Genomic DNA, 144,179 nt, shown 5'->3' on the forward strand with positions numbered 1-144,179 from the left:
GGTCAGGTGAATTCTTGGAAGAAGTTGGGCTTACTCCCAAGATGAACTTATGATCTTTTATATAAGCAACATTGTTTTGAAAGATGTGATTTTCCCAATGGGTGTTTCATGGAGAAAACATCTAGTCTTTTTTTTTCTCTGACCACTTTTGCTGACCAGTAAAACTAACCACTAAAACTGATTAAAGGGTGGCACAGCGGTTAGCACTGCTGCTTCACAGCGCCAGGGACCTGGGTTCAATTCCTGGCTTGGGTCACTGTCTGTGTGGAGTTTGCATGTTCTCCCCGTGTCTGCGTGGGTTTCCTCCAGGTGCTCCGGTTTCTTCCCACAGCCTGAAAGACGTGCTGGTTAGGGTGCATTGACCCGAACAGGCGCCGGACTGTGGTGACTAGGGGAATTTCAAGTAATTTCATTTGTGTTTATATAAGCCTTACTCATGACTAATAAATAAACTTTAACTTTTTTAACTTTAACTTTGATTCAATCTTGCAGTTCTTACCAAGGAATTCCCCTTGAAGATCAGGACAGTTAACACTTCTTCTCTGAGTCTCTCCTGGGATTTCAAAGATTGTTTCCTTAAGGATTCTCTTTGCACCCTTCTATTATCCGATGAGGATGGCAACAACTTGTCACAGGAGATTGTTCAAGACCAGAACCATGAAATCACAGGCCTAATGCCATGCAAACGCTACACTGCATGTCTGAATGTTGCAGGACACCATGACATCTGTGCTGCGACCATCACAGGTACTGGTTCTTGATAAACTTTACCGTTAGCTATAAATCTTGCATGTCTTGTCTACAAACCTGTTGTCACACTTTTTTCCATCAGCACTTAAAAGTTTCAGACTCTGGCCATTGGGTGGTGCTGTGGAGCAAAGTTTCTAAAACTTCTCTCCCAACTTGGTCACCATCCTATAAACATGTATTCAAGCTCACCATGGACATCACCATTAACATAGAACTTACTGGAATAAATCGGAAACCAATGTTTACTTAATCGGATGAGTGAAGTTTGTGCCAAACTTTCTTGATGCAGGAAAATTGGACTGAGTGATTAAATCTTTGGAATACAATATTGATAATGGTAATGTTTTGTTTACTTAGGATTTATTCAGAATAAGGGCATGAAGTTAAGATATCCAGTGATTTTATTAGAAAAGAGAATTTCCTGAGGTCTGTATAACTGTAAACCCTAGGGCTGGAATTTTCTGGCTGTTCTCACCGGCGGGATCTTCTGGTCCTGTTGACTGTGAATCCTGGTGGTGGGGACTGCATAGAATGGGAAACTCCATTGATAGCAGTGGGATCTTCTGATCCTGTCACCAGCCAATGGCGGGCTGTCTCTGCCACGACACAACATGCCGTGGGAGCACAGAAAACCCCGCACTAGGTGTCCGCCCCTGTGTTGTTGCCCGGTTTCCTTCAATGGCCCATGTAGCTTGTAGAATTCGAAAATTCATTGACTTGTTTTGTCTGCAACAACCCGTTACTCCCAGTCGACTGTGCCAATCCTGAACTCAAGATTTTCATGTTGTTCGGTCACAGTATTAGAATCGCAGCTGGGATGTCTTTTTATTCATTTGTGAGACGTGGCGTCACTGGCTGGCCAGCATTTATTGGCCATCCCTAGTTGCCCAAGGGCAGTTGAGTCAACCACATTGCTGTGGTTCTGGAGTGACATGTAGGCCAGACCAGGTAAGGATGGCAGATTTCCCTCCCTAAAGAACATTAGTGAACCAGATGGGTTTTTCTGACAATCGACAATGGTTTTATGGTCATCAGTAGATTTTTAGTTCCAATATTATTGAATTCCAGTTCCACCATCTGCCTGGCCGGTTTCAATTCTGGGTCCTCAGAACATTAGCTAAGTTTCTGGATTAATAGTCTAGCGATAATACCACTAGGCCATAGCCTCCCCTATGTTTTCTCCCACCTGGGCAGAGACATCTGTCTCAGTAATTGTCCTGCACAGACTAACAAAGATGCTGGTTATGTGATATGAATGTTTTCAGCATTGGTGAAGAAATCCTTCTGTACCAATCATCTTCCAGGCTATTTCCTTCATCTCTTTATCGAAATTGTCTATTACTCGGGTCAAGTCAGTGACTTGGTAAGCAGGCTCATCAGTTCACACATTTTCTAATGTTGATTTCAACTGAAGATAACTACCAGTGTTTGCAGCTGGTTAGTTAGTTTACAAAGGGTCATCACTCTACCAGATACAAATAGCAGAAACATTACCTCTAAATTCAGCGATTCTTAGTGGCAGAGGATTAGAAACTAGCAATTGAGACATCAAGAAGCAAAGTATCTATTTCTGTGGCCTTTCCCAATAATGTACCATCAAGAGCCATGGGGGAAGAGAGTCTGATTGTTCTAGAAAAGGATTGACGGATTGTAATTGTGGTTTTCTCTTCTGTGGGAGTCTGTTTACTATTGATGCCCACTGTGTTTGATTGGTAACCTGGGTGTGGACTCTGAGAAAAGTAAACAAACTACAAAAGGAACTAGAATCGTTGAGTAGAGAATTTAAAAGCTGTCAATAAAACCTGTTACACACTTCGAGCCAATGCAGAGAGAACTCTAGTTTTGAAATATAAAACACAATAGCAATGGGCTGATTAGCCTACTTTGTGCCACTGATGTCTATGGTCCGATTATATCAAAGTTCAGAATCTTCCACTACTGGTCTGAGTGTCTTGTATCCCTCCCCCATGACCTGAGCACATTTGTTCACCCAATTTCCATACTGTGACATAGTGATAATCAGGCATTGATTTACAACCAGTTACATCCTCTTTTACGTAGGAGAGTTGTGACCAATATGTGCTATTTGTGATTACCATTATCAAACTTCCCGGGATGCAGAATTTGTTTATTGTTCAAAGGGCCCAGTGAGCTGCCAACACAGACGGCGGTCAAATCTGCTGTTGTGGAAGTTGCTTCCGCTGTTTTACTGCTAATTAACAATCATTGACATCATTAGTTAAAAAGGTAGTTAATGCCCCTCATTAAAGTGGCACAATTAGTAGGCTGTAAATTTAAATGAAATTTGGAACAGAATTAACTTGATTTTAAGAGTGTAGAAACATAGAAACATAGAAACATAGAAAGCCACAGCACAAACAGGCCCTTCGGCCCACAAGTTGCGCCGATCACATCCCCACCTCTAGGCCTATCTATAGCCCTCAATCCCATTAAATCCCATGTACTCATCCAGAAGTCTCTTAAAAGACCCCAACGAGTTTGCCTCCACCACCACCGACGTCCGCCGATTCCACTCGCCCACCACCCTCTGAGTGAAAAACTTACCCCTGACATCTCCTCTGTACCTACCCCCCAGCACCTTAAACCTGTGTCCTCTCGTAGCAACCATTTCAGCCCTTGGAAATAGCCTCTGAGAGTCTACCCTATCCAGACCTCTCAACATCTTGTAAACCTCTATCAGGTCACCTCTCATCCTTCGTCTCTCCAGGGAGAAGAGACCAAGCTCCCTCAACCTATCCTCATAAGGCATGCCCCCCAATCCAGGCAACATCCTTGTAAATCTCCTCTGCACCCTTTCAATGGCTTCAACATCTTTCCTGTAATGAGGTGACCAGAACTGCGCACAGTACTCCAAGTGGGGTCTAACCAGGGTCCTATAAAGCTGCAGCATTATCTCCCGACTCCTAAACTCAATCCCTCGATTAATGAAGGCCAGTACGCCGTACGCCTTCTTGACCGCATCCTCCACCTGCGAGGCCGATTTAAGAGTCCTATGGACCCGGACCCCAAGGTCCTTCTGATCCTCTACACTGCTAAGAATGGTACCCTTCATATTATACTGCTGCTTCATCCCATTGGATCTGCCAAAATGGATCACCACACACTTATCCGGGTTGAAGTCCATCTGCCACTTCTCCGCCCAGTCTTGCATTCTATCTATGTCTCGCTGCAACTTCTGACATCCCTCCAAACTATCCACAACACCACCTACCTTGGTGTCGTCAGCAAACTTACCAACCCATCCCTCCACTTCCTCATCCAGGTCATTTATGAAAATGACAAACAGCAAGGGTCCCAGAACAGATCCCTGGGGCACTCCACTGGTCACTGACCTCCATGCAGAGAAAGACCCCTCCACAGCCACTCTCTGCCTTCTGCAGGCAAGCCAGTTCTGGATCCACAAGGCAACAGCCCCTTGGATCCCATGCCCTCTCACTTTCTCAAGAAGTCTTGCATGGGGGACCTTATCGAACGCCTTGCTGAAGTCCATATAGACCACATCCACCGCTCTTCCTTCGTCAATGTGTTTGGTCACATTTTCAAAGAACTCAACCAGGCTCGTAAGGCACGACCTGCCCTTGACAAAGCCGTGCTGACTACTTTTGATCATACTAAACTTCTCTAGATGTTCATAAATCCTGCCTCTCAGGATCCTCTCCATCAACTTACCAACCACTGAGGTTAGACTCAGCGGTCGGTAATTTCCCGGGCTGTCCCTGTTCCCTTTCTTGAATATAGGGACCACATCTGCAATCCTCCAATCCTCCGGAACCTCTCCCGTCTCCATCGACGATGCAAAGATCATCGCCAAAGGCTCCGCAATCTCCTCCCTCGCCTCCCACAGTAACCTGGGGTACATCCCATCCGGTCCCGGCGACTTACCAACCTTGATGCCATTCAATAGTTCCAACATATCCTCTTTCTTTATGTCCACATGCTCGATCCTTTCTGTCCATCCTGAGGCGCACCAGATCCTGTGATACCTACAGGTCACTTACCCCTTGCACACTTAAAATGCTCACCTCTTTCCGGATGAATGCACATCTGATCAAAGCAAAGAATTGATCTATATTCAAATATTTTATCAAAGATGTTGGATGCTTTTTATTTGACATGCCCAATATGTTATGGTTCAGGTTAGAAACTCTGAAATGTTTTATGGAGCCTGCCTGAATCATAAGTTTTGAATTTGGCTAGGATAAGCATGGGATGTTTCACTTCAGGTATGATTTAAGTGACCCACTAGGGAGCTTTTATCAAACAAAGTTTTATTTAAGAAGATGGTTAACATGTATGGTAAGAAAATTACTTTTATTGATTACAAACCAGAAACAAAGAATCATGATGTATAACCCTTAACAAAGATATCTACAATGTTCCAATCAAACCAATCCCATAGTCAAAAGATCCTTTTCACAGGTTTAACACAGCACAGACTAATGTTCACGTGATACTGGAAATTGAGTCCTTAGGCTGAAGAATTGAAAACTCTTAATTCACTCAGCACAGGTTGAAGACAAGACAGTCTCCCAAAACAACAGATACACTCTGGTCCAACCCCCCCAACAACAGATTTTCACCTTTTCAGAAAAGCAACAGAATTTCAGAAAAACACACGGAGAGGGGAGAGAGAGAGAGCGTTTTCTCTCCGCTTGATGCTTCTAATCTCTCACTTCCAAAACTGAACTCCTGTCACCTGATCTGTCCACAGTTTTCTTTCTTCCAATAATTCCAACAGTGAGCATGATAAACACTGACTGAGCTGCAGAGATCATGATTTTTTTAAAAAACACTTCTTAAAGGTACACAATGTCTTCCATATTTTGTTGGGGTTTGCTTTCCATTTGTGTGTCATTGTTTCAAGAGTTGAATGAATCAAGATTTTTGTCTAAACATAATGCAACTCCAAATGGAATATTTAAAGCTCGATTTAATGTTCTAATTTTTTCTTGTGTAGATCCCATGCCACCTACCAACCTAACCATAATAACTTGGAGTGCTAATAGCGTTACTGTTTACTGGGATAAGCCAGCTTTGGGAAGCTTTGGCTGGTTCCAGCTGGATGTCCACATGCTCGGGCAGAAGGGGGGAGTCTCCAACCCATTGCTTCAGTCATACAGTTTGACACAAAGTGGGACAACGTTTCTTATTGATGGATTGCCGGCTTGCCAGAAGGTGAATGTTTCCCTCGTGACGGTGTGTGAAGCTGCAGGGATGAAGAAAAGCGCGGAGATCTTTGTGGTGGCCAATACAGGTAAAGTGATTCATGGCACTCCTTGAAAATGAGAGTCAAGCAAAAGCTGCCGAATAAACCCAGGGTTAAAAGGTTATAAGACCATAAGACCATAAGACATAGGAGCGGAAGTAAGGCCATTCGGCCCATCGAGTCCACTCCACCATTCAATCATGGTTGATTTCAACTCCATTTACCCGCTCTCTCCCCATAGCCCTTAATTCCTCGAGAAATCAAGAATTTATCAATTTCTGTCTTGAAGACGCTCAACGTCTCGGCCTCCACAGCCCTCTGTGGCAATGAATTCCACAGACCCACCACTCTCTGGCTGAAGAAATTTCTCCTCATCTCTGTTCTAAAGTGACTCCCTTTTATTCTAAGGCTGTGCCCCCGCGTCCTAGTCTCCCCTGTTAATGGAAACAACTTCCCTACGTCCATCCTATCTAAGCCGTTCATTATCTTGTAAGTTTCTATCAGATCTCCCCTCAACCTCCTAAACTCCAATGAATATAATCCCACGATCCTCAGACGTTCATCGTATGTCAGGCCTACCATTCCTGGGATCATCCGTGTGAATCTCCGCTGGACCCGCTCCAGTGCCAGTATGTCCTTCCTGAGGTGTGGGGCCCAAAATTGCTCACAGTACTCCAAATGGGGCCTAACCAGTGCTTTATAAAGCCTCAGAAGTACATCCCTGCTTTTGTATTCCAAGCCTCTTGAGATAAATGACAACATTACATTTGCTTTCTTAATTACGGACTCAACCTGCAAGTTTACCTTTAGAGAATCCTGGACTAGGACTCCCAAGTCCCTTTGCACTTTAGCATTATGAATTTTGTCACCGTTTAGAAAATAGTCCATGCCTCTATTCTTTTTTCCAAAGTGTACGACCTCGCACTTGCCCACGTTGAATTTCATCAGCCACTTCTTGGACCACTCTCCTAAACTGTCTAAATCTTTCTGCAGCCTCCCCACCTCCTCAATACTACCTGCCCCTCCACCTATCTTTGTATCATCGGCAAACTTGGCCAGAATGCTCCCAGTCCCGTCATCTAGATCGTTAATATATAAAGAGAACAGCTGTGGCCCCAACACTGAACCCTGCGGGACACCACTTGTCACCGGTTGCCATTCTGTGTGGAAAAGGCAACATAGACTAGGCCTGTACTCCCTTGAGTTTAGAAGACTTCAGGGTCAATCTCATTGGCCGGAACTCTATCCCCTCGCTGCCTCGGAATCGGCGAGGGTCTGACAACGGAAATCTCCATTGACCTTGGGTGGGGATTTCTGGTCATGCCTGAGCGGGGCCGTTGAAGATGTGAATTGTCTCCAGCCAGGACAGTTAGTGAGGGTTACAGATAGTGTGACATGAATCCACATCATAACTTCTAACCAAACTTTGCAACTCTTTTTTATTTAAAAAGTTTATTTATTTATTAGTCACAAGAAGGCTTACATTAACACTGCAATGAAGTTACTGTGAAAATCCCCTAGTCGCCACACTCCAATACCTGTTCGGGTACATGGAGGGAGAATTTAGCATGGCCAATGCACCCAACCAGCACGTCTTTCGGACTGTGGGAGGAAACCAGAGGAAACCCACACAGACAAGGGGAGAATGTGCAGACTCCACAGTGACCCAAGCTGTGAATCGAACCCGGGTCCCTGGCACTGTGAGGCAGCAGTGCTAACCACTGTGCCACCATGGACCACTGGGAAGTGTGATCCTGGCTTTCCCCCCCCAACAAATTGAGTCAATTGACTTTGCAGCCTTGGCATCCCTACTAACCACTATCTTTCTGACCAGAGATCTTGTCACCTGCTGCTCTGACCACCTTCCACTTCCTGACCATAACTTGAGCCACGTCAGAGTATTTGGCACCTGGATATGCCAACTTTAAGACTCAAGAACAAAATTCACGAATCATCCCAATACTACAGAAAAATTAAGACCTTTCATCACTAAGCTCATGTACAGTACAATTTGATATTCTAACCTTATTAATTACACACGTGCCGATAAGGTGAAGTCTAATGGTTAGTGATTAAATGTAATGTGCTTGTATATTGATTTGAATGTGTAGACTGTTCTGTGGGATTGGAGATTGTTTTTAATATTGTCCAATTCCCGGCATTTTATTTGGAATGCCTCTCATTTATTCAGATTAATTCTGACAGTGTTTTGATTTGTGGAAATGAAGTTGAATTATTCTATACTGACAATCCAAAATAAACACATTTCAATGTCAAGGTTCACTTGTCGGATTTGGAATAGTTCTGGAATAAACTGCTCTTTGTGCATTAAATACTGATCTTGGGAATATTCACAAAGTAATTGCACCAATTCCTGTTTGGGCAGAGAAAGGAGATGAATTTTATTGGCTTTGAAGCAGAGGTTGGGTAGACTGAAGAGTCTTGTGGTGTTTCTTGTGCTGTGATCACCTGGTAGCTCAGTGGGTAGTACTCCCAATAGCCTGAGATCAAACCAGACTTGAGTCCAGGAATCTTGGCCGACATATCTGGGATAGTACTGCGGGAGCTCTGCACTGTCGAAGGTGCTGTCGGCATTAACCTAAGGCTCCATTTGACCTTTTGGGTGAATCTTTTACATTCACCCATCACCCTCGTGTCTTGACCAATATTTATCGCTCAACCAGCAGCAGTTAAAGGGATTGTCTAATATCACATTGCTCATTGTTGGATCTTGCTGTACACAGTTTTCCTGCCCCATTTCCTTCGGTAACCATTGTGACTGCGTTTTGGAGATATTGAATTGGGAGATTGCATAATTACAAGTTTCTCTCCTTTTTTACATTGATTTATTATTGTCACATGTATTGGTATGCAGTGAAAAGTATTGTTTCTTGCGCGCTATACAGACAAAGCATACCATTCATAGAGAAGGAAACGAGAGGGTGCAGAATGTAGTGTTACAGTCATAGCTAGGGTGTAGAGAAAGATCAACTTAATGCAAAGTAAATCCATTCAAAAGTCTGACAGCAGCAGGGAAGAAGCTGTTCTTGAGTCGGTTGGTACGTGACGTCAGACATTTGTATCTTTTTCCCGGAGGAAGAAGGTGGAAGAGAGAATGTCCGGGGTGCGTGGGGTCCTTAATTATGCTGGCTGCTTTACCAAGGCAGCGGGAAGTGTAGGCAGAGTCAATGGATGGGAGGCTGGTTTGCGTGATGGACTGGTCTACATTCACAACCGTTTGTAGTTCCTTGTATGCCTGGTGCTGAGTTTTAATCGCACAATTCCTGCATCACTAATTAATTGAACTTTTCCTTTCTTAATTCCATCACTTTCCCGACGCAGCTCCAGTGAAGTTTGTCAAACTTACTCAGACTGCTGGTTCCACTGATGGCTACACTGTATCCTGGTCAGTGACGGGTGATCTATCAGGAATCCTCTTCTACATCTACAGAAATGGAACCCTGCATCACGCCCAGAAACACACCAAGTACGTTTCAACTGGCCTCAAACCTTGTACCCAGGAAACCTTAACACTGGAGGTAGTTTGCAGGACTGGTGCAGTGGCCGATGTGAGGGCAATCACTGTGGCAACAGGTCTGTATCTGTTTTTAAATGTGTTCAAAAACGTACAAGTTGGTTTCTGTATTGTTTTTCATGTTGGACCCTTGTCATTAGCTCTACAGTGAAGCAAACTTGCATTTATATAGCGCCTTTCCTAATGTCAGGATGTCCTGAAGCACTTGAAGTAAAATGCTTCAAAAAGTGTGCAGGAAAACTTGCTACAACCCATGCTACTGGCAGAATTGGTATGGGCAATAATGCATGTGGCCAGACCCCTATTTTACACAGCTTATGGGGGTGGGAATATGTTTCGGGTGTTACCTGATTGGCTGCCTGGAATATGCAGCACCTGCTATTCCATACTGAATGTTGGAAACTGTGTGGAACAGGCTTGTACCATCTGATTTGCAACGTAGAAGAGTCCACGATTCATGCTTAAGGGGGGGGGTTTCTAGAATTTGGAAATATTATGGGACTTGGCTTCATTCGCTGTGTCTCTCTTGCCAGCTCCAGAGGTAATCACTGACTTGTTCTACCTGAAAACGGCTGATGGAGGCTTTTTCTCCTGGGATCCTCCACCAGTACTCCATGGTATTCGGATCCGTATTGACAACGTATTAACAGCTTTCACCAAGAAGAGTTATTACCGAGCACTGGGTCTGAACGCTTGCACTCAATATCAGTACGTGTTTGAAGCAGTTTGTGGAGGCTGGAAGAGTGAAGCTATCGCCAGGGCTGAGAACACAGGTAACCTAACGATGCAAAACTTCAAATCCCTGGTATCCGAAAAAAATTTCCAATGCACTTTTATGGAACCGAAGAATAGTGCAGCACTGAAACAGGCCATTCAGCCCATCCATTCTGCCCCAGCTCCCAAAGAGTCAATCCAGAGGAGAGATTGGGTAGACTGGGGTTGTTCTCCTTGGAAAGACGGAGAATGAGGGGAGATCTAATAGAGGTATACAAGATTATGAAGGGTATAGATAGGGTGAACGGCGGGAAGCTTTTTCCCAGGTCGGAGGTGACGATCACGAGGGGTCACGGGCTCAAGCTGAGAGGGGCGAAGTATAACTCAGACATCAGAGGGACGTTTTTTACACAGAGGGTGGTGGGGGCCTGGAATGCGCTGCCAAGTAGGGTGGTGGAGGCAGGCACGCTGACATCGTTTAAGACTTACCTGGATAGTCACATGAGCAGCCTGGGAATAGAAGGATACAAACGATTGGTCTAGTTGGACCAAGGAGCGGCACAGGCTTGGAGGGCCGAAGGGCCTGTTTCCTGTGCTGTACTGTTCTTTGTTCTTTGTTCAGTTAGTCCCACTATCCCACTCTTTTTCCGCATGCCTAATTTTCTATCCAAGTATTTACACAATTCCCATTCAAGACGACCATGAACCTGCTTCCACTGTATATTCCAAAACCTAACCAGCTGCTGCATAAATACGTTTCTCCACTTGTCTTCCTTTGCTGCTGCTTATGATCATCTTAAATCTCTGCCTTTGTGGTGATCGACCCACCAGCCATTGGAAACCAGTTCGCTTTGTTTACTCTCTCTAAACTTTTCATGATTTTTAAATGCCTCCTATCAGCCTTTACCGACAAAAACCGCAGCTTCACCAGGGCAGCACAGTGGTTAGCAGCACCAGGGACCCGGGTCTAATTCCAGCCTTGGGTCATTGTCTGTGTGGAGTCTGCACGTCCTCCCTGTGCCATAGAATCCCTGCAGTGCAGAAGGAGGTCATTCGGCCCATCAAGTCAGCACTGACAACAACTTCACCTGAGACGGGCCCTGTCCCTGGAACCCCACATATTTACCCCGCTAATCCCTCTAACACACACATCCGGGGACACTAAGGGGGCAATTTAGCACGGCCAATCAGCCTAACCCGCACATCTTTGTACTGTGGGAGGAAACTGGAGCACCCGGAGGAAACCCACGCAGACACGGGGAGAATGTGCAGACTCCACACAGACAGTGACCCAAGCCAGGAATTGTGCCACCATGCCGCCCACACGTCTGTATGGGTTTCCTCCGAGTGCTCCAGTTTCCTCCCACAGTCCCAAGATTTGTAGGTTAGGTGGATTGGCCATGGGAAATGCGTGGAGTTACGGGCAGTGAGCTGGGTGAGGTACTCTCTTGGAGAGTTGGTGCAGATTTGATGGGCCGAATGGCAGCCTCCTGTACTGTAGGTGTTCCATGGCTCTCCTGCAACTCCAAGTAACTTCAATCCCCATTCCTGGAACCATTTATGTTGCAGTCTTCACGACCTCCAAATGTCCCAAAGCACTTTGCAGCCAGCGAAGTGCTTTTTGTGTGGCCCCTGCTGTAATATAGTAAACTACGGCCAATTTGTGCACAGCAAGATCCCATAAATGGCTCTTTGCTACCTCCCTAGTCCAAAAACAGACGTGTACAGCTTCACGACAAGAGGCTGGAATGGGTTTAAAAAGCCACATTGTGCACTTAACTGTTGATGAAATGTAAATACAAGGATGATGCGAAAGGACAGCACTGGTTTTGTCCGCTGATTCCTACAATTAAACAGCTGACCAAGTCATTAAAGAGGACAGCTTTTTGAATAACGTTCCTGTGCAACAGATGCAGATTTAAGGAGTTGGGCAGGTGATGCAAGAAAGGAGGGGGGAATGTGAGGTGAGCTTTTTTAATACGACTGAGAATAACCTTTGAACTCTCTGCCCGTGAGGGTGGTGGAAGCAAGACACTAGGAATGATTCCCAATGGAAACTGGATGGGCAACAGAAAGAAATATACTTGCAGGGTTATAGGTGTAGAGGAGGGGGGAATGGAACTGACTGGATTACTCTACAAAGAACCAGAATGGACTTGATGGGCTGAATGGCCTCCCTCTGCACCGTAATGACTGTATAATCGCCACAAAGGAGGCAAAAAAACAGGAGACGGAAAGGAACCAATTTCTCGAGCAAGTTAGCACAGTCTTGGTTTAAAGTGCCTGCATTTTGCTAAATTAGTATGTTTGGATTTGTTTTTGAATTCTTAAGGTTGTCCTGTGGCAGACCCACTCTTTGAACATAAACGCATTAAGGTGCTGCCAGAAAAAATGCATCTACGCATTTACTTTCCGTGGAAGTTTTCCAATTATATGAATGATCCAACTTCAAGAGCATATGTAAAACTGGCAACCATTGCCAACTCCAAGGTAAGGTTTAAGTGAATGCTGAACCTGGTGAGATTTTGGAGAAGGAGCAGAGTAGGCTTTGAGGGGCTTGGGTTGAAGAAATTGAGAATGGTCTCCTTGGAGCATTGAATGGAAAATTCAATAAGAGGCTGAAAATTATATGTGGAGTTTTGGTAGTTTTAAAAAAATTGTTTACTGGATGTGGGCATTGGCAGTTGGACCAGCCTTTATTGCCCATGAGAAGGTGGTGTGAGCTGTCGCCTTGAACCACCACAGTCCATGTGGTGTCGGTACACCCATGGGGCTGTTGGGGAGGGAGTTCCAGGGTTTTGACCCAGTGAAGGAATGACCGATATATTTCCAAGTCCGGATGGGGGATGTGAGGTGAACTTTGGCTTAAGGGGAACCTCCAGGTGGTGGTGGTCCTGGGTATTTGCTGCCCTTGTCCTTCTCGATGGTAGAAGTCATGGGTTTGGGAGGTGCTGCCTAAGGCACTTTGGTGACGATGGAGAAGCCGTTTCCAGTGGCAGAGGGTACAGAGTGAAGGTGATTGACGAAAGAACAAGTAGGTAGAGATGAAGAGAAGTTTTTGGGTGGTGAGTTCCAAGGTGGAAACAGTCAACAGTAACTTTCAGAATAGAAGATAAAGTAAAGTTTATTTATTGGTTACAAGTAAGGCTTGCATTAACACTGCAATGAAGTTACTGTGAAATTCCCCTAGTCTCCACAGTCTGGCACCTGTTTGGGTCAATGCAACTAATCAGCACGTCTTTCAGACTGGGAGGAAACCGGAGCATCCGGAGGAAACCCACGCAGACACGGGGAGAATGTACAAACTCCACACAGTGACCCAAGCCAGGAATCGAACCCGGGTTCCTGGCGCTATGAGGCAGCAGTGATAACCACTGTGCCACCCGATACTTGAAAAGGAAAAACCTTACTGGGAGAAAAGGAGGCGAGTGGGATTTGACAGCTGACACCATTGAGGGGCTGATTGGCCTTTATCATTCTATAACCAGTCTTTTGAGGGGAGCTATTTGTATCTGGACAATGGATTATAATTTGACCATTCCCTTCCATGTTTCACGAAGCCTGGAAATGTTTTATTGAAATGTATATCCATTTATACAAGCAGAAAATTAAAGTTTAATGCATTAGTCGGAACAGTGATGAGCAACCTGGGTTAGTGAGTGAGCCGCATGATTGGCCCTCCATCCGAGTGGGCCACAAGATTGAAATCGGGCTTGTTAACTAACTGTGACCCCGTGAATAAGATTAAATACGTTTAATACATGCCAAATATTCACAAGTTATACAAAATGCTTAATCATTCATATATTAATGGAACTGTCATCAGCTTTAAGTGATAAAAACAAAAGAAATATTGAGACTTTGACTGAGAGCCATGCATTCTCTCTGTCCAACATTGTGAGCAATCAACACGCACCTCACTTCACTCCCTTGCTTTTCATGTACCTCACTTGCCTTTACCTTCTGTGCGAATCACTTCGGTTCTACTGGAAATGCTGCACAGAATGTGGCAACCCAGCCCGTGAGCAACGGTCAACAAAGTGTCACGTGAGCTGCACCCAGAACCCTGATTGGCCGCATGTGGCTCCCAGACTGCAGGTTGCGCACCTCTGGTGTAGAACGTGAAGTGGAGATGCCGGCGTTGGACTGGGGTAAACACAGTAAGAAGTCTGACAACACCAGGTTAACCTGTTGGACTTTAACCTGGTGTTGTTAAGACTTCTTACCGTGTAGAACATGAACTGAGACCTTGCCCTTGAAAGGTAAGTTGTTGCAGGATGTTTTTATACAGTTTGGTGGGTCTGAAGACATCTTCATTGTCTATGTAGTGTAAACGTAAGTCTTTATTGACTCTTAGCACTAATTACAAATGACTGAGAAATGTGAAGTACTCTGAACATCAGGTACAATTAGAATTAGTAATGCAATACATTGGTGTGTGTTAATCTCCCAGATTCTACAGTTGCTTCAGCACTCTCCACAATTCTCCAGTGTGGAAGTGGAGATGTTGTATCTAATTCAAAGTAACAACACTGTTGAGATGAATGTCGCAGTGGATGTCCAATTCAGTACCACCTTCTCCAGTCTTGTGCACCTTCTGACTGACTCGAATGATTCTGACGTGTCGGCCGTGGGCACTGCACTATTCTGGAATGGTAAGGAGTCCATTCCTTCTCTCTCTCTCTCTCTCTCTCTTCAAATCCACTATCTCTGACCAAGCTTTTGATCACCTGTCCTAATACTGTATCTCTTCCTTTGGCTTGGTGTTTGATTTTACAATTTAGAATATTAAACACACTCTCTTTGCTACATTCTTGTTCTGTGCTGTTTTGTCTGTGCATCTTTAAACAAAACATGATTGTCCTAGCCCTTTTTTTGATTCCTCTATCACAGATAAAGTGGATAATTTTATGACTGTGGAGCTTAAATTTAAAACCAATATGTTGCAGATGAGGATGAATGTGCAAATGCGACCATTAACGACTGCCCAGTGAAATCGGACTGCATCAATACTTTTAATTCATTCACCTGCATCTGCCACCAAGGATACTTTCAAACAAGTGATCGGGAGAGAGCTTGTCAAGGTATGGTTCAGTCAATGTGAAATTGAAACCCTAACGTAAATCTGGAGCATGTTAGGACAACAGAGGGTACTTTCCATAAACCCAACACTTGGGCAGAATACTGGGGATTGTTGGCAATCAAAGAAAAAACAGAAAATGTTGGAAATACTCAGGTCAGACTGCAAGGGTTGTAAACGAGGCCCAATCCATCACGCAAACCAACCCCCCCATCCGTTGATTCCATCTTCACTTCCACAGCCTCGGAAAAGCAGCCAGCATAATTAAGTACCCCACGCACCCCGGACATTCTCTCTTCCACCTTCTTCCGTCGGGAAAAAGATACAAAAGTCTGAGGTCATGTACCAACTGACTCGAGAACAGCTTCTTCCCTGCTGCTGTCAGACGTTTGAATGAATCTACTTCGCATCTTTCTCTACACCCTAGCTGTGACTGTGACATTGCATTCTGCACTCTCTCCTTCTCTATGAATGGTATGCTTTGTATAGTGTGTAAGAGACAATACTTTTCACTGTATACCAATACACGTGACAAGTCAAATTTGTGGAGTGAGTGAGGGTGGGTGAAATGGTTAACATTTCAAGTCGGTGATGTTTCATCAGAACTGCAATAAATCAGAGATTTAACCGTTTAAGAAAAAAGTGAATATCTGCAATGAGATGTTGGGTTGAAATAAAATGGTACCAACAGGCTGGCGTCAGCAAGATGGTAATCTCTCTCTCTCTCTCTGCCTCAGTAGATCATGGAGTGTTTGCAAGTTGTGGGATGGATTTGATGAAAATTACTGTGTCAAAAGAATTTCTGGCGGATCAGGGGAAGTCCCAAATAAATCTCGTTTTGAATGACGGCAGCTGTGCAGTGAAAGAAGAGGCAGAATACTATTCCTTCACCATCACTCAGAGCCAGGATTACTGTGGAGGGCAACTCCAGGTAAGAAAGATCTTTATCCCCCTTCACAATCTCCAGGACCAGATCGAGAGATGGAATGTGCGAAGGGATTGGCTCAATATTCAAATTTTGTAATGGCTCGAGCTGGATATTTCTGTAAAGAATCCGATTTTTATTAGAATTAAATTAAAGTTTGAGTAAATATGTGTAAGATCAAAACTGGTGACGATGAATCTCAAACTTTCTTTCAAACTAAAGAGATTTAAAATACCATTTTTGTCACTTTCTGTAGATAAATGAGACGCACAAACTATTTAAGCACAACATCATTAATGAGATCTATTCTGATTCTTCCATAATTCGAGAAGAGCCGCTAATATTTGAAGTGAAATGTGCCTATTTACGTAGCTCCTTGGTGAAGATGCCTCTCGAAGCTCCTCCACTCATCAGGTAAGTATCATCTTTGCGAATCTTGGGGTGGCGCAGTGGTTAGCACCGCTGCCTCACGGCACCAGGGACCCGGGTTCAATTCTCAGTTTACGTGACTGTGCGGAGTCTGCACACACTCCCCATGTCTGCATGGGTTTCCTCCGGGTGCTCCGGTTTCCTCCGAAAGACGTGCGGGTTAGGTGCATCGGCCATGCTAAATTCTCCCTCAGTGTAACCCAAACAGGCGCCGGAGTGTGGCAACTAGGGGATTTTCACGGTAACTTCATTGCAGTGTTAATGTAAGCCTACTTGTGTGACACATAAATAATAAAATGCCTTGACTGATTTAGGAAGCAGCAAGTAAATTAGAACCATAGAATGATACAACACAAAAGAGGCCATTTGGCCCATTGTGCCAGTGCTGGACTCTCTCTTTTCATGTGTGCCGTATATCAATGGCTAAATGGAGCTCTGAGCCTCCCACTGAATCTTGTCAGGGGGCTGCCTTCAGTGATGAGTCATTGATTAAGGGGCACCACAGCTGTAGTTCAAGTTCCCTGCAAGGTTCCACATGTGCTGATTTACTGTGCAAAGTCCTTGGCCAGTGTGGAAATGGTTGAGTGCCCAGTGTTGGTGTGGCAAGGTTGAAACGGGTGGGATCTGTAATGAGGAAGTGGTTTTTAATGGTGCTGTGTTGGTTCCATTCCTGCTGCCACAGAGCCTCGGTTATTCCATGGCACAGTGGTCTTGGCCATACAGGCTGGTGTGACGGCAGGTGGGCAGCCGATGGGTTGGTAAGGTCCTTGTGTAGCAGCGGGCTGGGGTTGATGTAGATGCTGGCGTTGCCATGGATCAGGTGGCAGCACTCTCTCTTTGAGTCAGAAAGTTGTCCCCATCAAGTCCCGCTCCAGAGAATCGAGCCCCAAGATGTGCTGATTGTGTCAGTGCTGAGGGTGTGCTGCACCATCTTTCAGTTGTGATGTTAAACTAAAGTCCTGTTTACCCTGGGGCGGATTTAAAAAACCCCACGCTGACCATTTGGAAGAGGAGTTCCCCCTAGTGTCCTGGCCAATACTTTTCCTGCAGTTAACATCCCAAAAACGGATGATCCAGTCAGTGTCACACTGCTGTTAGCGGGAACTTTCTGGGTACAAACTGGCAGCTGCGTTTCCTAAATTACAACAGTGACTATTTCTAAAATGCAGTGAAGCACTTTGAGATGTTCTATAGTCACAAAGTGCTTTGTAGGTGCAAGAGTCTGTTTTTCTTTCCACACCTGAGCTACCACCCATCCATCCAGCTCTCAACATGCTCGTCTGTGTTCATCCAGCTTCCACCTAAAACAATTCTAAACCATTCACCTCGGCTGCTCTCCGGGGTGGTGAATTCCATGTTCTAAACATTTTCCCCTGGATTGCCTATTACATTTATTAGTGGCTGTCATGTATTTATGGCCCCAGAATTGTTATTTATGATCTCTCTTCGAGGTATCACAAGCCCTTAACCTTTTCCTCCTGATTGATTGTTTTCTGAAGGATGTTTAGACCCATTGTGCAGTACAATGAAGAGAATCTCCACCTGGCCATGTCTCTCTACAAAGATGATACTTTCAGTCCTGAGGCTGCTTATGGAGCAAGTCCAGCTATTTGGCTAAACGATGACCTCTATTTGGAGGTCAGGTCAGCTCAGAGCTTCGAGGCTGCATTTATTCTGCAGGTAGCTTCCTGTTGGGCTACAACAACACCCGACCCTGGAGGGAAGAGAATGTTCCACTTCCTTCAAGACGGGTGAGTAAAACATTCTCCGACTTGACTTGGAAACGAAATGAAAAGGTCCGAGTGAGAACCCCAGATCTTTCACCATTCTCCGATTTGTCTGTGATTGGGAAGGGTTTTGAAAGGGTAAAGAAAGAGGAACTATCTCCACTGCTGGGGCGGCACGGTAGCACAGTGGTTAGCACTGCTGCTTCACAGCTCCAGGGTCCCGGGTTCGATTCCCGGCTCGGGTCACTGTCTGTGTGGAGTTTGCACATTCTCCTCGTGTCTGCGTGGGTTTCCTCCGGGTGCTCCGGTTTCCTCCCACAGTCCAAAGATGTGCGGGTTAGGTTGATTGGCCGGGTTTATTGCCCCTTAGAGTCTTGGGATGCGTAGGTTAGAGGGATTAGCGGGTAAATATGTGGGGATAGGGCCTGGGTGGGATTGTGGTCGGTGCAGACTCGATGGGCCGAATGGCCTCCTTCTGCACTGTAGGGTTTCTATGATTCTATGATCGGTAACCAACAGATACAGGTTTAAGATAATTGACAATCAGAGAATTTATCTTAAAGCAGCAAATTCAGCAATGACTATTCCTGAGGGGATTTGGATAAATACTGGAAGGGGAGAGAATTGGGAGCTTTGTGGAGGACGAGTGGTTCAGGAGGTGGATTGAGTGGATAATTTGATTGTTCTTTGAAGGAGCTGGCACAGGGCATGATGGGCTGAATATCCTCCCTCAGTGACGTATGATTCTTGCATTGGAACATGTAGAGGAGCCCAATTCTGTACAATCACAGTTCTCAAGTGTATCTTTTTTTTATTCATTCATGAAACATGGGCGTGACTGGCTGGCCAGCGTTTATTGCCCATCCCTAGTTGCTCTTAGAAGGCAGTTGAGAGTCAACCACATTGCTGTGGCTCTGGAGTCACATGTAGGCCAGACTGGGTAAGGACAGCAGATTTCCTTCCCTAAAGGACACCAGTGAACCAGATGCATTTTTCCAACAATTGACAACGGTTTCATGAAACCAAAAGAGAAAATGTTGGAAAATCTCAGCAGGTCTGGCAGCATCTGTAAGGAGAAAAAAGAGCTGACGTTTCGAGTCCAGACAGGATCTCACTGACAATGGTTTCATGGTCATCAGTAGATTCTTAATTCCAGATTTTTTTTATTGAATTCAAATTCCACCATCTGCCGTGACGGGATTCAAACCCGGGTCCCCAGAGCATTAGCTGAGTTTCCGGATAACTAGTCTAGCGATAATAGCACTAGGCCATCACCTCCCTGTGAATTTAATTTAATTAGAATAGAAGAGACATTTTTTTCCTTTCCTATATTGTTTCTTGATTGGATCTTCCATGACATCCACTGCACTCTGGGATAGAGAATTCCACAGATTCACAACCCTTTGTGTGAAGTAATTCCTCCTCATTTCTGTTTTAAATCAGGTACCCCTTAGCCTAAAACTATGGCCTCTAATTCTAGAACGCCCGACATGGGAAAACATCTGCTGTACATCTACCCTGTCAATCCCCTTTTACTACCTTGTTTTCCTCAATTAAATCTCCTCTCGTTCTTCTAAACTCCAGCCAGTACAGGCCTAAACTGCTCGATTCCTCTTCATAAGACTCAACCTTTAATCTCTGCACAGTGGTTAACACTGCTGCCTCACAGCTCCAGGGACCAGGTTCAATTCCGGCCTCGGGTCACAGTCTGTGTGGAGTCTGCATGTTCTCCCCGTGTCTGCATGGGTTTCCTCCGGGTGCTCCAGTTTCCTCCCACAAGTCCAAAGATGTGCAGGTTAGGTGGATTGCTCATGGTAAATGTGTGGGGTTATAAGGAGAGGGCCAGGATAAGGTACCCTGTCAGTCAGTGCAGACTGAGTCAAATGGCCTCTTCAGTACTGTAGGAATCCTATGATTCTAAAAACCTTCTCTCAACCATGTCTAATGCATTTACATCCTTCCTCCAGTAAGGGGACCAAAACAGTGCGCAGTCCTCCAGATGTGGTCTCACCAATGCCCTATACAGTTGCGATGTGGAGATGCCGGCGTTGGACTGGGGTAAACACAGTAAGAAGTTTAACAACACCAGGTTAAAGTCCAACAGGTTTATTTGGTAGCAAAATTTTGCTACCAAATAAACCTGTTGGACTTTAACCTGGTGTTGTTAAACTTCTTACTATACAGTTGCAGCAGCACCTCCATTCTTTTAAACTCCAATTCCATTAACAATGAGTGTCAAATTCCATTTGCCTTCCTTATTACCTCCACTGTCTGATGGGACCGATTCCATAGCATTATTTTGAGGAGCAGGGAAGTTCTCCCTCAACTAACATAATTAAAACAGGTATCTGGTTACACTGGGATTGCTGAATGTGGGATCTTGCTTTGTACAGTTCTGTGCTTCCTACGTTAGAACAGTGACCACACTGCAAAAGTAGTTCATTGACTTAAGCGCAATACAAACTTTCAAACTTACGAACAGGTTAGTTAGGGTAGATGTAAAGAAGATTGTGGGGGGAGGAAACAGAGGGTGAGGAGTGTGGGTTGTTGGGGGGGCAGGGGGTGAGGAGTGTGGGTTGTTGGGGGGGCAGGGGGTGGGGAGTGTGGGTTGTTGGGGGGCAGGGGGTGGGGAGTGTGGGTTGTCGGGGGGGCGTGTGGGTGGCTGAAGGAGTCCAAAATAAGGGGCCCTCTATACAAGATTGTCACTCATAAATCAAGTAGAAAATTCAGAACCAGAATGTGGAAGTTGCTGCCACAGGGAGTGGTTGAGGTGGATAGATCACTCTAGGCAGGGAAAAAGGAATAGAAAGATCTTTTGAAGGGTTAAGAAGAGTTTGTTGGGAACATAAACACCAGCACAGTGCCGATGGGCTGAATGGCCTGGTTCTGTGCCGGACAGTGTTTTGTTCCATAACTTGACCTCCGCCGTTCCAGGATTGTCAAGGATGAGATTTTGGTGAGTCTCTTACTACACGCTGTAATCTATTAAAACAATTATTTTTGCTTTTTCGCTAGCTGTCCCAATGACGAGACTTTCCGATGGCATTCTGTAAACGGTGCTTCCAGCAGTAGTCGATTTTCCATCAAAATGTTTCACTTTGTGGAACTAGCAAACCATCCCATCTATCTACACTGCCGAGCCAAGATATGCCACATTGGGACTACTGATTGCTTTGTGGTAAGTTAACTCCATGGTAACCAGGTTCATAGAACATAGAACATAGAACAGTACAGCACAGAACAGGCCCTTCGGCCCACGATGTTGTGCCGAGCTTTATCTGAAACCAAGATCAAGCTATCCCACTCCCTATCATCCTGGTGTGCTCCATGTGCCTATCCAATAACCGCTTAAATGTTTCTAAAGTGTCTGACTCCACTATCACTGCAGGCAGTCCATTCCACACCCCAACCACTCTCTGCGTAAAGAACCTACCTCTGATATCCGTCCTGTATCTCCCACCACGAACCCTATAGTTATGCCCCCTTGTAATAGCTCCATCCACCCGAGGAAATAGTCTTTGAACGTTCACTCTATCTATCCCCTTCATCATTTTATACACCTCTATTAAGTCTCCCCTCAGCCTCCTCCGCTCCAGAGAGAACAGCCCCAGCTCCCTCAACCTTTCCTCATATGACCTACCCTCCAAACCAGGCAGCATCCTGGTAAATCTCCTCTGCACTCCTTCCAGCGCTTCCACATCCTTCCTATAGTGAGGTGACCAGAACTTCACACATTCATGGGAACTTTGGAACAAGGGTAGACCATCTGGCCCTCTGAACCAACTCTGCTATTCAATAAGATCAAGGATCTTCCTGCCCACAGGCTCCCAGCAATCTGTTTAACTCCGCCTTGAATAAATTCAATGATGCAGTCACCATTGCTCATCAGGGAAGTGAATTCATACCAACAACTCTCAGAGAAAATTTCTCCTCGTCTCAGTCTCACAAGGGAGACCTCTTTTATTCTTAAACTGTTTCCCCCCCCTCCCCCTCCCCCCCCCCCCCCCCAACCTTCATTCTAGTCTCTCCCACAAGGGGAGTATCCACCCTGTCGAGCTCCCTCAGGATCAGTCACCTCTCAGCTGCAATGGATACAGACTTGACTGTTCAACCTTCAGAAAATAATACCCCCCCCCCCCACCCCCCCAATCTCTGAAGTGAATCAAATGAATCTTCTCTGAGCTGCTTCTAACACAATTATACACAATATTCCAGGTGTAGTGTCACAGCTGCAGCAAAACCTGGTTTGTGGAGTATTTGATTTATTGTCACATATTAGTATCCTGTGAAAAGTATTGTTTCTTGCGCATTATACAGACAAAGCATACTGTTCATAGAGAAGGAGGGAGTGCAGAATGTAGTGTTACAGTCATAGCTAGGGTGTAGAGAAAGATCAACTTAATGTGAGGTAGGTCCATTCAAAATCTGATGGCAGCAGGGAAGAAGCTGTTCTTGAGTCAGTTGGTACGTGATCTCGGACTTGTGTATCTTTTTCCCGATGGAACAAGGTGGAAAAGAGACTGTTTGGGGTGCGTGGGGTCCTTCATTATGCTGGCTGCTTTTCCGAGACAGCGGGAAGTGTAGATGGAAGTCAATGGATGAGAGGTTGGTTTACGTGATGGATTGGGCTACATTCATGACCTTTCTTGCTGTCTTCGGTAGAGCAGGAGCCATACCAAGCTGTGACACAACCAGAAAGAATGCTTCCTATCGTGCACCTATAAAAGTTGGTGAGAGTCGTAGCTGACATGCCAAATTTCCTTAGTCTTCTGAGAAGGTAGAGGCATTGGTGGGCTTTCTTAACTATAGTGTCGGCATGGAGGGGTATGGAGTATTTAAAAACATGAAGGGTTTAGACAGAGTAAATTAAAAGAGCAATTGTTTCCAATGGGTGAATGGTCAAAGGGCACTGCTAAACTAACTGGCAATGAAGCAGAGGTGTCCTGAGGGTGAATGTTTTGACACAATGAATGGTTTGGGTTTGGAAAGCACTACCTGATTGGGTACAGATTCGATAGCAGCCTTCGAAAGGGAATTGGACAGATACTTGAAAGAGAAAAGATTGTAGGAATATCTTGAAAGAGCTCCAGAGGGAGAGAAACTAACAGGATTGTTTTTCAGAAAAGCTTGCACAGTCTCCATGGGCCGAATGGTCTCATTCTGTGCTGTACTATTCCATGATTCTCGTGTTGTTAACTCTTCCAATCTGGGAAGCTTTTGTTTATTTTGATAGTTGGGAATGTTCTCTTTCTCCAAGGAATGTCCGGCTGTCCAGATTCCCAAACGACTGGAACGGGATGTATCAGCAACAGCCTCCGAACCAATGAATGGGATTATCTCTGTAGGACCTATAGACCTGTGGAGCAAAGCTCCAGGAGTTGCAACAACAAACTGTAAGTACCAAGGAACAAATCCTGATTTGGAGCCAAGAGTAAAACCCTAGTCTCTCAAAACCAGTTCCCAATGTCGGATGTAGTAAAAGGGTCTGGCAAAGGGTTAGTGTGGGACTGGTTACAGTACCACTGCCCACAGTGTGATGTAAAGGAACACATGACCCTCAATCTTGTACTGGACAGAGATGTGCGTAGAGGCAAGCATGGAGACGGTTCCTAGCTTAGACCTTGTACTGTATATCTATACTTATAGTTTAATAGCAAGTCTTTATTAACTACATAATATTCAGAGCCTCTTCATGAGACTTACTGAATTACAGACATCTTGCAGCAGGGTTTTGAATCATTTGAGATTTAAGTAAAACGTCAATAAGATGATAGTTGAAGTCCTGTGTGGCAATGTGGGCTCCAGGTCTTGGGGAGGAGATTGAAACAATAGAGGCTACATCTCGCAACTCACTAAGGTGCTGCCTGGAATGGGGAAGAATGGAAAAGCTGTAATGTGAGATTTAACGGGTGGTTTGATATGAAGTGTTTAACATTATGAAGAGATCATTGGATTATCCAAACTTCGTTACCCAGACGGAGCTGGCCAGTTGGCCCATTCTGTTTGTGTGGAGCAGTTGTTCCTTTAATCTCTCATCCCCACTTACAATCATAGAATCCCTACAGTGCAGAAGGAGGCCATTTGGCCCACCCTGGCCCCACCCCTGCAACCCCACATATTTACCCTGCTAATATCCGACACCAAGGTCAATTTAGCATGACCAATCAACGCAACCTGCACATCTTTGGACTGTGGTAGGAAACTGGAGCACCCGGAGGAAACCCATGGAGACACGGGGAGAACGTGCAAACTCCACACAGTGACCCGAGGCCAGAATTGAACCTCCCAAAGTCCAAAAGATGTGCTGGTTAGGTGGATTAGCCATGCTAAATTCTCCCTCAGTGTACCCGAACAGGCGCTGGAGTGTGGTGACTAGGGGATTTTCACAGTAACTTCACTGGCAATGTTCAGGTAAGCCTACTTGTGACTAATAAATAAACTTTTACTTTATATTTTAACGGTAGTGTTTTTCATGATCTCAAAAAGCTCTAACACTTGCTACCAATGAAGTGTTTTTGAAGCGAGTCACTTGCTTCTGTAATATCGGAAACGCCACAACCAATGTGTACACAAGATCCCACGAACAGCAATGTGATGAAAACCAAATATATTTTTGAGGGATAAATATTGGCCAAGAAACTGGGGAAAATTCTCCTCCTCCGTGAAATAGTGCAGTCAAATCTTCCACTTGAGAGCCAAGAGATTTTGTTTAATATCTCCTGGAAGTTACAGGCCCCTGACTGCAGTACAGCACTCCCTCAGCACCACACTGCAGTGTCCATCTCGATCGCTGTGATCAAGTCTGTCATTGGGACTTGGGACCAAAACATTTCTGACTTGGGAGGAGAAAGCTGAACTAAGCCACAGCCAGGAAGAGAATGAAATGACGATCACTGTGTGGGAGAAGGAGCAAAAAGCAGGTTTTAGAATCTGAACAAATTGTGAGATGGATATTGTGCGTAACCGGAGCCAATATGTGTTCTTGTTTGGATCCACAGGGCAAGATTTGAAAGTTCTCCTCTGGGTAGCTGGTGGGATAATAGGAATGACGCTACTGATGGTGATTGCAGTAGCTTTAATGAAGAAGATTAGAATTCACAACAGTGTCGAGAGTGACTGAGCGCTCGACTAAACAAGCAACTTCTGCCCTTTAAGAAGCTGATGGAACTTCATGACCTGTTGGCGTCTAAATTCAGATCTATGTATTCAGAGCCACGTCTATAATAAAGGAGAATGAATTGTGCGTCTGTGTTTTCTGATTACTTTTCTGTGAACCAGGAATTTGTTACCAGAGATAACCAGAGTATCTCTGGATCGGTAGAATTAATGATCAGGTTCATGAACTTCCACAGGGAAAATGGGGAGGTGATGGCCTAGTGGTAATACCACTTGACTATTAATCCAGGAACTCAGCTAATGTTCTAGGGACCCAGGTTCGAATCCCGCCACAGCAGTTGGTGGAATTTGAATTCAATTTTCTCCCTGGAAAGACGGAGGATGAGGGGAGACTTAATAGAGGTGTATAAAATTATGTAAGGCATAGATAGGGTGAACGGTGGGAAGCTTTTCCCCGGGTCGGTGGTGACGTTCACGAGGGGTCATAGGTTCAAGGTGAAGGGGGGGAGGTTTAACACGGATATCAGAAGGACATATTTTACACAGGGTGGTGGGGGCCTGGAATGCGCTGCCAGGCAAGGTGGTGGAGGCGGACACACTGGGAACGTTTAAGACTTATCTAGATAGCCATATGAACAGAGTGGGAATGGAGGGATACAAAAGAATGGTCCAGTTTGGACCAGGGAGCGGCATGGCCTTGGAGGGCCGAAGGGCCTGTTCCTGTGCTGTATTGTTCTTTGTTCAAGAAGCAGCTAGAGATGTGATTTTAAGTCTGCCGGCTGTGGCATTAGTAGATGGCACTTTGGCCTCTGAGCCAGAAGGTTGTGGGTTCAAATCCTGCTGCTGGTGGCTTGCTGTGCCTGCCCTGAAGAAAAGTAACTTGCTCTGTGCCAGCTGCCCCCTACCCCCAGAAGCTGCCTGCCAATGTGATTGGTGAGATTTACAGAACAGAAGGGCTAGGGAGTATGATCTTTAGGAGGGAACATTAAACACAGGTTAAAGAGATGTGTATTGTCTCCAGACAGAACAGCTGGTGAGATTATGCAAGACCAGGGGCAAGCTGTGGGGGTTACTGATAATGTGACATAAATCCAACATCCCGGTTTAGGCCGTCCTCATGTGTGCGGAACTTGGCTATCGGTTTCTGCTCAGCGACTCTGCGCTGTCGTGTGTCGTGAAGGCCGCCTTGGAGAACACTTACCTGAAGATCCAAGGCTGAATGCCCGTGACTGCTGAAGTGTGTTTAATGTTCCCTCCAACCACATTATCTGTACCTTTTAAGACCTGGCTGGCTGTAGAGATTTGCATTCTAATTAGTATTCTGTCACTTGATTTCTGTGTCTGTGCACTGTTGGAGAACAGAGACCACTCCATCTGACGAAGGAGCAGCAAGCTCCGAAAGCTTATGGTATTTGCTACCAAATAAACCTGTTGGACTTTAACCTGGTGTTGTGAGACTTCTTACTGTGCTTACCCCAGTCCAACGCCGGCATCTCCACATCAGAAACTGATAGCCAAGTTCCGCACACACGAGGACGGCCTCAACTGGGATATTGGGTTCATGTCACACTATTTGTAACCCCCACAGTTGCCTGGACCTGCAGAGTTTCACTGACTGTCTTGTCTGGAGACAATACACATCTTTTTAGCCTGTCTTGATGCTCTCTCCACTCCCATTGTTTTGTTTCTTAAAGACTGGATTAGTTGTAAGTATTCGCATTCCAACCATTATTCATGTAAATTGAGTCTGTGTCTTTATAAGCTCTGTTTGTGAACAGAATTCCCACTCACCTGAAGAAGGGGCTTGCAGCTCCGAAAGCTTGTGTGGCTTTTGCTACCAAATAAACCTGTTGGACTTTAACCTGGTGTAGTTAAACTTCTTACTGTAATAAATACTGGCCCAGCCAGCCTCTGCTCCTCAGTCTTACCCCCATCAATAAACGTTCTTCTGAAATTATCCTTATAGCAGAATTCATGTCAGCAACTTAACCGAGCAGCATCAGTATGAGGGCTATTGGCTGATCTTCAGGCGAGAACCGAGGGGAGGGAATTGAGCGTTGCACCGGCGGAAATGGGTTGGGGAAGGGGTTGCGCGTTACACTGGCGGAAGTAGAGGAGGGAGAGAGTTGGGAGTTGCGCATTGCACCGGCGGAAGTGGGTTGGAGAGGGTGTTGCGCGTTGCACCAGCGGAAGTGGATTGGGGAGGGAGTTGCGCGTTGCACCGGCGGAAGTAGACCGGGGAGGGAGTTGAGCGCCGCACCAGCATGGGAGAAGATTCAGGGAGAAAGAAACGGAGTAAAAGTGAAGGTAAAAGATGGGAAATGGGCCCCTGGGAACGGGGGAAATTCCCGGATCTTTTCAGATGGAGATAGTTCCTGCCCCATGGTCTCCTCATAAACACCTGGAAATGAAGAATATTTTGATTTTATTATTGTCACATGTATTAACATACAGCGAAAAGTATTGTTTCTTGTGCACTATACAGACAAAACATACCGTTCATAGAGAAGGAAAGGAGAGGGGGCAGAATGTAGCGTTACAGTCATAGCTAGGGTGCAGAGAAAGATCAACTTAATGCAAGGTAGGTCCATTCAAAAGTCTGACAGCAGCAGGGAAGGAGCTGTTCTTGAGTCGGTCGGTACGTGACCTCAGACTTTTGTATCTTTTTCCTGATGGAAGAAGGTGGAAGCGAGAATGTCCGGGGTGTGTGGGGTCCTTAATTGTGCTGGCTGCTTTGCCGAGGCAGTGGGAAGTGTAGACAGAGTTAATGGATGGGAGGCTGGTTTGCGTGATGGATTGGGCTACATTCACGACCTTTTGTAGTTCCTTGCGGTCTTGGGCAGAGCAGGAGCCATACCAAGCTGTGATACAACCAGAAAGAATGCTTTCTATGGTGCATGTGTAAAAGTTGGTGAGAGTTGTAGCTGACATGCCGAATTTTCTTAGTCTTCTGAGAAAGTTGGTGGGCTTTCTTAACTATAGTGTCAGCATGCGGAGGACCAGGACAGGTTGTTGGTGATCTGGACACCTAAAATTTGAAGCTCTCGACCACTTCTACTTTGTCCCCATTGATGTAGACAGGGGCATGTTCTCCTTTACACTTCCTACATTCGATGACAACCTCCTTCGTTTTGTTGACACTGAGGGAGAGATTATTGTTGCCGCACCAGTTCACCAGATTCTCTATCTCATTCCTGTACTCTGCCTCGTCATTGTTTGAGACCCGACCCACTACGGTGGTGTCGTCAGCAAACAAGTGGGCATTAGCCTATGCTGCATTGTGTTTATTTGGAGAGTTTTGTGTATTGGATGTGGATTTTGGTGTGATCACTTTAGAGATATTTCCTTCAGAATTATTCATTATTGTGGTTGTTGTGTTTCTTGTTTGTAATTGTTAAAAGTTCTTGCTAATTGTCTTACTGTACATGTCAACAATATTCTTAATTAAACTTTGTTTTTGATAAAAGCTCCCCGTGGGTCAGTTGAATCGCACCTGGAGTGAAACCTCTCATGCTCGGCCTAGCTAAACTCAACGTAAACCGTTACAGGTCAGGCGAGTTTCACAGAACACCTTGAAGTATCCGACCTGGCTTGTAACAATTTTTATTTGCCCAAAATGTTGTGCAGGATGCCAGTGCAAATGTCGAATGTGTGCGAAAAGCGTATGTTTGTAATTTGCGGTTGCTAATCTGTGGATTTGTGTTTTCTGTAGTAAATGAAGCTGAGCTGCTGACAGTACCAGAAGGATGGAAGGAAGAACCTTTCACCAAATCGGACAACATTTATGGCCTGTTGGAGGAGAGCAGTTTTGCTACCCTCTTCCCCAAATACAGAGAGCCTTATCTGAAAGAATGTTGGCCTTTGGTTCAGGAAGCTCTGAAAGAACATGTAAGCACCTTAATCCTCCACTTGTATAACTGATGTTATATGGTTTGGATCTCCCCTTCACATCATGTAACATTTTGAATTGACAGGTTATATACTTGTGTTTGAGATTTTTTAATATCCACTGTTCATTTTCTTCAGATGCTGGAACTCTGAAGTAAAACCAGTAAATACTCAGGTCAGGCAGTGTCTGTGGAGACAGGAACAGAGTTAACCTTAACGCAATTTGATTTGATTTATTATTGTCACATGTATTAGTATACAGTGAAAAGTATTGTTTCTTGCGCACTATACAAAACATACCGTTCATAGAGAAGGAAAGGAGAGAGTGCAGAATGTAGTGTTACAGTCATAGCTAGGGTGTAGAGAAAGATCAACTTAATGCGAGGTAGGTCCATTCAAAAGTCTGATGGTAGTTTTTCTCTCCAGGACTGCTGGCTGACCTGAATATTCCCAGCATATATTTTTCTATATGATAGTGCTTAATCTGAAATAAATTATACATTTCAATGAGCAAATTTGCTGGAATGCTCAGTGATTGGAATCTCTCGTCTTGTTTAGTACATCACAGCTACATTAGATTTGATTGAAGGCAGCATGACTGTTTCCACCACAAAGAAGACGTTTGATCCATATACCATCATTAAAGCCAGAGACCTCATCAAACTACTGGCAAGAAGTGTTCCTTTTGAGCAAGTGAGTAACAACATTACCGGAGAGCACCGTTAACTAAATCATTGCTGACATAACGGGTTTTTCCTGCTGTAAGGGCCGGACACGTGTGATAAGGGTAATGTTTCCAATGAGTGCTCCCAGTGAGGGGAACACACCAGACATTTCCTGTGACATTTTGACATTCGATTGGGGGATCTGTGGAGAGACTGCCTGAATTCCCAGCGCGATCTCACAGCTCGAGTGCAAATCAACCTCGTGTCCTCCACTTATAGTTAACAGAGAGGAACCTGCTGACCTGGATATTTGGTATTTTAAATTGGAATTCTTCTTGCTTCCCACTCCAGGCTGTCCGTATTTTCCAGGGTGATGTGGCGTGTGACATAATTAAGATCGGCTCTTTAGTTAGGAACCGTGAGCGATTTGTGAAAAGAAGATTGAGAATTATTGGGCCAAAAGGATCGACGCTTAAGGTAACCGTAATGGCAGTTCTTGAATCTTTAGAGAACGTATCTACCTGCATTCCTTTCTCTCTTTCAGTACCTCCTACACAGTTAGGATGCAAGAACTGTCTCCTAAACTGATTACATTATCAGCAAACTGTGCACGTTCTGTGATTACACTCGGTTTGTTTAAAAATATAGGTGTATTCTGTTTGTAACGGGGATTTATCAGCACGATAGTTTAGTATTTGGTGCCATTTGGCACAGCTGGGCTGGCACTGCCACATGGCCAATGCCCAGCCATATTCTCCAATCACCTGGGTCTTTGAACTCCCCTGGCATGGCCATCACGCCTGCTGTCTATTTGTGGAGACCAGTACTGTTTCTCGCTGGGTTCTCACTGCGTCCAAGAGTCGGGAAGTCCAGGGAAGGGAGCGGGGGGAATCCAGCCTCAGAGGGACTCTGCATATTTAAATATTCATTTAAATATGCTGACCTGGTTCCCGCCTTTACTGGATGGGAACCAGATTATGTCTGGGAGCGGTGGGTAGGAAAATACCAACAAGGTTTGGCGCTGGCGTTGAGCGAGCTAAACTGCTCACCTGTGATTGTCTGGCCTGGCGCCGCTCTACCGCGTTCTGCACCAGGCACAACCCAGCCTGAAAATCGCGGCCATTGTTTTATAGTCATAGAGGTTTACAGCATGGAAACAGGCCCTTCGACCCAACTTGTCCATACCGCCCTTTTTTTAATCAGTAAGCTAGTCCCAATTGCCCGCATTTGGCCCATATCCCTCTATACCCATCTTACCCATGTAACTGTCTAAATGCTTTTTAAAAGACAAAATTGTAACCGCCTCTGCTACTACCTCTGGCAGCTTGTTCCAGACACTCACCACCCTCTGTGTGAAAAAAATGCCCCTCTGGACACTTTTGTATCTCTCCCCTCTCACCTTAAACCTTTGCCCTCTAGTTTTAGATTCCCCTACCTTTGGGAAAAGATATTGACTTTTTAGCTGACCTGTGCCCCTCATTATTTTATAGACCTCTATAAGATCATCCCTAAGCCTCCTACGTTCCAGGGAAACAAGTCCCAGTCTATCCAGCCTCTCCTTATAACTCAAGCCATCAAGTCCCAGCAGCATCCTAGTAAATCTTTTCGGCAGTCTTTCTAGTTTAATAATATCCTTATGATGTAATGTTCCCAGCCTTGCGAAGTATCATCTGAGTAACTGTGAGCAGTGTCACGAGAGAGAGGTGGATGTGTGTGTGCATCTGTTGTCAAATGTCTGTTAATAGATTATTTCTGTTGTATCTCCCACCCACAGGCTTTGGAGCTGTTGACCAACTGCTATATAATGGTGCAAGGAAATACTGTATCTGCATTAGGGCCATACTCTGGACTGAAAGAGGTGAATAAATCAGATATGTATTACAGCTGCTGATGGTAGGAATTGCAAACTCGAAGTGCTCAGAAATCGGATCACAAACCAGATACTTTCCCTTACAATGCCAAATGCTGTTTATAATTTTCATGCCTCTAACTCTTGCACCAATCTGCTTTTACTAACTGTATTTGGAGCTTTTAGTCTTTTCAAGTGCAACTCTATCTGGTGTGTTTGTGAATGAGTAAGGTAGTTTAGAAATGACAATTTGTAAATTCAGAAATGAGCTAAAGCCTGATTAGACCATAAGACATAGGAGCAGAATTAGACCACTCGGCCCATCGAGTCTGCTCCGCCGTTCAAACATGGCTGATATTTTTCTCATCCCCATTCTCCTGCCTTTACCCCATAACATCTGATCCCCTTATTAATCAAGAACCTATCTATCTCTGTCTTAAAGACACTCAATGACCTGGCCTCCACAGCCTTCTGCGGCAAAGAGTTCCACAGATTCACCACTCTCTGGCTGAAGAAATTCCTCCTCATCTCTGTTTTAAAGGATTGTCCCTTTAGCCTGAGGTTGTGCCTCTGGTTCTAGTTTTTCCTACTGTGGAAACACCCTCTCCACGTCCACTCTATCCAGGCCTCGCAATTTCCTGTAAGTTTCAATAAGATCCCCCCCTTCAACCTTCTAAACTCCAACGAGTACAGACCCAGAGTCCTCAACCATTCCTCATACGACAAGCTCTTCATTCCAGGGATCATTCCTGTGAACCTCCTCTGGAGCCTTTCCAAGGCCAGCACATCCTTCCTTAGATATGGGGCCCAAAACTGCTCACAATACTTCAAATGGGATTAGAACATAGTCTACTGAAGTCTGTAGTTAACAACATTTCCTAAAACTGTGCTCGCCCTTTTCCCAGCCATAGATTCCTTCTGCTGCTCACCACAGGCGGAGATTGGAGGTAGAATTGTGGGAGAACAAAGGTGGAAAAGCCAGTGCCTTGCTGTATTCCATGACTCAGCCTGATTGCTGTGGCTTTGCCATTGGTTTTAATGTGTAGTCTTTGGAACAATGTGTTAGATCTGCTGTGCCTGATTAAATAACTTCTGAGACAGGTTTACAATTGTAATCACAGATCATGTGAAACCTGCTTTCCTTCACTTGCTTGCTGTTCTAACACGTGTCCTCTCACTTGTATAATGCACGCTTTTCAATTGCTTTTATCTTTAAAGTTTATTTATTAGTGTGACAAGTAGGCTTGCATTAACACTGCGATGAAGTTACTGTGAAAATCCCCACGGGAATCGGGGCGGGGGAGGAGTGGAGCATGGGCGGGATTTTACGGTTTTGGGATGAGCAAGGCTATAAAATCTCACTCCATGTGTCAATGGCTGAACACTTGAGGACGGCCTAAACCGGGATGTTGGATTTATGTCACATTATCAGTAACCCCCACAGCTTGCCTCCTGGACTTGCGGGCTATCCTGTCTGGAGACAATACACATCTCTTTAACCTGTGCTTAATGCTCCCTCCACTCACCTTGTCTGTACCTTTTAAGATCTGGTTGGCTTGTAGGGATTCGCATTCTAATCAGTATTCTGTAACTTGATTTTGTGTCTCTGTGCCCTGTTTGAGAGCACATTTCCACTCCATCTGATGAAGGAGCAGCGCTCCGAAAGCTAATGGTAATGGTTGGACTTTAACCTGGTGTTGTTAAAACTCTTACTGTGTTTACCCCAGTCCAACGCCGGCATCTCCACATCATGAACGCTTAGGAAAGAGTGATCTTGTATTGCAAGGTTTAGGATGATGATAGAAAATGATAATAGGCAATTCAGAGTAAAAATAATTAACTGGGGGGATGGCCAATTTCAGTAGGGATAAGAACGGAGCTGGGCCAGTTAGATTGCATTGAGAGGTTGGCAGGAAAAATGGTCCAGACACAGTTAAGGTGTATTATCTTTAAAGGGAACAAATTTTAGGGCAAACAAATGCAGAGCTCCCTGGATAGGAATTAAGATAAGGGAGAAAAAGTGTGCTTCTGACAGGAGTCAGGTAGAAAATACAGGTGAGAATTAAGGGGAATACAGAAGGTCCAGAGCGGAGATGGAAAAGCACATTAGAGAAACAAAGATAAATTATTAAAAGGCTGGCAGCCAATATAAAGGGGAATCCCAAAGTGTCTACAGGAAAGTTAATAGTAAAAGGAGGAGTATTGTTGATTCGGGACCTAAAGGGAATTTACACATGGAAGCTGGGGGCATGGTAGAAATATTAAACAGATACTTTCATCCGTCTTTACCAAGGAAGTAGATGCTACCCAGGACATGGCAACAGATGAGAAACCCCTGTCCCTAGAAGGGTTCAAAATTGATAGGGAGATAATGTTTGTAGAATCAGTACTGAAAGTTGACGAGGTACTAGGACTACATGAGATGCATCCAAGGATATTGAAGGAAATGAGAATGGGAAGTGCAGGGGCTGTGGCTATAATCTTCCAGTCTTCTCGAGACTCAGGGAAGGTACCAGAGGACTGGAGAATTGCAAATGTCCTTGTTCAAAAAAGATTGTAAGGATAGCCCCAGCAATTGCAGACCAGGAAGTTTTAACATCAGTGGTGAGCAAGTAAGTTCCAGAAACAGTTATTCGGGATAGAATTAGTATACACATGGAAAAATGTGGGTTGATTAGGAAGAACCGACATGGATTTCTAAAGGGAAAATTGTGTTTAACTAACTTGCTGGAGTTTTTTGAAGAGGGAATGGAAAGGGTCGATGAGGGTAATGCTGTTGATGTGATGTACGTGGATTTTCAGAAGGCATTTGATACGATGCCACACAACAGACTTGTGAGAAAAGCTGTAGCTCATGTAATAAAAGGGACAGTAGCAAAGTGGATACAAAATTGGCTGAATAATAAGATGTGGAGATGCCGGCGTTGGACTGGGGTAAACACAGTAAGAAGTTTAACAACACCAGGTTAAAGTCCAACAGGTTTATTTGGTAGCAAAAGCCACACAAGCTTTCGGAACCCCAAGCCCCTTCTTGAAGAAGGGGCTTGGGGCTCCGAAAGCTTTGTGTGGCTTTTGCTACCAAATAAACCTGTTGGACTTTAACCTGGTGTTGTTAAACTTCTTACTGAATAATAAGAAGCAGAGAATAATGGTCAATGGGCTGGAGGAATGTTTGATGTTCGTCAGGGGTCGGTATTGTGACCCTTGTTTGTCATGATATATATTAATGAACTAAATCTTGGTGTGCAGGGGACAATTTCAAAGTTTGTGGATGACACAAAACTTGGAAGTGTTATAAATTGTGAAGAGGACACTGTCGAACTTCAAAAGGACATGGACAAGTTGATGGAGTGGGCAGATAGGTGGCAGATGAGGTTCAATGCAGAGAAATGTGAGGTGATGCAAAATACATTTACGAGAATGATTTTAGGGATGAGAAACTTCATTTATGAGGATAGATTGAAGAGGTTGAGACTGTTCTCCTTGGAGAGAAGAAGGTGATTCATTTGATCTTGGGATTCATATGATCTTGGGGTTCATATCCACAGATCTCTGAAGGTTGCCACTCAAGTGGATAGAGCCGTGAAGAAGGCCTATAGTGTGTTGGCGTTCATTAACAGGGGGTTTGAGTTTAAGAGCCGTGGGGTTATGTTGCAGCTGTATAGGACCTTGGTGAGACCACGTTTTGAATATTGCATGCAGTTCTGGTCACCTCACTATAAGAAGGATGTGGAGACACTGGAAAGAGTGCAAAGGAGATTTACCAGGATGCTGCCTGGTTTGGACGGTAGGTCTTATGAGGAAAGGTTGAGGGAACTTGGGCTTTTCTCTTTGGAGCGGAGAAGGTTGAGAGGAGACTTGATAGAGGTTTATAAGATGATGAGGGGGATAGATAGAGTGAACGTTCAAAGACTATTTCCTCGGGTGAATGGAGCGGTAACTAGGGGGCATAACTAGAGGGTTCATGGTGGGAGATATAGGAAGGATGTCCGAGGTAGGTTTTTTACTCAGAGAGTGGTTGGGGTGTGGAATGGACTGCCTGCAGGGATAGTGGAGTCAGAAACTTTAGGAACATTTAAGAAGCTATTGGATAGGCACATGGAGCACTTCGGGATGATAGGGAGGAAATAGCTTGATCTGGATTTCAGACAAAGCTCGGCACAACATCGTGGGCCGAAGGGCCTGTTCTGTGCTGTACTGTTCTATGTTAAGGCTAAGAGGATATTTGCTGGAGATTTTCAAAATCATGAGGAGGACAGATGGAGAGAAACTGTTCCTGCTTGTAAAAGAATCAAGAACAAGAAGGCACAGATTATAGTGATTTACCAAAGAAGCAAATGTGACGTGAGAAAAACTTTTTCAGTCAGCGAGTGGTTCGGGTCTGGAATGCACTGCCTGCAGTGTGGTGGAGGAAGGTTCAATTGCCACATTCAAGAGAGCATTAGATTATTTTGAATAAGAGCAATGTGCAGAGGAATGGCACTTAGTCATGATGCTCGGTTGTAAAACTTCTGCAATGCGATGGGCCAAAAGGTTTCCTTTTGCACCGTAATTCCGTGATAAACCTGGCCTTGTCAGTGTCACCCTTGTGAAAAAAAAAGTAATTCAGTCTTTTATCACTTGATTTATACATGCATTAATCTTGAATTGGTTTTTAACTTTTCTAGGTCAGAAAAGTAGTCATCGATACCTTGAAGAACATTCATCCAATCTACAATATTAAGGTATTGTTCAAAAGAAAAATGCAAAATTTCAAGTTATGTTGTTATTAGTGCCCTTTCCATAGCACTGTCATTGTTTGGATTTTTATCTAAAACTACACACACTCCAGCTTTACCCCAACAAAAAATGATTTGATATTGAACTTTTTTATAAAATGGAGCGATGTCCCTTGTGTATAAAGTCCAGAATCTTGTTTTCCATTTAAATTAACATTTTCATTTTCTGGGGCTCTTGTGCCCCATTGAAGTTTTATATCCATTTTTTTTCCTTTCCCAAAAAGATATTAATTCACTTTATTCACGTTGGGCTCCATTTGGTTCATACCTGGTATTATTGCTGCGCTGTATTCTCCCTCAGTTTGGCAAGCTCCTTCATTTATTACTCCCAACTCGTTTTATGTCTCATTCCTTCTGCCAAACAAAACAATAGTTTCCAAAGCACGACTGTTCCGGGTGGATTCTAGTCGATGTTAAAGTGTGAAGTTTGTTGACAGGCTAGGTTTAATGGAACCTAAACTGAGATTGCAGAAGGCTTGTTTTAACTAGGATAAAAACAGAAAATACTCAGGAAATCGTGAAGCAATTTGTGGAGAGAGAAATGGTTCAAGTTGATGGCCTTTCATCAATTCTGAAGGAAGGTCTTTTACCTGCAATGTTAATTCTGTTTCTCAAAGATACTGTCTTGACCTGCTGAGCATTTTTAGCATTTTCTGTTTTTATTTCAGATTCCAGCTTTTACAATATTTTGCTTTATTTTACATAGAATTTGCACAGCTTTTTCTATAGATTTGTTTATTATTAAGTGTTTCTGAGACGTTGCACTTGCATGTTTAACCTGCATGATATTCAGGTGGGAAAAATCTCTGTTCTTTTTAAAAGACGTTGATGATTAAACGAGAATTAGCAAAAGATGCAGAGCTTAGAATGCAGAACTGGGAGCGGTTTCTGCCCAAGTTCAAGCACAAGAACCTAAATAAACGCAGAGAACCAAAGAAGAAGAGGATAAAGAAAGAGTACACACCTTTCCCACCACCACAACCAGAAAGCAAGGTATGTGCTGCTTGCTTCTAGTTTCTATTTTTGTAAATCTTAAAACCCAGAGCACAATGGGCTGAATTCCTTCCTGGCAGTGTTGTGTACTGCTGTCGTCCACTGCAAGGTACTTTTCAGGTACACTGCTAAACGGGAATCGTTGTCTTTCTGATACCCAAATCTTTCCGAGATTCGTTCCCGATGACTTTCTCCTGTCATGAGCAGATACACCAAGATGTATCTCTGAAGAGTAAATGGAGATGCGGTGCTCGAATCGCAGAAGCTGCAATTGCTTTCTGAATAAGCCTACTGGAAATTAAAAGCCAAGATGTTGGGTTCAGAAGAGAATTGGCTGTTCAGAAGCCTGCCCATCTGCATTAACTAGTAGCTTGAATGAGGTTCTGTGTGGCTGTAGCCACCTGTACAAAGCACCCATTATAAGGAGCTCAACATATGGTCTGATAAGAGTTTAAAATTCTTAAGATTGAAACCATCTATCCTGTGATCGAGGGGGGTAGAAAAGTGGGGCAAATTTATGAGAAGTAAAACAGGACAAGGTGGCACAGTGGTTAGCACTGCTGCCTCACAGCAACAGGGACCTGGTTCAATTCCCGGCTTGGGTCGCTGTATGGAGTTCATACGTTTTCCCCGTGTTTGCGTGGGTTTCCTCTGGGTGCTCCAGTTTCTCCCACGCTCCAGAGATGTGCGGGTTAGGTGGGTTGGACATGCTAAATTGCCTCTTAGTGTCAGGGGGAATAGCTAAGGTAAATGTATGGGGATAGGGCCTGGATGGGATTGTGGTCAGTGCAGACTCAATGGACCGAATGGCCTCCTTCTGCACTGTAGGATTCTATGAAGGTTTTTTTTTTAAAATACTGATTCAGTCACTTTTGCACTAAGGATAAATTACTGAACTGTAAAATTCGATCCCGCAAAGTGCTGGTACGGGTCTTGAAATCCCACGCAATGAAAATAAAATTTGACTTATTCGACCATTAGAAGAGTGACCCTGATCATTAAGACATTTAAAACCAAATCTGTGAGAGTATTAAATGCATTACCAGAGTTAGTGATCAGAACAGGACCATGTTAACATTTAGGGAGAGGTTATTGAAGGAATGGGATTCCAGAATTCTTAACAGTGCTTTGGTAAATACTGATATTTTTCTAATTTCTCCCAGTGTCTTGGGAGGGTATTCGAGATTCCTTTTTCAGTGAAATTCAGAAGTTGGTGGATTTATTAGTTAAGAAAGATTATCTGAATTTATGTAGTCACACAGTTAGGTTCAGGATCTGCTGCCTTGAGACATTTGTAAAAGTGTTTTACATAGAATATTCTTTACTAACAAAATAATTACCTAGCACATGTAAATATATTAAACCTGGTTTGAAATATTCCCACACATCAATGCCTGTGACAGTATTTTTAAAGTGAGATTTTTGCTGTGTTTGTATAGAATTTAAATACCCTTTTTAAATGTACCTCGACATCTCCACCTGGCTTATGAAGTGATCACCCCTGTGTTCCTCTGATGGTCTCCACACCACCACTAATCCCCACCTATCCATGTAAGCATATCCCAATTGTATATACCTTCCCCCACCTCCACATGACCGCCCCCCCTCCCTCACCTGCTGTCTGTTCCTTTGTGATCACTTGTGCCTCTCCCCCATTGACAGCAGAACTTTCAGCTGCCAAGTGATGCGAGTTGGAATTCCTCGACCCCTTTCTGGTCCATTAAAATCCTTCTAGAAAAGCTACCGCAGTGACCACACTTTTGGTAGACTCACCTACTGTCTTCTTTCACTCTGTCGGTTTTTCCGACTATTGCAAAATGTTTTACTATGTTAAAAGCCTTTGTAAAACTGCAAGCTTTGGTGTGGCTTTGTGGACAAGCGCGTTTAAAATTGATGTTTGACAGATCATTTATTTTTAAGACCTAATTAATGTAGCACGGGTTTGCGGAGTATGGCTGTGCTGTTAGGATTATTATTAATTGTTTGCTAAATTCATCATCTAGGTGGATCAGGAACTGGCCACTGGTGAATACTTCCTCAGAGAGAAGGACAGGAAGAAACATAAATTACATGAATCAAAGGTGGGTCTTGAATGTGTAATTGTTACAGATGGATAAAGTAAAAGCTTATACAATCTGTATTCGGATGTCAGCTGTGGCTCAGTTGATATTTGGCTCTTGCCAAAGTCCAGTCCCACTCCAGAGAGTTGAGCCCAAAGTTCAAGGCTGACAATCCCAATGCAGTACTGAGGGAGTGCGATACTGTTAGAGGTGCCATCATTCAGTTGAAATATATACTGAGGACCATCTGTCCCCTTAAGTAAACTTAAAAGATCTCATGACAATTTCAAAAGAAGAGCAAGGGAGTTCTCCCCATTCTCCTGGCTAATATTTATCCCCTCAGTCAACATGACAAAACAGTTTGCTGTATTCAAATTGGCTGCCACAAATCCTGAAACAAGTGCTTACACTTCATAAAGCACTTCATTGTCTGAAAAGCACTTTTGAGACATCTGGTGGTCGTGAAAGGGGCTTTATAAATACAACTCTTTTATTTGTCTTCAATTTAGCAACCAGGATTTTGCAGAACTTTTAGATCAGATGACTTTTTTTACAAATTCACACTGTTTTGTGTACACATCTCCTTAGATAAGAGAAGCAGAGGCAGCAGCCAGGCGAAAGGAAGAAAGAAATAAAGCTTTTATTCCTCCAAAAGAGAAACCGGTGTTTAAAGTGAAAAAAGGTAACTGATTTCCTTGCTTGTTTTCTACAATCGCATAAGTTAATAAATTCCTTCTGCTCTCATTTCATATAACAGAACCCACTTTTAACTCCTTATCGGAGAATCCTGATTCCATTGTACTATGTACATAGACTGAAATGTAACCTTTTCCAATGTAGCTTGCATTTGTGCTGTGAGCAATACCGAGGTGAAGACAGAAACCTGCAAATGAATACAGCTCTTACTTAACCTGTCCAGGCTTGTGTATTGAATCATAGAATCCTACAGTGCAGGAGGAGGCCTTTCGGCCCATCGAGTCTGTACCGACCACAATCCCACCCAGATCCGATCTCCATGACCCCATGCATTTACCCTAGCTAGGCTCCCTGACACTAAGGGGCAATTTAGTATGGCCAATCCACCTGACCCGCACATCTTTGGACTGTCGGAGGACACGGAGGATGTGCAAACTCCACGCAGACAGTCACCTGAGGCCGGAATTGAACCCAGGTCCCTGGCGCTGTGAGACAGCAGTGCTAACCACTGTGCCACCGTGCTGCCCCTACTCTCTGGAGTTGCGTAGAACCATAGGAAAGTTACTGTGCAGGAAGAGGCCATTCAGCCCACCGTGTCTGCGCCAGCCAGAAAAAGAGAAAAAAGAAACTAACCGCTCATTGTAATCACGTTTCTCAGCACCTGGTTTGCAGCCTCGCAGGTTCCAGCTCTTCAGATGCAGATCCAGGTACCTTGTAATTGAGTTGAGAACTTCAGCCCCAACCACCAATTTAGGCAGTGAATCCCAGACACCCACCACCCTCTGGATGAAAGGTTTTACCTCATGTCCCCTCTAATCCTTCTACCAATCACCTTAAATCTATGCCCCTGGTAATTGACCCCATTGTCATAGGGGAAACGGGTTTTTCCTGTCTGGGCTCTTCATAATTTTGTACTCCTCAAAGAGGTCACCCCATAACCTCTAAACTAAAGGCCAAATATGATGGAAATGCTGGAAATCTGAAATAAGAACAGAAAATGCTGAATAAACTCAACAGGTATGGCATCACAGAATCTTTACAATGCAGAAGGAGACCATTCGGCCCATCAAGCCTGAACCAACAACAATCCCACCCAGGTTCTATCCCTATAACCTGGATTGTGGGAGGAAACCCACGGGGAGAACGTGCAAATTCCACACCGACAGTGACCTGAGGCCAGAATTGAACCCAGGTCCCTGGCACTGTGAGGCAACAGTGCTAACCACTGTGCCGCCCGTCATCTGTGGAGAGAGAAACAGAGTTAGTGTTTCAAAGTCCACATGACTCCATGCATGCTGAGTTTATCCAGCAGTTTCTGTTTTTGTTATCTCTGAGCCGCATCTGCTGTAAGGAAGTCAACCCTAACCTATCCAATCCCTCCTTATAGCTGCAATTTTCAAGCCCTGGCAACATTCTTGTATATCTCCTCTGTATTCTCTCCCGAGCAATTATTTCCTTCCCGTGATGCAGTGACCAAACTGCACAAAATTCTAGCTGTGGCCTAACCAGCATTTACAGTTCCATCATTACATCCTTTTATTTGTATATTCAGTTCCTTGCCCAATAAAGGAACGCATTCCATTTGCTTTCATGACCACCTATCCTGCCACCTTCAAGGATCTGTGGACATGAACACTGAAGTCTCTTATTTCCTCAGTTTTGCTTAATATCTTCCTGTTTGAGTATCCCTTTGCTTTGTTTGCCCTCCCCAGATGCATTACCTTGCACTTTTCCATTTGTCATTTCTCTGCCCAATAAGTCAGACCATTAATATCATTCTGGAATCGACAGCTATTCTCTTCAACATCAACTACATTGCCAACTTTTGTGTCATCTGCAAATTTCCCAGTCATGCCCCCCACATTTAAGTCTAAATCATTAATGTATTACCACAAATGAGTGCCAATATGAGCCCTGTGGAATAGCATTGGAAACTGTTTTCCATTCACAAAAACGTCCATCGACCATTACCCTTTGTTTCCTGTCTAATTTTGGATCCAATCTTCCCCAGTCTCCCATGAGATTTTAATACGCTGACCAGTCTGCTATGTGGGACCTTGTTAAATGCCTTACTGAAATCCATGTGGACAATATCCACTGCACTCCCCTCATCGGTTCTCCTTGTTAATTCTTCCAAAAATTCTGTTAAATTAGTAAGACATGATCTTTCTATAACAAAACCTTGCTGATTTTCCATGATTAATCCCGTCTCTCAGAATTGTTTCCAATAATTTGCCCACCACTGAAATCAGAATGACCAGTATAGTTTTCTAGCCTATCCTTCAGACCCTTAAGTAATAGTACAACATTCGCAGACCTCCAAACCTCTAAGACCTCACTCGTATCTAATGACGATTCGAGCATCCTTTATTTCATCCCTGGCTTCCTTTAACAGCTTGTCCCTGGTGATTCATCCACCTTCAAGGATGCAACCTCTAATGCACTCCATTTCTTTGACGAGGTTTTACTCATCCTTCCTAATTTTCTTTCAATCAGCATTCAATTTTTCTAATTCTTCTGTGGGATTTTTTTGTAAGCATAAAAGGACAATATAAATGAATGTTGTCCTTCTTAAAATTTATTTATGGGATTTGGACATTACTGGCTAGACCAGCATTTATTAAACTTAAATATATTTCCAAGTCAAGATGGTAAGTGACTAGGAGGGGAATCTCGAAGGTGGTGGTGTTCCCAGGTATCAGCTGTCCATCTAGATTGTAGCGTTCATGGCTTTGGAACGTGTTGATGAGTTCTTGAAGTGCATTTGTAGATGGTGCACACTGCTGCAACTATTTGTAGGTGGTAGAGGGGAGTGAATGACCTCCAACCACCACAATCATCTTCCTTTGTACTCATGGAGGGTCATCCCCCTTTCCCATTGAGTCCAGTTTTGCTCCAATTTTCTCTGTGTCTGTGTTGATGTGTTTCCTTTAAATTTGCAAAATTTATAAGTCTGTTATACCCAACGGTATATTCTGGTCTTCTACATAATACTTTATTGCTAAGAACATTGAGATGGCATAGCTAAGTCCACATAGTGATGCATCGTGAATAAAACCTAGACGTTTCGTGGTTTGCCTTAGGAAGAAACTTGGCAAAACCCAAGTAATTCAAGAAGGACCACCTGCACCCATGGACAGTGACTGTGCTGCCTTGCCAGCTTGGTCACAACCTGAGAATAAATAAAAAGTGTTGGCATTACCTTTGATAAAGGTGGCTTGTGAGATTGCTGTATTCAGTGGAAGGAAAGGTGTTGATAACATAGAACAGTACAGCACAGAACAGGCCCTTCGGCACACGATGTTGTGCCGAGCTTTATCTGAAACCAAGATCAAGCTATCCCACTCCCTATCATCCTGGTGTGCTCCATGTGCCTATACAATAACCGCTTAAATGTTCCTAAAGTGTCTGACTCCACTATCACTGCAGGCAGTCCATTCCACAACCCAACCACTCTCTGAGTAAAGAACCTACCTCGGACATCCTTCCTATATCTCCCACCATGAACCCTATAGTTATGCCCCCTTGTAATAGCTCCATCCACCCGAGGAAATAGTCTTTGAACGTTCACTCTATCTATCCCCCTCATCATTTTATAAACCTCTATTAAATCTCCCCTCAGTGTAATGTTTCCCCATGTTAGTGATTTCCTACCCACGTGACAATTTGGACCATTTCTCAATATGAGGTTGAATATAATGCCAAGCGGTTTTAGGAACCTAGCTAAGCATTGTTAATACGTTAGAAATTTAATGTATTTTGAAGATTTTTCTGGTGGCCAATGAACAAAATAATTAGGATCTTGGTGTTCACATGCATGATTTTGTTGGTTGTTTTGACCAGTGTTAAAATTTGGTCAGTGAAGCTTACGGTAAGTAGATTTTCACATTCTGTACTAAAAATAATTTTGTTTCCTTTTAGCTGCAGAAGCAAAAATTAATATTCAGGTTCTTAAAGAGAAAGTGAAAACGGCCAAGAAAAAGAAACTGGGAGCCCCAGCGGCAGAGGAAATTGCTCAGAAAATTGCTCAAAAGGAAAAGAAGAAATAATTTACTTGTGCAGTTCTTCCACAATGCTTTTGATGAGCGTAGTTAAGTTGTTGGAATTATCCAATTTATGTTGTCTAGTTGTTCTCATTGAAGTTGCTGCCTTATTTTCCCTTCCTTAAATAATGTTAAATACAAATGGTCAATAAATTCTTCTTTTCTGCCAACGCCGTGGGAGGCAACAGAGCAAAGCAGTTGATAGCTAAGGACAGAACTTGTTCTAGTGCACTCAAAACAGTTCATAATTCCTCAGTCATCTCCTAGCTTAATATGGCTCATATCATTAGAAGCAAGGCCTGGTTCATGAAAATGGACACAAAGCTTTGATTTTTGTTTTTTTACTGGTTGACAATGTAGGTGGGGGAAAGAAAATCCACTGCAAAATATTAGCTTTCAGCTGATAATGGCAATGAGTAAAATCTTCTGCAAGGACACTCCTGTTGGACGATGTCACTTGCCTTTAAATGTTACTGACTGGGTACACTGCTGTCAGAAACTTTCATATAAATTAATTGAAATGCATGGGTTGTGAGATTGTCTAGATCTCAAACTTAGCAAATTTGAGTTCAGTGTATTTTATCTCGTTTGTTTCCACAGAAATAGAATGCAATCTGCTGAGATGAAAACATTTTTTTCCTTAATCCATTGGCGTTAGAGACAGTACGTCTTATGGATTTCAGGACTGTGAAAAGTGTGGTTTTAAAGTTGAACCATTCAGTATACATTAAATACAGAACCATGCAGTGCAATGTTCTGAGATCATTCCATTATGTACTACAGGCCTGTGTCATATAATATCTAAAATTATTTTGTGTCTGTTCATTAAATGTTTGGGTGCAACCAATGTTTTAGAGTATGTAATTTGCGTTGCTTATAATTTCCTCTTCCTTGGTTAAGTCATGGTGAATTTGCTAAGCAAGAAAAGGAAAGCTGAAGATTGCACTATCCTATCGATTCAAGCACTGCAGCCTGTGCAGAGAAGAGCTCAAAAAGTCATTCATAAATGTTAAGGTGTCAGAACAAATATGGGAGAAGCTAGGCGTTTTAGGTTTGAAAGGAAACTTTTTTTAATATATTGATTTTATAGGGCTACATTTTATGCTTAAGCATATAGGGGGGGGAAAACTAAACTGTATGAATTGTACAATGGGACACTGCTTCAAACTAATAAAAGGTAAATTTAATACCATAGGAATTCTCAGGACTCGATAAATGTAGAGGATGTGAAAATCTCAATCATTTAAGAACTGAATGAAAGCTGCAATGAAGTTACTTCAGAATATTTCATTATCTGCTATGATTCCATGTTAATACATGTAACTATTAAACTAATGTTGGAATATTGAAAGAAAGACATGCTGTTGAAGCTTTTAGTTTGCACTCATCAGGGGACACAACACCAAATTTCAAAGGGAGCAACGACTTATACTGCATGAGAAAATGGTGCTGATTGGTTAACAAGTTGATAGATTTGTCGAGGCATTGCCCTGGTAAAAAGCAGTAAGTTCTTACTGTGTTTACCCCAGTCCAACGCCGGCATCTCCACATCTGGCAAAAAGCACCAGGGAACTATTATCCTCCATTAATTCAAAAAATATGCAATGCCCTTTTGGCTATGGATGAAAAGTCCTTGTGTATGAATATTTGTAGCTTCTAGCAAGTGTAGGTGAGCCCTATTGCAAGCCGGACTGATAAAACTAATAATTAGCATGCAAATTAGCATTTGTATTGACAGTGTTAGAAACCACTGCCTGACTATACAATTAGGAAAGTCTTCCCTTCCATTTCAAAATTGTTTTTGAGGACACTACCTGAGCCAGCATTGGTCACCAAGATATAACAAGAGTCTGCAAAGTTAGCTTTTAAAATAGCATCAACCTCTCATGCTAATGCAAGTTCATGTAGAATTTGTCAGAGCAGAAAATCAGTAATTGGGCAATGTGGTGGGGAGCATATTATCAAGCATTCTGCTTAATGTTTTCCTTCACTTGAGATTTAAAGCAGAGTTAAATTAAAATTATGTCCAGAAACGTTTGGTAAATTTCTAAATGAAATTTCATAAGGTTGTGGTTCCAGGAATTAATGGCCATTAGCAATTAGTTTGAAAACTGAGACCATCATATCAGTTGTTACTGTTTAAGAGTTGTAGTGTGGGTAAGTGATTAGTGGAGTTCTGTAAAAATATAAAACAAAAGTAAAATACTGCAGATGCTGGAAATCTGAAAGCAGAACAGAAAATGCTGGCAGCACTCCAAGGTCAGGCAGCATCCGAAGAGGAAAAAAAAACTGATGTTACAGAAAATGTGAGAGATTAATGCTTTATGCAAATAGAGCCAAAAAATAAACCAACCAGAAAGGTCTGTGATGGAGTGGAAAGTAGGAGCAGGATGACTAATTTGCACGCTTAAGTACACTAAAATCAGCCCATGGGTATCAGTCTGGTTGCATTATAGCTTACTTACACTTGCTAGAAGCTACGTATATTCATAGGTGGGAACTTTTAATCCACAGCCAAAAAAAAGTGGTAATTAGCAAATATGGAAATAAAGGCCACAGATCCAGTGGAAGAAATATTTTAAGAGAATTAGGATATATAACTGAATCCTTTGCTAATGTTGTGTTAAAACTTTGACATAATAAACTTTTAGCCAACACAACAAGCATTTTATTAACAACTGATATATGAAGCTACGTTTTACAATGACATACATTTGTGAATCACAAGCGAAAATTAATTCTGGAAAATATTCCGACTTAAATATTGTATGCAGACTCCAAAAGCAGAAAATTGTTTCCATAAATAAACAAGTTTGTTAATAATTCTGTACAAAATAAAACACAGTAAATTTCAATCATAAGTACTTTAGATGGAGGGTTAATTTTAATATTTTGTGTAAAATAGGCAAAGTTGAATTGGGTGCTGGCTACATAATTCTCCAAACTCATTTCCAGTGACTACACTTGTCCCAGTTTTCAGAAGAGATGTATGATGGGTGACCTATCTGATATCCTGTTTTCCACCAGCAGGTTTAAAATTGCCCCCAGTATTAGAGTATTGAGTTACAAAACATTAGTACCCATCATGAAATTGAATTTTAGTATAGGGGGCATAGCAAGGAAATTGTTCAACCAAATATTTTACTGATCAAAGTTTTTGAACCTGCATAGTGTCACAAGTAAGCTTACATTAACACTGCACTGAAGTTACTGTGAAAATCCCCGAGTCACCACACTCCGGCGCCTGTTCGGGGACACTGAGGGAGAATTTAGCACGGCCAATCCACCTAACCAGCACGTCTTTAGGACTGTGGGAGGAAACTGGAACTCCCGGAGGAAACCCACGCAGACACAAGGAGAATGTGCAGACTCTGCACAGATAGTGACCCCAAGCCAGGAATTGAATCCAGGTCTCTGGCGCTGTGATGCAACAGTGCTAACCACTGCCACTATGCTATCCCATGAATCCATTTATGCAGAATTCCCCTGACTTGATTGGTCCATATTAACTATATGGTATTATACAGAATTAGTGAGGTTTTCTGTTAGCCAGGCACAAAAAACCTGGGGCTCAGTCAGGGGTTACAATGTGTAGTCTTATCTGGCCTGGATTCGAGTTCCAGAAAGCTCTGCAAAAGTAAACGAGTTTGCAATATCTGCCCATATATATTACGTGCTCACAGGCCTCATCAAGGCTACCTATTCCCTTTTCACCATAATCTCACACTTAAGCAAGTTCTTTGACACAACAACAAGTGTTCCATTAGTTATTACAATTGAAGGCTTCTGTGGGGAAGTCATGCAGGTGTTTCTTTTGAAATAGTGGATGCACTTAACCGGCAGCAGGCCTAGGGATTCTCTTGCCATGTGCCAACGCACATTATGTTAGTGTCCAGTCCATCCTCCCCCTACTCAACTGGATCAATAGGTGCGGCGGCGGAGGGGAGGGAGAATGTATTTTCAGAGATTTACACAAGGCTCACTGATGCTCCATTAAGGATATACAATAGAGAAAACAGAGGAGTGGGACTAAACACTTATAGTTTCTTGTAGTTAGCTGTCTGCAGAACTGTAGTTTAATTTAGGCAGTGTATTTTGAATCTTTTGTTGGAATTCAAAATGCACGGAGAATCATTTTAAAAAGTTGGTTACAGAAACCTTCCCTAACTTAAGAAATCAAATGATGTTTCATTCCTCATGCAATTCTGTTTCATGCAGCCTGTCAGCGTGATGTTTAATGTTATATCATAATTGTACAAAATAGTATTTCTTATACCTTGTTTATGGATTGAGTTGTATCCTTCAGGATTGGCTACTTCCAGTTCGTGAAGGGATGGATAAATATTGCTGATCAAACAAAAAATGGCTCTCACAAATCTCCCCTCATTTTAATTGAACTTACTGTGGATTGATTTTAACATTGCAGTTTCAAGAAATCTGAGACAGAAAATGTTGCAAGTACTCTGCATCCTTGAAATGTCAACATTCTTATTTCCTTTACCGATCTGCCTAACTTGCTGAACATTTTTAGCACCTTCCACTTTTTGTCCTCTCAATTGAGATCCTCTTGTCATAGTAAAATGGAACTGAAGGATAGTGAGAAACACAGCACACCTAGCAAAATGACTGTTCATGTACAGTTTGTACAGCACATACTTTAACACAAGTCACCATCATTATTTGTTTAATTTGTGTCAGACTGAAAGTGCTAACTGAGAGGAGCCCCAAGAATGTTTATTTGACACTCAGGTTTGCCTGGTGATGAGTCCAGTAGTTGCACTGATGGTAACTTGGCACTTGCAGAATTAACTGTAAAGAAAATCTACCATGAAGTATAATCCAAAGCGTATGCAAAGCTTCTTCTAAATGTTCCACATAATAGTGGTGAACTGGAATAATTTTTTTTTGTCAATTCAACTTCATAAGTGGTTAGCACTGCTGCCTCACAGCGCCAGGGACCTGAGTTCAATTCCGGCCTTGGGTCACTGCCTGTATGCGTTTGCACGTTCTCCCCATGTCTGCGTGGGTTTCCTCCGGTTTCATCCCACAGTCCAAAGATGCGTGGGTTAGGTTGATTGGCCATGCTAAATAGCCCCTTAGTGTCAGGGGGATTAGCAGGGTAAATGTGTGGGATTATGGGAATAGGGCCTGAGTGGGATTGTGGTTGGTACAGACTCGATGGGCTGAATGGCCTCCTGTACTGTAGGGATTCTATGAAATTTTATTCTATGAGATAAAAAATTCATAAAACTCAAACCAATATTCCTTGAATTACAACATATGGTAATAATGAACAAACTTTACTCACCACAAAAACAATTATTTCCTTGAATTATGTTTGGACAGGTATTCTGATTTGGGAAACTAAATTCTTAGTATTTAATTAAAGAGTTTTCTTGACTGCCCCAGTAACTCGAATAGTTGATGAGATAAAGGTCACCAATTTTATCTGAACATTTGGATTTGTCCAGCACTCAAACATACTTGTTTTAATAGTGTTAGTTTTGTAAGTACTCAATTAGGCTACTAGGTGGAGTGCTTTACAAACTCAAGGAATTCCAGCTTAAAAGTTTGTCAGGAAAATGTGCTGAGGCCATTGAGATTCCTATGAAAACCTGCTGGACAGAAAGCAGCACTGATGCTCTGCGATCCAGAAGTTTGCACTCTCTCAGCCTGAAACAGGGTCAAATGAGAATCGTGAAATATATACTGTACATTTAGGTAGTTACTGTAGAACATATATCAGAATACTAGAGGTAAGTAGCAGGAGTTGGTCACAGGAGAAAACGGAGGCTGACCCAAAGTCTGGATTCCAGTTAGGATACTCTGCCAAAAAGCGAAGAGGAAATGTGTGATTTATTAGAACAATGTTGAGAATGAACTACATATACTTAGTAATATAAAACACCTACTTGTGATGGAATCCCGTTTTATATCCCCTAATAATAAAAAAATGCCAAGTGTAAATTGTAGTTGAAATTAAAATAATTAAATTTGTTAGAATTGACTTACACGTAATCAGCTTTTTAAAAAATAAAATTTTTAAAACTTCAATGCAGTTAACAACTTAATAAGAGATTGTAATATCTAACTTACTACATAAGTTTTCACGGCATTTGGACCTGCACGATGCACAAGAAGCCCCTGATCCATATGGTAAAGTCCCAATATAATTTCCACTGTAAGAAAATGATTTATGTGGAAACACAAGTTATTGCTGGTAGCAAGCTGAAATAAAGGAAAATTATGCATGAACCTGTTATCACACTAATAAATAAAAATAAGTCTGATACCAATAGACAGAACTTCGAAGGTTACAAGACTTCTGGCCCAATGCGAGAAAATCAAAAGAAACTAAGTATGTGAAAAAAAATAGAAATAAAGGACAAAGGAAAGTAGAGTATAATATAATAAAAGTTTGAAAACACAATGATGCACCATCAATCAAGCAAAGACTAGTTTGTATGCAAGAACAAATAGGCTTTTATTAGCAAAAGACTTGGAGCACACCCATGCCAATGAACTGGTCCAGACTGAGGCAGGGGGATGGGGAGCAGTCGCCTTTATACCTGGACCGGGGGGGGGGGGGGGGGGGGAGGAGTCTCGGGTAGGGCCAGCAGGGATGTGTCCAGGCATGTCACATATACAGGTAATAAGCTAACAGTGGTTTACCACACACAAGCATGCTTATCATACATATGGAGCAAAGATTTACAGTTGCAACAACAAGCAGAAATGTCAGTAGTATATTTCAGGAAAAATATGGAAGCAACAGTAAATATATAAAGAAGTCAGAGTATTCAAATTAAAATGGCTGAGAACTACTGTCATGAGGGATCTCCAGGGCGGTGCATGTGCAGGGCTGAAGGGAGGCTGAGAACTTCCTACAGCTCACATCCCAACAGATCCCATAGCTACAGAGTTCAGAATAGTAAGCGGGTGCCAACTGACAGAACTGGAAGAGGCAAGCAGTGCAAGAATCTTTCTGGACAAGTGCCATTCAAACTGGCTTTCAGCACCGAAACCTGTGAGGCTGACTACACCTTAGGGCAGAGCAGTCTATAACACATTCTAGGTACTGTGAGCAAATGACTGCATTGGAGGGGCACAGTAACATGATGGAATGCAGTGATTGTAGGGAAATAAATGGTTCTGCAACTGCCAATGTGAGTCCCACATGGTGGGTTGCCTTTCTAGAGTAAAGGTAAAGAACATCACGATGAGGGTGCAGAAACATTTAAAGTGGGAAGGATCCAGATATCATGGTTCATGCAGGAATCAATGACATTGGAAAGAAATAGGTAGCTAGGAGGAACTTCAAAAGCAGAATCGCAAAGGTGGTAATTTCTCGATTAGTCTTTACGCTACTCTCTGGTGAGGATAAGAATAGGAGGATAAAATAGCTTAAAACATGGCTAGAGAAAAGATGGAGATGGGAGGACTTAAAATTCCTGTACCAGGGGGTCAATTTCTGGGATAAAACTGCTGAAAAGTGAACGACTTGCACCTCAAGAATGCTTGCTACACCTAATGTCCTTTGTAGTGTTCAACTGTTCAGTGTTTGGTGATGTGAATATGCTTACTATTGAAACATGCTTGATTGATTAAGCCTGAGTGTGGACTCCAAGAAAAGTAAACAAAGCTGTAGAAAGAGCTGGAAGCTCGAGCTAGAAACCGAGTAGAAATTTCAAAGCACTATGAATAAAACCTGTTACACACACAGCGGCAGGAGTGTCATTTTGGTATAGATCCAAGACATATAGAACATGCAACCAACTGACAAGGAGGATGATGGAGAAGAATTAAAATTTTTGGGCTCCTGCATTTTTCATTCTTCGCCTGTAGTGGCATTAGAGGCAGTTCAGGGGAGGTTCACTAGATTAATTCCAGAGATAAGGGGTTTGTTTTACGAAGAGAGATTGAGCAGTTAAGTCTATACTCTTCATAGTTTAGAAGAATCAGAGGAAATCCAATTGACGTATATAGGGTACTGACAAAGTAGCCATAAAATGGATGCTTCCTCCTCTGGGGCAAAAGAGAATAAGAGATCATAGTTTTAGGATAAGGGGAAGCAGATTTAAAACAGAGATGAGGAGAAATTACTTCTCTCAAAGAGTCATGAATCTGTGGAGTGCGGTGGATTCAAGACATCGAGTAAATTTAAGCAGGAGATAGATTTTTAATTAGTAATGGGTTGAAGAATTATGGAGAATGTGCTGGAAAGTAGAGTTGAGGCTGAGATGAGATCAGCTCGAGGAGGCGAATTGTCTACTTCTGCTCCTACTTCTTATGTTCTTATAGCTGTGGTAACTTTGCCATTGAGTGAGGACTTCAGGTCGTCAGCAGACTGGTGAGACATATGGTAGATCAAATTTAAAGCAGAATATTGTGAACTTTTACATTTCATAGAGTCTTGAAGTCATAGAGGTTTACAGCATGGAAACAGGCCCTTCGGCCCAACTTGTCCATGCCGTTTTTTTTAAACCCCTAAGCAAGTCCCAATTGCCCACATTTGGCCCATATCCCTCGATACCCATCTTACCCATAGAAACATAGAACAGTACAGCACAGAACAGGCCCTTTGGCCCACGATGTTGTGCCGAGCTTTATCTGAAACCAAGATCAAGCTATCCCACTCCCTATCATCCTGGTGTGCTCCATGTGCCTATCCAATAACCGCTTAAGTGTTCCTAAAGTGTCTGACTCCACTATCACTGCAGGCAGTCCATTCCACACCCCAACCACTCTCTGCGTAAAGAACCTACCTCGGACATCCTTCCTATATCTCCCACCATGAACCCTATAGTTATGCCCCCTTGTAATAGCTCCATCCACCCGAGGAAATAGTCTTTGAACGTTCACTCTATCTATCCCCCTTCATCATTTTATAAACCTCTATTAAGTCTCCCCTCAGCCTCCTCCGCTCCAGAGAGAACAGCCCTAGCTCCCTCAACCTTTCCTCATAAGTCCTACCCTCCAAACCAGGCAGCATCCTGGTAAATCTCCTCTGCACTCTTTCCAGCGCTTCCACATCCTTCTTATAGTGAGGTGACCAGAACTGCACACAATATTCCAAATGTGGTCTCACCAAGGTCCTGTGCAGTTGCAGCATAACCCCACGGCTCTTAAACTCCAACCCCCTGTTAATAAAAGCTAACACACTATAAGCCTTCTTCACAGCTCTACCCACTTGAGTGGCAACCTTTAGAGATCTGTGGATATGGACCCCAAGACTCTCTGTTCCTCCACAGTCTTCAGAACCCTACCTTTGACCCTGTAATCCACATTTAAATTAGTCCTACCAAAATGAATCATCTCGCATTTATCAGGGTTAAACTCCATTTGCCATTTTTCAGCCCAGCTTTGCATCCATGTAACTGTCTAAATGCTTTTTAAAAGACAAGATTGTACCCACCTCTACTACTACCTCTGGCAGCTTGTTCCAGACACTCACCACCTTCTGTGTGAAAAAATTGCCCCTCTGGACCCTTTTGTATCTCTCCCCTCTCACCTTAAACCTACGCCCTCTCGTTTTAGACTCCCCTACCTTTGGGAAAAGATATCGACTATCTAGCTGATCTATGCCCCTCATTATTTTATAGACTTCTATAAGGTCACCCTTCAGCCTTCTACACTCCAGAGAAAAATGTCCCAGTCTATCAAGCCTCTTCTTATAACTCAAACCATCAAGTCCCGGTAGCACCCTAGTAAATCTCTTCTGCACTTTTTCTAGTTTAATAATATCCTTTCAATAATAGAGTGACCAGAATTGTACACAGTATTCCAAGTGTGGCCTTACCAATGTCTTGTAGAACTTCAACAAGATGTCCCAATTCCTGTATTTAATGTTCTGACCAATGAAACCAAGCATGCTGAATGTCTTCTTCACCACTCTGTCCACCCGTGACTCCACTTTCAAGGAGCTATGAACATGTACCCCTAGATCTCTTTGTTCTGTAACTCTCCCCAACACCCTACCATTAACTGAGTAAGTCCTGCCCTGGTTCAATCTACCAAAATGCATCACCTCACATTTATCTAAATTAAACTCCATCTGCAATTCGTCAGACCACTGGCCAAATTGATCAAGATCCCGCTGCAATCGGAGATAATCTTCTTCACTGTCCACTATGCCACCAATCTTGGTGTCATCTGCAAACTTACGAACCATGCCTCCTATATTTTCATCCAAATCATTAATATAAATGACACGTAGCAGGGGACCCAGCACCGATCCCTGAGGCACACCGCTGGTCACTTGTCTCCAGTTTGAAAAACAATCCTCTACAACCATGTCATCAAGCCAGTTTTGTACGCATGGGATGGATATGTGATTAAAACTCATCTTGGGGTCAAATATGATACCATGGTTGTAAATTTTCTGGTTCGGACTAAGAGAGAGAGAGAAAGACCGAGAGATGGAATGGATGGTTAGGGAACAGAGTTTCTGTCAGGGTCCAAAGACAATGGCTTTGGTATGTCCCATACCTAGTTGGAGGAAATTCTTGCTCATCCAGAATTGGAAGTTGACAATTTAGAGACACTGGAGCAGTCAAGAGATAGCAGTGAGATATCAACAGATATATGGAAACTGATGTGTTTTCAGATATCAGGGCAACATATGAATGAAAAATAGAGGAGGTTTGCACAGGAGCAAAAAGACATTATAGGATTCTCTGGTAACAATTAGGCACAGTAAGAAGTCTCACAACACCAAGTTAAAGTCCAACAGGTTTATTTGGAATCATAAGCTTTCAGAGCACTGCTCCATCATCAGGTGAGTGGAGAGGTAGGTTTCACAAACACGGCATATATAGATAAAGACACAATTGCAAAATAATGGTTGGAATGCGAGTCTTTTCAGGTAATCAAGTCTTTACAGGTGCAGACAGTGCGAGTGGAGAGAGGGATCATCACAGGTTAAAGAGATGTGAATCGTCTCAAGCCAGGGCAGTTAGTAGGATTTTGCAAACCAGGCCAAATGGTGGGGGTTACATGTAGTGTGACATGAACCCAAGATCCCGGTTGAGGTCTTCCTCATGTGTGCGGAACTTGGCTATCAGTTTCTGCTTGGTGATTCTGCATTATCATGTGTCTTGAAGGCCGCCTTGGAGAACGCTTACCCAAAGATCGGAGGCTGAATGCCCTTGACTGCTTAAGTGTTCCCCGACAGGAAGGGAACACTCCTGCCTGGTGATTGTTGCACCGTGTCCGTTCATCCGTTGTCGTAGCGTCTGCATGGTCTCGCCGGTGTACCACACCTTGGGACATCTATTCTTGCAGTGTATGTGGTAGACAACGTTGGCAGAGTCGCATGAGTATGTACCGTGTAGCTGGTGGGTGGTGTTCTCATGTGTGATGGTAGTATCCATCGTCTTGCAGAGGTTGCTGTGGCAGAGTTGTGTGGTGTCATGGTCGCTGTTCTCCTGAAGGCTGGATAATTTGCTGTGAACAATGGTCTGTTTGAGGTTGGGCGATTGTTTGAAGGCAAGTGATGGGGGTGTGGGGATGGCCTTGGCGAGATGCTCGTCTTGATCGATGACATGTTGAAGACTCCAAAGAAGATGTTCCCTTGCTCCGGGGAAGTACTGGACGATGAAGGGTATCGGTCATGTCCCGTGTTTGTCTTTTGATGAGGTCGGTGCCTCGCTGTGGCACATCAGAACTGTCTGTCGATCAATGAGTCAAACAACATATCCCGTTCTTACGAGGGCGTCTTTCAGTGTCTGTAGATGTCTGTTGTGTTCCTCCTCATCCGAGCAGATCCTATGTTTACGCAGAGCTTGTCCGTAGGGAATGGAGTCTTCACCATGTTTAGGGTGGAAGCTGAAGAAGTGGAGCATCGTGATGTTATCCGTGGGCTTGTGGTAGAGTGAAGTGCTGAGGTGTTCATGTGACACTACATGTAACCACCAACATTTGGCCTGGGCTTGCAAAATCCTACTAACTGTCATGGCTTGAGACAATTCACACCTCTTTAACCTGTGGTTATCCCTCTCTCCACTTGCACTGTCTGTACCTGTAAAGACTTGATTACCTGAAAAGACTCGCATTCCAACCATTATCTTGCAATTGTGTCTTTGTCCACATATGCCGTGTTTGTGAAACCTACCTCTCCACTCACCTGATGAAGGAGCAGTGCTCTGAAAGCTTATGATTCCAAATAAACCTGTCGGACTTTAACCTGGAGTTGTGAGACTTCTTACTGCGCCCACCCCAGTCCAACGCCGGCATCTCTACGTGATAATTAGACAAAAATGGATCCAGGTGTGTGAAGACCCAAACACCTGAAGGGCGGAAGAGAGCCTTGTTGCATGATTACTGTGTGGTTGATTTCAAGAGCACTCACTGTCACCTTACCAAAATAGAAGAAAATAGAAGCAAAATTACAAGAGAAAACAATTTGAGTACTTACCCTGGTGCATAGTTACAGACAAAAATTGCACCTGGTCCTTTAAACGGAGCACGTTTAATTCCTTTGGGACAATCAGCAACGGCACAGCCAAGTTTATAAGAGCTAGCCCAGACAATCTGGAAAGGAATAAAGATTATTTAACACTAGATACAAAATTTTTGACATTTTATAAATAATGTTATGATCCACGTTATACCTGTAAATACCACATATAATCTACACAATGTTAGACAACTAACAGGAACAAATCACAAGAACTTCATATCCCATTGTTGCGCTTGCATCACCTGCCCGCAGATGAAAACAATGGATATTTTTACATTTCGAAAAGAGCAAAATAACAAAATAGAGACCAGGGGAGAGAGTCATAGAATCATAGAATCCCTACAGTGCAGGAGGAGGCCATTTGGCTCATCGAATCTGCACCGACCACAATCCCACCCAGGCCCGATCCCCATAACACCATGCACTTACCCTGACACTAAGGGACAATTTAGCATGGCCAATCCACCTAACCTGCACATCTTTGGACTGTGGGAGGAAACCGGAGCACCCGGAGGAAACCCACGCAGACACGGGGAGAATGTGCAAACTCCACACAGACAGTGACCCAAGTCGGGAATCAAACCCGGGTCCCTGGCACTGTGAGGCAGCAGTGTTAACCACTGTGCTGCCATACCGCCCCAAGAGTCAAATGATTTCTTTTGTAGTTTTGGTACAGATACAATGATAATGTGGGGCATAATATAAATCAGAGAGAAGCATGGAGCATGGGCAATACTATGAACATGGTTGACTTCGATCTGCATATCACTGGCTAAACCAAGTGAGCACTAATGTTGTGGAAGACGATTTCTGGAGTGTTTTAGGAATGGATTTCTCAGTATGCTGAGGAGCCAATTAGAGGACAGGCTTTTCTAGAGCATGTATTGTGTAATGAAAAAGGACTAATTAATAATCTTGTTGGAAAATAAGCTTTCGGGATGAGAACCACAAAATGATAGAATTTTACATTTTGTTTGAAAGTGAGGAAGTTTAATCTTAAACCAGGGTGTTTAAAGTTGAACAAAAGAAATTATAAAGGTAGGAGGGACAAATTGGTTGAGGTGGATTGGGAAAATTTATTAAAAAGTTTGACTGTGCATAGACAATGGGTAGTCTTCAAAGAACTATTACATAGCATACAGCACCTATACATTTCTACAGGTTGAAAAAGCCCAAAGAAGCCAGTCAACTATGGCTGACAAAGAAAGTTAAAGATTGTACAAGATTAAAAGAAAAGGCTTTTAAAGTTATCAGAAATAGTAGTAAACCAGAGGATTTGGAGGTATTTAGTGCATAGCAAAGGAAGGCCAAGAAACCGATAAAAGATCAGAATATGAATGCAATCTATCAAAAAAACATAAAAACTGACTGTAAGTAAACAGGAAGCATTTGGCTCAGACAAATGTGGATCCAATACAGGCAGAGCCAGGATAATTTATAATGGGGAATAGAGAAATGGCAGAAAAGCTAAATGATTACTTAGTGTTTGTTTTTACTAATATACAGGAAATCTCCCAGATTTGGAGATTCAAAGGACTAGGGAGAATGTAGAGTTGAAGGAAATTAGTGTAACTAAGAAAGTTGAATTGGAGAAATTAACGGGACTGAAAGTTGATAAGTTCCCAGAACCTGATATTATGCATCCCAGAGTATTGGAATAGGTTATTATAGAAATAGTGGATGCATTGGTGATCACTTTCCAAAATACTATGGATTCTGGAATGGTTCCTGAAAATTGGAAGGTAGCAAATGTCACCCCACTATTTAAGAAGGGAGGGAGAGAAAAAACACAGGGAACTACAGACTTCATTACAGAACTTACATTAGTGGTAGGGAAATTACTTGAATCTATTATAAAGGATATTTTAAAATGACATTTGGACAATCATGATCTGGTTGAGTATAGTCAGCATGCATTTACTAGCCTTATTATTCCCCACTCTTCTAACTGCTTCAGCTCCACCTCAACTCGTGTAGGGCACTGGCTGGGTTTAAGATAAAATTGGGAGTGGAGTCTGAATTAACATTAAGGCCCCTTACAGTCAGAAATGGGAAAATTAATAACGGAAAATAACGAAATGGCTGAGGAATTAAATTTGTACTTTGCTTCAATCTTCACAAAGGAAGACATGAATAATGTACCAGAAGTGCTGAGAGAAACATGGTTTACTAAGGAGCTGAAGGAAATCAGCATTAATAGAGAAATAGTTTTGGAGAAATTGATGGGATTGAAGTGGATAAATCTCCAGGTCCTAATAATCTTTATCCCAGAATACTTCAGGAAGTGGCCCTGGAAATAGTAGATCCATTGGTGCTTATTTTCCAAAAGTCTTTGGACTCTGGAATAGTTCCTACAGATTGGAGGGTAGCTAACGTAAGCCCGCTATTCAAAAAGGGAGATAGAGAGAAAACAGGGACCAGTGAGCCTAACGTTGGTACTGGGGAAGTTGCCAGAGTCTAGTATCAAGGATTTCATAACTTGGCATTTGGAAGGCAGTGGTTTAATCAGACAAAGTCAGCATGGATTTACAAAAGGGAAATCATGCTTGACGAATCTATTGGAATTCTTTGAGGATGAGTTGACCGAGGAAAACCAATGGATGTGGTTTATTTAGACTTTCAGAAGGCTTTCGACAAGGGCTCACATAACAGACTACTATGTAAAGTTAAAGTACATGGGATTGCAGGTAATGTCTTGAGATGGATAGAAAGCTGGTTAGCAGATAAGAAGTAAAGAGTTGGCATAAATGGGTCTTTTTCTGATTGGCAGTCAGTGACTCATGGGGTACCATAGGGATCTGTGCTAGGGCCCCAACTGCTCATATTATATATTAATGATTTGGAAGTGGGAACTGAATGTATTATCTCCAAATTTGCAGATGACACAGAAGTTAGGTGGGAGGGTGAGATGTAAGGAGGAGGCAGAGATGCTTCAGGGTGATTTGGACAGGTTGAGTGTGTGGGCATCTGCATGGCAGATGCAGTATAATATGGATAAATATGATCCACTTTGGTAACAATAATAGGAAGACAGATTATTACTTGAATGGGTGTAAATTGAGAGAGTTGGATACTCAATGAGACCTTGGAATCCTCGTGCATAGGTCGCTGAAAGTGAGCGCACAGGTACAGCAGGCTGTAAAGAAGGCAAATGGTATTTATGACAAAGGCTCATCTGGACTCGAAACATCAGCTCTTTTCTCTCCTTACAGATGCTGCCAGACCCGCTGAGATTTTCCAACGTTTTCTCTTTTGGTTTCAGATTCCAGCATCCGCAGTAATTTGTTTTTGTTAAGGTATATTGACCTTCATAGCGAGAGGATGTGATTATAGGGAGAGGGATGTTTTGTTGCAATTGTATTGGGTGTTAATGAGGCCACATCTGGAGTATTGTGTGCAGTTTTGGTGTCCTTATCTGAGGAAGGATGTCCTTGCTGTAGAGTGAGTGCAGCCGTAGGTTGATCAGGCTGATTCCTGGGATGGCAGGTTTGTCACCTCACAATGCTGTGCACTCTGTAGTTCCAAATCACCATTCTCAGCACTCTCCGTAGCCTGTTCATTCTCCATGGCTTTAGTCAATGTAACATCTATTTCAGTCAGCAGCCTTTTCTGCATGGTCAAATTGCTCATCTCACAGGCTAGTCCGTTTCTGAGGCGGCACAGTGGCACAGTGATTCGCATTGCTGTCTCACAGTGCCAGGGAGCAGAGTTCAATTCCGGCCTCAGGTGACTGTTTGGAGTTTGCACATTCTCCCCATGTCTGTGTGGGTTTCCTCCCACAGTACAAAGATGTGCAGGTTAGATTTATTGGCCATGCTAAATTGCCCCTTAGTGTCCCAAGATGTGTTTGGTTAAGGGGATTAGCAGGGTAAATACATGGAGTTACAGGGATAGGGGCTGGATGGGTTTGTTGTCGGTGCAGGCTCGATCGGCCAAATAGCCTTCTTCTGCACTGTAGGAATTCTATGATCCAATGATATCTTGAAGCATGGTTCTAAAATTTCACTGTTCAGCCAGCTGTCTCAATCTGGCCACAAACTCAGCGATAAGCTCTCTCAGGTTTTTGCTAGTTGAGTTAAATTTATACTACTGTATGATTACAGATGGTTTGGGATGAAGGTGCTCCTTTACTAATGCCACCAGCTGCTCGCAAAGTTTAGTATCGAGGGCCTCTGGAGAAGTTAAGATCTGGATCAAGTTGTATGCTTGGGCTCCGCATACTGACGTCAGGATAATCCGCTGTTTCTCCTCCCCCTATAATCCATTGGCTTGAAAGAATAATTAAAGGTGCTTGGTGTATAACCCCAGTGCTCCACGTCGGGATCAAAAGCATACTTAACTCACGTTTTGCTGCTGCGTCTGAAATCCAGTTGAAACCTGGCCTTGAATTGCAGCTGACCATGGCAGTCTTCAAATTTAACCTCGTTGCCAGTGTAGTGAGAGGAGGTATGGCTTGAACTCAGGTCAGTAAATTAACAAAGGTTTATTAACTGAATACACATTACAGAGCAAAGAAAAAAGGCCTTAACTCCACAGGCCCGACTGGCTGGAAGAAACCCAGGTAAGTCTGAGTGAGACCCCAACTCAACTCCCAATTGAACTAACGGGTCATATGATCCTTTCTTGGAAACACCACTTAAAGAACTACTACATCACACTTAACACTGCCTTCAGAGGAACAATTTACCTTCCCCACTGTAATCTGTTAATTTTGTCTGTGGGAACAAATCCTGGACCACAAGCCTCCAATTTGTTATGACCAGTCCCAGGTGAGGTTCCCCAAATTTGTTAACCAGCATGAGAACACGCAAATTGTTTTGTCTCAGGTGAGGAGGGATAAACTGACTCCCTTTCTTTATTCAACCCCATCTGTTGGTTACAACATGATTAGTCCAAAAAGGATCCCTTCCTTTGCAACATTTTTTCCCAGTCCCAATATTTGGTTTTAAAATTAGCCAATTTAACCAGGCTTTTTTGAAATAAATAAAGAGTTTATTAATTACTGAACATAAGAAAATCATAAAGACACGTTCATATACATTCATACAGATTAAAAATGAGAATTAGGTCATGAATCAAGGCAAGGCAAAGAGGTCAGGAGCTAAGTGACCCTGGCGGAATCCAAACTGAGCGTCAGTGAGCAAACTATTACTCAGCAAATGGCACTTAATAGCACCGTTGAGACTCTTTCCATCACTGTACTGATGGTTGAGAGTAGACTGATGGGATGGGAATTGGCTAGGTTGGATCCATCTTGCTTTTTATAAAGAACAAACTTGGGCAATTTTCCACAAGGCCAAGTATATGCCTGTGCTGTAGCTGTACTTGAGCAGCCTTCCTAGGGGCATGGCACATTTTGGAGCACAGGTTTTCAGTATTATTGCCAGAATATTGCCAGGGCCCATAGCCTTTGCAGTATCCAGCGCTTTCAGCCATTTCATGACATCAATTGGAGTGAATCGGATTGGCTGAAAACTGACATCTTTGATGCTTGGGACCTCCAGAGGCCGAGATGGTTCATCCACTCGGCGCTTCTAGCTGAAGATTGCTGCGAATAGTTAGATACCTTTCACAAAATGAAGGATATGGGGACGGCATATTAGCTGAGTTTGATCATGCAAAAAGGGACAGTGTGTTGGGCTTAACTGCTACTTCTTTTTCTAAAACTTCCTATGCTTAAAAAAAATGCATATCAGAGTCTTCGCTGTTATGACAGAGTTAAGAATTATTGCTTGATTATATTTAAGGACCATTTTTTAAAAATTTGAAAACCTAGTTCTTGAAGGTTTTAAAGTCAATAAATCTGGGTAAATTCGGACGAAGTTTATTTTTATTGTAAACATCAAGTAAACAAGCAAGGGACTAACAGGTTATTTAAATGAAAACCTACATTATTTACAGTTCACAAATACCACCCTAATGGGCCTCAATGGCAGTTTCAAAAGTAATACTTGTGCCCATAATTACAAACTATTGTTAACTATTTTAGCAGCAAAACACATCTACAATGCTTATGAATGGACTATGTACTGTAAAGTGACTTTAAAATGCATTCAAGTAGCATTAGCACTATAACATCGCCAAGGACATTTGAACATACAATACTTATGAAACATTTGATGCTAAAGAACAGTGCTGTATTTTGAAATTTTATGTACTCAGTATTATTTTTCTTCTTATTCTGAGAGCAAATATTCATAATGTCAGCAAGGCAAAATTTATTACCCTGAGTTAAACACATTATATGAAGACACAGGTAGAGGGTGGCAGGTCCTTTAGTAAATCAGTTGGGTTTTTACTACAATCTGGCTCACTTGTCATCATTTCAATTGATGCTATGTCAAAAATTAGCAGCTTTATTAAATTCAATTTCACAACTTATTAAGATCTAATATTCTTCAGGGAAGGAGATCTCCTGTCCTTACTTGGTCTGGCCTACATGTGACTTCAGGCCCACAGCAAGGAGGTTGACTCTCAACTGTCCCTCTGGATTGGTCCAGTAAGCCACTCAGTTAAGGGCGACTCGGGACGGGCAATAAATGCTGACTAGCCAACAACGCCCATGTCCCACCAATGAGTCATAGAGTCACAGCATGGAAACAGGCCCTTCGGCCCAACTTGTCCATGCCGCCCTTTTTTTTTAAACCCCTAAACTAATCCCAATTGCCCACATTTGGCCCATATCCCTCTATACCCATTGTACCCATGTAACTATCTAAATGCTTTTTAAAAGACAAAATTGTACCCGCCTCTACTACTAGCTCTGCCAGCTTGTTCCAGACACTCACCGCCCTCTGTGTGAAAAAATTGCCCCTCTGGACACTTTTGTATCTCTCCCCTCTCACCTTAAACCTATGCCCTCTAGTTTTAGACTCCCCCACCTTTGGGAAAAGATATTGACTATCTACCTTGTCTATGCCCCTCATTATTTTATAGACCTCTATAAGGTCACCCCCTCAGCCTCCTACGCTCCAGAGAAAAAAGTCCCAGTCTATTCAGCCTCTCCTTATAACTCAATCCATCAAGTCCTGGTAGCATCCTAGTAAATCTTTTCTGCACTCTTTCTAGTTTAATAATATCCTTTCTATAATAGGGTGACCAGAATTGCACACAATATTCCAAGTGTGGCCTTATCAATGTCTTGTACAACTTTAACAAGACGTCCCAACTCTTGTATTCAATGTTCTGACCGATGAAACCAAGCATGCCGAATGCCTTCTTCACCACTCTGTCCACCTGTGACTCCACTTTCAAGGAGCTATGAACATGTACCCCTAGGTCTCTTTGTTCTGTTACCATTAACTGAGTAAGTCCTGCCCTGGTTCAATCTACCAAAATGCATTACCTCGCATTTGTCTAAATTAAACTCCATCTGCCATTCGTCAGCCCACTGGCCCAATTGATCAAGATCCCGCTGCAACTGGTAACCTTGCTCACTGTCCACTATGCCACCAATCTTGGTGTCATCTGCAAACTTACTAACCATGCCCCCTATATTCTCATCCAAATCATTAATATGAATGACAAATAACAGTGGGCCCAGCACTGATCCCTAAGGCACACCGCTGGTCACAGGCCTCCAGTTTGAAAAACAACTCTCTACAACCACCCTCTGGCTTCTGTCAAGAAGCCAATTTTGTATCCATTTAGATACCTCACCCTGGATCCCATGAGATTTAACTTTATGCAACAACCTACCATGCAGTACCTTGTCAAAGGCCTTGCTAAAGTCCATGTAGACAACATCAACTGCACTGCCCTCATCTACCTTTTTGGTTACCCCTTCAAAAAACTCAATTAAATTTGTGAGACATGATTTTCCACTCACAAAGCCATGCTGACTGTCCCTAATCAGTCCTTGCATCTCCAAATGCCTGTAGATCCTGTCTCTCAAAATACCTTCCAACAATTTACCCACCACAGATGTGAGGCTCACTGGCCTGTAGTTCCCAGGCTTTTCCCTGCAGCTCTTTTTAAACAAAGGTACAACAATTGCCACTCTCCAATCTTCAGGCACCTCACCCGTGACTATCGATGATTCAAATATCTCGGCTAGGGGACCCACAATTTCCTCCCTAGCCTCCCACAACGTCCTGGGATATACCTCATCAGGTCCCGCAGATTTATCTACCTTGATGCGCTTTAAGACTTCCAGCACCACCTCCCCTGTAATATGTACACTCCTCAAGACATCAATATTTATTTCCCCAAGTTTTCTAACATCAATGCTTTTCTCAACAGTAAATACTGAATGAATGAATTAATGAATTAAAAAAATGGATTTGAACATAGAACTTCTGTGTTAGTTGCCTTAACCAATAGGTTACCATAGCAATATTAATAACATAGCTGTGGTCATTATGAAGACACTTCAATATCCATTCTTATAATAAGGATGCAATTTGTGTGCATCTGAGGCCTTAAGATTTAAAAAAAAAAGAAAATTTCAGGACATTTCCCCTCAAACTCAGAATGAAACCTATTAGATTCAAAACCTCACAAAATCTCAGATTTTGTTGGTCAGAATCAGTGCAGACTGGTCTTGAGGGTTCCTAGGTAACAGTTAATAAACAAACAAAAAAATGCTGCATGGATTTCACACATTTTTAACTAATTTAAACCAATTAAATAATCGTATAAATTATTAATAGAATTAATTCACTAAAAGGAACATATTAGAAATTATGCTTGTTACTCATAAAACACTCATGATTTAAATGCAACAGATTGAATTCCCTTTTGTCCAATCACAAGGCACGGCGGCACAGTGGTTAGCACTGCTGCCTCACAGCATCAGGGATCTGGGTTCAATTCCGGCCTTGTGTCACTGTCTGTGTGGAGTTTGCACATTCTCCCCATGTCTGTGTGGGTTTTTCTTTGGGTGCTCCGGATTCCTCCCCTACTCCAAAGATGTTTGGGCTCGGTTGATTGGCCACACTAAATTGCCCCTTAGTGTCAGGGGGTTACGTGGGGTTATGGGGATAGGATGGGATTGTTGCCAATGGACTCTTGATGGGCTTTTTGGACTCCTTCTACACTATAGGTATCTATTATTCTAATTACATTTTGGTAGCAAATAATTTCATTTCGTAAAGACAAAGGTCTCCTTAATGCAAATGATCAGCTGATGTAGGAATAATCATAATTAGCAATATTTTTATTTGGTGATTAAAAGCAATGTGTATAGTTACCTGAGTGTAATGTCCACACACTCTGTTTGGCTTACAGGTATTTGTACTGTACTCATAATTCACCACTTCTTGATTCCATCGTTTAATAGCATTCTTGGCATTGAAACTGCCTGTTGATATATAGATGTTTTCTCCTATAGGGTAGAAGTTTGGATGCACTATTCCTTTCTTTTGCAGGTTTGGGTTATGCTTGAAGATGCAAGATCTGCTCCATGCTCTTGCAGATTTAGCAAGTGCTTCATCCCAGGTCTAGATTTGTAAAAAGAGAAATGTCAAAGCTAAAACATTTGTGCACCAAGTAATTCCTCAGCCATGGTGATTCCAGTCTCTAAATCAACAAACTTTATTTCCTCTGAATTCATTGCCCTCCTGGCCTCTTTAAACTTCTCCTTCATAGAATCTTGCCTATCCATATTCATAACCAGATTCTTGACCATGTTATTTCCCATAGGGTCTTAATGCTGTTTAACAAAGCTATCTGAGATCACATTCTTGTATTCCTCACCACCTACATCCCTTACCTGCTTTTAAATTAATTTCTTACTATATTCACCCCTACCCCAACCAATATTAATTTCAAACTTCCAACATCCAGGCTTTAGCCCACCATTTGCCACAATATTTTCGTACTCCAGGCTCAGTGTTGGAACCCTGTTTGCGTTTTATATTAATGATTTGGATGTGAATGTGGGGGGGCATGATTGGGAAATTTGCAAATGACACAAAGATTGGCCAAGTAGTGGATAGTGTAGAGGATAGCTATAATCTCCAAGATGGTATAGATGGGTTGGTGGAGTAAACGGTAAAGCGGTAGATGGATTTTAACATGCAGAAGTGTGAGGTGATGTATTTAGGGAGGACAAACAGTTATAGGGAATACATAATAACTGGGAATATATTAAGAGGGGTAGATAAAGTGAGAGATCTTGGCGTACAAGTACACAGATCCCTAAAGGTAGCAGTTCAAGTAGACAAGCATGTAAAAAAGGCATATGGAATTCTCTCCTTCATTGATAGAGATATAGAATATACAAGTAAGGATAAAATGTTGGAATTGTATAAAACACTGGTGAGGTACAATTGCAGTATTGTGTTCAGTTCTGGTCACATTACAGGAAGGATGTAATTGCTCTGGAGAGTGTAGAGGAGGTTTGCAAGAATGTTGTCAGGGCTAGTAAAGTGTATCTATGAGGAGAGATTGGATAGAAATATAGGAAATAGAAGCACAAGCCTGCTTCGCCATTCATTTTGATCATGGCTAATCATCAAAATCAATATACTGAGCCCGCCTTGCCTCCATATTCCTTGATCCCTTTAGCCCCAAAACACTAACTTTATTGAGAAACATCTTACAGAATCTTCATCTTACTACAACATCTATAAGCGAGAGCAAGATCATGAGACATTGCATCACTTCCTATATAGAACCGTAGAATCCCTACAGTGCAGAAGGAAGCCATTCAGCCACCGACCTCCCGAAAGAGCACTCTACCTTGGCCCACTCCCTCGCCCTATGCCATAACCCTACTCACTGATCATGGCCAACTCATCTAACCTGCACATCTTGGGACACTAAGGGGCAATTCAGCATGGCCAATCCACCTAACCTGCACATAGGTTGGAGTTATTTTCCTTGGAACAAAGAAGACTGAGGGGTGACTTGATTGAGAGGTACAAATTTATGATGGGAAGAGATAGAGTGGACAGGATAAAATTGTTCCCTTGAGGGAGAATGGAAAATGGAATTTAACGCAGACAAGTGTGAGATATTGCACTTTGGAAGGACAAACCAAAGAAGAACGTACAGGGTAAATGGTAGGACTCTGAAGAGTGCAGTTGAACAGAGGGATCTGGGAATACAGGTACAGAATTCCCTAAAAGTGACGTCACAGGTGGATAGGGTCGTAAAGAGTGCCTTTGGTACATTGGCCTTTATAAATCGGAGTATCGAGTATAAAAGTTGGAGTGTTATGGTAAGGTTATATAATGATGTGGAGATGCCGGCGTTGGACTGGGGTAAACACAGTAAGAAGTTTAACAACACCAGGTTAAAGTCCAACAGGTTTATTTGGTAGCAAAAGCCACACAAGCTTTCGAGGCTCTGAGCCCCTTCTTCAGGTGAGTGGGAATCACTCACCTGAAGAAGGGGCTCAGAGCCTCGAAAGCTTGTGTGGCTTTTGCTACCAAATAAACCTGTTGGACTTTAACCTGGTGTTGTTAAACTTCTTACAAGGTTATATAAGGCATTGGTGAGGCCGAATTTGGAGTATTGTGTACAGTTTTGGTCACCTAGTTACAGGAAGGATGTAAATAAGATTGAAAGAGTGCAGAGAAGGTTCACAAGGATGTTGCCAGGACTTGAGAAGCTGAGTTACAGAGAGAGATTGAATAGGTTGGGACTTTATTCCCTGGAGCGTAGAAGATTGAGGGGAGATTTGATAGAGGTGTATAAGATTTTGATGGGTATAGATAGAGTGAATGCAAGCAGGCTTTTTTCGCTGAGGCTAGGGGAGAAAAAAACCAGAGGGCATGGGTTAAGGGTGAAAGGAGAAAAGTTTAAAGGGAATATTAGGGGGGGCTTCTTCACGCAGAGAGTGGTGGGAGTGTGGAATGAGCTGCCGGATAAAGTGGTAAATGCGGGGTCACTTTTAACATTTAAGAAAAACTTGGACAGGTTCATGGATGAGAGGGGTGTGGAGGGATATGGTCCAAGTGCAGGTCAGTGGGACTAGGCATAAAATGGTTCGGCACAGACAAGAAGGGCCAAAAGGCCTGTTTCTGAGCTGTAATTTTCTATGGTTCTATGGAGAATTCTAGAATCAGGGAGCATAGATTCAAGGTAAGAGGTAGAAAGTATAGAGGGGACATGAGGAAGAACCTTACTACACTGAGAGTTGTGGGTGTCTGGAATTCACTGCCTGAATTGGTAGTGGAGGCAGAGACCCTAAACTCTTTTAAAAAGTACCTGGATCTGCAACTTAAGGGCCGGGCTATGGGCCTGGTGCAGGAAGGTGGGATTAGAAAGGGTAACTGGGTGCCCTTGGGCTGGCATGTACAAGATCAGCCGAATGGCCTCCTTTTGTGCTGTAACTTTACTATGGTTCTATGCTCTGAAATATTAGGGAAAAAAGAGTACTGGAGAAATTAGTGGGAGTTAAAGTAGATCCTCCGGACCTGATGATCTACATCTCATAATGTTGAAAGAGGTGGCTGTAGAGATAAGAGATGGCGGTCATCTTTCAAAATTCTATTGACTCTGGAATTGTTCTTGAAGATTGGTTGGTAACAAATGTAGCCCAATGCAAGAGGAAGGTCTCGATTTCCAGATCATAGATGGGATTAAATGTCCACTCATTTCAGCTGAAGCCAGTCTAAAACTTGAATTGGTAATCCTGAATGTGCCAACTGCAATTTACAATGTGTTAAAGCACACAAAATTAGTGACAGCAGAATATAGAACATAGAACAGTACAGCACAGAACAGGCCCTTCGGCCCACGATGTTGTGCCGAGCTTTATCTGAAACCAGGATCAAGCTATCCCACTCCCTATCATCCTGGTGTGCTCCATGTGCCTATCCAATAACCGCTTAAATGTTCCTAAAGTGTCTGACTCCACTATCACTGCAGGCAGTCCATTCCACACCCCAACCACTCTCTGCGTAAAGAACCTACCTCTGATATCCTTCCTATATCTCCCACCATGAACCCTATAGTTATGCCCCCTTGTAATAGCTCCATCCACCCGAGGAAATAGTCTTTGAACGTTCACTCTATCTATCCCTTCATCATTTTATAAACCTCTATTAAGTCTCCCCTCAGCCTCCTCCGCTCCAGAGAGAACAGCCCTAGCTCCCTCAACCTTTCCTCATAAGACCTACCCTCCAAACCAGGCAGCATCCTGGTAAATCTCCTCTGCACTCTTTCCAGCGCTTCCACATCCTTCTTATAGTGAGGTGACCAGAACTGCACACAATATTCCAAATGTGGTCTCACCAAGGTCCTGTACAGTTGCAGCATAACCCCACGGCTCTTAAACTCCAACCGCCTGTTAATAAAAGCTAACTATAGGCCTTCTTCACAGCTCTATCCACTTGAGTGGCAACCTTTAGAGATCTGTGGATATGGACCCCAAGATCTCTCTGTTCCTCCACAGTCTTCAGAACCCTACCTTTGACCCTGTAATCCACATTTAAATTAGTCCTACCAAAATGAATCACCTCACATTTATCAGGGTTAAACACCATTTGCCATTTTTCAGCCCAGCTTTGCATCCTATCTATGTCTCTTTGCAGCCTACAACAGCCCTCCACCTCATCCACTACTCCACCAATCTTGGTGTCATCAGCAAATTTACTGATCCACCCTTCAGTCCCCTCCTCTAAGTCATTAATAAAAATCACAAAGAGCAGAGGACCAAGCACTGATCCTAGAGTACAAAGATGTGTTGATAGGTTTGGGATGTCTACCAGGAGAATATCATCGAGAAGTAGATGAAAGTGTAAAACCAATTCAGACCCAGCTGCCATCCTATCATTAAAGGACAAGTTGAAGAGCTGGCAAAGAGAGTAATTAAAAAGTGACAACTCCTGCAGACTGGATTAACAGCATGATAGCAGTTAAACAACCTGGTAAGCTGTGAGTATGAGGGGCTCTGCATCAGAAAAGTTCTCAAAAACCGCAACAGGGCTTCTCTATGACATGATGCAACCAATCATAAGCCACGTTAATCTGCCTGTGTGAATTTGTAAATGGCTATATGATCACCAGCACATTTAATGTTTAAGACTAGGGTTCCTTTGTGGCAGCAAAATGCAAAATACTGCAGGTGCTAGAAATTAAAATTGAAAACAGAAAATACAGGGAACTGTCAGGGCAGGCAGCAACTGTGAAGACGTATGGTTAACACTTGAGACTCTGAAATTGACCTAAAAGGTTAACCTAACCTGTTTTCTTCTCTCTACAGATGTAGCTTTATCTGCTGAGTGTTTCCAACACTATGCTTTTACTTCCATTTGGGCAGCCTTCGGGATTTATGCAATATATGGCAGAGAGCAGCAAGGACATGTCAGGCCACTGACACCTTTTGCAGCAGTGCAGACTATTTCATAAGCTTTGGTGTTATACGTGGCAGTAAAGTTAATTTATTAGTCACAAGTCAGGCTTACATTAACATTCAATGAAGTTACTATGAAATTCCCCTAGTCACCACAGTCCAGCACCTGTTCAGGTCAATGCACCGAACCAGCACGTCTTTCAGAATGTGGGAGGAAACCGGAGCACCCAGAGGAAACCCACGCAGACACGGGGAAAACATGCAAACTCCACACAGACAATGACCCAAGCCAGGAATCGAACCTGGGTCCCTAGTGCTGTGAACCACTGTGCTACTGAGCCACGTAGTGAGGAAGGACTATGAAGTTCTATACGTTTGTGGGCTTCCTCAAGGTTTAGGGTGTCAATAGCATCCAAACTGCATTGACAATTCCCACAGTATCTTTTTTGCCATGTCAACAATAAAGGGATTCCACTATGGGAAATGTGTAAATGGTTTGTGGTGTCAATCAGAGATCCTTTATGTCAGTGCTGATATATGGAGTTTATCCTGTTGACATTACTTATCAATTCAACCAGCCTGAACAGAAGTGGAGCTGTAGAACATATGCAGCTACCAGGAAGTGATTGTGACTTACTGCTGTCTCCTTCATAATTTATCATCCAGGAGGGACTGCAGTTTAATATGGTAGTGTCGTACTATTTCACATGTTCCTGAACTATGATTCTATGAACTTAAGTGAGCGAGCCATCAGAATAATATTCATGCAATGGAATCCTTGTTGATGGTTGAGATTCTTTCAAGACTGCTTTTCATGACTATTACTTTTACATTGACACCTCAGCTTGACCTCTTTCTGCCCCACTTTCAAGTAAACATTCCTTCAAACCAATATCCACCCTACAACTTGACCATACAATACCCATGTCCCAATATTCTTTTACAAATAGTCATCAGTTCAAATGAATAAGTTAGCTCAAAATCAATGTTTTCTTTACTATATAACTGCAATTTATGTGACTAAAAAATCTCTAGATAAGTGCACATTCCGACTTTAGTTCAATAATGGCCAAATGTAAACAGTTAATTTATTTTCAAATAAAACTGTGCTTCTCCTGGGTTCTTTTTACGTGTCTTTCTATCACTAATTCTAGCATGATGGTAGATGCTACCCAAGGGTCAGGAATGAAGAGATAGTTCACTCTCTATAGAAGGGTAGCTATCTTCTCATGGCTGTTGCTGTGAAGCTGATCCTGACTATATCTCGAGGATGCTTCTGGACAACCTGTTCCCAAACCTTACATTCCATTGGCATAATGCCCTGAAAGGGAAAACTAGAGGGGAACACTGTGCTGCTGTCCTTCAAGATCGCTCCCATTCCAGTAGGAACAAATCATCAGTAGAATGTCCGGTCCAATGGCAGCTATCAAATCCTGAAAGGCCTAAGACCTGACAATTTCCACAGATTTGAAGTCGCAATCGATTCTGCTCCAATTTCTTCCCAATGTCCTCTCGTGGAGTAGAGGTACCAATTGGTCCTTTCCTGATTTATCATTGGGATCAACTGCCACTTGTTGCATTGGTGCCTGCAAGGAAGACAAAGCTTCCATTATGTTATTGGACACTCAGCAATCACACTTGTCAACTGCCATACATGTCATCAGACTCTGTAGGAAGATATTATACTACTCCAAAAATTCTTCCTTTTAGACAAGTACTCACAACTTTCACAACTCCAAAGTCACTGGCAACCACCTCCTCAGTCTCCAATGGGAAATGAGCACTTAGTCCCCCATTTCCCGCTCCTTTGGATTCCTCATAGTCAGTGCCAATTCCACACTATGTAATTCCCCATGTTAAAATTTCTAATCTGATACTTGGAAGAAGCACGTGCCATTGGTGGTATGTAAGAGAGGACTGGGGCTGAGGAAGATAGGATGGAGTTATCTGGAAATGATGGGCAGGCCGGTTTTCATCCTTACCTCCATTAGCAATAAGCAAGAAAAAAACTGCCTAGGTTCTTGCCTTTTCATATTCTTCCAGCTGTGGCTCCTGATGCTGTGATGGATCTTCAGGAAAGGATGGCTGAAGGCAAAAATGGGTGAATATTATCAGCTTGGAATTAAGAATGATGAAAAGCTGTGGCTTGGTGGTGGAAATTCCATCTTCCAGTCTTCCTTTAAGACCTTCCTTATGACCTAGTACTTTCATCATGTTTTTGTCACTTGTCCTAATATCTTGTGATTTATCGTTAAATTTTCTTTGGTAACAGTCCTGTGGTGCAGCTTGGAAAGTTTAATTACATTAAAACTGCGCTGGAAATGATGGCCTGGAGCCACTATAATTGACCTCAAAATGGCCAATATTTTGACAAAAGCAACTTGCTTCAAGATGGCAGAATGGTAATTGGGAGCAGGAGTAGGCCAATTGACCCATTCAAGCTTGTTCAGTCATTTAATAAGACCATGGCTAATCTGATTCTGGCCTCAACTCCACATTCAAGCCTACCCCCAATACCCTTTGATTCCCTTGTTAGTCAATAATTTATTTACCTCTGCCTCAAAAATATTCAATGACTTTGCCTCCACGGTTCTCTGCCTCCAAAGACTCAACCCTCAGAGGAAAAAATTCTCCATATCTTCAGCTTAAATGGGAGACACTTTGCCCACCAGTTAAATGATGTAATTCTTTTCTATTTTTCTTGTCAAAGTGAATAAATTCACATTTTCACACATTATATTCTATTTGCCAAATTTCTGACCATTCTTAATGTGTATATCCTTTTGTACTCATTGGCCAGGATTTTACCATCACGTTATATTTGTTTTCAGGTGTGAAAATTTAGTGAACTTAGTGAGGCGAGTAGCGCAATCTGCGCCCACTTCCGTGCCAGTTCACACTTTATCATGGCCCGAAAATTGGCGCAATCGGGACCCCATCCAAAATGGACGCAACACCGATTTAAATAAATCTGCATGTATTTCAAACCACTTAACGCCCCACCTTTCCAGCACGTCTGCCTTTACCACAACCTTGGCCCAATCCGGAATCAGTCTGGAACAGACATGCTCGATAAGAATCCGATTCTGGCGCTCCATCAGTGAGGGTTAGTGAGGAGGTAAGTGCCTACCGTTGGACAGCTCCTTCATGACGGCCATGTTGCGTTTTGGGTCGAGAGGGCTCTGCGAGTGTGTGGGAAGGTGGGGGGTTGTTGCTCAGCATGGTGTCCGATTTGTAGCACTGACCTCGGGTCTTGGGGATGCTGCTGGGTCGTAGTGCATGCAGCACTGTTCCAGCTGAAGGATGTGCCGGAAGCCCTTTGAAATGGAAGTGCTGTAGCCTCAGAACTTTTCAAGCAGCAGTGCCTATGCTCACTTTGCATGAGTTCTGGGTGTTACTGGGAAATGGGGGGGTTGGGGAGGCTGTGTTGCTGGAGGATAGGGGGGCTGCGTTGGTGGGGATGGGGGGCCTGTGTTGCTGGGGGTTGGGAGGGCTGTGTTGATGGGGGCATGTGGGGAGTGGATGAGCAGTGTATTTCTGGGTTAGAGGCAAGCAGCATTCCTTACTTTCTCCATGTGTTTCTCCCCTTCTCCAAAACATCCCCCTTCAGATTGATAAGATGGCTTTTGCGATGCAACCAATTGATCTTGCTGTTCATTTGGTTGCTGCTGTAGCTGAAGCGAATGAGCAGGAATATGAATGGTGGGCAGATTCGCAGGAGTAGGGGGAAATGGCCACTGGAGGCAGGAAGTGGCTGGCATTCACTCAGAGGGGGAGCACAGAAGGAGGGAGCAGTGACCATATACGAGTGTCATTTGAACAAATGTTGGACACTGTGTGCCTACGATGACTCCGGCTCCAAAAGGAGACAGTGCAACACCTGTGCCACTTGTTGCAGGACCAGGCACCTTGGGGTTGGGGGGGGGAAGCACCCACTTCCAGTGGCTGACAAATTGATGGCCGCTTTGAACTTCTATGCCACTGGCTCTTTCCAGACCCCCAGCGGAGATGTATGTGGCATTTCAGTCAGCTGTCCACACCTGTGTCAAGGTCACGATGCCCTGTATGCCCAGGCTGGCCAGTATATCAAATTTCACCTGGACCAGACCCAGCAGGAAGCCCAGGTTGCAGGATTCGCGGCCATTGCAGGGATGCCTAATGTGCAAGGGGCAATAGGCTGCACCCACGTCGCCCCCAAGGTCCCAGTCAGGAATCCATGAAGATTCATCACTAGAAAGGGGTTCCACTCCCTAAATGTGCAATTAGTTTGTGACCACATGATGAACATCATGCATGTCTATGCCAGACATCCCGGCAGCATGCATGACAGTTTTATTCTGAGGAGCTCAGACATACCGGAGACCTTTGAGGAGGAGCCCAGGGTGCAGGGATGGCTCATGGGTGACATAGAACATAGAACAGTACAGCATAGTACAGGCCCTTCGACCCACGATGTTGTGCCGAACCTTTTCCGAAACCAAGATCAAGATATCCCACTCCCTATCATTCTAGCGTGCTCCATGTGCCTATCCAATAACCGCTTGAAAGTTCCTAAAGTGTCCGACTCCACTATCACAGCAGGCAGTCCATTCCACACCCCAACCACTCTCTGAGTAAAGAACCTATCTATCTTCCACCACGAACCTTATAGTTATGCCCCCTAGTAACAGCTACATCCACCCGAGGAAATAGTCTCTGAACGTCCACTCTATCTATCCCCCTCATCATCTTATAAACCTCTATTAAGTCGCCTCTCAACCTCCTCCGCTCTAAAGAGAAAAGCCCTAGCTCCCTCAACCTTTCCTCCTAAGACCTACCCTCCAAACCAGGCAGCATCCTGGTAAATCTCCTTTGCACTCTTTCCAGTGCTTCCACGTCCTTCTTATAGTGAGGTGACCAGAACTGCACACAGTATTCCAAATGTGGTCTCACCAAGGTCCTGTACAGTTGCAGCATAACCCCACGGCTCTTAAACTCAAACCCCCTGTTAATAAACGCTAACACACTATAGGCCTTCTTCACAGGTCTATCCACTTGAGTGGCAACCTTCAGAGATCTGTGGGGATATGAACTCCAAGATCTCTCTGTTCCTCCACATTCCTCAGAACCCTACCTTTGACCCTGTAATCCGCATTCAAATTTGTCCTACCAAAATGAATCACCTCGCACTTATCAGGGTTAAACTCCATCTGCCATTTTTCGGCCCAGCTCTGCATCCTATCAATGTCTCTTTGCAGCCTACAACTGCCCTCCAGCTCATCCACTACTCCACCAATTTTGGTGTCATCCGCAAATTTACTGATCCACCCTTCAGCCCCCTCCTCCAAGTAATTTATAAAAATCACAAATAGCAGAGGACCCAGCACTGATCCTTGTGGTACACCGCTGGTAACTGGTATCCAGTCTGAAAATTTTCCATCCACCACCACCCTCTGTCTTCTATGAGATAGTAAGAGTTTTAACAACACCAGGTTAAAGTCCAACAGGTTTATTTGGTAGCAAATACCAAACTCTTACGGTGTTGTTAAAACTCTTACTGTGTTTACCCCAGTCCAACGCCGGCATCTCCATTTCTATGAGATAGCCAGTTATTTATCCAATCAGCCAAATTTCCCTCTATCCCACACCTCCTTACTTTCTTCATGAGCCGACCATGGGGGACTTTATTAAACACCTTACTAAAATCCATGTATATGACATCAACTGCTCTTCCTTCATCGACACACTTAGTTACCTCCTCAAAAAATTCAATCAAATTTGTGAGGCAAGACTTACCCTTCACGATTCCGTGTTGACTATCCCGGATTAAGCTGCATCTTTCTAAATGGTCGTACCCACATGGGGTACCCATTTCAGTTTGGCTGATGACATCTGTGCGGAGGCCTGAGACTGAGACCCAGTATAATGAGGCTCACATTGCCACCTGCTCTGTAGTGGAGAGGTGCCGAGGGCTCCTGAAAGTACACTTCAGGTGCCTGGACCGCTCTGGTGGAGCCCTACAATATAGCCCCCCAAATTTCTTCCCGCATTGTGATGGAGTGCCGTGCCCTACACAACCTGGTGCAGCAGAGAGGAGATCTTTTGGAGGAGGAGGAGAACGTGGAGGCTGACCAGCTGGGCATCGCTGGGGAGGAGGTCACCCAGCAGGAGGAGGAGGAGGAAGACTACGCCGAGCACCACCAGGTGCTGAAGGGCTGGAAGCAAGAACGAGGCATGCAAGGACAGCGAGTGAGGCCCTGATCACCAGGCACTTCACTTGCTAGGGCCCTGTGTTTGTGCACATGAGTTCCATTCCCCCCACCCCCACTCTGCCAAAGTCCTATTATCTCCTGCAACATTGTAACACCAAAATGGTGGGCCTGGGTACATTGTGTTAGTGAGTTTCTTTGGCAAGCAGGAAGGTGAAGATGACTCTCTAAGCACCATTATGATGATGCCCTGGTGCAAAATAGTCTGACTCCTGAGTTCCGCATGCATGCTGGCACCTGGGCCCACATCTGTGTAGTGGGTAAGGGATCAGTAAACCCCCATACAGGGCCCCGAAGCGGGTAGGGTGGGGGAGGGAATCGCTCAAAGGGTCTGAGGAACCAGTGGCTTCATTTTCTCAGTCACACAGCGTTGAGGGGCCTCCCCAACTGAATCAACATGAAGGATCCCTCCGGTGACCATCAAGGGAAGAGGATTCCTGTTTGAGGCAAATCTGAGATAAATAAGTCACAGGTGGGTGGTGAAAAAACATTTATTGTTTCCAATAAAAGTGTCTAAATAATAAGTTCTAACATAAAAACGTGTAAACAGAAAATGTTAAGGTGCTTAAAAATCTAACTCGTACAGCTCTTCACCTGTGCCACCTTAGTGCAACTATAACTTTCTAACCTTACATGGCCTACCACTACGTCTCAGTGTCTCCCCAGAATGTACATCGGAGGTGGAGGGGGCCAGCTGCCTACCACCCTCAGTGGCCTGTGATGTGCTTGGTGGGCGCCCTCTGGAAGGCCTGGACCTTGAGGGCCCTTGGTGGCTTCCTAGTGTCTGGGACATATCCATGACATCCTCTTCATCCTACTGTCCCTGAGATGCCCCAGTATCAGGAAGGGGGGGCGTCAGAAGTTGGAGCCACAGCTACAGTCTCCTTGCTGGAAGGTCCTCGTATGGGCTCGAGCCCTTCCTCCTCCCTTGGGGTTCCTATGGACCCCTGGGTACTCCATGGGACAGCAGTGCTTCTGCAGTGAGCTCCAGCGTCACCTGGCTCTGCCAGTCCTGGAGGACCACCTGCATTCTACCTGAGTCAGGAGCCACCTGTCAATGGCCACAGCAAGTACCCTCTGAGACTGGGTCATGCTCTGCAGTCCCTCAGCCATATCCTCTGTGACTGGGCCATGTTCTCAAGGGCTGCTGCTGTAGCCCACTGTGTCTCAGAGCTGTCCCGCTGAGTCTCGTGCAAGCTCTTGAGCCTCTCAGCCATGGGCCACAGAACCTCGAGAAGCCTGTTGAGTCCCTCAGCTGTGGGCCCGCTGTGACTCAGCCGCGGCCCTCTGGGGATCTGCTGTGGCCTATGATTTGGCCATCGCTTGGATCCTGCCACTCATGTCACCCTTGCATTGGCCTGGGAACCATGCAAGACAGGCAATAGCTGGTCCACCTGAAAGTTTTTGCTCTCCTCCCAGCAGTCTCGCAGTCACTCCAGTGTGGACGTCAACCCCTCTGGCATTCTTTGACTCTGTTGCTGCATCTCCAGCAGCTGAGGGAGAATGATTCATGAAGGGAAAGTCGTGTTTGACTAATTTACTGGATTTTTATGAAGATGTAACGAGTGCGGTTGACAGAGGAGAACCGGTGGATGTGGTGTTTTTGGATTTCCAGAAGGCATTTGATAAGGTGCCTCACAAAAGGTTGCTGCAGAAGATTAGGGTACACGGAGTTGGGGGTAAAGTGTTAGCGTGGATTGAGGATTGGCTATCTAACAGGAAGCAGAGAGTTGGAATAAATGGGTGCTTTTCTGGTTGGCAGTTGGTGACTAGTGGCGTGCCACAGGGATCGGTGCTGGGGCCTCAACTGTTTACCATATACATTGACGATCTGGAGGAGGGGACTGAGTGTAGGGTGACACAAAGATGAGTGGGAAAGCGAATTACGTGGAGGATGCGGAAAGTCTGCAGAGAGATTTGGATAGGCTAAGTGAGTGGGCGAGGATCTGGCAGAGTATAACATTGACAAGTGTGAGGTTATCCACTTTGGAAGGAATAATAGTAAAATGGACTATTATTTAAATGGTGAAAAATTACAACATGCTACTGTGCAGAGGGACCTGGGGGTCCGTGTGCATGAATCGCAGTTTGCAGGTGCAGCAGGTGATCAAGAAGGCAAATGGAATGTTGGCCTTTATCGCGAAGGGGATGGAGTATAAAAGCAAGGAGGTCTTGCTGCAATTGTACAAGGTACTGGTGAGGCCGCAACTGGAATACTGTGTGCAATTTTGGTCCCCTTATTTGCGGAAGGATGTATTGGCCTTGGAGGGAGTACAGAGAAGGTTCACCAGGTTGATACCGGAGATGAGGGGGTTAGCTTATGAGGAGAGACTGAGTAGATTGGGCCTGTACTCGTTGGAGTTTAGAAGGCTGAGGGGAGATCTTATAGAGACACATAAGATAATGAAGGGGCTCGACAGGGTAGAGGCAGAGAGATTCTTTCCACTTAGAAACAAGAACTAGAGGACACAGCCTCAAAATAAGGGGGGGTCAGTTTGGGACGGAGTTGAAGAGGAGCTTCTTCTCTCAGAGGGTAGTGAATCTCTGGAATTTTCTGCCCATTGAAGCAGTGAAGGCTACCTCATTGAATGTGTTTAAGTCACAGGTAGATAGATTTCTGATCAATAAGGGAATTAAGGGTTATGGGGAGCGGGCGGGTAAGTGGAACTAAACCGCTATCAGATCAGCCATGATCTTATTGAATGGCAGGGCAGGCTCGAGGGGCTAGATGGCGTACTCTTGCTCCTATTTCTTATGTTCTTATGATCTCAGAGGCCCAGCATAGAGCCTGGGGCCAGCTGAGTCCTCGCTTCCGCAAGCCTCCGCGTGTCAGAGGTCTCGAATGTTCCCTCCTCCACCCAATGTACATTATCAGATGTGTCATGCTCACTAGAGAGTGACTCAGAAGCCTGACCACTAACTGGACCCACTGATGTGAGAGTATCTGGGATGGTGAGTTGTGGAGTGGAAGCTGACGCCAAAAAAGGTGCCATCCTCGGAGGTCCCTTCACCTGCTTCCTCCAAGGAGTCTTTGGAGCTGTCAGCCTCTGCAAGACGTGCCGGATCATCGACACAGATACCATCATCTCACGTGAGAACACCATCCACCAGGTACACGGTACATACTCTTGCAATTCGGCCAACGTTGTCTACCTGATACGCTGCAAGAAAGGATGTCCCGAGGCATGGTACATTGGGGAAACTATGCAGACGCTGCGACAACGGATGAATGAACACCGCTCGACAATCACCAGGCAAGACTGTTCTCTTCCTGTTGGGGAGCACTTCAGCGGTCACGGGCATTCGGCCTCTGATATTCGGGTAAGCATTCTCCAAGGCGGCCTTCGCGACACACGACAGCGCAGAGTCGCTGAGCAGAAACTGATAGCCAAGTTCCGCACACATGAGGACGGCCTCAACCGGGATATTGGGTTCATGTCACACTATTTGTAACCCCCACAGAGTTTCACTGGCTGTCTTGTCTGGAGACAATACACATCTTTTTAGCCTGTCTTGATGCTCTCTCCACTCACATTGTTTTGTTTCTTAAAGACTTGATTAGTTGTAAGTATTCGCATTCCAACCATTATTCATGTAAATTGAGTTTGTGTCTTTATATGCTCTGTTTGTGAACAGAATTCCCACTCACCTGAAGAAGGGGCTTAGAGCTCTGAAAGCTTGTGTGGCTTTTGCTACCAAATAAACCTGTTGGACTTTAACCTGGTGTTGTTAAACTTCTTACTAGGCTCAGGATGGCCAGGAGCTGCAGTGGGGCCTAAAGTCCCAGGCGCATCTGGCAACACAGGACACTAACTTAAGTGCGAGGGAGAGGAATCTGGGGTGCCAGAATGTTGCTTGACATTTCTCCATTGAAGATAAAACAAAGCACAAAGAAGATTACATCACAGGAACAGGCCCCTCAGCCCTCCAAGCCTGCAGCAACCATGCTGTCCATCTGAATTGTAACCCTTTACCCTTCCAGATACCATATGCCTCTATTCCCATCCCATTCATGTATCTGTCAAGTCGCCCCTTAAAAGTCACTATCGTATCTGCTTCCACAACCTCTCCCAATAGCGAGTTCCACACACCCACCAACCTCTATGTAAATAAACATGCCTCATACATCTCCTTTAAACCTTGCCCCTCGCACCTTAAACTCCCTCGCCCCCTAGAAATTGCCTCAAATTGAGTGGAGGATTGACAGGTGCTCACTTCTTGACTCCAGCCCGACCATGCCGTTGCTGACAGCTCAGCTGTCCTCTTTGCTGGACAACTGGACAGCACCTGCTCCTCAAAGGGAGTGAGGAACCGGAGGTCTGGCTCACCACCCCCTATCTTCACCCTCTCACAGGTGTTATGGGCAGTCTTCTCCTGTGGGGACAGGAGCCATGAAAGAAATTATGGCATGACTCCTGCAGAGTATCAGGGGGTGGCCCTCAGAGGGCAAGCGCAGCGATACTCTTGGGGGAGGAGGAAGGAGGTGCTTGGGGGTCAGGGGCTGGAAGCATGCAGGGTGCTGGGGGATCTGGGGGTGATTTGGGGGAAGATGCTAGATGGGGTAAGCAGTCACCCTTGCTACCCGGATGAGGTCATTGACCTTTTTGCGGCACTGCTTCCCTGTTCTGGGGGCAGTGCCATGGCACTAACAGAGGCAGCAACTGTCTCCCAGACTGCTTTGCCGTAACCTCCCCTCAACCTCCCCTGGGTCTGTGTTCTGCTGTAGGGGGGAGGAGGGTGCCCTGCTTGCCTCTGCAGCATCCAGCAACCTGCTGAGGTCACCCTCTGTGAACCTGGGCACTGGCTTCTTTGACATTTTTTCCTGCACTGCCTGCCTGTCCATCCTTTTATGGAGCTGCCCCTGGTTAGAGCAGATCAGCAGCAGATAGTTTGGGACAGCATTCCAGCAAGTTAAATGCAGTTTGCTTGTTAGCACTGCAGGGAAGGCAAGTGAGCACTTGCAGGTGTGCGGATGACGGGGTGGGGGGGAGTGGGATCTGTGCCTGTATAATGATTGGGGGCAAGGGAGAGAGAGGATGGTGTCATACAGTCATTGGAGTCAGGGGGAGATGGGGGCCATGTGCAGATGGTTCCGCAGTGGGGGACCGCTGTTACTCTGCCTGCGATTGGTGGGGGGGAAGGGGGGGTTGCGATCAGTATGGGTGGCGGGGAGATGGGGGAATAAGGGGGCCAGTAACATTGGGGGGGAGGACAATGTCTGTGGGGCCGGAGGAAGCATTATCCGGCCCAGGAGGGATGTGGCAGGGGAACTGCATTATCTTTTATTTGTGCATGAGCAGTTTGAGGCTCCGATCGGAGCTGCAGGGTTTCGGGTGTATTAAGCCCTGCCCATAGGTTTCAGCAGCGAGAATCAGACTCGTTGAAAATTTTGCAGGCAGAGTGTGTATTGGGGGGGGGGGGGGGGCCTAAAAACGGGCCCAAAAGATCTGAAACATTCCCAGTTTCAAGTCCGCCCAACACTTAGACAAAAAATGGTAAAATAGAGCCTAATATGTATTCTTCACAACTTACTTTTCTACCTATCTTTGTGTCATCGGCAAATTTAACAACCGTACACTCAGTTACCTCATCCAAGCCATTGTTGTAAATTGTAACTAATCCGAGGCCCAGCACTGAGGCAGTTCATTAGTCAATTTCTTGACTTCTGTGAATACAGCATGAATGTAAAAAAAACTCACAGCCGACAGCTATCCCTCTATTTGAGGATGCTGTCTGTTCAGTCACAATTTCAGCCATGGATCTTCAAGTGACTTGAGAGGGCAATTTTTGACCCACAGATCTTTGGACACATGGAGTAGAATGTCTCCCAAGGTAGTGGGATACTGATGCAGAATTTACTTCCTTTTCTTTCCTTCTCTGTCACTACCTCCTCAAAGCATGATGCAGCATGATGAACAAGTTGTCGCCATCTGAACAAGTGATAGCAAGCTCCTCCTAGTTACTTTGTCGATGTCACCGTATTTGAAGGAGAGCTTCAGAGTTTCTGAGACATTTTCTTTATTTTACGCTGGAGCATTGGCCATTTGAGAGTCAAGAAAACAGGATCTGACAGAGAAGATGTTTTTGGCCATATGAACAGTCCAGTCCATTGAAGTTAATTTTGCAGGAGTCATACCTGATTGTTTCTGGAGCTGAATTCAAGAACGACACTAGTGTTTGTTCGACAGTCCTCCCGTTGAATTAAGGAAACAGTATAGATATTGCTGATGAAATTTCCTGAGTGTTTTTATGTATCGCTAATCCATGTCGCTAATGTGCGCCATTAGCACTGCTACTTCACAGTGCCAGGGACCGGTGTTCGATTCCCGGCTTGGGTCACTGGCTATGTGGAGTTTGCATGTTCTCCCCAATGGAGTCTGCATGGGTTTTCTCCGGGTGCTCCGGTTTCCTCCCACATTCTGAAAGACATGTTGGTTAGGTGCATTGACCTGAACAGGCGCTGGATTGTGGCAACTAGGGGAATTTCACAGTAACTTCATTGCAGTGTTAATGTAAGCCTTACTTGTGGTTAATAAATAAACTTTTACTTTACTTTTTTCCACAGTCCAGGTGTCACTGCAGTACAGGAGTGTATGATAACAACTGCTCTGTACATCAAGACCTCTGTTGACTTGCAATGGTCCTTGTTGTCGAACACTTGCTGCTGTATTTGTCTATGGTTGAACTGGCATAACTGAATCGGTGTTGGATGCCCTCATCAGTGTTGGCCTTTTGAGAAATCTGTCTGCCAAGGTATGGGAAATGTTCTACATATTCCAGATTCTGAGTGCATACAAGGTTGGTCTCTGGATTTGCAGGCAGAAGTTTTGGAACATATGTAAACAGCCTGGGCACACCAAAATTGAATTTGAGAGGGTAAAGCAAAGCAATTTTTACCTTTGGATACAAGCATTAAAGGTAGAGACAACATATGAAGTTCTCCTTCAGTAATTAGAATTCATGTTGAAGACTAGCAGTTAAAACAGTTCAACAGGCAGCAAAGACGGCTGATCATTATGAACTGGTCCATAGACCCAAATGTTGTTTTCCATCACCCCCATTCACTCGAGAAGAATAGAAGATGGGAAGGTGGAAGAAAGGCAAGTAGCCAGAGAAGAGAAGGTACAGCTGGGAATTCCCTGGAATTTCTCTTCAGGCCATAAAGGAAGGTGCTTAGGATGAAAGTGACAATTAAAGGCCTAAGTGTAACATTGTAACAAGGTGGGACATCTTTGGACAGATGGCTAGAGACTGAATGAGATTGTATTGCAGTAGAAGAACTACATAAAGAATCCTCAGGAAAGCTAGCACCAAATCAGGAAGTAATTGTTAAAACTGGTACAGATGAAATGTGTTCTCTCAGAACCCATGAGAAGGAATTCTGGATAGCTCAGAAAACTTTTTTGATTACTGGTGAAGAAAGTCAGGCTATTGGAGGTTCTGGATGTTTTGATTTAAATGGAGAAATGTTCCCTTACTCCTCCAAAAAATAAGTAAACAAATCAAAATTGTGAGAGATACTGAGGCATATCAATCATTATGGCTCATGATACACTTTTTCTTCTGGATAGTTTTATGAAGGAAAAAGTATTAATGAAGGGTTTCAATGGAATTCATGAACTTGTTTCTTGTGCAAAGTCAATTTAAGAAGTGACTTTGTAAATTGAATTGTTACTGTGGGAATTGGTAAATTTTTATTCTGAGTATTGATTTCGCAAATTCAGCAAAGATTGATCTTCAGTTAAAACTTGATAAACTTCAAGCATCAGAAGTCTCGAAGGAGAATCATGGAAAATGCCTTGTATGGGAAAAGGAATTGCCGATTGAACTGTTGGAACTTTGTTGTGAAAAAAATGAGATTCTTGAACTAAGAAGCAAATTAGCAAAAATTAAAGACAAGAGGTGTGGTATGGCTGTTTTGAAGCTGTTCTTGTGTATAAAGACTCCCTTGTGAATTGTGATCCAGTTGATCTAACTCAGTAACAGACAGTGCAGAAACAACTAAAATCCCTCAAAGTTGTAAATTACAAGTGTCAACAAAAAGGACTGAAATTGCATTATGATCCTTCCAGGTCAACGGCCAGATTTAAGAGTGTTTGTCAATGCTTAACTACAAGATAGAGCAGTTGGAATACAGGCAAGTGGGAAGTTTGGAAAAGTCCATGCAAAACCAGCTTAGGACTCGACTGATATGGTTTATATATTTTGCTAAAGAACTGAAGGGTTAGAACAAACTATTAAACTCGAGGGAGAAGGTAATTGACATTGCTCAAAAAGTGGAAAAAACTTGTTTGAAATGGGATTTGGAGAAACACCAAGATGGTAAAGTGTTCAGAGGTCAAACCAAACGGGGCATGACATCCTTTTGAGTGAACATAACATTAACAACATCTTTAAAAGATTTTGACCAAAGAAGAAAGTAGATATTTTAGCACAAAAATGTCATTTTAATTTTCTGAAATCGAAATGAAAATTTACGACATTTGAGTTTAGAAAATGACCATGAAGATGGAATAATACCTTCAGTTAAGGAAAAGTACGATGGGCCATGGATTTGAATGAAATATTATTTGCTGAGTTAAAGACTGGTAATTGGAGGGAACAGAACCACAAATTATGATAATGCCATGATGTACAAATTCTGCTAAGCTTGTTAAATTTATTGACTTTATTTTATTTAAATCTTTGCAATGATATAACGTCTCTAGTTGTGAAACAAGATAAGTTTATTTATAAGGTGAAATAAGTTATTTATTAGATATTTATGATGTTAAGATTGTGTGTGGCGGATATTAAGGCCATTGCAAAGTAATCTTCATTGTAGTGAAGCTTTCTTTCTTTCAAGGAGGAAAGTGTTAGAAAATAAGAGAAACATTAGGGTTATATTTGTATTGGTATGTGTTGAGCATCAGCTAAAGCTTTAAGTTTGTGTTTTGGACAGCGTGTGGGCATCTGCATGGCAGATGCAGTATAATGTTGATAAATATGAGGTTATCCACTTTGGTAGCAATAATAGGAAGACAGATTATTACTTGAATAGATGTAAATTGAGAGAGGTGGACACTCAATGAGAGCTTGGAGTCCTCGTACATCAGTCGCTGAAAGTAGGCGTGTACGTGCAGCAGGCAGTGAAGAAGGCAAATGGTAGGGGATTTGAGTATAGGTATAGTGTATGTTTTGCCGCAATTGTGTAGAGCATTAGTGAGGCCATGCCTCGAGTATTGTATGCAATTTTGGTGTCCTTATCTGAGGAAGGATGTCCTTGCGATGGAGGGAGTACAGCGAAGGTTTACCCGGCTGATTCCTGGAATGGCAGGTCTGTCATATGAGGAGAGACTAAATCGATTAGGATTATTTTCACTGGAGTTTGAGTGAGAGGGGATTTCATAGAAACTTATAAAATTCTAACAGGGTTAGACAGGGTAGATTCAAAAAGAATGTTCCCAATATTTGCAGAGTTCAGAACTAGAGGTCATAGTTTGAGGATAAGGGGTAAATCTTTTAGAACTGAGGTGAGGAGAAATTTCTTCACCCAGAGGGTGGTGAATGTGTGGAATTCACTACCACAAAATGTAGTTGAGGCCAAAACGTTGTGTGATTTCAAGAAGAAATTAGATATAGCTCTTGGGACTAGAGGGATCAAGGGATATGGTGGTGGGGCGGAGGGGTGGGGTATGGATGATCGGTCATGATCAAAATGAATGGCCGAATGGCCTACTCCTGCTTCTAGTTTCTATGTTTAATTTTAACATTTATATTTTTATATTGTGTATTAAGGAAAGTTGAGTTTCAGTACCTGTGAGTCTATGGTTGCTTGTAAACATGCATTTTAATAAGGTTTTGTAACTCAAAGGGAAATTAAAGCAAACACAGGGTATTAAAAAACTGGGATGTTGGACAGCAAGAGAGGCTACAGGGGAACAGAAAGTAGCTTGTGATTCAGTTGTATTTTTGATTTGATTCATGAGCATCATATGTATTGGGATACAGTTAAAAGTATTGTTTCTCATGCACTATACAAGGAATACCATTCATGGAGTAGAGAGGGGGCAAGGAGAGGGTGCAGAATGTAGTGTTACAGTCATAGAAAAGTCAACTCGATGTGAGGTAGGTCCATTCAAAGGTCTGATGGCAGCAGGAAGAAGCTGTTCTTGAGTTGTTTGGTATGACCTGAGACTTTTGTATCTTTTTCCTGACTGAGGGTGAAAGAAGGTATGTCTGGGGTGCGTAGGGTCCTTGATTTTGCTGGCTGCTTTTCTGAGGCAGTGGGAAGTGTGGATGGAGCCAATGGATGGGAGGCTGGTTTGCGTTGTGGACTGGGCTACATTCCACAACCCTTTGTAATTTCTCGCGGGTCTTGGTCAGAGCAGGGGCCAAGTTGTGATATATCCAGAAAGGATGCTTTCTATGGTGCATCTGTAAAAATTGGTGAGAATCATAATGGACATTATGGATAGCTTGATCTTGGTTTCAGATAAAGCTCGGCACAACATCGTGGGCCGAAGGGCCTGTTCTGTGCTGTACTGTTCTATGACATGCCAAATTTCCTTAATCTCCTGAGAAATTGGAGGCCTTGGTGGGCTTTCTTAACTGTAGTGTCGGTGTGGAGGAACCAGGAGACGTTGTTGGTATCTGAACACCTGGAAACTTGATGTAGTTAGGCGTATGCCCTCCACTACACTTCCTGAAGTCGATGACTACCTCCTTCGTTTTAATGACTTTGAGGAAGAAATTATTGTTGTCACACCAGTTCACCAGATTCTCTCCTGTATTCCGTCTCATCAGTGTTTGAGATCCAATCCATTACGGTGTCATGAGAAAACTCGAAAATGGAGTCGGAGCAGAATTTGACCACAGTCATAAGTGTATAAGGAGGGGACAGTCTTGCGGAGCACTGGTGTTAATAATCATGGAGGTGTTGTTGCCTATCCTTACTGATTGTGGTCTGTGGGTTAGGAAATCTAGGATCCAGTTGCAGGGGGAGGAGCCGAGCCCTAGACCATGGAGTGTGGAAATGAGTTTTGTCAGAATAATAGTGTTGAAAGCTGAGCTGTAGTCAATAAATAGGAGTCTAACATGTCTTTGTTATCTAGCTGTTCCAAGGTTAAGTGTAGGGCCAGGGAGATGGTGTCTGCTGTGGACCTGTTGCAGCAATAGGCGAACTGTAGTGGACTCAGGCAATCAAGCAGACCGGAGTTCATCTGTGCCATGACTAACCTTTCAAAGCACTTCATGATGTCAGTGCCACCAGATGACTGCCATCAAAGGCATGCTGCCTAGCTTTTCTTTGGTACAGGGATAATGGTTGTCTTCTTGAAACAGGCAGGGACCTGATTGGTGTAAGGAATGATTAAAGATGTCTGCGAGTACCCCTGCCAGCTCTCCGCGCGCAGGATCCAAGTGTTCATCCACATTGTAGAGTGTGGTGTGTCTGAGCACAGTTTGCCAATGGTTTATGTGGACTGTGTACTGACCGTGAACATTAAAGCATAAGATAGATTTTCTAACTTGTATTACTCTAATGGTTAAAGGAGTAGTGCATTATAGTTAATCTTTTCTTGTTTAATAAGTGGTTTATTCTTTTGTTAAAATTTCACTGGTAGTCTCTGTGTCTCTTCAGCAGCCACCCTCACATTTCTAAACAAAAAATAAAAGTTAGTATCTCTCCAGCCAGGCGGATCTGGCATGTCCAGTAGTAACATCAGCTGGGGTATGATATCAAGGGCAGTCACTCTCACTTCAACTCTTGAGTTCAGTTAGGACCAAGGCTGTGATGACTTTAGGAGCTAAGTGGCTCTGGGGTGAAACCCAAACTGAGTATCTGTGAGATTACTGTTGACTAAATGGATTCCTTGAAGGAATAGTTAGCGGCAGCATGCTGCTGTGTTTTTCCTATATCCCTTCAAAAATACTTATTTGGCTGTAATGATACAAAGATTAGTACGGCACAGAAACGGCCTTTCGGCCCACGAAGCCTGCGCCGATCACATTGTTCTATCTAGACTAACCGCCTCTATCCCTCTCTACCTCGCCTGTTCATGTGTCTACCCAGATAAGTCTTAAAGTCGCTAATGTGTCTGCCTCAACCACCTCACTTGGCAGTGCATTCCAGGCCCCCACCACCCTCTGTGTGAAAATAAAATCCCCTGCACATCTCCACTGAACCTTTTCCCCACTTTACCTTGAACTTGTGCCCCCTTGTAATTGTCATTTCTGACCTGGGAAAAAGCTTCCAACTGTTCATCTTATCTATGCCCCTCATAATTTTATAAACTTCTATCAGGTCGCCCCTCAGACTTTGTCTTTCCAGGGAGAACAATCCAGTTTATTCAATCTCTCTTCATAGCTAATATCCTCTATGCCAGGCAACATCCTGGTAAACCTTTTCCGTTCTCCTTCCAAAGCCACCCCATCCTTCTGGTAGTGTGGTGACCAGAATTGGACACAGTACTCCAAATGCGGCCCAACCAACGTTTTATATAACTGTAACATAATTTGCCAACTTTTATACACGATGCCCCGGCTGATGAAGGCAAGCATGCTATATGCTTTCATCACCACCTTTTCCACCTGTGCTGCCACTTTTAAGGTTCCTTGGACTTGTACTCCCAGATCTCTCCCTGTGTCTATGCTCCTGATGGTTCTGCCATTTATTTTATAGCTCCCACCTGAATTGGATCGACCAAAATGCATCACCTCGCATTTGTCCGGATTAAATTCCATTTGCCATTTTTCTGCCCAATTTTCCAGCCTATCTGTATCCTGCTGTATTCTCTGACCATCTTCATCACTATCCACAAACTTGCTAATCAGACAGGTAGGCAGCACGGTGGCAGTGGGCGGCACGGTAGCACAGTGGTTAGCACTGCTGCTTCACAGCTCCAGTCCCTGGGTCCCCTGGGTTCGATTCCCGGCTCGGGTCACTGTCTGTGTGGAGTTTTCACATTCTCCTTGTGTCTGCGTGGGTTTCCTCCGGGTGCTCCGGTTTCCTCCCACAGTCCAAAGATGTGCGGGTTAGGTTGATTGGCTATGCTAAAATTGCCCCTTAGTGTCCTGAGATGTGTAAGTTCGAGGGATTAGTGGGTAAAATATGTAGGGATATGGGGGTAGGGCCTGGGTGGGATTGTGGTCGGTGCAGACTCGATGGGCCAAAAGGCCTCTTCCTGCACTGTCGGGTTTCCATGATTCAGACCAGCTACATTTTCTTCCAAGTCATTTATATATATTACAAACAGCAGAGGTCCCAGCACTGATCCCTGCAGAACACCTCTAGTTACAGACCTCCATTCAGAAAAAAATCCTTCCACTGCTCCAGTTATGGCCAAGTCAGTTCTGAATCCATCTAGCTAGTTCACCCTTCATCCCGTGTGATTTAATCTTTTGCACCAGTCTGCCATGAGGGACCTTATCAAGTGCTTTATCAAAGTCCATGTAGACAACATCCACGTCCCCTCCCATGTCAATCATTTTTGTCACCTCCTCAAAAAACTTCAATCAAATTAGTGAAACATGATCTCCCTCGTACAAAACCATGCTGTCTGTTGCTAATAAGACCATTCAGTTCCAAATGTGTATAGATTCTAACCCTAAGGATCTTCTCCAACAATTTCACTATCACTGACGTCAAGTTCACTGGCCTCCAATTACCCGGGTAATCCTTGCTACCCTTCTTAAATAATGGAGCATCATTGGCTATCCTCCAATCCTCTGGTACCTCACTTGTGGTCAACAAGGAAACAAATATTTCTGCTCCGAGGCCCAGCAATTTCCTCTCTCGTCTCCTTCAGTAATCTGGGATAGACGCCATCTGGTCCTGGGGATTTGTCTACCTCTGCTAAACATCTCATAACAAAGGCAGAAGCAGAACACTCCAACAGTTCAGCATTCTGTCAGTACTGCACTGGGATGTCAGCCTAAATTCTCGGAGAACGGGCAGAAGCATGGAAGGAAGCCATTCAGCCCAATAATTTCTTCCAATACGCTTTCTCTGCTTATAGTAATGATCTTAATTTCCTCACTCTTTTTGGGTCCTAGGTTACACTGTATTTCTTGTACGCAACTTGTGCCTTCTTCTGTGAAGACAAACACAAAATTTGTTCAATGAACATAGAACATAGATAGAACATAGAATAGTACAGCACAGAACAGGCCCTTCGGCCCACGATGTTGTGCCGAGCTTTATCTGAAACCAAGATCAAGCTATCCCACTCCCTATCATCCTGGTGTGCTCCATGTGCCTATCCAATAACTGCTTAAATGTTCCTAAAGTGCTTTGGTCATTTCCTCATTTCCTATAATAATTTCTCCTGTCTCTTCTTCTAAGAGGCCAATGTTTGCTTCAGACACTTATTTTCCAAATACTTATTAAAAAATCTTTACAGTCTGTTTATATATTTCATTGCAGTTGCAGTTATATAGAACGTTGGTTAGGCCACATTTGGAATACTGCGTCCAGTTCTGGTCGCCACACTACCAGAAGGACGTGGAGGCTTTGGAGAGAGTGCAGAAAAGGTTTACCAGGATGTTGCCTGGTATGGAGGGTATTAGCTATAGGTGAGATTGAGTAAACTAGGGTTGTTCTCCCTGGAAAGACGGAGGTTGAGGGGCGACCTAATAGAAGTTTATAAAATTATGAAGGGCATAGATAGGGTGAACAGTTGGAAGCTCTGTTTGTGAACAGAATTCCCACTCACCTGAAGAAGGGGCTTGCAGCTCCGAAAGCTTGTGTGGCTTTTGCTACCAAATAAACCTGTTGGACTTTAACCTGGTGTTGTTAAACTTCTTACTGTGAACACCACTAGTCACAGGCATCCAGCCGGAAAAAGACCCTTCCACTACTACCCTCTGTCTTCTGTGACCAAGCCAGTTCTCCACCCATCTAGCCACCTCCCCCTTTAACCCATGAGATCCAACCTTTTGCACCAACCTACCATGAGGGACTTTGTCAAACGCTTTACTAAAGTCCATATAGACGACATCCACGGCCCTTCCCTCGTCAACCATTCTAGTCACTTCTTCAAAAAACTCCACCAGGTTAGTGAGGCATGACCTCCCTCTCACAAAACCATGCTGACTATCGTTAATGAGTTTATTCCTTTCTAAATGTGCATACATCCTATCTCTAAGAATCCTCTCCAACAACTTCCCTACCACGGACGTCAAGCTCACCGGCCTATAATTTCCCGGGTTATCCTTCCTACCCTTCTTAAATAACGGGACCACATTAGCTATCCTCCAATCCTCTGGGACCTCACCTGTGTCCAGTGACGAGACAAAGATTTGCGTCAGAGGCCCAGCGATTTCATCTCTCGTCTCCCTGAGCAGCCTTGGATAGATTCCATGAGGCCCTGGGGATTTGTCAGTCTTTATATTCCCTAAAAAACCGAACACTTCCTCCCTTGTAATGGAGATTTTCTCTAACGGGTCAACACTCCCCTCCGAGACACTCCCAGTCAACACATCCCTCTCCTTTGTGAATACCGACGCAAAGTATTCATTTATTTCATCTACATCACTATAGATACTTTGTACATTCAGATAAAGAACATTTCATTTACATGTACTTTAAATCTGGTCTGCCGTGTTCACTCCTCACAATGTGGTTTCCTCTACATTGGGGAGACCAACACATATTAGATGACTACTTTGCAGAACACCCCCTTTTAGATCACAAGCATGACCCCAAGCTTTCAGTGATCTTTCCACCTTGCTCTGACGTTGGCATCTCTGTCCTCAGCCAACTGTACTATTTCAGTTAAGCTCAGCATAAGCGTGAAGACAGTCCTCATCTTTTGATTAGGCACTTTCACCATTCTAGACTCAACAATTTCAGACCAAAATCTGTTCATCACCAATTTCTTTTTCTTTGCTCATTTCCGTTTTTTGCTTATTTTTGCTTTGAGTCAACAGCACGCCTACTTGAGGCATGTTTTTGTTTCTTTTCTTGCCCCATCATCATTCCCTCTGGACCTGCAAAACTAAGAGCCAAATTGTCACTTCTGAGGTGTGCAGCTCAAGTTGGGAAATTTCTTGGCTCGCCACAGCTGCCTTGGTAGAATATGCACCAAGGGACGTGAACTTCACTGAGTGGTGGTGATGGGGAGCAGTAGTTGCGGGTTGAAATACAGGAACTAAGTCAAGGGGGCAGTCATCAGAGGCTGAGCGCTGAGGCTAGCTGGTTAGAAGGCCCACTTCGGTTCTCTGTGACTTTGTCTCAGTTGTTTGGTTATATTTTAGGCCCTCTAGCTCTCACCCCCCACACCCTATGCCACAAATGCCACCACATCCTCACTCACTGGCCTCTCATACTGTCCATGTTAATCACTGGGCGTTCATGCCCGTCCACTGAACATACATTATGTACAGAACCTATGAACATTATAGTAATGATGACATGTGTGAAACTACTTAGAATAAATTATCCATTCATGATTCTTTAAAAGGACTGCTGTTGCTACGGCCATATAAGTGTCATTTAAACACTCCATTAAAGGATTAACAGAAGATTTAGGCACTTCACATTTATTAATCTTGTGCAAATAAACATTAAAACACTGACGGAAAAGATCACAAAAATCTTGAATATTGCTGAAAAGAGGGATATGTTGCCGAAACCTCTTGCACCTTTCTTGAATTATCTGGGTTTTTTTGGGTGGGGGGGGGGGGAGACAATAGTTCTCTGTTGCTTTCATCATGGCAAAGTCTCAGCCAATCAGCAGCCATTTCTACTGTATTATAAGTTGTTCTAATCACTTGAAATTTGACATTCTTGTATTTGACCTGATAACTACAAGAAGAAAAACTACAGTAATATGTCTCTCTTTTTGGAAAAAATAAATTATAACCACATAAATATGTCAATCAAGCAGTCAACAGTTTTGACCAGTTGTATAAACATTGTAAACAAATTATGTATGCATTGAAGTTTAGAAGAGCATGAAGGGATCTCATAGAAACTTATAAAGTTCTAACAGGATTAGACAGGATAGATTCAGAAAGAATATTCCAGATGGTGGGAGTCCAGAACAAGGGGTCATAGTTTGAGGATAAGGGGTAAACCTTTTTGGACTGAGGTGAGGAGAAATTTCTTCACCCAGAGAGTGGTGAATCTGTGGAATTTATCACCACAGAAAGTAGTTGAGGCCAAAACATTGTGTAATGTCAAGAAGGAATTATTACAGCTCTTGGGATCAAGGAATATGAAGGGAAGGCAGGTTCAGGATATTGAAATTGATGATCAGCCATGATCATAAATAATAGCAGAGTAGACTCAAAGGGCCTACCCCTGCTTCTATTTTATTTGTGTGTTTCTATGTAAACAACTTTCCATGCACATAATCCTTTTATGGGTCTGGGAGCATATTTATTAGTTACTCTGAAATGTTACTCTAAAAGCTAACATTGAATCTGTTTCCACCACCTTATCTGGCAGTGCATTGCAAATACTAAATCGCTCTTTGCATAAATAACATTTTCTTTGTGCCACCTCCAACCATAATAAATCTGCGTCCACTTGTTCTTTACCCTTTGCCCTACTGAAAATGGTCATGGACGTCTTGTGGTAGTGGGTAGCACTCCTGCCTCTGAACCAGAAGCTCTGGGTTCAATCTCCACTCCAGGCCTTGATGACCAAGGAAGCTACATTCATAACACGGCCAAACAGGTTGAAGATCGACCTATAATTTCTTCCAAAACATCAAGCGGTAAGATTGGGAGTTTCTGGGCCAGCCATTTGTGGGAAAGAAATTGAAGCCTCTACCATTAACCTCAGACTGCAAGATGGATGTAAAGTTTAAAGTTTATTTATGTGTCACAAGTAGGCTTACATTAACACTGCAATTAAGATACTGTGAAACTCCCCGGATCACCACACTCCGGTGCCTGTTCGGGTACACTGAGGGAGAATTTAGCATGGCTAATGATTTGATTCATTATTGTCACATGTATTAGTATACAGTGAAAAGTATTGTTTCTTGGGCACTTTACAGACAAAGCATACTGTACATATAGCAGGGAGTGCAGACTGTAGTGTTACAGTAATAACTAAGATGTAGAGAAGGATCAACTTAATGTGAGGTAGGTCCATTCAAACGTCTGATAACAGCTGATCTTGAGTCGTTGGTACGTGACCTCAGACTTTTATATCCTTTTCCTGATGGAAGGTGTAAGAAAGTATGTCTGGGGTGCGCGAGTCCTTAATTATGCTGGCTGCTTTTCCGAGGCAGCAGGCAGTGTACGCACTGTCAATGAGCGGGAGGCTGATTTGAGTGATGGATGGGCTTCGTCTTGGACAGAGCAGAAGCAATACCAAGCTGTGATACAACCAGAAAGAATGCTTTTAGTGGTGCATCTGTAAACGTTGGTGAGAGTCATTATGAACATGCCAATTTTCCTTAGTCTTCTGAGAAAGTAGAGGCATTGCTGGGCTTTCTTAACTATAGTGTTGACATGGAGGGATCAGGACAGGAAGGTGGTGATCTGGACACCTAAAAACTTGAAGCTCTCGACCCTTTCTGCTTTGTCCCCTTGATGTAGAGAGGGGCATGCCCTCCACTACATTTCCTGAAGTTGATGACTATCTCTTTCGTTTTGGGAGAGATTATCATTATCACACCAGTTCAACAGATTCTCTATCTCATTCCTGTGCTCCGTCTCATCATTGTTTGAGATCTGACCCATTACGGTGGTGTCATCAGCAAACTTGAAAATCAAGTTCATGGGGAATTTGGTTACAGTTATAGGTGTATAGTAAGGGGCTGAGGACACAGCCTTGTGGGGCATCAGTGTTGAGGATGATCGTGGAGAAGATGTTGTTGCCTATGTTAGAACATAGAAAAGCTACAGCACAAACAGGCCCTTCAGCCCAGAAGTTGCACCGAACATGTCCCTGCCTACTAGGCTTACCTATAACCCTCTATATCACTAACTTCCATGAACTTATCCAAAAGTCTCTTCAAAGACCCTATTGAATCCGCCTCCACCACCACTACCGGCAGCCGATTCCACGCACCCACCACCCTGAGTGAAAAACCTACCCCTAGCATCTCCTCTGTACCTACTCCCCAGCACCCTAAACTGGTGACCTCTTATGGCAACCATTTCAGCCCTGGGTAAAAGCCTCTGAGAATCCACTCTATCAATACCTCTCAACATCTTATACACCTCTATCAGGTCACCTCTCATCCTTCGCTTCTCCAAGGAGAAAAGACATAGCTCTCTCAACCTATCCTCATAAGGCATGCCACCTAATCCAGGCAACATCCTTGTAAATCTCCTCTGCACCCATTCTATGGCTTCCACATCCTTTCTGTAATGAGGCGACCAGAGCTGGGCACAGTACTCCAGGTGGGGTCTGACCAGGGTCCTATACAGTTGCAGCATTATCTCCCGATTTCTAAACTCAATTCCTCTATTGATGAAGGCCAGTATTCCATATGCCTTCTTAACCACAGCCTCTACCTGCGACGCTGCTTTGAGCATCTATGAACCCGGACCCCAAGATCCTTCTGATCTTCCACACTGCCAAGCATCTTACCCTTAAATATTATATTCTTTCGTCCTATTCGACCTGCCAAAATGAATCACCACACACTTATCTGGGTTGAAGTCCATCTGCCACTTCTCCGCCCAGTCTTGCATCTTATCTATGTCCCGTTACAACTGCTGACACCCCTCTACACTATCCACAACACCACCAACCTTTGTGTCATCAGCAAACTTGCCAACCAATCCTTCCACACTTCCTCATCCAGGTCATTTATAAAAATCACAAAGAGCAAGGGTCCCAGAACAGATCCCTGGGGCACTCCACTGGTGACCGAATGTTGTTGGATCTTTTTCTGATTGGCAGTCAGTGACTAGTGGGGTTCTGCAGGGATCTGTGCTATGACCCCAACTGTTCATATTATATATTAATGATTTGGAACATGGAACTGAATGTATTATCTCCAAATTTGCAAATGATACAAAGTTGGGTGGGAGGGTGAGCTGTGAGGAGGATGCAGAGATGCTTCAGCATGATTTGGACAGGCTGAGTGTGTGGGCACCTGCATGGTAGATGCAGTATAATGTGGAGAAATGTGAGGTTATCACTTTGGTAGCAATAATAGGAAGACAGATTATTACTTGAATGGGTGTAAATAGAGAGAGTTGGATACTCAACGAGACCTTGGAGTCCTCGTGCATCAGTCGCCGAAAGTAAGCGCGCAGGTATAGCAGGCAGTAAAGGCGGCAAATGGTATGTTGGCCTTCATAGCGAGGGGATTGAAGTTTTGAGATAGGGATGTTTTGCTGCAATTGTATAGGGCATTGGTGAGGCCACATCTGGAGTATAGTGTGCAATTTTGTTGTCCTCATCTGAGGAAGGATAGAACATAGAACATTACAGCGCAGAACAGGCCCTTCGGCCCACGATGTTGCACCGACCAGTTAAAAAAAAAAACTGTGACCCTCCAACCTAAACCAATTTCTTTTCGTCCATGAACCTATCTACGGATCTCTTAAACGCCCCCAAACTAGGCGCATTTACTACTGATGCTGGCAGGGCATTCCAATCCCTCACCACCCTCTGGGTAAAGAACCTACCCCTGACATCGGTTCTATAACTACCCCCCCTCAATTTAAAGCCATGCCCCCTCGTGCTGGATTTCTCCATCAGAGGAAAAAGGCTATCACTATCCACCCTATCTAAACCTCTAATCATCTTATATGTTTCAATAAGATCCCCTCTTAGCCGCCGCCTTTCCAGCGAAAACAATCCCAAATCCCTCAGCCTCTCCTCATAGGATCTCCCCTCCATACCAGGCAACATCCTGGTAAACCTCCTCTGCACCCTCTCCAAAGCCTCCACATCCTTCCTGTAATGTGGGGACCAGAACTGCACACAGTACTCCAAGTGCGGCCGCACCAGAGTTGTGTACAGTTGCAACATAACGCTACGACTCCTAAATTCAATCCCCCTACCAATAAACGCCAAGACACCATATGCCTTCTTAACAACCTTATCTACTTGATTCCCAACTTTCAGGGATCTATGCACACATACACCTAGATCCCTCTGCTCCTCCACACTATTCAAAGTCCTCCCGTTAGCCCTATACTCAACACATCTGTTATTCCTACCAAAGTGAATTACCTCACACTTCTCCGCATTAAACTCCATCCGCCACCTCTCGGCCCAACTTTGCAACCTGTCTAAGTCTTCCTGCAAACTACGACACCCTTCCTCACTGTCTACCACACCACCGACTTTGGTGTCATCAGCAAATTTGCTAATCCACCCAACTATACCCTCATCCAGATCATTAATAAATATTACAAACAGCAGTGGCCCCAAAACAGATCCCTGAGGTACACCACTTGTAACCGCACTCCATGATGAATATTTACTATCAACCACCACCCTCTGTTTCCTATCCGCTAGCCAATTCCTGATCCAATTTCCTAGATCACCCCCAATCCCATACATCTGCATTTTCTGCAGAAGCCTACCATGGTGAACCTTATCAAACGCCTTACTAAAATCCATATATACCACGTCCACTGCCTTGCCCCCATCCACCTCCTTGGTCACTTTCTCAAAAAACTCAATAAGGTTAGTAAGGCACGACCTACCTGCCACAAAACCATGCTGACTATCACCTATCAATTCATTACTCTCCAAATAACTATAAATCCTATCCCTTATAATTTTTTCCAACATCTTGCCGACAACAGAAGTGAGACTCACCGGTCTATAATTCCCGGGGAAGTCTCTGTTCCCCTTCTTAAACAATGGGACAACATTCGCTAACCTCCAATCTTCTGGTACTATACCAGAGGCCAACGACGACCTGAAGATCAGAGCCAGAGGCTCTGCAATCACTTCTCTTGCCTCCCAGAGAATCCTTGGATAAATCCCATCCGGACCAGGGGATTTATCTATTTTCAGACCCTCCAGAATATCCTGCACATCCTCCTTATCAACTGTAATACTGTCTATTCTACTCCCTTGCAACCCAGTGTCCTCCTCAGCTATATTCATGTCCCCTTGCGTGAACACCGAAGAGAAATATTGGTTCAATGCTTCACCAATCTCCTCCGGTTCCACACATAACTTCCCTCTGCCATCTATAACTGGCCCTAAACTTGCCCTAACCAACCTTCTGTTCTTGACATACCTATAGAACGCCTTAGGATTCTCTTTAACCCTATCCGCCAAAGTCTTCTCATGTCCCCTTTTAGCCCTTCTAAGCTCGCTCTTCAACTCCCTCTTAGCCAATCTAAAGCTTTCTAGTGCACTACCCGAGTGCTCACGTCTCATCCGAACATAAGCCTCCTTTTTCTTTTTAACCAACAAAGAAACTTTTTTGGTGCACCACGGTTCCCTAGCCCTACCAATTCCTCCTTGCCTGACAGGGACATACCTATCACAGACTCGCAGTAGCTGCTCCTTGACAAAACTCCACATGTCGGACGTTCCCAGTCCCTGTAATCTCCTAGTCCAACCTATGTTTCCTAATTCTCTCCTAATAGCCTCATAATTACCCTTCCCCCAGCTAAAACCACTGGCCCGAGGTTCATGCCTATCCCTTTCCATCACTAAGGTGAACGTAACCGAATTGTGGTCACTATCACCAAAATGCACACCAACTTCCAAGTCTAGCACCTGGTCTGGCTCATTTCCCAGCACCAGATCCAATATAGCCTCACCTCTAGTTGGCCTGTCTACATACTGAGTCAAAAAACCTTCCTGCACGCTTTGAACAAAAACTGACCCCTCTAACGAGCTAGAGCTATAACAATTCCAGTCAATATTAGTCAAGTTAAAATCCCCCATAACAATTGCCCTATTACTTTCACTCCTAAGCAGGATTGACTCCGCAATCCTTTCCTCAACCTCTCTAGAACTTTTAGGAGGTCTATAAAAGACTCCCAACAGGGTGACCTCTCCTCTCCTATTTCTAATCTCCGCCCATACTACCTCAACAGATAAGTCCTCATCAAACCTCCTCTCTGACACTGTGATACAATCTCTGACCAATAATGCTACCCCTCCCCCTCTTCTACCTCCTTCCCTACTTCGACTAAAACATTTGAACCCCGGGACCTGCAGCATCCATTCCTGCCCCTGCTCTATCCATGTCTCTGAAATAGCCACAACATCGAAGTCCCAGGTACTGATCCACGCTGCAAGTTCACCCACTTTATTGCGAATACTCCTGGCATTGAAGTATACACATTTCAAACCCTGCTCCACCCCACCTCTGCAATGCCGTGCATTGCAGTCCCCATCCATGCATCCCTCACTTTCAGCCCCACTACTCAGGATCCCTCCCCCCCCCCGAATCAGTTTAAACCTCCCTGCATGGCCTTAGCAAATTTACCCCCCAGGATATTGGTCCCCTTCTGATTAAGGTGTAGACCATCCTTCTCATAGAGGTCACACCTTCCCCAGTACGAGCCCCAATTGCTATAGGAATACAGCAAAGGTTAGGAACCTTCAAGCGGTTATTGGATAGGCACATGGAGCACACTAGAATGATAGGGGGTGGGATAGCTTGATCTTGGTTTCGGAAAAGGTTCGGCACAACATCGTGGGCCGAAGGGCCTGTACTGTGCCGTACTGTTCTATGTTAACCAGGCTGATTTCTGGGATGGCAGGTCTGTCATATGAGAGATTAAGTCGGTTAGGATTATATTCATGGAGTTCTGAAGAGTGAGAGGGGATCTCATAGAAACTAATAAAATGTTAACAGGATTAGACTGGGAGCATTCTTGCTGAATCCACCCTATGTTGGGGGAGTCCAGAACTAGGGGTCATAGTTTGAGGATAAGGGGGTAAGCCTTTTAGAACAGAGATAACTTCTTCACCCAAAGGGTGGTGAATGTGTGGAATTCACTACCATTAAACGTAGGTGAGGCCAAAACATTGTCTGATTTCAAGAAGAAATTAGATATACCTCTTGGGGTTAAAGGGATATGGGATAAAGGGTGGGGGGAAAATCAGCATATTGAATTCAATGATCAGCCATGATCAAATTGAATGGCAGAGCAGGCTCAGTAGGGCTGAATGGCCTACTCCTGCTTCTAGTTTATATCCTTACTGGTTGAGGTCTGCGGGTTAGGAAATTCAGGATCCAGTCGTAGAGGGACGAGCTGAGCCCAAGGCCACAGAATGTTTCGATGAGTTTTGTAGTAATAAAGTGTTGAAGGCTGTGCTGTAATCGATAAATAAGAGTCTGACATAGGTGTCTTTGTTATTTAGGTGTTCCAGGGTTGAGTGCACGGCCAGGGAGATGCTATGCTGAATCTGTTGCGGCAGAAGGCGAACTGTAGTGGATCCAGGCAATCTGGAAGACCGGAATAGATTCATGCAATGACAAACATTTCAAAGCACTTCATAATAATCGATGTCAGAGACACCGAACCCTAGCCATTAAGGCACGCTGCTTGGCTTTTCTTTGGCAGCGGGATGATGGTCATCTTCTTGAAGCAGTTAGGGACCTCAGATTGCTGTAAAGAGAGGTTGAAGATGTCTGCGAATACCCCCGCCAGATGATCCGCGCAGAATCTGAGTGCTCGTCCAGGTACCCCATCCGGGCCAGTCACTTTCCGTGGATTGACCTCAGAGAAAGCTACTCTGATGCCTGCAATGCTGACCACGGATACAGGTTCATCCGAGGCTTCCGGGGTGGAAGGCATGTTCTCACTGACATCTTGCTCAAAATGAGCATAGAATGCATTCTCAACAGGGATGGGTGCACTGGTGCCAGAGATTTTACATGCCTTCATCTTATAGCCTGTTATGTCTTGCAGACCTTGCATTGTCAGCAGGGGTCCGTATGGCTAGCCTGGGACTCTAGTTTGGTTCAGTACTGTCTTTTGGCATCTTGGGTGGATCTCCTTAGATCATAACTGGCTTTCTTGTATAGACAGTAAGAAGTTTAACAACACCAGGTTAAAGTCCAACAGGTTTATTTGGTAGCAAAAGCCACACAAGCTTTCGAGGCTCTGAGCCCCTTCTTCAGGTGAGTGGGAATTCTGTTCACAAACAGAACTTATAAGACACAGACTCAATTTACATGAATAATGGTTGGAATGCGAATACTTACAACTAATCCAGTCTTTAAGAAACAAAACAATGGGAGTGGAGAGAGCATCAAGACAGGCTAAAAAGATGTGTATTGTCTCCAGACAAGACAGCCAGTGAAACTCTGCAGGTCCACGCAACTGTGGGAGTTACAAATAGTGTGACATAAATTCTGATTCTAGGATCGCATGATAAAGACTCAGGAGGAAAAAAGCAGAAATATTTATGTGAAATAGTGTGACATAAACCCAATATCCCGGTTGAGGCCGTCCTTGTGTGTGCGGAACTTGGCTATCAGTTTCTGCTCCGCGACTCTGCGCTGTCGTGTGTCGCGAAGGCTGCCTTGGAGAACGCTTACCCGAATATCAGAGGCCGAATGCCCGTGACCGCTGAAGTGCTCCCCAACAGGAAGAGAACAGTCTTGCCTGGTGATTGTCGAGCGGTGTTCATTCATCCGTTGTCGCAGCGTCTGCATAGTTTCCCCAATGTACCATGCCTCGGGACATCCTTTCTTGCAGCGTATCAGGTAGACAACGTTGGCCGAGTTGCAAGAGTATGTACCGTGTACCTGGTGGTTTATCATGCGATCCTAGAATCAGAATTTATGTCACACTATTTGTAACTCCCACAGTTGCGTGGACCTGCAGAGTTTCACTGGCTGTCTTGTCTGGAGACAATACACATCTTTTTAGCCTGTCTTGATGCTCTCTCCACTCCCATTGTTTTGTTTCTTAAAGACTGGATTAGTTGTAAGTATTCGCATTCCAACCATTATTCATGTAAATTGAGTCTGTGTCTTATAAGTTCTGTTTGTGAACAGAATTCCCACTCACCTGAAGAAGGGGCTCAGAGCCTCGAAAGCTTGTGTGGCTTTTGCTACCAAATAAACCTGTTGGACTTTAACCTGGTGTTGTTAAACTTCTTACTGTGTTTACCCCAGTCCAACGCCGGCATCTCCACATCATTTCTTGTATAGGTCAGGGTCACCTGACTTGAATGCCTCAGACTTGGAATGCACCTAACCAGCACAACTTTCGGACTGCAGGAGTAAACCGGAGCACCCAGAGGAAACCCATGCAGACCCTGTTGTCAAAGCAATGGGGACCAGGTTCACTGAATTGGCTGGACAGCCAATACGGTTCAGATTGATGTACAGTGGTTTGATCCCCCTTCCAGGCAGAGTTGGATGTGGTAATTACCAATTTACCCATGGCAGAGCTCACGGCACTGCTGCTTGAGGTGCAGATTTAGGCTTTGATCTATTATTGTCACATGTACTAATATGCAGCGAAAAGTATTGTTTCTTGCACGCTATACAGACAAAGCATACCATTCATAGAGAAGGAAAGGAGAGAGTGCTGAATGTAGTGTTACAGTCATAGCTAGGGTGTAAAGAAAGATCAACTTAATGCAAGGTAGGTCCATTCAAAAGTCTGATGGCAGCAGGAAATAAGCTGTTCTTGACTTGGTCAGTACTTGACCCCAGACTTTTGTATCTGTTTCCCGAAGGAAGAGAGAATGTCCGGGGTGCGTGGGGTCCTTAAATTATGCTGGCTGCTTTGCTGAGGCAGCGGGAAGTGTAGACAGAGTCAATGGATGGGAGGCTGGTTTGCGTGATGGATTGGGCAACATTCACGACCTTTTGTAGTTTCTTGCGGTCCTGGGCAGAGCAGGAGCCATACCAAGCTGTGATACAACCAGAAAGAATGCTTTCTATGGTGCATCTGTAAAAGTCGGTGAGAGTCGTAGCTGACATGCCGAATTTCCTTTGGCAAGTTTCCGGATTGCCAAAGGGGTGTGAAGAAGAAATCAGTCATGAATTTTTGATGGCTTTTCTCACGTCTCTGGAGACCATTTCGCCTGAGGGAGAGACGGAGGGAGGGAGAGGCGGAGGCAGGGGGAGAGAGAGGGATGGAGAGACAGAGGGAGGGAGAGACGGAGGGAGGGAGGGAGAGACAGAGGGAGGGAGGGAGACCCCCACTAATTTGTTAAGGTAAAGTATTTTTCTTTTTAAAAAAAGATTTTTTTTGTAAAGTTGACAGGGGTTGGGGGAGAATAAGAAGTTTTATCCAAGCTGGAGGGACACCAGGCCGCCGCGAAGGAAATTTAAACTGCGCGCCCTTTTTAACGGTCCAGCCGCGAGCGTCTCCAGAAGCTTCCGTCCGCCTCCGGCCTCCTGATCCATTCCGCCTCACACTGACCACCGGCAAGAAAACCCCCTCAACCGCAGCCTTTTCCCAACGCATTTGATTTGTATTTATTTTGCGAGGGGGGGGGAAAGAGGTGTTTTATTTTTAAAAATAATACATATACTGATGGGTGCGGCCGCCTTAACATTCATTATTACCAACCATCGCAAACATGTTGTTGGCCGGCGGGTGGACCTCGCTTCGGATTTTGTTGTGCATGGTCACGCAGTCATTGATGAAGGTCGGATCGCTGATAGCGACGAGAGCCCGGGCTGCCTGCGGGTACAAGGCGAGCGACAGCCACATGAAGAGCTGCTGGGCGGTGGCCATTGCGAGCTGGGGGCGGGGGGGGAAGTGGGTAGGGGGCGGGGCACCGAGCGTGCGCCGGCCCACCTGCAGTACCTCCTGGCCGCAACTGGGGTCGCTGCAATGTTGGCCCCGCCTCTGAGGGCAGAGCCCCGCCCCCCCAGAGCAGAGCCCCGCCCCCCCCCCCCATGGCAGAACCCCGCCCCCCCAGAGCAGGGTCTTGGATTAGATTCATTACATGCATGAACAAAACACTGTTCATTCTGCAAATCGGGAATAAAAATATTAACTGCTGAAAATATTCTGCAGAGACATTGGTGGGGCCACATTTGGAGTCCTGCATAAAGTTCTGGTCACCCTGCTATAGGAAGGATGTTATTAAACTGGAAAGGATGCAAAAAAGATTTACAAGGATGTTACTGGACTGGAAGGTTTAAATTATAATGAGAGGCTAAATTGGCTGGGACTTTTTTTCCTGGAGCATAGGAGGATGAGGAGTGACTCTATAGAGGTTTATAAAATCATGACGGGCACAGAAAAGATGAATAGCCAAGGCCTTTTCCTTAGGGTAGGGGAGTCCAAAACTAGAGGGCATAAGTTTATGGTGAGAGGGGAAAGATTTAAAAGGGAACTGATGGGCAACTTTTTCACACAGCATGGCGCATATATGGAATGAGCTACCAGAGGAGGTGGTAGAGGCGGTGTTGGTGGAGTAACCAAGGTGACCGGTACTGCCTAAAGTTTAGACAATACAAGACTCACAAGGCAGATATCTCTGTATAAAGACATAACTTCATTTGAACCAGCAGCTGCCAGGAGACCATCAAAGGGTCAGGATAGCTCTGAGATAGAGCTGCCAGACCTCTCCGATGAATTCTGACATTTACAATTCAAAACAGGTCAATTATAGGTTTCCTTATCAATCATTCCCTCCTTTCAGCAACTTTAGATCTTCACGATACACAAATCAACAATAATACCTGTCAAATACCTTGTGTGCTGTTATGGGAATAGAGCCTGGGGGGATTGTGGTCAGTACAGGCTCGATTAGCCGCATGGCCTCCTCCTGTACTGTAGGGATTCTATTCTATTCAATCGCAATCCACCCCTCAGCATAACGGTACTTTATTAGTCCGCAAAATCTGGAAGCTAATTCCTGTCTTGGCTGACCCCACTCCTCAGTTTCCTAGTAGCCTAAGATGTTCAGCCCAGAGTTCAAATAAACGTTCTCATGGGTTCCCTTAAAGGTCACTGTCTAACCAGGCCAACTCGTGACACCACGTCTGGGTACCAGTCAATCTCATCCGGACAGTGAATAAACCCTATTCATGAAATATGATTAAGTGTTCTAAACATTCTTTCAAAACAAAATTTTAACTAATATCTTGCATATTTCCAAGGTTCAATTATTCTTTTAAAATATGGCTTCATCCTAATGTCTTTTTACTGTGATGCCTAGCAGTAAATTGCTTTTGGCTAAAGTGAACCCCATTCCTTAAAATCAATAAAATCAAAGGCGGCACGGTAGCACAGTGGTTAGCACTGCTGCTTCACAGCTCCAGGGACCTGGGTTCAATTCCTGGCTTGGGTCACTGTCTGTGTGGAGTTTGCACATTCTCCTCATGTCTGCGTGGGTTTCCTCCGGGTGCTCTGGTTTCCTCCCACAGTCAAAAGATGTGCGGGTTAGGTTGATTGGCCATGCTAAAATTGCCCCTTCGTGTCCTGGGATGCGTAGATTAGAGGGATTAGCAGGTAAAATATGTTGGGATATGGGGGTAGGGCCTAGGTGGGATTGTGGTCGGTGCAGAATCGATGGGCCGAATGGCCTCTTTCTGTACTGTAGGGTTTCTATGATTTCTATGAATAATAATACATTCAAAATATCAGCATATGTGTTTTATAATCATAATCAGTCGTTTGAATCAATTACTGCATCTCATATGTGTAAATTGCTTCTTTTTAGCTCATAATGTCTAATGGTTTAAAATCTTAGGGGTTCCACTTACAGGTGGATACAATTACAACATTTAAAAGACATTTGGACAAGTACATGGTTAAGAAAGGTGTTAGAGGGGTTCAGAATACCCTGGGACTAAAAACTAATAAAGGCTGTTGAAACAGGGTGGACTAACTTAGAATAAGGATCATAATGTGCCCTATACATATATTATACAAAGGTACTGTTTGCATAGTGTTGCAAAGTTGGGGAGAGTAATTGTAGATTGGGAGCTAGGAATTTAGAATTTGGTGTTTGTAAGAATGGAAAAATTGTAAAATGCAAGGAGGGAAAACATCGTATGGTCCTTTAAAAGGTGGTGTTTTTTAAAAAAATGCTAGTACATAGGGAGCCTCAAACTGAAATGTTTGTATCAAAAGGTCAAACAGTAGATCCAACCAAGACAACAGGCTTTTTGAATTTAGTCAATTAATTTGAATTAGGCACTTTGATACCAAGAACCTATTAAATTTAAATCGGATAGTTTTGACAACCAAGGACCAATCCTACTGTGGGAAATATTGATATGTCATCACAGATATAAAAGAAGGGGGCGGTGGAACAAAAAGAGAGAGCAACAGTCACCTGCCAGAGATAACAGCTCTCATCTCTCAATTCTCAAGAGAGAGAATCGCTGGCTCTCACAGCTTCATCTATGTCTTAGAGAAAGCACCATCTAGATAGAAAAGGTACCAAAGAATAAAGAAGTTCCAGACAGAAGAATCAACAGAGAAGGCCCAGAATATTCTGGAAGATACAAAACCTGGTTGCAATTTAGAGAGTGACTAAATTCTATTTTTGTTAATGAGTGGGAATTGTTTTTATTGAACAGCATACCATTAGAATCTTGTTTTACTCAGGAATAGTTGATAGTTAGAAGGGATTTATTCGGTTTGTTAATAGTTTAGTTAATTTGTTCCCTGTTAGTTCGATAAATAAATTGTTACATATTGATTTTAGAGTGTCAGGGATTTATTTTGTATTTAACCACTGGGAGTTGCTGAAGAGCAGGTCACACCACTTCACACACACTTTTTATAGATCATAAGACAAGGTATTCCTCTTTGGGTGTTTCGGTGTTAGGTCTCAGAGGGGGGATAAACCTCCGCTTTATAACAATAGATGTGGAGTTGCCAGCGTTGGACTGGGGTAGGCACATTAAGTAGTCTCACAACACCAGGTTAAAGTCCAACGGGTTTATTTAGTAGCATGAGCTTTTGGAGCATTGCCCCTTCATCAGTGAGAGTTCGGTTCACAAACAGGGCATATATAGACACAAACTCAATTACAAGATAATGGTTGGAATGCGAGTCTTAACAGGTAATCAAGTCTTAAAGGTCCAGACAATGCGAGTGGAGAGAGGGTTAAGCACAGGTTAAAGAGGAGTGTATTGTCTCCAGCCAGGACAGTTAGTGAGATTTTGCAGGCCCAGCAAGTCGTGGGGGTTACAGATAGTGTGACATGAACCCAAGATCCCGGTTGAGGCCGTCCTCATGTGTCCGGAACTTGGCTATCTGTAACCCCCATGACTTGCCTGGGCTTGCAAAATCTCACTAACTGACCTGGCTGGAGACGATTCACACCTCTTTAACCTGTATTTAACCCTCTCTCCACTCATATTGTCTGAACCTGTAAAGACTTGATTACCTGTTAAGACTCGCATTCCAACCATTATCTTGTAATTGAGTTTGTCTATATATGCCCTGTTTGTGAACCAAACTCTTCACTCACCTGATGAAGGGGCAACGCTCCGAAAGCTCGTGCTACCAAATAAACCTGTTGGACTTTAATCTGGTGTTGCTGTAACAACAGAGACACATATAACCGCTGGTAGAGAATTTAAACATGTATTTCAGATTTAAACATGTATTTTTGAATGTTTTGCATTAAAATGTACACCTTGGCCAACTGCAGACTGCCCTAAAGCATAATGGGATAAAAGCTGAGTGAAACAGGCCACATTCTTTAAGAACAATAAAGCCACAGAGCACAGTTATTTTATCAGTACAATGCAAGTTTCCCTGCCACTAGAATAAATAGAATTATTCAATTTCTACCAATAAGGATGTCTCAGCCGACAGTGGGAATAAAAACTTTTGAACCCTATATCTTATGTAATAGAAGTTGCTAAGTGACAGTGGGAAAGCAACCTTTGAGCCCTATGGACCTACATAAGTGGAAGTTGTTAAGTAACAGTGGGCGGAAACTTTCAGATTCTACAGAGCAATGAATTTCCATTCTGCCAGAAGGTAGGAAGTTATTGACCAAGGTAAATAATGTGCTAAATCGATTGACACATCCAGTTAGGATGGCAGAGTGGGCAGGTGAAATAAACTTTTGAAATAGTATAACCATATGGCCAATGTATTGTAACTTTAGAAAGGAGTTGGACTGCCCAGCTGTCTTTCTCCCAGCACGCGTTGGTCAATAAAGAACGTCTTTAACCAGAATGCTGTCTTTTGTGAATCTTTGCATTAGCTGTGTTCAGCTAAAATACTTAGCATATGAAAAAAAAACCCTTCAAACTGGCATTGTCGGGCAGGATCGCTCACAAGAATCCAGCGGCAAGACATATCTCCTAGGATGGGTGAGTATCTTTTGCTTACCACCGAGTAGTTAGAGGGGCTACACTTCAGGTTACGGAGCCATTAGTTGAGTGATTTGAACAGGAGTAGGGCTTGTGAACACAGTATGACTGCGTAAAGAAGTAGTGCTTAATACAGGGGACCAAGGACGGACTCTTGAGGTGCCCTGAATAGCAGAGCGAAAGGCCATGTAATAGAAAAAGACATGAGAAGTTAAGTTACGCTTAATGCAGGGGACCAAGGAGAGACTCTTGGATTGGCCTGAATAGTGAAGCAATAAGTCGCGCAACAGGGAAAGCGTCTAAGGATAAAAACCGCACAGAGAAAGGTTGATGGTTAGTCCGGGCACTGGGAGCCCCCAGTGAGAGACTCGAGAATAGTATAGAGAAAAATTTATGGGATGAGGGTTGCACGATGGTGACGGTCGGCCTAGATGCAAAAGATCTCTGGTAGGGCTCTGAAGACAGTTTAATACAAACAATAGTGAGAGAGAGAGGAGATAAGAGAGAGAGAGACAGCAAGAGAGGCAGGCAGAGAGAGATGCGGAACCTCCCAAAATACTCAGTAGCTGGGACAGAAACAAGCTAAAATTAAGTAAGGAGCAGGAGCTCAAACTCTCACAAACCTCGCAAAGAACCTCAAGGGGCCCCTTTGCTTTTAAAAGGGGGGGGGGGGGGGTGCGGGAGGAGAATAGTGTACAGAGTAATGTTACATAATTGAGAGAAAAAGGAATTATGTTCCCAGTCAGGGAACCATTACCTTACCAGGAAAAGATTGTGAATTAATTGGCAAAAGATTGAAAGAGGAACATTGATTTGAGAAAACCTGATAATTTGAGTAAGTTTTTTTTGTATTTCAGTGTGTTTGTGTGGTCTGGAATGGCATTGTGTTTTCTTGTAGAGAATGGCAGACAATGTACTTTTGCTTTTTGAGTTTGATTGCGGTTCAGGAGGCAGCAGGATGAAGATTACTGTCTTAATCAATTTTCTTTATTCTCTTTGAATATTTTATTTTCATTCCAGTTCAGAAGTTGAGATTGCTGTGGAATGAATGAATCAGAAGCTTCCATTTGCATCTGAGTGTGTTTAATTTGTGTTTCTGTGTGAATATTTTGTTATGCTGTTTGCTGTAAGGTTTTAATGTTCTTCCCCTAATTGTGATTTTACAATAGTGGGTTTGATACAGTTTAAAATCAAACGGGAATTGGATTGGAATGAGGTGAAAATTGAAATAATATTTTTGAAATTCCTTAATCTTGAGTATAATCAGTGGCCATGGTTGTCCTCAGAAGGATATTATATATGTGTGGAAGTTAGTTTGAACACAACCTGTGGAAAGCAAATTGAAATTTTAAATTCAAAATATATAAATTGGAGTTTGAAAATAACCAATTTGAACTTTGAATAATCTTGGGTTCAGGATTTGAGAGAACCGTGCTATTCCCTTTGTCTTAGTCTGCATGGTGGCACAGTTGTTAGTGCTGCTGCCTCACAGCACCAGGGACCCGGATTCAAATCCCAGCTTTGTCTGTGCGGAGTCTGCACGTTCTCCCCGTGTCTGCATGGGTTTCCTCCGGGTGTTCCGGTTTCCTCACACAGTCCTGAAGACATACTGGTTAGGTGCATTGGCCATGCTAAATTCTCCCTCAGTGTATCTAAACAGGCGACTAGGGGATTTTCATAGTAACTTCATTGCAGCATTAATGTAAGCCTACTTGTGACTAATAAATAAACTTTTTTAAAAATTGTAAGTTTGTTTTATCGCTTGTGTTTTTAACTGGTAGCGATTTCATCATCTTCTGTTCCTAATTTGACAATTAAGAATTTATATGTATTAGAGATCATGAATCTTAATTTTGTATTTTTTATTTAACAGCAATTTCGAGCTCTGCCACTTTAAGACGTTGGAAGTGGGAAGTGACTCGTTTAAAGTTTATGAGCTCTGGCGATCCCTATATTGCGTGCTAAGTTCTGCTTGAAGGCTGTAGAAAAAGTTAACTATTTCAGCAGTTGATTTGATTTTAAATCGCTACAAAAGTTGTGCCTGTGTTAGTTTATAGAATAAGCGTGAAAATGTGGTAATTTTAATTTGGGAGAATTAAAAGTTGGGATATTTGAAATTATTGTGATAAATCTTGTTTTGGATTAATCTTGGGTTGAAACTTCTTGTCAGGTCAAAAAACTATTCCTGACACAATTAGAACCATGAAAAGGATGATTTTGAAATTAAAGTTTATTTCTTAAAGTTTATTTATTAGTCACAAGTAAGGCTTACATTAACACTGCAGTGAAGTTATTGTGAAATTCTACTAGTTGCCATAGAGAAATAAATGATTCCCGGGCCATGGGTGATGACGCAGTGATGTCCATTTGAGAACTTTACTCCACTCCTTTCAAAACTAGCAGAGAATTAACCCATTCTGTTACAAGCAGGATGAATCTTTGTGCTTTTTGTTTTGCAGGTAATTTCAAATAAAGCAAGATTTGCAGCAGCTTCAAGACATTTGAGTATTTATTTGTAGATTTCCAATATAGCAGAAATTATCAGCCTGAATCAAAATCTAGTAAAAGGGGGAAAGGCATCTAGTGAGGAGTTACAAAATATAGAATGGACAAGGGAATGTGAGGTTGCATTCGCCACTAGTGCCCCAACAGCATTAGAACCATAGAACCATTCTAGTTGGAGTGTGGGGTGTGGGTGTTCAAAATTAGTGAGCTGATCACAATGCTGGGAGAAGTGGTTCTGACTACAGAGCACACCCTGGTGCAAATTTTGAATATGGGAAAATTGAAAAATGTATCAGCTGCAAGGTGAACTCAATGGCAAAGCCTGCTCCTGCCACTAAACTGGCAGATTATTATAGTTAGGAATAAGGGAAATAACCCAGCGGGATAGATGGAAATTGAAGGAAAGGAATGTCTTTAACCAGAATACTGTCGTGACTTAGCCTTTGAAAAAACCTCCTTCAAACAGTTTAGAGGGATATGGGTCAGAGGAAGGCAACTGAACAAAGAACAAAAAGTACAGCACAGGAACAAGTCCTTTGGACCTCCAAGCCCAAGCCGATCATGATGCCCTAACTAAACTAAAAAAAAAACCTTCTGCCCTTACTTGGTCCATAGCCCTCGATTTCCTCCCTATTCATGTATCCATCCTGATGCCTCTCAAATGTTGCTAATGTGCCCGCTTCCACCACCTCTTCTGGCAGCGGGTTCCAGGCATCCATCACCCAGTGTGAAAAACCTCCCCCGCACATCTCACTTAAACTTTCCCCCTTTCACCTTGAAGCTGTACCCCCTTGTAATTGACACTTCCACCCTTGGAAAAAGCCTCTGACTATCCACCTTGACTATGCCTTTCATAATTTTGTAGACCTCTATCAGGTCTCCCCTCAGCTTCCGTCTTTCCAGTGAAAACAATCCCAGTTTATTCAACTTTTCCTCATAGTCAATGCCCTTGAGACCAGGCAACATCCTGGTGAACCTTCTTTGCACTCTCTCCAAAGCTTCCACGTCCTTCTGCTGGTGTGGTGACCAGAACTGCACACACTACTCCATATGCAGCCTAACCAAGGTTTTATATAGCTGCAATATGATTTCCCAACTCCTGTTTTCAATGCCCTGGCTGATGAAGGCAAGCATGGAATATGCTTTCTTAGTCACTTTGGCCACCTGTGTTGCCACTTTTAGGGAACTGTGGACCTGCACACCAAGATCCCTCTGGATGTTAATGCTCCTAAGGGTTCTGCCATTTATAGTATAATTCACACCTAAATTTGATCCTCCAAAATATACCACCTTGCATTTGTCTGGATTAAACTCCATCTGCCATTTATGTGCCCAAGTCTCTCATCCTATCTATATTATCCTGTTGTGTCCTCTGACAATCCCCGGCACTATCAACAACTCGACTAATCTTCATGTCATCCGCAAACTTACTAATCAAACCACCCGCATTTTCCTCCAGATCATTTATATAGACTACAAACAACAAAGATCCCAGCACTGATCCCTGCGGAACTCCACTAGCTACAGATCTCCATTCTGAAAAACATCCTTCCACTGCTACTCTCTGTCTTCTATAACCAAGCTAATTCTGTATCCATCCAGCCAGTCCACCCCAAATCCCAAGTGATTTTAATTTTTGTACCAGTCTGCCATGTGGGACTAAAGTCTATATAAACTACATCCACAGCCCTTCCCTCATCAATTATCTTTGTCCTCTTCAACTGTCATCAATCAATTATCTCATCAATTATCTTTGTCGTCTTGTGGGCGGCACGGTAGCACAGTGGTTAGCACTGTTGCTTCACAGCTCCAGGGATCTGAGTTTGATTCCCGGCTTGGGTCACTGTGTATGTGGAGTTTGCACATTCTCCTCGTGCTTGCGTGGGTTTCCTCCGGGTGCTCCGGTTTCCTTCCACAGTCCATAAGATGTGTGAGTTAGGTTGATTGGCCATGCTAAAATTGCCCCTTAGTGTCCTGAGATGCGTAGGTTAGAGGAATTAGCGGGTAAATATGTAGGGATATGGGGGTAGGGCCTGGGTGGGATTGTGATCGGTGCAGACTCGATGGGCCAAATGGCTTCTTTCTGCATTGTAGGGTTTCTATGATTCTATGAAATGGGCCGAAGGGCCTGTCTCCATGCTGTATATTTCAATAGCTCTATCTAGCAGCACCAATTAAAAGAGAGTTAACATTTCCTTGAGCTGCCCCACCATTCAATAAGATCATGGCTGCTCTTATTGTGGTCTCCACTCCACTTTCCTGCCTAAATCCCTATAGTTTAGGAATATGTCTATCTCAGTCCTGAATACAGTCTCCACAGCTTCTGAGGTAGAAAGTTCCAATGATTCATGTCCCTCTGACAGAAGAAATTTCTCCTTATTACTGTCTTATATGGGAGAATCAAATGTTTGAAGGAAGAGGAATCGATGGATGTTCAATGGATGTGATTAACGAGTACTGTATTATCACTGGTGCCTAACAACCAGTAACTGGAATCATGACTTATCAATTGTAACTGGCCAGTCACTGTGGCATCAATGAAGAAAGTTTCAAAACTGATATTGATTGATAATTGAGAATAATGATTCTATTGAAGTCTGCAGTTCTCTGAATTCACTCCAAACACCTTGAAGACAAGACAGCTTCTTAAAGCACTAAAGAGACTCTGGCCCAGCCCCCAACAACAGCAGATTTTCACCCTTCAGGAAACCTACAGAATTTTCAAAACAACAGGGAAAACACACCTTTTTAGCTTGCTGTCCTTTCAAAATCCCCCAAAAATTCAAACCTGCAACTCCAAACTGAAAATGAAAATCCCGGTCACCTGACCTGCACAAAGTTTTCTTCTCCTCCCAACAACAAGATCACCTAAGGCTGTGAGCATGAACTAAAATAAAAACTCTTAAAGGTACACTAACATCACATTGCTAAGAGTTATTCAATAATAGATTCCAGCGTTTTCCCAACTACTGATGTTAGGCTAACTGACCTGTAATTCATTACTTTTTCTCTCTCCCCCTTTTCTTGAAACTTCCAATCTAATGTTGCATTCTCGAATCTAAGGAATTTTAGAATATCAGAGCTGGCATGTCCACTATCTCTGCAAATATCTCTTTGTGAACCCTAGGGTGTGGTCCATCAATCAGGTTCTGGGGTTTTTTTTGGATTTTAGTCCCTTTCTCCAATAACTTATATCAGCTGATATTAATTTTCCCAATTTCTTCGCACCGCCGCCCCCAATCATCTGTTTCTGGCATGGAATGTATCTTCTACTGTGAAGACACAAAATATTTAATGACTGCCATTTCTTTGTTCCCCATTATAATTTCTCCTGTCACTGTTTCTAAGGGTCTAGTGTTTACTTCAGTACTCTTTTCTTTTGGTATACATTTAGTGCACAATTTCTATCTCCTTTAATGCAGTGTAATGAAGATGAAGGGATTCCGTTGCAATGTAGCAACCTACAGCAAATCAGCATGTTATCTTTGTGGGCTGTTCCTGTCCTCCCCATAGATCACACCCCAATGTTTTCTGAGACACATCAAATACTCTGTAGTAGTCATGAGGAAGCAAAGTGTTTTAAGCTGCATTTATCCAATTCTTTCAGAAATACAGTACCTGATTGTATAAAAAAGGTAAACAAATTAATTGCAATGGAATAGGAGTGCATGTATATAATTTATTGTATTCAGTTATCCACTGAACTACACATTTAAACAAAGTAATTACTAAATTTGATCTTTATTAAAATCTTTAAAACTTTACTAAAAATACTGAGATGTGAAGAGCCATAGAAAGTTAGTCACAACAATCACTTAATGTAAATACCTGCCAGTTAATATTCTATTTCAATACACAATAACATTTGATTCAATGTGCTGGCAGTGTTGAGTTATTTTTTTTATCACAAACAGCCAAACTATTAAAAGTAAATTCTTACAGCTGATGATGGCCAGGGCTGCAACTAGAATTCCATTATGTCCCTTCAGAAATGTCTATTGTACATCCATGTTAGTAATGGGGCTAGTTCATGAAAATAGCAATCTGGCTGAGACAGCAAAACATGAGGCCACTAATGCAGCTGTTCTCCTCCCATTTATTGGTAGAAGCAGAAATTACAAACAATTTACCTGTTCTCTTCAGCACAGAATTGAAGGGTGAGGAGAAACACTGCACACATAAAGTATACGTGTACAACATACTGATGCATACATAATGGCCAAAATTACAGTATTGTTTTCATCTATTTGGCACTTGCCGCCTTATTGTTTTTTAACATTGTATTAAATGTCAGCACCATCAGGATTCAAACTTGTGATTTCCAGGTTCCAAAAAAGCTTCTTTTAAATCCACTTTGGTCAGATTTTAATTTTCTAACCAAAGTAACAGTCATATTTGTGTGGTTTCTGTTACTGATAAGTATATGAGTTAGCTCAATTAGCTGCATGACTGGTTTGTTATGCGGAGCAACACCAACATCGTGGGTTCAATTCCCATACCGGCTTAGGTTATCCAATGAAGGCCCTGTCTTTTCAACCTTGCCCCTCACCTAAGGTGGTGACCTTCAGGTTAAACCACCACCCTCAAAGGGGAGAGCAGCCTATGGCAACTTTCATTTTTGAATAACGTTGTCATTTTAAAATTCAGTATTTTCTTCTTTTACGAGTGTTTTTAACTGCTTGCTTTTGGTGGAAATAGATTTGTGATGAGGGTGTCTAAAAAATGTAGGCTTGTGATTACGTTGATGCTAACATTTAGTACAATGTTAAAATAGCAGAAAGGGCTTTGATACAAGTTACAAATGGATGGAAACAATACTGTTTGTAGTTACTCCTCTTATGCATGGATTAGCATTTCATTCAAATATACTTAGTTTCATAAAGTAAATGTCGGAAGGCTTAATTAAGTATATACTGGAAGGCTTTTCAAATGCCAGTTTAAATTGCAAATGGAGGTGATAAGAGGAATCAGATAAGTCGATAAAGATGCCTTTGTGTGTCAGCCTGACAATCATGAAGCAGCACTGATGGTACAGATTTGGTTTCTCTGAACATCCTATCTTCACAGCTGAAACAAGAAAACAGGGAGAAAAAAGTGCCGAAAAATATAAGGAGCATGTCTGGGGAATTACTACATTAGAATGTATATTACAATAATAGGCAGAAGTTTCAAAAGGCAGTTCGACAATAAAATGGAGGCTGATCCAAAATCTGGATGCCAATCGGCGTATTCTGTCAGAAAATGAAGTAAACAAAATGTAATTGATTTTCAATAATGCTACTAACATAATTGAAATAAATTATTGATAAAATTATTGATATTAAATTAAAAACATACGTTTAATTAATTCACGATCTGGATCACCTGATACGAGAAAGAAAAAAGCGAGAGTCAAAAATTCATTATACATTAATCACATAAAAGGTTAAAAGTATTGACTACTTAACTTACTGCATAATTTGCTCCTGCAAAAATCTGGACCACAAGCTGTGCATGGTGGTCCTTTCAAATATGGTGCTGCTCCTTTAATATTTCCACTGCAAAAAAAATGGAAGGAATCATAATTTTAAAAGTACACCAAGCTACACAGAGCAATACGTTGCTTGATACTCCCAAGACAAGTTAACAGAAACTGAAAAGAGTCCAAACATTGTCTCCTGGTCATTGCATGGAAGGTGAAGTAAGTGTTTTGTAACATACAAATATATGAAAGTGATGAACAGGAAAAGATCAGTTATTCCAACAAGTCTGGCCCATGCTTTGAAGGAATCAGCGTGTGGGGATAGGGTAGAAAAATGGAGTTGAGATAGATCAGCCATAATGTTATTGGATGGCGGCGGAGCTCAAACTGCCTTATAGCATACTCCTCCTTGTATTGATTCCTATTGCTCTTTCAGCCCATGAGCAGCCACACATCCTCATGGGAGAGGCATGAAAAAGGCAAAAATAACAGAAAACACTACGCCAATTTGAGAAAACAATACATGGAAATTCCTCTTTAACTCCCTCATGTTCAGAGGCAATCAAACAAGTCCAGTGCACTGACTATGAGATAGAATGCCCCTTTAGCCCACCTACCTTCTGTTTACTATGTTACAGAAGATAAAGATTCCAGCTGTTTGAACCTAAAGTGATCAATAGGGAGTAATTTTGGCTTTGGGTAATGGAGTGAAATGGAAATTGGAAACTGTGTTCAATGAGTGTCCAAGCCCATTTGCACGTTTTACATTAATATCCAAAATCAAAACTATTCACAAGGGGTTTAGAATAATCCTGATGACCTATTGCTTATTTCCATGATGGAAACCTCCAAAACTAAGGACAGAAATCTTTCACATTCATCAGGGTGAACCCTTATCATAGCAAACAAAAACCAATAACAATAACTTATATTTCTATAGTGTAGTTAATGTAGTAAACTAGCATCTGATGCTTGATATGAGCCACAGGCACCACAGGAAAAAACCCAGAACAAATGACCAAAAATGATGAATTATTTTGTCATTTGTTTTTCAGTTTTGCCTTCATTGAGCACTGATCTTTGTTCTCCTATTAACACATTCTGTTAGTTTACCTTTATGCCAGAGCATAGAAGGCTTAGAAGTGATCTTATAGAGATCTATAAAACAATGAGGGGCATAGATCAGCTAGTCAACATCTTTTCCCAAAGGTAGGGGAGTCTAAACTAGAGGACATAAGTTTAAGGTGAGAGGGGAGAGATACAAAAGGGTCCAAAGGGGCAATTTTTTCACTCAGATGGTGGTGAGTGTCTGAAACAAGCTGCCAGAGGCAGTAATAGAGGCAGGTACAATTTTGTCTTTAAAAAGCATTTGGATAGTTACATGGGTAAGATGGGTATAGAGGGATATGGGCGAAACGCGGGCAATTGGGACTAGCTTAGTGGTAGAAACTAGGCAGCTCAGACAAGTTGGGCTGAAGGGCCTGTTTCCATGCTGTAAACCTCTATGACTCTATTAGCACCATCTTTAATCTTTAAAGCTCCCATTAACACTCCCTTTGCCTGATATCCTTTACACTTGTGTCAATCTCTCCTTAGCTCTTACCTAAAACCACAGAGGTTTACAGCATGGAAACAGGCCCTTCGGCCCAACTTGTCCGTACCGCCCTTTCTTTTTTAAAACCCCTAAGCTAATCCCAATTGCCTGCATTTGGCCCATATCTCTCTATACCCATCGTACCCATGTAACTATGTGCTTTTTAAAAGACAAAATTGTACCCACCTCTATTACTACCTCTGGCAGCTTGTTCCAGACACTCACCACCCTCTGTGAAAAAATTGCCCCCCTGGACCCTTTTGTATCTCTCCCCTTAAACCTATGCCCTCTAGTTTTAGACTCCCCTACCTTTGGGAAAAGATATTGACTATCTAGCTGATCTGTGCCCCTCATTATTTTATAGACCTCTATAAGATCACCCCTCAGCCTCCTACGCTCCAGAGAAAAAAATCCCAGTCTATCCAGCCTCTCCTTATAACTCAATCCATAAAGTCCCGATAGCATCCTAGTAAATCTTTACTGCACTCTTTCTACTTTAATAATATCCTTTCTATAATAGGGTGACCAGAATTGCACACAGTATTCCAAGTGTGGCCTTACCAATGTCTTGTACAACTTCAACAAGACATTCCAACTCCTGTATTCAATGTTCTGACCGATGAAACCAAGCATGCCGAATGCGTTCTTCACCACTCTGTCCACCTGCAACTCCACTTTTAAGGAGCTATGAACATGTACCCCTAGATCTCTTTGTTCCGTAACTCTCCCCAACGCCCTATCATTAACTGAGTAAGTCCTGCCCTGGTTCAATCTACCAAAATGCATCACCTCGCATTTGTCTAAATTAAACTCCATCTGCCATTCATCAGCCCACTGGCCCAAATGATCAAAGTTCCGTTGCAATTGGAGATAACTTTCTTCACTGTCCACTATGCCACCAATCTTAGTGTCATCTGCAAACTTACTACCCATGCCTCCTATATTCTCATCCAAATCATTAATATAAATGACAAATAACAGTGGGCCCAGCACTGATCCCTGAGGCACACCGCTGGTCACAGGCCTCCAGTTTGAAAATCAACCTTCTACAACCACCCTCTGGCTTCTGTCATGAAGCCAATTTTGTATCCATTTAGATACCTCACCCTGGATCCCGTGAGATTCAACCTTATGCAACAACCTACCATGCGGTACCTTGTCACAGGCCTTGCTAAAGTCCATGTAGACAACATCAACTGCACTGCCCTCATCTGCCTTCTTGGTTACCACTTCAAAAAACTAAATCAAATTTACCTATCCCTGACCTTCTATTCTGCTCCACCCCCTCCACTCTCTATTTATATATTCCATTATATCTCTACCCCTCTCCAGCTTTGAAGAGTCAAAGGGATCAAAACTTTAACTCTGTATCTCTCTCCACAGACGCTGCAAGTAAGTTTATGCCGCATTTTCTGTCTTAATTTCAGATTGTCAGCGTCCACTGTATTTTGCTTTTATTTTACTGTGTTTTATAGTCAAGTCCAGAGGAATAAATGGGGATTTTAGCAGCATATCGGTTGTGGCAGGAATTAGGCTGGAGGTGGAAGTGGGCAATCTTGGTGAGGGTGTGGAAAAATGATTGTAAAATCATCTCAGGGTCAAGTACAACACAAAGGCTGCTGGGGATGGAAATGGTCAGGGAATGGGGTTTGTGACAGGGACAAAAGAATGGACTAAGCATCCAGCATTTAATTAGACATTGGACTAGCAATGTGACAAATCAGAATCAGTAGATTGATCCAAAGAAATGGTGGTAGGATAGAACTCCATTAGATTAGTTGGTAGAGCATCAAACTTTGGCTGGGATTTTCTTCTGCCTTCACCCCTCATCGTGTTTTCTGGCGGGAAGGCTGCTTGCCACTAGCCACCAGTGGGATCTTCTGGTCACACTGAAGTCTACGGCATTTAATATGGCTAGACCCCCCCCCCCCCAAACCCACTACAGAAGGTCACCTTCAATAGGACTGGAAAATCCCTCAGGTGGGAAAGGCTGGAAAATCCCATTCTCTGAATTAGGTCCGAGGTTCAAGTCCCTGTTTTCCGTGTAAATCATAAAGGATAAAGAAGGAGAACATGTTTTGACTGACAAGAGGATCTGGAACCAAAGCACACAGAGTTAAGGTAATTGGCCAAAAAAAGACAGAAGGGAGATGGGAGTATTTCAGGGATAGAACTGACTGGACTGCTCTATAATAGTTGGTATGGGTTGAAAAGCCTCCTTCTGTGCTTTATTGATTCTATATTGACTTTTTTTCTTACCTTACTTTTTAGCGGAGTTTTTTTTCCAGTTTAACGGGAAACTGGAAGTAGGCCGCGGGGAGGCCTGGGAAGGTTTTTTTAAAAAAAGTTACTTACCTTAGAGGATCGACCTCATTGTTCCACTGGAGCAAAGTAGAGAGGGAGCGATTCGTGTCAGTAGTGGCTGAGGGTAAGAGTGATTTTTTTTACCTTACTTTTTAGCGGAGTTTTTTTTTCAGTTAAACGGGAAACTGGAAGTAGGCCGCAGGGAGGTCTGGGAAGGTTTTTTTTTGCCCAATAAATTTGAACGGGGAGGTAACCCGAGACTCTACACGGGGTAGAGCCCCCCACCCTCCTCTAACCTAAAAAAAAAGACTCGGAGTGAGAGCAGGTAAGCTTTTTTTTCCTCTCTCTTTCGTTTCTTAGTAAGGGAAGTAGCAGGGATGTCAGTCCAGGCAGTGCAATGTTCCTCCTGTGGGATATTTGAGGTGAGGGACACCAGTGTCCCGGCTGAGTACACCTGCAGGAAGTGCACCCAATTCCAGCTCCTTGAAGACCGTGTTAGGGATCTGGAGCTGGAACGGGATGAACTCAGGATCATTCGGGAGGCAGAGGCAGCTATAGATAGAAGCTACAGGGAGGTAGCTACTCCTAGAAATTATGATACGTGGGTGACGGCTAGAAGGGGTAAGAAGCACTCAGAGCAGCAACCCCCTGGATTCCCTGTGCCTCTGTATAACAAGTATTCCATTTTGGATACTGTTGGGGGTGACGACTTAACAGGGGTAAACCATGGGGTACGGTCTCTGGGACAGAATCTGTCCTTGTTGCTCAGAAGGGAAGGGGGGGGAAGAGGAGTAGAACATTAGTTATTGGGGACTCCATAGTTAGGGGTTAGATAGGAGATTCTGTGGGAGCGAGAGGGACTCACGGTTGGTGTGTTGCCTCCCAGGTGCCAGGATCCGTGATGTCTCGGATCGTGTTTTCGGGATCCTTAAGGGGGAGGGAGACCAGCCCCAAGTCGTGGTTCACATAGGCAGCAAAGACATAGGTAGGAAAAGGAATGGGGATGTAAGGCAGAAATTCAGGGAGTTAGGGTGGAAGCTTAGGGCTAGAACAAACAGAGTTGTTATCTCTGGTTTGTTACCTGTGCCACGTGCTAGCGAGGAGAGGAATAGGGAGAGAGCAGTTGAACACGTGGCTACAGGGGATGGTGCAGGAGGGAGGGATTCAGATACCTGGACAATTGGGGCTCTTTCTGGGGTAGGTGGGACCTCTACAAACGGGATGGTCTACACCTGAACCAGAGGGGTACCAATATCCTGTGGGGGGGGGGGGAAATTTGCTAATGCTCTTCGGGAGGGTTTAAACTAATTCAGCAGGGGGATGGGAACCTGAATTGTAGATCCAGTGCACAGGAGGTTGAGAGTAATGAGGTCATGGATAAGGTTTCAGTGTCGCAGGAATGTACTGGCAGGCAGGAAGGTGGTTTGAAGTGTGTACACTTCATTGAAATGTGGAGCTTGTTCAAGGAACAGCTACTGGGTGTCCTTGATAAATATGTACCTGTCAGGCAGGGAGGAAATGGTCGAGTGAGGAAACCGTGGTTTACTAAAGAAGTTGAATCTCTTGTGAAGAGGAAGAAGGAGACTTATGTAAAGATGAATGTGAAGGCTCAGTTAGGGCCCTTGAGAGTTACAAGTTAGCCAGGAAGGACCTAAAGAGAGTTAAGAAGAGCCAGGAGGGGATATGAGAAGTCTTTGGCAGATAGGATCAAGGAAAACCCGAAAGCTTTCTATAGGTATGTCAGGAATAAAAGAATGACTAGGGTAAGATTAGGGCCAGTCAAGGACAGTAGTGGGAAGTTGTGCGTGGAGCCAGAAGAGATAGGAGAGACGCTAAATTAATATTTTTCGTCAGTATTCACGCAGGAAAAAGACAATGTTGTCAAGGAGAATACTAAGATACAGGCTATTGGACTAGACGGGATTGAGGTTAATAAGGAGGAGGTGTTAGCAATTCTGGAAAGTGTGAAAATAGATAAGTCCCCTGGGCCGGATGGGATTTATCCCAGGATTCTCTGGGAGGCTAGGGAGGAGATTGCAGAGCCTTTGGCTTTGATCTTTAGGTCGTCATTGTCTACAGGAATTTGATTAGGGATAGTCAACACGGTTTTGTGAAGGGTAGGCCGCGCCTCACAAACCTTATTGAGTTCTTTGAGAAGGTGACCAAAGGTGGATGAGGGTAAAGCAGTTGATGTGGTGTATATGTATTTCAGTAAAGTGTTTGATAAGGTTCCCCACGGTAAGCTATTGCAGAAGATACGGAGGCATGGGATTGAGGGTGATTTAGCGGTTTGGATCAGGAATTGGCTAGCTGTAAGAAGACAGTGGGTGGTGGTTGATGGGAAATGTTCATCCTGGAGTTCAGTTACTAGTGGTGTACCGCAAGGATCTGTTTTGGGGCCACTGCTGTTTGTCATTTTTATTAATGACCTGGATGAGGGCGTAGAAGGATGGGTTAGTAAATTTGCAGATGACACTAAAGTCGGTGGAGTTGTGGACAGTGCAGAAGGTTGTTGCAGGTTACAGAGGGACTTAGATAAGCTGCAGTGCTGGGCAGAGAGGTGGCAAATGGAGTTCAATGCGGAAAAGTGTGAGGTGATTCACTTTGGAAGGAGTAACAGGATTACAGAGTACTGGACTAATGGTAAGATACTTGGTAGTGTGGATGAACAGAGATCTCGGTGTCCATGTGCATAGATTCCTGAAAGTTGGCACCCAGGTTGATAGGGTAGTTAAAAAGGCGTACGGAGTGTTAGCTTTTATTGGTAGAGGGATTGAGTTTCGGAGCCAGGAGGTCATGTTGCAGCTGTACAAAACTCTGGTGCGGCCGCACTTGGAGAATTGCGTACAGTTCTGGTCACCGCATTATAGGAAGGATGTGGATGCATTGGAAAGGGTGCAGAGGAGATTTACCAGGATGTTGCCTGGTATGGTGAGGTCTTATGAGGAAAGGCTGAGGGACTTGAGGTTGTTTTCGTTAAAGAGAAGGTTAAGAGGTGACTTAATAGAGGCATACAAGATGATCAGAGGATTAGATAGGGTGGAAAGTGAGAGCCTTTTTCCTCAGATGGTGATAGCTAGCACGAGGGGACATAGCTTTAAATTGAGGGGTGATAGATATAGGACAGATGTCAGAGGTAGGTTCTTCACTCAGAGAGTGGTAAGGGCGTGGAATGCCCTGCCTGCAGCAGTAGTGGACTCGCCAACATTAAGGGCATTTAAATGGTCATTGGATAAACATATGAATGATATTGGAATAGTGTAGGTTAGATGGGCTTTAGATTGGTTTCACTGTTCGGCGCAACATCGAGGGCCGAAGGGCCTGTACTGCGCTGTAATGTTCTATGTTCTATATGGAACGGAAATATATATTTTTGAATGGAATTGCTGAAGGGTAGAATATAGGGAGAAAGATAATAAGGATAGATGCTTAGAAGATTCCAAAGGAAAAAGAGTGCTGGCATTGGAGAAGACGCCATTGCAAATGATTCTTGGCTATGTTTCAATAGATAGGAACAGAACCAAGCTTAAAAAGTTGCAGCCAGATGGGCAACAGAGGAAGTTGGAAAATGGTGTTGTGGTTAACTAGGTGAAGGCTGAATATGAGCTGAGAAGAATGAGGAGGGATGCTTTGTCACACTTACAAATACAAATAATGCCATTTCTCACTTTCACAAAGGCCATTTCATTCCTATGACCTGGCTGGAACCCTGAATGGAAGGATGCAAACTCTATTTAAGAAACTCAAATCAAGGCAGTGTGACAAACTAAAACAATATACAAGACTTACCTGGGTGAATAATTACAGACAAGAACTGCTCCATTTTTAATTTCAGAACCTTTAATCCCTTTGGGACATGCATTGGCTGCACAGCCAAGTTTGTAAGTGTTTCCCCAGACAAGCTGGAAAATAATGTAAATATTCCTCAATGTTCTTGAAATATGTATCTGAAGTTATCAAACCAATGTGGTAAATCAGAAAGAACATTTCTCCTTTTATAAATTTTAATGTTATCAAATATTTTCTATGTCTAAGGTACTGCTTCTATCCCTACTTGTCTTCAGTTAATTTTGACAAGAGAAGATGCTATGAAAGTAAGGAAACAAATATGTTTGCAATGGGCCAATGTCTGAAGCTCCTTCATTTGTAGGCACTGGAAGGGGCTTTAAAAAGTATGCTCAATGTCATTGGAGAGACAACATCTGTGACCATTTCTTTTTAAACAATATTATTCTTTTAAGTTACAAAGCCAATGCATAGAGTGGACCAGGCAATCCATCTTCTTCCTTGCTCTAAAAATCAATTCAAATTGAATCCAATTCACCTTCTTGATCATGGTTTCATCCTGCAAGTATATTAGTGCAGAGCAATGGATGGGGTACTACTGGTTGGTATCATTATAAACTAATTGATCCCAATCAGGTCCTGAAAGTCCTGTGAAAATATTCTGTCCAAAGCCACAATGGCAGCACTGTCAGAAGCATGTCAGAAGCCATCAACTTCCTCAAGAAGCTTTTCCCCGCATCTTAATTCCACAGATGTCTCCCAGAATCTGTTTTCATGGTGTTCTGTATATCATGGAACTCTTAGTGTAATGAGTTGCAATTGTTGGTAGTGGACTCCTGATAATAATCTGTCATCTCAACCATATGTGTGGAATTGCCTGTGCATGAGTTCGACGACTGCTAATCATAGTTTCTTTCCAGAGCTGACTCATATGATCTGGGTCCCAAGGCTCCTCAGCCAAGATCAGTCATTTCTCCTAAATCTATGAAAAAAGGGTCGCTCTCCCTCTCTTCTACTTCCACATTTTTACCCATGTTCAGAATTCTGAATAACTATTTTCTCCCAAATAGATGTATTTTGAGTTGGTATGGTGAAGAATAGGGTTTATTATGAATTGGTAGGAGCTGTGTCTCTAGAAATGCTTGGGCGGTCATCAGCTCGCCAGCCTCTTCATCCAAGGCACTCCGATGATGTAAAGGACAGAACAGTTTTATGAGTTATGCATCTAGTGACATTCACCTTGGAAAAAATAGTACTTGAAGAAATAGTAATTGCATATAAAAGCGTTGCAATATTTTGCAAGAGTGCATAAACTGATACTATGGGTGGAATTTTCCAGTCCCACTGGTGGAGGGAGCCATGGCAGCCAGGAGCGGAAAATAGGGGTGAGGCTAAATGCTGAATTTTCGCTGGTGAGAAAACAAGTTGCATTTTCCCCTCAGCACATTCAAAGCACCTTAAGTGGGTTGGCTTTCCCACTGATCCATATCAGAAACTTCATTTGTACCCATTAACATATCATAAATGCTTATTAAAAATGTAACTCATTGGAAATATGCTCTCCCTCCTAACTACGTGCCAACACCAGCAGGAAATTAGACCAGTCTGATTCATGACTGGATATAGTGCACCTGCCCACTTTCACTTCATTCATGAATTAGAGATGAGTACAACATTGTAAGCATTCCTGCAACAGTGCTGCTGCCTTCTCATGGCGCTGTTTTGCCTTGTCACTGCTGCCAAAGCTGCTCTCCCTGTCTAGACTGCTTGCACTAGGTGCTTCAAGACACAGCAGGATGCTTTGCCTCATGTTGGGAAGGGGAATATGGCAGACAGAAGGGTGAATTGGGACTATTAAGAACAGACATTAAGAAGGAGGGGGGATGGCAGGGAGAGGGATGAATTGTGCTGAGGGAGCTGGAGCCTGGCATGGTAAAGGCGCATGCAGACTCAGGAGAGGGTTGGATAAAGTTAGTATGGTGTAAGAGGAATGTGATGTATCAGATTCATGACTGATCGAACCGGGAGTTTCCACACCCATCATTGGTGAGATTGGAAAATCTCGCATGAGGGGCCTAGATATGTTTCCGGGCATTTCCAGGAAGTGATTGCCCCTTCCACTGTCAATGGCGGGCCTCATTTCTCATGTTCGAAAATTGGGAGCTTAAATTTGATAAATTTGCAATCAATATTGCGGTCACACACCAGAATCACCTCCTTGTCAAATTTAAATCCCACAATGGTGCGAAATACAACTGCTTTTAAAAGTTGTGCACCTGGCTACCTGAACTCGGAGGTGAGTGCACACAATTTAGCACAGTGCTCGAGAGGATCCCAGTGCAAAGAGGTGGCGCTTCAGATTTGGAGGGGTTACACGCAACTCTCCACTGCAACTGCTAAGTGGCTGGCTTGTGGTACGTGGGAACAGGCACCAGTGTCCCAAGACTTCCTTCGCTCTGGCACAGGTAAAAATGCCAGAGAATAGGGAGGGAACCTCAGGCAAGGGAAATAGCGCTGGTGAGAGGGAGAGAAGGGAACCATGCAGCATGGGCAAAAGTGTCAAAGAGGAGAGAACCTCGAGGCAAGGGCAGTAGTACCAGAAAGGAGGGAAGGGAACCTCAGGTCAAAGGTAACAGTATCAGAGAGAATCATAAAATCCCTACAATGCAGAAGCAGGCCATTCAGCCCATCGGATCTGCACTGACTCTATGACAGAGCATCTTATCCAGACCTTATCGCCGTAACCCATATATTTATCCTGCTCAAACCCCTAACCTACACATCTTGGGATACAAAGAGCATGGCCAATCTACCTGACCTGCACATTTTTGGACTGTGGGAGGAAACCGGAGCACCCAAAGGAAACCCACACAGACACAGGGACAACGTGCAAACACCACATAGTCACCCAAGGCCGGAATTGAACCCGGGTCCCTGGCACTGTGAGGTAGCAGTGCTAATCACTGTGCCAGGGAAGGGAACCTCATGCAAGGGCAACAATGCAAGCATGTGGGGGTGGGGATCATGACAAAACAGACCTAAAGTTTCCACACACACACATGGTAGGGCGCAGTAGGGATTTTTTTTGGGGGGGGGGGAGGGGGGGTGTGAAGAAAATGGCCAAGCAAAAGGGAAAATATGTCAATGTGAGCATTTTTTTGCAGCCTAGATTTTTTAGCTTGAGCTCAATTAACATGCTTAGAGTTAGGCGATCAAGCAACTGTGTCCACTCAAGCAGTACTAATTCTTGAAAGAGCCAATAATTACTGTTCTACATTTAACCCCTTGTGCACATACTTCCAAATCTAATGAGTGCTATGGTCCTGCAGAATCAATGAGCAGCTCGACAAGCTTGAGGATTGCCTCAGTAAAGTAGCCATGGACTGTCCTTTCCTTTATGTTTAAGTAGACATTGACACGTCCCCCTCATGGTCTAAGCAAAGCACAAGGTCTTGGGAGTGCAAGCTAGGACAATGCCTGTGCCAGAGATGCAAGTTCAGGATGCGTTAAAGCTGTCACCACTCGATCATGTGGTGTGGAGCAGTGGTGGCAGGGGTTTTGGTCAGCCATCATGAGCACTAAACACTCGGCATCCATGTTATGGTCATGGCAAACTGAGGTTTGCATACAATCATGTTGGGGGGGGGGGGGGCGGTGTGCAGTACGGACAGGGAGAGGGGATTGAAGAAAATGGCAAATGGAAAAACAAGGTATGGCACACATAAAGGTGCCTTCAGAATGATCTGCAGGCGATGACTTGAAAAAGCATGGTCCTTAGCAGACAAATCATAACCACCACTGTCTCTCCTTGAAACAACAATGAATATACCATCAGGAAGATGGATCTTGGTGATCTTGCTGTCTGCCTTATTACTTATAATGTGGAGATGCCGGCGTTGGACTGGAGTGAACACGGTAAGAAGTCTCACAACACCAGGTTAAAGTCCAACAGGTTTATTTAGTAGCAAATACCATAAGCTTTCAGAGCGCTGCTCCTTCTTCAGATGGAGTGGAAATGTGCTCTCAAACAGTGCAAACAGACAAAATCAAGTTGCAGAATACTGATTAGAATGCGAATCCCACAGCCAGCCAGGTCTTAAAGGTACAGACAATGTGGGTGGAGGGAACATTAAAAACAGGTTAAAGAAATGTGTATTGTCTCCAGACAGAACAGCTAGTGAGATTCTACAAGCCCAGGAAGCAAGCTGTGGGGGTTACTGATAATGTGACATAAATCCAACATCCCGGTTTAGGCCGTCCTCATGTGTGCGGAACGTGGCTATCAGTTTCTGCTCAGCGACTCTGCGCTGTCGTGTGTCGTGAAGGCCGCCTTGGAAAACGCTTACCTGAAGATCCAAGGCTGAATCTGAAGCAGTCACGGGCATTCAGCCTTGGATTTTCAGGTAAGCGTTCTCCAAGGCGGCCTTCACGACACACGACAGTGCAGAGTCGCTGAGCAGAAACTGATAGCCAAGCTCCGCACACATGAGGACGGCCTAAACCGGGATGTTGGATTTATGTCACATTATCAGTAACCCCCACAGCTTGCCTCCTGGGCTTGTAGAATCTCACTAGCTGTTCTGTCTGGAGACAATACACATTTCGTTAACCTGTGATTAATGTTCCCTCCACCCACATTGTCTGTACCTTTAAGACCTGGCTGGCTGTAGGATTCGCATTCTAATCAGTATTCTGCAACTTGATTTTGTCTGTTTGCACTGTTTGAGAGCACATTTCCATTCCATCTGACGAAGGAGCAGTGCTCCGAAAGCTTATGGTATTTGCTACCAAATAAACCTGTTAGACTTTAACCTGGTGTTGTGAGACTTCTTACCGTTATTACTTATAAGCAGGAGAGAAGATAGGAAAATGCGATAGCTGGGCTTGCCATACCAAGGACAATAGCAGAAATCTCAAAACCAGTACGACATGCAGAGGGTGAACCCCAGGGAGCTGTTGTGCTCAGAATACTACACATAGCACGTGGGGGCAGTAGCCCTGGACTGCTATACCTGCCTTCATTTTGTGCAGGAACCAAGGTTTCACATCTTAAGTATTGTTCAATTGTTAAAGGTTAAGATAATTCATTTGTTACAGTTATACTGTGTTGTTAATAAAGTTTGATTTGACAAAAGATCCCTAGTTTGTCAGTACAATCATGCCTGGAGTGAATCATAGAATGGAATCTCTATAATGCAGAAAGAGGCCATTCGGCCCAACAGGTCTGCACTGACCACAATCCCACCCAGGCCCTATCCCCATAACCCCACGTATTTACCCTGCTAATCCCCCTGACACTAAGGGTCAATTTAGCATGGCCAATCAACCTAACCCACACATCTTTGGACTGTGGGAGGAAACTGGAGCACCCAAAGGAAACCCATGCAGACACGAGGAGAATGTGCAAACTCCACACAGACAGTGACCCGAGGCTGGAATTGAACCCAGGTCCCTGGCGCTGTCATAGTCATAGAGGTTTACAGCATGGAAACAGGCCCTTCGGCCCAACTTGTCCATGCCACCCTTTTTTTTAACCCTAAGCTAGTCCCAATTGCCAGCGTTTGGCCGATATCCCTCAATACCCATCTTACCCATTTAACTGTCTAAATGCTTTTTAGAAGACAAAATTGTAGTAGCCTCTACTACAACATCTGGCAGCTTGTTTCAAACACTCACCACCCTCTGTGAGAAAAAATTGCCCCTCTGGACCCTTTTGTTTCTCTCCCCTCTCACCTTAAACCTATGCCCTCTAGCTTTAGTCTCCCCTACCTCTGGGAAAAGATATTGACTTTCTAGCTGATCTATGCCCCTCATTATTTTATAGACTCTATAAGATCGCCCCTAAGCCTCATACGCTCCAGAGAAAAAAGTCCCAGTCTATGCATCCTCTCCTTATAACTCAAACCATCAGGTCCCGGTAGCATCCTAGTAAATCTTTTCTGCACTCTTTCTAGTTTAATAATATTCTTTCTATAATACGGTGACCAGAACTATACACAGTATTCCAAGTGTGGCCTTACCAATATCTTGTACAACTTCAGCAAGACGTCCAAACTCCTGTATTCAATGTTCTGACCAATGAAACCAAGCATGCTGAATGCCTTTTTCATCACTCTGTCCACCTGTGACTCCACTTTCAAGGAGCTATGAACCTGTACCCCTACATCTCTTTGTTCTATAGCTCCCCCAATGCCCTGCCATTAACTGAGCAAGTCCTGCCCTGGTTCGATCTGCCAAAATGCATCATCTTGCATTTATCTAAGTCAAACTTCATCTGCCATTCGTGAGCCCACTGGCCCAATTGATCAAGATCCCATTGCAATCCTCGACAACTTTCTTCACTGTCCACTATGCCACCAATCTTGATGTCATCTGCAAACTTATTAACCATGCCTACTAAATTCTCATCCAAATCATTAATATAAATGACAAATAACAGTGGACCCAGCACCGATCCCTGAGGCATACCACTGGTCACAGGCCTCCAGTTTGAAAAACAACCCTCTATAACCACCCTGTCTTCTGTCATCAAGCCAATTTTGTATCCATTTGGCTACCTCATCCTGGATCCCATGAGATTTAACCTTATGCAATAACCATGTGATACCTTGTCAAAGGCCTTGCTAACGTCCATGTAGACAACATCAACTGCACTGCCCTCATCTACTTTCTTGGTTACCCCTTCAAAAAACTCAATCAAATTTGTGAGACATGATTTTCCACTCACAAAGCCATGCTGACTGTCCCTAATCAGTCCTTGCGTCTCTAAATGCCTGTCGATCCTGTCTCTCAAAATACCTTCTAACAACTTACCCACTACAGATGTGAGGCTCACTGGCCTGTAGTTTTCAGTCTTTTCCCTGCAGCCCTTCTTAAACAAAGGCACAACATTTGCCACCCTCTAATCTTCAGGCACCTCACCTGTGACTATTGATGAATCAAATATCTCTGCTAGGGGACCCGCAATTTCCTCCCTAGCCTCCCACAATGTCCTGGGATACACTTCATCAGGTCCTGGGGATTTATCTACCTTGATGTGCTTTAAAACTTCCAGCAACTCCTTCTCTGTTATATGTACACTCCTCAAGACATCACTATTTATTTCCCCAAGTTCTCTAACATCCATGCTTTTCTCAACAGTGAATACTGATGAGTAATATTCATTTAGGATCTCACCCATCTCTTGTGGATTCGCACATAGATGATCTTGTTGATTCTTAAGAGGTCCTACTCTCTCCCTAGTTACTCTTTTGCCCTTTATATATTTGAGGCAGCAGTGCTAACCACTGTGTCACCATGCTGCCCCACATCCTATCCTCACATTTATGTCAAAATAGAATAATTGTTGGTGTCGAGTTTGGCTTCATAATATACCTTGGGGTTCTGATCTGGTCCCCTAACACTACCTTCAGTGGTCCGATCTGCAGTGGTAGAGAAGACTGCATCAGTCCTGGGAGACAGTGGACCACCTTTGTCACATACTGCACGAGCTGGCACCACATAGAACTGGAGGACACCCAATGCCTGTGGCCCTTAAACTTACTGCTGTTAGCGGTTCGTTCCAAGGCAGCACAATCACAGAGATCAATTAATTTAAAGTGGTTTTGAAGTCGATGTTATTCAAATGTACCTATTGTGAACTGAATTCGGTGAATGCCCAATACCAAACATACGTCAAAAATCTATCACACAAAATTCAACCCCAGAGAATATATAGCCAGCTACCACTGCTTTGTCTCACCAGCTGTCACTGGCCAGTGAGACAATACATTTGTCACATCATAAGACATAAGAGCAGAATTAGGCCACTCGGCCCATCAAGTCTGCTCCGCCATTCAATCATGGCTGATATTTTTCTGATCCCCATTCTCCTGCTTTTTCCTCATAACCCCTGATCCCCTTATTAATCATTAACCATCCATTCCTGCGATCTCGCAATCCTGCGATTAAATGAGGTTGTCACTGATATCCCATTTTAAAATCAGATCATTATTTAAAAACTGAGGTGTTCTGCTTGGTCATTTTGGACTGCAATCCCTGCAATCTATAAGACATATGTTTCAAACCAGAAGCTTATGGACTTAAGCTCTGAAGTGCCTGTTACTGAGACTACATTCCTGGATCAAACATGTTTTGGCATTTTTCATTTTCATGGTACAAAATACCAAATGGAAACAAGATATGAATACTTCGGAAGAAATGCTTATTACCCAGTTTAAACTGCAAAATTATATCTTATCCAACTGGCACAGGGGAAAGACAGCACGGAGGCACAGTGATTAATACTGCTGCCTCACAGCAGTGTGGCTTTTGCTACCAAATAAACCTGTTGGACTTTAACCTGGTGTTGTTAAACTTCTTACTGTGTTTACCCCAGTCCAACGCCGGCATCTCCACATCATGCCTCACAGCACCAGGGACCCAGGTTCGATTCCCGGCTTGGGTCGTTCTCCCCGTGTCCGCGAGGGTTTCCTCCAGATGCTCTGGATTCCTCCCACAGTCCAAAAGACGTGCTGGTTAGGCGCATTGGCCATGTTAAATTCTCCCTCAGTGTGCCTGAACAGGCACCGGAGTGTGGCAACTAGGGGATTTTCACAATAACTTCATAAGCCGACTTGTGACAATCCAAAGATGTGCGGGTTGGGTTGATTGGCCAGGTTAGGGGAAATTGCCCCTTAGAGTCTTGAGATGTGTGGGTTAGAGGGATTAGCGGGTAAATATGTGGGGGTGGGGTCTGGGTGGGATTGTGGTTGGTGCAGACTCGATGGGCCGAATGGCCTCCTTCTGCACTGTAGGGTTTCTATGATTTTCTATGAATGATAAATAAACTTTAAACTTAAGAACTGGTATTGGAGAAGGTTACAATATAAACTGCAAATCCTCTTGACTAGTTTGGAACATATATAGAAAATATCTTGAACAGTGAGGGTGTAGCAGAGGCAAAAATATTGATTACCTGAGTATAATGAGTGCAGTTGTAATTCCTGTCACATGTCTTTGTATCCAAAGTATAATGTATTCCTTCATTGTTCCATTCTTGAATAGTATTCATGATGGAAAGGCTGCCTGATACAGCATAGATGTTTTCTCCTATAGTTTCAAAGTATGGATGGCCTTTTCCTTTTGTCTGCAAGTGTGTATTCGTTTCAAATTTGCAAGTTTTGCTCCAAGCTCTCGCAGTTTTAGCAAGAGCTGCATCCCAGCTCTAGATTTGTGAAGAAAAACTTATAATACCATAAGAACATTTCATATCATGCACTAATTTTATTCTCAACTTCATCAGTCCAATGCATATAATTAATAATAAAACTCTGATAATTATGTCAGTGCCATTTTTACCACCTCTCACAATGCATTATACACCCTTTCACCAATCTGATCAACAGCTACTAGAGTTCTTAACAATTGAGTTTAACAGTGGCAAAACAGCCACTTATCTATTTTTCTCATGTTTTCAGAAGTAATCATCTCATTCACTCATTCCCACATCTTCTCTACATTATGTGACAAAAAAATCTTTCGGGGAACTACTTTTCACAATGTAAATATGAGCTTCAAACTTCAGTTCAGCAGTCATACCAGCTAAAAGGCACCTCAGCTTTTCACCATACATATCATGGAATATATGATGGAGTCATCTTACCAGAATTTGGCAAAGTGTCAGAACCTGACTGAAAACCGGTACGTTTCCCTCCAGAGAAATGGGCCGGTTTTCTCTCCAGATCTTCTGACAATTTTGTTAAAAAAACTAGTGGGCATGTTTCATGCCATCATGTTGGGGGGTGGGACCTAAACACACCAATAAAGCTCAGCTACAGTGAGACCACCAATGCCCTCCCCTGCAGCCCAACAATCAGAGCTGGCATCTCCCCCCCCCCCCCATCCCAACAGTCAATGCTGGCATCCTGCCCACCTTCCCAACAAACATCGCCAGAATCAGACACTCCCCATAACTACCATCGACAGCAACCCCAGCTCCCATGTCCACTCCCCCACCACCAAAAATAAATGAATTGCTCCCCCATGAGGCTCCCGCTAGGGTCCACTTCTGGTGCTGCTCCCTGGCATAGGTTGGCACTACCAAATCTGGCAGTGCCAACCTGTGCCAAGGCACATTGCCAGGACACTGCCTAGCCATGTGATTTTTCTGCCTATCACTATTCTTCCCCTTGCTGTCTTTTTCTCTTGGTCTTGACTCCCCTGCTCTGAATCCTTTCAAAGGTTCCCATCCCCTGCCATATTAGTTTAAACCCTCCCCAACCACTCTAGCAAGTTACCCCCCCCCCCACACCATATTTTCAGCCACATATTCATCCTATATATCCTAGTGTTTCTACTCTGACTAGCACGTGGCACTGGTAGTAATCCTGAGATAACTACCTTTGAAGTCCTACTTTTCAACTTGCTTCCTAGCGCCCTATATTTTGCTTTTAGGGCCTCATCCCTTTTTTTTTTACCTATGTTGTTTGTGCCAATGTGTACCATGACATCTGGCTGTTCACCTTCCCCCCTTCAGAATGTCTTGCAACACTCTGAGACATCCTTGACCTAGCACCAGGGAGGCAACATACAAACCTGGAGTCTCTTTTGCACCTATTTACGTCACAACTGAATCCCCTATGCAGCAGAGCCAACAGTGGAGCTACGAATTTGGCTGCTGCTGTTATCCTGAGAGGCCATTCCCCTCAACAGTGTATCTGTTTTGCAAGGGAACAGCCACAGGAAATTCCTGCACTGCCAGCCTAATCCTCTTGATCAACCGAGTGGTCACCCATTCCCTTCCTGCCTGTGGAGTCTGAGCCTACGGTGTGACCGCCTCTCTATACATGCTATCCATGATATTCTCCACCTCATAGATGCTCTGCAGTGTCCCCAGGTGCGACTCCAGCTCCAAAACCTGGGCTTCCAAGAGCTACAGCTGGAGACACTTTCTGCACACATACTAGTCCTGGGAACTGGAAACATTCCTGGTTTCCCACATGGAGCAAGAAGAACAGACTACTGTTTGAAGCTCTCCCTCCTGCCATGTCTTACCATTTAAGTTAAATTCATCCTTTTAATATTAAACATTATCAACTAGGGCCCTTCTTCTCCATTTTTTGTTATTATAGAATATATTTCTTATCCAAATAATGAATCAAAGAATGATGTCTTAATAAGTAATAGTAGTAAGTACCTACCCAACTATACTCACCCGAACAGCTGTTTAGACTTCCTTAGAAAAGGTAAACTTGCACTCCGCTCTTTCTTAGTCCTGTAACCACCTGGTTCTGCTTTTAGATCCACTTTTTCTTTCCTCCTTTATCCTCTTAGCTTTGTTCCCTAACTGTTATCTTATGTGTTTATTTAAGTTTCAACTATTCAAAGACAGTCCCCAATATCAGTTACTCACCAACTGATCAGTTTACCGCATTCCTGTGATGTCACTCTTGGATCTTTCAAACTTAGCGTGCTGTTTGGCAGCTGTCACTTGCAGGTCCAGTGCTCTCCGCTCCCCAAAGTTGAGGACCCCAAGCCTCAGGCTCCCTTTATCCTCCACTCCCAGATGTCCCTCGCAGGTCCAATGCCCTCCGCTCCCCGAAGGCAAGTCCATATTGGCATGGATTGAGAATTGATTAGCAGGCAGAAAACAGAGAGTCAGACTAAATGGACATTTTTGGAGCAATAGACAGTGGGTTAACACAGGGATCAATGCTTGGGGCCCAGCTGTTCACAATACATGCGAACATTTGGATGAGGGAACCAAATGTAATATTTCTAAGATTACTGACAACATACAACTAGGTGGGAAATCACAGTATATATCAATGATTTGGATGAGGGGACCAAATATAAAATTTCCAAGTTTGCCGACAACACAAAACTAAGTAGGAATGAGTTGTGAGGAAGATATAAAGAGGGTTCAAGGTAATTTAGACAACTTAAGTGAATGCACAAATACTTGGCGGATGCAGTATAATGTCAATGCATGAAGTTATCGATTTTTGTAGGAAAAACAGAATGGCAGAGTATTTTCAAATCGAGTTAAATTGGGCAAAGGGACCTGGGCATCTTTGTACAGCAATCACTGAATGCAAGTATGTAGGTTCAGCCAGCAGTTAGGAAGGTAGATTGTATGTTGGCCTTCATTAAAATAGGATTTGATTATAGGACCAAGAATGTCTTACTGCAGCCATACAAGGCCATGATTTGACCACACCTTGAGCATTGTGTAGTTTTCTTCTCCTTGCTTGGGGTAATTTAGTCACAAATATGTGGTTGAACATGTTGTGAAGTAGTAGATACAGTAGCACCAATACTGTTGAAAGATCTGGCAGCAACTTCCTGTAGTAATTTACCATGCCAAGAAATGACCTGAGCTCGGACACACTTCTGGGATTTGAAGCTTCTTTCATTGCTCTGACTTTGTCTTCCACCGGGACAGACCCTGCACTGTAATTTTGTGATCCAAATATTCTACTCTTGTGCCTGGAAGATGCACTTGCTACACTTCAGACGCAAACTCTCCCACTCTCCAACACTTGATCCAGGTGGTTGAGATGCTCCTCAGTTTTCCCTGTGATCAGAATGTTGTCCAAGTGCTATATGACGAATCTCCTGCAACAGATTGTCCACTGTGCTTTGAAAAATCTGGAGGACACCCCGAAAACCAGACAGTTGTATTTGAACAAGCTCTTGTGAGTGTTGATTGTGACATAATTTCTTGAGTCCTCCTCTAACAAAATCTATTGATAGGCATGGGTCATATCAAGTTTTGAGAATGTCTCGCCTTCTGCAAGGGTTGAAAATAGATCCTTCAACCACAGTCATGGGTAAGTATCCAGTTTGGAAGCCTGATTAATGTTAAGTTTGTAAACTCCGCATATATGCACCGTACCAACACTTTTAAGAACTGGAAAGATTGAAGCTGCTCAACTTGAGAACTGGATGGACTCAATGGTTCCAAACCTCTTCAGCCACTCCAATTCGACCTCCACTTTGCCTTTCATTACTGTAGGTCACTGTTTTGCGCTTCAAAAAGCGAGGAGTAGCCTGAGGATCCACAAACAACTTAACTGTAGTGCCACGCAATGTATCCAGTTGTGCTTTGAAAACCTCAGGATATTTCTGAATGACACCTGCTGGCACTTGTGTGTGGTTTATCTCATTTCAGTTCAATGGAACTTTACTGAACCAGTCACATCCTAGTAAACTAGGCTTTTTGCCTTTTACCACCAGGAGCCATGCTCTTGCTTCTTGGCTGTTATATGCAATGTCCACCTCTAATGCCCCAAGCTCTGGTGTATGTCCAAAGTTAGATCCCTACTTGAGTAAGGGCTGGCACCTGTTCAGAGTACCAAATCTTCCTGTAGATCTCTTCACTGATTACAGATACAGAGGCTCCTGCATCCACCTCTATCTTCATTTCCTTTCCATCAACATCTACTGTAGCATAGATAGGCTCCACACACATCTCACTCACATTAAACAGATTGTAAGAGTGCTCCTCTACCTGTTCTGAGCTTTCCGGGAGAACACAGCAAGAAGTTTAACAACACCAGGTTAAAGTCCAACAGGTTTATTTGGTAGCAAAAGCCACACAAGCTTTCGGAGCTCTAAGCCCCTTCTTCAGGTGAGTGGGAATTCTGTTCACAAACAGAGCATATAAAGACACAAACTCAATTTACATGAATAATGGTTGGAATGCGAATACTTACAACTAATCAAGTCTTTAAGAAACAAAACAACGTGAGTGGAGAGAGCATCAAGACAGGCTAAAAAGATGTGTATTGTCTCCAGACAAGACAGCCAGTGAAACTCTGTGGGGTTACAAATAGTGTGACATGAACCCAATATCCCGGTTGAGGCCGTCCTCGTGTGTGCGGAACTTGGCTATCAGTTTCTGCTCAGCGACTCTGCGCCGTCGTGTGTCGCGAAGGCCGCCTTGGAGAACGCTTACCCGAATATCAGAGGCCGAATGCCCGTGACTGCTGAAGTGCTCCCCAACAGGAAGAGAACAGTCTTGCCTGGTGATTGTCGAGCGGTGTTCATTCATCCGTTGTCGCAGCGTCTGCATAGTTTCCCCAATGTACCATGCCTTGGGACATCCTTTCTTGCAGCGTATCAGGTAGACAACGTTGGCCGAGTTGCAAGAGTATGTACCGTGTACCTGGTGGATGGTGTTCTCACGTGAGATGATGGCATCTGTGTCGATGATCCGGCATGTCTTGCAGAGGTTGCTGTGGCAGGGTTGTGTGGTGTCATGGTCACTGTTCTCCTGAAGGCTGGATAGTTTGCTGCGGACAATGGTCTGTTTGAGGTTGTGCGGGCATAAATTTGCAATGATTTACGTAGTGTATCCTTTCATACCTGAAACATTCCACTGTTTTCACCCATTTGTCTTGCAGTCTTTCTTTACTTGGTGCACTGCACCTGCCTTGCACTGCCATTGGCCATTTGCACTGTTGGCAGCCATTTCCATGCCCTGAGAAATTTCTTGAAAGTCATTGTGGCTTCTCCCAACAAAAAACACTGAATGCTCTCCTTATTAAGGCCACAGATTACTCTGTCCTGAAGCAATGCCTCCAATACTGCTCCAAACGCTTAATGTTCAGAAAGTTGTCTTAAATCAACAGCAAAGTTAGCTACTGACGGCCCTGCTTTACAAGAATGATTATGGAAATTGAAAGGCTGGCCAATTACTGAGGGCTTAGGATTGCGGTGCTTCTGAATGAGTGCAATTAAATCCGCAAATGAAATGTCCCACAGTCTCCGTGGTGTTGCTAACTTCCTCACTAGCTTGTGAGTCTTTACCCCACACACACAGTTGAGTACTTTTTAGCCTCATCAGCAATTCCATTTGCCAAATGCTCTAACCTTCCTGCATATTCAGTCATCCCCATTCTCTTCCACAAACTCACTGATAGTGCCAAATATAGTCATGGTCTTGCTAACCTATTTTTCGTTGATAAACTCATGAACCCGCTGATCAGAGCCCTTGGCCTCCGCTCACATTGCAAACTAGTTACTCGCTGTACAAATCTTTATATTGCCATGCTGAAACTTGAATTTTTTTTTTTCATTTTGCCGTTCCTCCTCCTCACAAAAAGATGTGGATGTGTTGGAACTATTGAATGGCATCAAGGTTGGTAAGTCGCCAGGACCGGATGGGATGTACCCCAGGTTACTGTGGGAGGCGAGGGAGGAGATTGCGGAGCCTTTGGCGATGATCTTTGCATCGTCGATGGAGACGGGAGAGGTTCCGGAGGATTGGAGGATTGCAGATGTGGTCCCTATATTCAAGAAAGGGAACAGGGACAGCCCGGGAAATTACCGACCGGTGAGTCTAAACTCAGTGGTTGGTAAGTTGATGGAGAGGATCCTGAGAGACAGGATTTATGATCATCTAGAGAAGTTTAGTATGATCAAAAGTAGTCAGCACGGCTTTGTCAAGGGCAGGTCGTGCCTTACGAGCCTGGTTGAGTTCTTTGAAAATGTGACCAAACACATTGACGAAGGAAGAGCGGTGGATGTGGTCTATATGGACTTCAGCAAGGCGTTCGATAAGGTCCCCCATGCAAGACTTCTTGAGAAAGTGAGAGGGCATGGGATCCAAGGGGCTGTTGCCTTGTGGATCCAGAACTGGCTTGCCTGCAGAAGGCAGAGAGTGGCTGTGGAGGGGTCTTTCTCTGCATGGAGGTCAGTGACCAGTGGAGTGCCCCCGGGATCTGTTCTGGGACCCTTGCTGTTTGTCATTTTCATAAATGACCTGGATGAGGAAGTGGAGGGATGGGTTGGTAAGTTTGCTGACGACACCAAGGTAGGTGGTGTTGTGGATAGTTTGGAGGGATGTCAGAAGTTGCAGCGAGACATAGATAGAATGCAAGACTGGGCGGAGAAGTGGCAGATGGACTTCAACCCGGATAAGTGTGTAGTGATCCATTTTGGCAGATCCAATGGGATGAAGCAGCAGTATAATATGAAGGGTACCATTCTTAGCAGTGTAGAGGATCAGAAGGACCTTGGGGTCCGGGTCCATAGGACTCTTAAATCGGCCTCGCAGGTGGAGGATGCGGTCAAGAAGGCGTACGGCGTACTAGCCTTCATTAATCGAGGGATTGAGTTTAGGAGTCGGGAGATAATGCTGCAGCTTTATAGGACCCTGGTTAGACCCCACTTGGAGTACTGCGCGCAGTTCTGGTCGCCTCATTACAGGAAAGATGTTGAAGCCATTGAAAGGGTGCAGAGGAGATTTACAAGGATGTTGCCTGGATTGGGGGGCATGCCTTATGAGGATAGGTTGAGGGAGCTTGGTCTCTTCTCCCTGGAGAGACGAAGGATGAGAGGTGACCTGATAGAGGTTTACAAGATGTTGAGAGGTCTGGATAGGGTAGACTCTCAGAGGCTATTTCCAAGGGCTGAAATGGTTGCTACGAGAGGACACAGGTTTAAGGTGCTGGAGGGTAGGTACAGAGGAGATGTCAGGGGTAAGTTTTTCACTCAGAGGGTGGTGGGTGAGTGGAATCGGCTGACGTCGGTGGTGGTGGAGGCAAACTCGTTGGGGTCTTTTAAGAGACTTTTGGATGAGTACATGGGATTTAATGGGATTGAGGGCTATAGATAGGCCTAGAGGTAGGGATATGATCAGCGCAACTTGTGGGCCGAAGGGCCTGTTTGTGCTGTGGCTTTCTATGTTCTATGTTAACTTGGCCACAAAAAGGTGGTTGAAAGTGTTGTGAAATTCAATCTTTTTTTACTTACAAAAATATCAAGATACAATTCAGCATGGACTCAGAATGGGAGGCAGCTAATTACAGTCCCACGAGGTAAGACTAAACACATGAAAGCCCACATTACTGACGACATAATTCACACATCCTCATACCCACTAAAAAAATCAGCATATACATTCATAAACGAAGAAGCTTACCATAACACACTGTAGCATTACCTAACAAAGGATATAATTGCTACTGAGGGAGAGCAGTGTAAGTTTATCAAATCGATTCCTGGGGTGGCAGGATTGTTGCATGAAGAAAGATTGGATCAACTAGGCCAGTATACACTGGAGTTCAGAAGAATGAAACAGGATCTTGTTGAAAGATATAAAACTCTTAGATGGCTGGGCAGATTGGATACAGGGATATTGTTTCCGCAGGGTGCAAGGTCTAGAACAAGGTCATAATGTCAGGATGCAGGGTAGACCATTTAGGACTGAGATGAGGAGAAACCTCTTCACTAAAAGGATGGTGAACCTGTGGACTTCTCTGAGCCAAGTCATGAATATATTTAGGAAGGAAAAGATAAAACTAAGGACAGATTTAACTTTAAAGGCATCAAGGGGTATGGGGAGAGTGCAGGAGTCTGTTGTTGAGAGAGAGAACAACCATGGGATCAAGTGTGACTCAATGTGGCTTTAAACAATAAAAAACTTTATTGCCAAAAGAATGTATATTCAAAGTCAGACTAGATTACAATGCAGCTGCTCTGTTTGACTTCCTGGCTCCAACTGCGAGTCCCTCCTTGACCTAGGTACGTGCCCTCCTGCCAATTGGCTCAGCTTCCCGCTGGCATGTTCCATAGGATTCTCACCGATCACGTGCCCCTCGGGAATTGCCCCCCCCCCCCCCCCCCCCCCCCCTAAAGGGCCACACTACTACACTCTGTCCTTCTAAAATCCAAAATATACCTATAAAGAAATGAAGATCAGGATTAGTAAGGCACAAAATAGGCTTCAAATAAAAAGGATAACAGGAAAAACCACTGGAAAACTCAAAGGTTTAGTTGGTCCAGAGACTTCCTCAGTTTGGTGGTAGGCTCTTCTAAATTTCAAGGGCAGACAGAAGACAGGCTTATTAACCCAGGATCCAGTGGCTCCACGGCAGTTTCCAGCTCCTCAGTCTCCACAACCACTGTTTGCTGCAGTCCTACATTCTCAACTGATATTCCAGTAACCAGACCTGGCATCCTCAGACTATCTGCAGGGATCACCTGTGAATCTCCTGTATTCATTACTGCACTCCTTCTTAGATGGTCCACATGTTTCCTAAGCCTATGGCTTGTATCTCTAAGATGTAGATTGGTTCTGTTCTTTACACAATTTTAGCAGCTCCCATGCCAAGTCTGTTGCAAAATTTTTAACTGTGAGTGCATCCTCCACTTTCAAGACTTTTTAATTCCTGAATCATGATTTTCCTTTGGAGAAGCTTGCCTTGCCTCCACCCTACCTGCCAAATTCGGGAACATCATGTCCACTCAAGTTTTTAAACGGCATCCCATCAGTAACTTGGCTGGCGTGACCCCTGTGATCATGTTTGGGGTGGTGTTATATAATAGAAAACTGGTTATCCCTAAAGGGAGAGGTTCGTTCACCTGCTTTTTATTGATGACTCAAAATGGGCTCTTCCAGCCTATTTGATATTGGATAATAAGGTGCCGACTTCAACACAGCAAATGCCATTGGACCTGAGAAACTTTTGGAACTCTTCTGCCATGAATGATGTGCCATTGTCCGAGATCACCACTTCTGGAATGCCATAAATAGAAAATATCTTAACTTGTCAATGGTGGTTGTGGACTTCAACTGCATGTCTAACCACCGGAGTGTGTTTCTACTACTATAAGAAACATATGACCCATTAATGTCCCAGCAAAATCTATAAGTAGCCTCAACCATGGTTGGCCAGGCCACTCCCATGGATGCAAATTCACAGATGGTGGTAAAGCATGTTGAGCTTTGCAACAAGGACATTGACTAGCCATCTTTTCTATTTCCTTTTCAATGCTTGGCCACCACACACCGCTCCTGGCTAGGGCCTTCATTCTACTTTAACATGGATGAGAGTCTCGCAATTCTTGTAACAGGAGTCATCTCCCCTGGGATGGGACTATAACTCTCCCCCCCCCCCCCACCATAGTAACTCTCCATCTTCACAGGTTATTTCTGACATTCTACTTTGGTAGGTTATTAGCAAC

General features: G+C 43.7%; 2 protein-coding genes across 3 annotated transcripts; one reads left to right on the plus strand and one right to left on the minus strand.

The window, feature by feature from the left end:
* The first annotated feature begins 27,659 nt into the window (after nt 1-27,659).
* On the plus strand, nt 27,660-45,823 carry krr1 (KRR1 small subunit processome component homolog). Of its 2 annotated transcripts, XM_078219602.1 has the most exons (10): nt 27,660-27,810; nt 29,216-29,391; nt 29,950-30,084; nt 30,408-30,533; nt 31,831-31,914; nt 36,573-36,629; nt 37,506-37,676; nt 39,680-39,757; nt 40,325-40,418; nt 44,354-45,823. In XM_078219602.1, the coding sequence occupies exons 1-10, from the start codon at nt 27,768-27,770 to the stop codon at nt 44,479-44,481; spliced, it is 1,092 nt and encodes a 363-aa protein (XP_078075728.1). In that variant the 5' UTR covers nt 27,660-27,767; the 3' UTR covers nt 44,482-45,823. The 2 variants fall into 2 exon arrangements, with proteins under 2 accessions (XP_078075728.1, XP_078075729.1); XM_078219603.1 differs by lacking the exon at nt 37,506-37,676.
* Nucleotides 45,824-50,200: 4,377 nt separating this feature from the next.
* On the minus strand, nt 50,201-105,016 carry glipr1a (GLI pathogenesis-related 1a). Its single transcript, XM_078221098.1, has 6 exons — nt 104,849-105,016; nt 66,127-66,375; nt 56,891-57,006; nt 50,572-50,654; nt 50,388-50,414; nt 50,201-50,301 (listed from the first exon to the last, which is right to left on the minus strand). The coding sequence occupies exons 1-6, from the start codon at nt 105,014-105,016 to the stop codon at nt 50,201-50,203; spliced, it is 744 nt and encodes a 247-aa protein (XP_078077224.1).
* Between the last annotated feature and the right edge of the window lie 39,163 nt (nt 105,017-144,179).

Source organism: Mustelus asterias, chromosome 9 (genome assembly GCF_964213995.1).
Source record: "Mustelus asterias chromosome 9, sMusAst1.hap1.1, whole genome shotgun sequence".
Taxonomy (NCBI): domain Eukaryota; kingdom Metazoa; phylum Chordata; class Chondrichthyes; order Carcharhiniformes; family Triakidae; genus Mustelus; species Mustelus asterias.

What these genes read in the sequence shown, in the direction of transcription:
- krr1 (XM_078219602.1), top strand. Translation starts at nt 27,768, where the DNA reads ATGGGAGAAGATTCAGGGAGAAAGAAACGGAGTAAAAGTGAAG. An exon ending in GAAACGGAGTAAAAGTGAAG is followed by an intron (nt 27,811 to 29,215) that starts GTAAAAGATGGG and finishes TGTTTTCTGTAG; the next exon opens with TAAATGAAGCTGAGCTGCTG. An exon ending in GGTGTTTAAAGTGAAAAAAG is followed by an intron (nt 40,419 to 44,353) that starts GTAACTGATTTC and finishes GTTTCCTTTTAG; the next exon opens with CTGCAGAAGCAAAAATTAAT.
- glipr1a (XM_078221098.1), bottom strand. Translation starts at nt 105,016, where the DNA reads ATGGCCACCGCCCAGCAGCTCTTCATGTGGCTGTCGCTCGCCTTGTAC. An exon ending in CCAACAACATGTTTGCGATG is followed by an intron (nt 66,376 to 104,848) that starts GTTGGTAATAAT and finishes TTACAAATCTAG; the next exon opens with ACCTGGGATGAAGCACTTGC. An exon ending in ATGCCGTGAAAACTTATGTA is followed by an intron (nt 50,415 to 50,571) that starts GTAAGTTAGATA and finishes TTTTATTATTAG; the next exon opens with GGGATATAAAACGGGATTCC.